Below are 113,198 nucleotides of genomic sequence, written 5' to 3'. Positions count from 1 at the left end.
TTAAAAACAACCCCTAAAACAGCAATTTAACATGAACGGGCTTCCGGAACGGATTAAGTTTGAGAACCAAGGTACCACAGTACTTACGTTTACCTGCTGCATCCCTGTAAGATGACTCTCCTCACACCTTGCTCAGAACCTCATTGGTTCACAGCCTGGCCGGAATTGGATACCTTGCGTGGCTGCAGTGAACACACTTGCGATGACCTTACTGCATGTCCATGAACTAAGAAGCTCAGTTCTGCAAGTTGTGAAGGAACGGTAAAGTAGATAGTATTTCTAAGCATATTCAGAACAGCATTCTGTGGTTCCTGAGTAACTGTTAACTGCTTTGAGGTTTTATTACAATCGAGTGAGATATAAAAATGTTGTGAAATGGATAAATAAGCACAGCCAGTCCTACATACAGCTGCTGAGAGGGATTTTCCTACACATTTTCCAGCCTGCAAAAATCACTTCTATATAAGAAAAAAATGGGGAGCTTACACTAAATTTTCACATGTATAATAACACCACATGTCACAATGTGCTGAGAAGCTGCCATAGCCTGTGGCTTCCCACTGTGTCTACAACCTGAATACAGACACATGGAACATACGCAAAGGAGTTTTTGTCACAAAAGTGGCTTTCATGCTTTTCCCTACACCTTTTCTTTGTAAGAAAAGGTTCACAACTGAAGCGGCTCCATCTCTCGCACCATAATCCTTTGTATGCCAGCTCATACCATTGAGTAGACTTGACATGTAGGATTGCAGCCTTAAAGCATTTCAAAAAGAGGTCTAGAAGGAAGCTGTAAATGCCCCAAGGACCTTACCTTTGTTTTATTGACTTTTGGGGCTTTTCCTTTAAAGTATTTTTAGGAACATAGGAAGAGCTTGCTAGATCAGGTCAATGGCCCATCTTGTCCAACATTCTGTTCTCATAGTGGCCAACCAGATGCTTGTGGGAAACCAAGGAGCAGAATATGAACACAAGAGAACTCTCTCCTCCTGTGGTTTCCAGAAAGTGAGAATTCCAAAGCATTGCTGCCTCAAACTATGGAGGTGGAGCATAGCCACATGCTCTTTCCTCCACAAAATGGTCTGTCTCCTGGGTGAGTGAGTTTCCTAGTTTGACTATGCACTGTGTGAAGAAATACTTCCTCTGTCCATTTGAGGGGAGATCTAGAGTGCATCTCCCTGGCATGGGGCAATCGAGACAGATAAACGATTCTACTGGTTTCGGGACAGATTTATGATTCTACTGGTTTACCTTCCACCTCGCTGCCCAGCAGGCTCCCTGCCTGAGCTGACAGAGCTGGTCTCAGCGGCGGTGTTGAAGACTCCCAGATTGCTGGTTCTTGGGAGACTTCAACATCCATGCCAAAATGCTTGGCTCTCGGGTTTCTCAGGACGTCCTGGCTGCCGTGGGGCTGTCCCAACATGTCATGGGAGGCCACCTGGGAAGCACATGGTACAAGAGACAGGCAGGATAAATGTAACAAATGACCCCTATTGGGAGAGGGAATGGCATGTAACAGCTGGAATCCTCAACCAGGTGTACTTCCTGAGAACTGTCATTTTCCAGGTGAGATTCTATCATATATTGGCAAATTCAGGTACAGCAATTAAAGTGGGTTTGGCATCCTTGCGCAACAAGCCTGCTTAGAATTCTTTTTAAAGGGCATTTTGCAGTAAGGAAAGCGATCCTGCAACCATCCTGAAAACAAACTGGGAGAAATGCTCAACAAACCAGCCTCCTGAAAGTGTCCACAAAGTACAGTATTATTCTCAGGGTGGATTGCAACACTTGTGGCCTTAGTTGCAGACTGTGCTGCAACATTTTATCATAGGTCCAACTTATGGCCACTGATTATCTGTTTGAAAAATTGTGTTTAAAAGCAGCAGGAAGGTTGGAGGGAGTAACACTTCTGAGTACCAGTTCTTGGAAGCCACAGGAGGTGACTATTATCTTATGCTCGGGTCCTGCTTGCTGTTTTCCCATAGACATCTGGTTGGCCACTCTGAGAACAAGATGCTGGACTAAATGGAACATTGGCCTGATTCCTGTTAGGTTCTTATGAGGGAGTGAAATGTTGGTGCCAAATTATGGAGGAATTTTTTTGACCACACAGGCAATAGTACCTAACAGCTGAAATCCATAAACTCCTCAGTCCAGGGCTCCCCTCGCTGAAGTCTAGACAGTTTCAAGGCTGCTATAAAAGTGAGCCTGCACTGCTGATCGTAATAGCTGGTGCCTGTAATTTTGACAACCTTGGCTCTGATCTTAGTCTTCAATAACAAATGAGTTTCACAAGTACAGAACAAAGCAAAACCCAAGGTCTTTTGGAGTTCTCATTCACTTAGGGCACATGAAGATGAATTGCAGGGTATATATAACTTGTAACAGTGAGTTCAGAGACAGGGAGTGGTGAAAAGTAATCGGAACATAATACAATTATTAGAACTTTATAGGGACTTATTATCATTCACCCTGAATGTGCCTGTCACAGTGTTTGCTTAGGAAGAAAAGGCTTGATGTAGAAAACCTGTTTGCCGAGTCCTCCCCCCTCCCCATGGAATTGTAGGTAGATCTCTACTGTAGATACAGTATATGAAGCCTGGCCCACATCCAATTTTTCTACATGGCATTTTTGACCTTCCAGTCATTTTTCCCTTGTACCCTCTTCTTCTTCTTTAGCGATCACTCGTAGCCGAGTAAGATTGTCTTCCATAAACACGGTTTTAACAATGGGTCTGTATGTGACCGTGGAGGCCAATTCTGGATCCACACATCCTTCCGCAGTGGGGACATTGGTTTCCAGGTGGGAGTTGATCACAGTTTGGATTTGCCAAGCCTGCCTTCCTCTTAGCACGTTTCTCCCTTGCGTCCTGAGATCGAGTTTCTTCGAAGCCCATGACACCTTTGGTAAAGGCTGTTTTCGAACTGGAGCGCTCGCAGGCCAGTGTTTCCCAGTTGTCAGTGTTTATACTACATTTTTTAAAGATTTGCCTTGAGACAGTCTTTAAACCTCTTTTGTTGACCACCAGCATTACGCTTTCCATTTTTAAGTTTGGAATAGAGTAGTTGCTTTGGAAGACGATAATCAGGCATCCGAACAACATGACCAGTCCAACGAAGTTGATGTTGAAGAACCATTGCTTCAACACTGGTGATCTTTGCTTCTTCCAGTGCACTGATATTAGTTCGCCTGTCTTCCCAAGTGATGTGTAGCATTTTTCCGAGACTCTACCACCTATGCCTGGGCTGTACCACTTCAGACTGCAAAGAAGGGGTTTGCATATGGCATGCTCCTCCATTCAAAATAGAAAACAAACATGGCAGGAAGACTATCCAAATCCGGTGGACACTGTGAATGGTGTTGCAAGTTCTAGGACACAAGTTAGCACTGTCTTGTAAGACTCACTGCTGATTCAGTTGGTAGATAAGCTCTAGTAGCCTTCACACATTCCAGTAGAATACCATATGTATTGCATCTGCTAAATCAGTACTCTACTATTAAATCAGTTTTTGCCAACCTGATGTTCTTTAGATGTTTTGGGCTGCAACTTCCATCAGTCCTAGTGTGATCCACTCAGTTAAGTCATGAAATGTGGGTCTGCGCACAAGTATGGACCCAACAATATCTGTGGTTTTGTCATAATGACACCAGAGGGTGCAACTGCACAGTATCACAAACTCTGCAAGCTTACCATCCTGCTGTCTTGGGAAACACCATCACGGCTGAAGCATTTGGATTAGGGGTTTTTTGCATTTTCTTCTAACACGCCTCCCCAACAAATAAAGGAAGACTTCTTTTTCAATACATGGCAACGTTTTCCTGTATTTTCAATACAAACTCTGAAAGCAATATCCATACAATCCCAGTATGGTATGCTAGGATCTGGAATGCTTAGCTGATTCCTTAAAAAGCTCTTTAAAGATAAACAGACTGTCAAAGCAGAAGGCCAACACCCTATGTAAGAAAAACAAAACAAAATCATTAATGTAAATGTTACTCCTTTTTGTTTGGAATTAATGCTACCCATTAATAAAAAATATTTATTATTCGTAAGTTTGTTTCTGAACATTTGAAGTTCTGTCTATGTGTATTGAGTGAAAAAGAAGTACAGTATGTAATATAGTCTTTTTAAAAAAATGCATTTAAAAATTAAATAAAAGGCCTTCACTAATAATAATTATAAAAACTGTCCCTGTCCAAGAAGTTTTAGATTCAAATATGTCAAAAACATTTTTTATTTACTTCACACCATTTATATACTGCTTGATTGTAAAAAAAAAACTTCAAAGTGATTTACAAAAAAAAGTAAAACAATAAAAAAGTAAGCACACTTTAAAACAACTAGTTGAAACATTCAAATAATAATAATTAAAACCAGTGATCATCATAGCAACACAGACCACTTGAAAATTGCTGAGGATCTTGGCAGACTCCTTCCATGATTTTTTCACCTGTTGTAGCAATTGTAATGTGCTGCACTAGATGCTGTATAACTTTTCACTGTATTTTTATTGCCTCTTCTTTGCTTGTAAATTTGTATGTTATCATGTTACAATTTGAATGTCATAGGGCAATTGAATGCCAAATAGCAATACAATAAAATGCCATGTAAGAAATAAAAAAGCAATTAAAGATACAATTTAAAATCAATATGAATGTTTAATGCAACAAACAACGCAGAGGATAAACTGAAGCTGAGGAGGTGGGATTCCCCAACTGAGACTTTTGGGGTCTTTCAGGCTAGTTTCTAAGCAGCACCTTTCTAAAATTTATTTATTGGACGTGTGTTTTTCTTTTTGTAAATCTACCAAAAAATAAGAATAGAATAGAATAGGGATTAAGGAGCTTTCTCAGGTGGAGGGTGTGTGTGCTGTGTCCTGTTGGTGGAAATGCTCTGTGGGCGGCGGGGGGACAGGACGTGGGGGTTTCAAGGAGCATCAGTTGAGGGGAGTGAGAAATGTCCGTATTTTCACCTGAGGAATGTTGGAGGGTATGTAGCCATCCCCAAACGCCAGTCTTCTCTACGCAAGGGCTGAGTGCACACTATAACTTTAATTATAGTTCTGTGAGATTTTCCCCTGGATTTGGGGGCAGGCGGGTGGGCTGGGACATCAATGTATGGTGAGTCTGCACAGCCATAGCAAAGGGAGAGGGAAGCTGTTTCAGGCTCCAGGGTGAGGGCTGGCTTTTGTGGACCTTGCTCCCCACCCACACAGAGCAAGAGGCAGGAGGGGACTGGCTGTCACGGTCCGGTCAGCGGGCGGTTGAAGCCCTGGCTGAGGACGTCAGGACCAGAGGCAAGATGGTGGTGTAGAAGCAGGAACAGGTGCAGGGCTGAGGGTCCAGCAGCAGGCAGTCGCAGGGTCAAGGAGCAAGGCAGAAGTGAAGGTCTGGGAGTCAAGGAGCAAGGCGTCGGCAAGGCAAAGGTCCAAGGGTCGAGGATCCAGGCGTCGGCAAGGGTCCAAGGAACAAGGAGCAAGAGGCCAGAGGCAACGAGGCAGGGATAGCGTTGCTGTGGCAAAGAGCTGAAGGGAAATGCTGAGCTTTTATCCCTCCCAGCTCCTGCCACCGGGTGCAGTGAGGTATCAAGTGGCCTCACCTGAGTGGTCACTCCTTGCTTCTCCAGCACAAGCTGAGGCCTCACCTGAGTGGCCACTCCTTGCTTCTCCAGCACAACTTGAGGCTTCACCTGAGTGGCCACTCCTTGCTTCTCCAGCACAAGCTGAGGCAGGCCCCAGTCCTGCAAAGCACTACAGGCCCCAGAGCCTGACTCCTGCCCATACTCCTGACACTGGCGTTGCATGCTGCGTGGTTATTATAATGCGGCGCTTATGAGTGTTTTGTCTGCTGGCTAGTTTGCTGCAGAGGGAAAGAGAGGTGGTTTCTGGCCTGTCGGCAGAACCTGCACTCAAGAGAGATGGGAGAGGAGCATGAGAGATACAGGGTGGCTGGATTGATTGACGGTTTTTCTGTTTCTCCGCAACGGGGTTAACCCATGCTCCCAGCACACAACAAGTATGGTGGGTGGGTGCGTTGCAATTTTGCCGTTGTTTTGATTAATTTATGGCACCTTGATTGTAATATTTCTTTGGTATTCATATGCTGCTCACTGCTTCCGGCCATCCAGCAGTCTATCAATAAGTCATAGCATATACCTCCATTGAAAACGGCCATTTTGGTCAGAAAAGTGCAGCAACTACCAGGCAGGCGTTGGGCCCGTGCTGGCCAGGGGTGGGGGAAAGCTCCTGTCATCCTGCTTGAGAAGAAGTGATTCAAAGAAGCAGTCCAAACCAGACAATCACCACCTGAACGGGACAGAAACAATATGCGGAAGTCTGTAGCAAAGCAGCACAATCGATGGGTTGCCATATCCTCTTTCAGGCCTCCTTTTTTATGGTCAGGGCTGCTGTGGCGGGGGGAGTGCCGCCAGCCCCCTTTTCCCTTCCACAATATTTTCAGCCCTCAACTGCTTCTTTGCCTGCTGGGAGCACCTGTTTCCTGTAGCTGATGGAAATTATGTGTGCCCATTGAACAGCTGGGGCTGCGAGTGTGTCCAAGGGGTGCTGGGGGAGGGGTGCAAAAACAGGCCGAGGGAAGATCCAACCTAATCACAGCATGCCATGCTCTGTGCTGGAGGGGCAGCAGGGCGTGAGGAGGAGAGCAGCCATTTTTTTGTTGTTCTACACTGCTTTTGTTTTACCCTGCGCACAGTGGGGGTGAGGGTAAGGTTTAACTGGAGACAGGGTTTAAGCCCCCGAATGTCTTTCAGAGCCATGAAATATGTAATGTGAAAAATAATCTGTACTGTGAAAAGTAATCACAGAGGGCTCCTTCACAAGGCTGCCTTTTTGTGTGGCTGCACAGCAATTGCTGCTGTACCTTTGGTTCATCTCTTTCAGGGACTCTGTGTGGCAGCAGCAATATTTGAGTTATTTTTTCCCTGGTCAGTGTAAGCAGTTGTGTACTGCACAGCAGTGTGGCCAGTCATAGAATTGTAGAGAGTTGGAAAGGACCCTGAGAATCATCTAATCCAGGCAAACTCGGCCCTCCAGATGTTTTTGACCTACCATAGCTATCAGGACTGGTGGTCAGGGATGGTGGGAATTGTAGTCCCAAAACATCTGGAGGGCCAAGTTTGCCTATGCCCGATCTAGTCCAAACCCCTGCAACGGGGATTGAACCTGCAACCTTGGTGTTATCAGCACCACACTCTAACCAACTGAGCTATCCAGGCACTTCCACCTTTATTTCGCCCACCTCAAAGGGGGTGAGGGCATCTCAGAGAATTCCCACCAAACTGCAGTTCCTAGGGTTCTTTGAAGGAAGCCATGGCAGCTAAACTGGATGAAAACCTGGTTGCGAATAACAGCATTGTCACATGAGCAGAGGCCCATGTAGTATTTGTGCATAGGAAGAAAGAGCAATCTCAGAGAGAGTGGCACCGTGTAGGACCATGTAGGACCAGCCCAAGACATTTTGCTGCCTGCGATGCAGCAGCAAATGGGGGCCTCCCCACAAGGCAAAATGCTTTGTGCTCAAGGCAGACCAAACTGTTTTGGTACCTGAGCCAGAGTCCCACAAGCCCTTCTCTGTGAAGGTAACAGCAGCAGCAGCAACAACAACAACAACACAATTTGCTGCCCTTTTTGGACCCCAAAATCAGCTGCTTGAGGTGGCCACCTCATACCATTGGGGCTGGGCCAAGGCAACTATGTACGGGGAGATAGGCAGATAGCTGGGATCATATGCACATGCAAGAATCAAGACTGGCCCAGCTGAGCAGCCCAAGAATTGAGCCCCTCAGAGGATCCATGTGGCTTTGGTGTCTACCTGGTGTCTTGCCCCAAAATGCTAGCAGAAGAACCTCCTGCTGTAGCTTTCCACCCCTTAGAGTGAAGCTGAGGCCTCTCTCATGGCAGAGGCCCACCACCATCAATGGTCCTCCTCTCCACCAGAAGAAGCCAGTGGGGAGCATCCTAACCACGACAATTAAAAGATGCTGTCAGAGCTCCAAGCTCAACTGTCTCTGTATGAGTTACAGGTAGGTAGCCGTGTTGGTCTGACGTAGTCGCAAGAAAAAATAAATAAAATTCCTTCCAGTAGCACCTTAGAGACCAACTAAGTTTGTCATAGGTATGAGCTTCTTCAGTCTCTGTATGACTCCAACTACAACTCCCTAGTTGGTCCCTCTCCTCCCCTACACACTTTTCATAGATAAATTTACGGGAAAGCCGGCAGTCATGTGGCTCTGCCTGTGCAATCCAGAAATAGTTTTACCACATGACCGGAGGAAGCAGAAAATTACGTCAAGAGATTACTGATGAAGTCGACAGCAACCGATTTTGACTCATTTATTTGAAACACTTCTGTACTACCCCTCAGTTTAAAAAACTTCCCATGACTGCTTAGACAACTCGTCAAAATTAAAATTTAGTCCAGCAGCACATCCAAGCACAGTGCTCAAGCATCAGTAAAGAGCAATAGCAGCTAAAAGAGGGGAATCAGCATTGTAAAAACCGATTCCCGCTAAAGTGCTTTGAGGAGTCTCAAAGGAATCTCAAAGCGGCTAACAATCTCCTTTCCCCTCCTCCCCCATAACAGACACCCTGTGAGGTGGGTGGGGCTGAGAGACTTCAAAGAAGTGTGACTAGCCCAACCCAGTTCCCCAGATTAGGAGTCTACCGCTCTTAACCACTACACCACGCTGGCTTCCCAAAAGAACCCTGTGAAGGGAAGTTTACCCCTCACACAATTATAATTCCCAGCACCCAGTTCCCAGGATTCTTTGGGGGAATGTACTCTAAATGTATAGTTTGGCTGTGTGTTATACCAAGAAGGACTAGGGAGGAGCAAAGCATCTGTGAGCATCCCTCTGTGAGCTTTCATGTTCAAGCAGTCCTGGCAAGCCATACTTTGGTTTTGCTTTACCGTTTTGTGCAAACCAATGTTTCGTATGATTTAGCACCGTGGATCGGGGGTCAGGGAAGGAAGAGAAATAATTCATTGAAATGTTTTAGAGTTACTTCTATTGATCCAACAATGTACCAAATCAGTTCTCCCATGTAGGACCAGACTGTCCGTGAGGCAGATGGAGGCAGCTGCCCCAGGTGGCAGAATCCAAGGGGCAGGGCTCTTCCGGGTTCCAGCGATATATCACAGGGTTCTCATGAGATCTCGTGGGAAACTGCCACTCCTTCTCCTTGCTTCTCTAGCACTGTTGTAGACACACCTACACCCCCCACACCCACACCCCCTGCCTGGAAACTGAAGAGAACACTTGCGGCCAGCAAGATATTGTGGGGCTCTCATGAGATCTTGCCAAAAGCTGCCACTCCTCCTTTTCCCCATGACTGGGGGATGTCCCCCTACCTCTGCCACTGCCAGAGAAGGGAGGAGAAGTCATGGCTTCTAAGCTTTGGTGAAATCTCACAGACCTCTCACGAGATCTTGTGGACCTCTCGTGAGATCTTGCTGAAACCAAGAAGACATGCTGTGGCGCAGGGCCATCTTTAGCAGATGTGGCGCCGGGATGCAAATATCCGCCCAGCGCCCCCAAATTACCACGGATAGTGTTGGGGTGGCCGTAGCTGCGCACTGCCAGTCATCCGGGGGGCACAACTCTCCCCCATGCCACTGCAGGAGAGTGATCCCCGCAGAGGCTTGGGAGTGAAGTTGCGCCCCTCCCAAGCCTCCTTGTGAGGAGAGCACAGCTTCCCTCCCAAGCCTCCTCTGGAGGAGAGCGATCCCCACAGAGGCTTGGGAGGCTTGGGAGGGAAGCTGCGCGCCCACCAGCCATATAGTTGGCGGGGCACAACTTCCATCCTAAGCCTCTGTGGGGATCACTCTCCTGCTGAGGAGGCTTGGGAGGGAAGCTGCACGCCCGCCAGCCTTATGGTTGGCAGGGCGCAGCTGGCAGGCATGCAGGGAAAGGGGAGGCCACTGGCAAAGCCGCACAGCTCCCCCACTTGCTGGGGTGCTCCTGAGAGGCCGGCGTCCTGGCGCAACACACCACTAAGCCCTATGGGAAAGACAGCTCTGCTGTGGCACTCCATAAGAGCAACACTGAGACTGGTAGAGGAAGCTGACCGGCAGTTGTAAGAAGGCAGGCAGGTGTGGGCTGATGGAGGGCAGGCTGAGGTTAGTGGGCAGGTCTCCATTTGCCCTCATGCTCCAGTCTCCTGTGCCTACCTCACAAGCGAGATCAAACTTAGAGGGATGAACAGAACTACGGTAACTGTTTGACCTAGAGCTGGGGCAGCCCATATTGTGCCCACCAGGGGTGGACTAAAAATCCCATCTGCCTCAGCCAGCATGACCAAGGAGCATGGATCATGGGAGTTGTAGTGTTGTCCACAACATCTGCAGTGTACCACGCTGGCTACCTCGGATTTCGAGAATCATTTCACTTCCACCATGTTAGAAAAGGTCAGAACACAATAGCAGAAATGAGTAAGTCGCCAGCTGTGAGGACTAGCCATATGCTTCAGTTTCCGCTTTTGAATCTTTCTCAGCCCCAATCTGTTCTGAAATGAGGAAGTTAGAAATAATAAGACGAAATGATACAGGAGCGAGTAAAACCCCTGCCCTTTATTTATGGCACCAAATTGCCACAGGGAAACAATGATTGACAGCAGAAAGTCATTTTTTAATGAATGGGGCTGTTGGAATATTTCAAACCAAGGCTATCGCATGATTAGATTAGGACATAAAAACAATTTATGTCAAGTCTCACCTCCCGTTCAGACTGTTCCCTCCCCTTTTTGTTGTCTGCCCACCCCTGTACATACAGTATTTCAACTGCAAACTGAGACTGGAACAACTTGCACTTTCATTTCTGCTAGCAGCAGATTCAGTTCCACTTTTTGACTCATGTGGCTGTGGGGAAGAGGTTATGTGCAACAATCTGAACTGGAACCCCACCCCAAAAGTGTATCACATCTACAAAGAACAAACAAGCAAACAAAAACCCACTTGGGTAATTCCAAAGTTTCTTGCCATAATATACTGTATTGTGTTTTAGCATGGCGCATAGTCAGGAAATCAGGTCAGAAAGCAGCCATTCACAGTCATCTAACCCTTACCACAACCATTCTTCTGAACATTGTCCTGGCAATTCTTACTATAAGGCACCAGGCAGAAATAAGAAATGGCTGCTTCCTGTCACTACAGAGAAAGAAAGAAGGAAGGAAGGAAGTCATAGCTTCTTTCTCTCTTTTCCCATGGCACAAAGCCCATTCTCTCACATAGCATTAGGAGCCATTCTGTCTTTTTATTTAAATTCTTCCTTTGACTTGGCTGTGTGTTGGTTGCACTAAAAACAGATGCTAAGGAATCAGTGCAGCAGATCATCTTGGCCATTATCGGAGATCAGCTTTGGTGGTGGGAGGACGTTCTAAACATGGCTGGTGGAGAATGAGCATGTGATGTGGCACCAAGGAAATTTCCCAGTTTCTGGGAATCGCAAGTGGGCAGAGTGCTGTTGCACTCAGCTCCTGCTTTAGGCAATTGTGAGAACAGGATGGTGGACTTGGTGGGCCATCGGCCTGATCCAGCCAAGGTTCTTCTGATGCTATTAAAGGAACCACTTCCATTTGTCCAGAAAAGCTGCTAAGACAATTCTGGAGAGAATAAGAAATGGTGGGTTCTAGCAGTGGTGGACCGACATTTGGGGGGCCCTGTAGTTTGAACTGTTATGGGGGTCCCTTTGCAACCAGCAACAAGGTCTGAGTAACCACTGTTATCTTCTTCAACGGAGTTGTTCCATCATCACATTAAAAAAACCCAACTACTACATCTAGATTTTGATTAAAAATTCTGTACTGGATTCTCTCCCAGGTCAAAGTCACTAGTGTGGGAAAAAAAAATCCTATTCTTTATAGTTTTTAAGTCACACGACTCAACTTGGGTTTACTAGATGCAAACATTTTAAGCAATGTGGACTAAAGTCGGCTCTGGGGCCCCTCTGGGATCAGGGGCCCTGAAGTTCAAACTTCATTAGTTTCATAGTAGATCATCTGCCTCTGGATTCCAGCAAAGCTGCTATTGTTTGGGGACCAATGTATTGAAACTGTTGCTGCCTGGTTCTAGGTGCCTATTTCTGAACCTGCATAATACCTGCTCAGTAAAGCAATAAGGAAACAGATTTCTGCAAATATGCCCCAGTTGTTATATTTCTTATTGTGCTGTAAGCCTATCAGAGGCTGCTCTAAAGTGCGTCCAACCTGAGAAAGAGAAAGTATAAAGCAAAATAGTTTTGCTTCCTCTTTAAATGATCAGCCTTAGCATAAAAAGAAGGAAGCCTCTACTGGGGTTACCACCAGCAGAAGAGAGAGAGAGCAGCACATTGAGACTACTCAGATACTAGCTTTTCCTCTACACTGGTCGAGCCATGAGTAATTGGACAGCGATCGTTCTCTCCTTGACGCTCATAACTTGGGTATGTCGAGCACAGGAATCACCCTTGTGCCGTCCTTCTGTCACTGGATTTCAGGCATGCAAACAGGTCTTGAATCTTCCTGCACTGGAAGTTCTTCCTGGAGGTGGTTGGGATAACCTGAGGAATCTGGATATGGCAAGAGTGATCAGCCTAAACTACTCTTCGTGCAGCACTACGGAAGACGGGGCTTATCTCATCCCCAACGAGTTTTTCGCCATCGCCCGTAAACAGAGCTCCCTGGAGATGAACTCAGAGATAATAGAGTCTTGGATGGATTACCAGTGTGCCACCTCCGTTTCCATCAATGCAGAGGTGTCCTTTCTTTCTATCAACGGAAGGTTCTCCACTGATTTCCGCAGGATGAAAACCCACCAAGTGAGAGATCAGGCTGTGACCACCAGGGTTCAGGTCAGGAATTTGATGTACACTGTGAAATTCAACCCGGGTGCAATGTTAGATAAAGGCTTCCAGCAGCAGCTTGTCACCATTGCTAGCTATCTGGAGAACAACCACACACGAATGGCTGACTACTTGGCAGAGATCTTGGTCCTAAACTACGGCACTCACGTTATCACGGGAGTTGACGCTGGAGCCAGCCTCATCCAGGAGGACCAAGTGAAGTCCTCCTTTGTGAAAGATGGCAAGTCCTCGAGAATTTCTGTCACAGCTGCGGCCGGGGCCTCTTTCCGCAAATTGCTCCACTTTGACATTAGCACTTCAGTGGCGACAGAAAATGCTCTCACCCAGCAGTATCTGGACAACCTCACCAGCTCCAGGGTGGAGAGTATTGGCGGAGTGCCTTTTTACCCTGGCATTACCCTGAAAACTTGGCAGGAGAGCACCACCAACCAGCTGGTGGCTGTTGACCGCTCAGGCTTGCCTCTGCCATTCTTCATCACCCCAGGAAATCTGCCGGGATTGCCTACCCCCACCGTGAAGAGATTGTCCAAAACTGTGGCATCTGCCATCTCCCGTTACTACACATTCAACACCTACCCTGGCTGCATCGACCCTGCCTCGCCCAACTTCAACTTCTATGCCAACATGGATGATGGGAGCTGCGAAGGGACAATGACCAACTTCACCTTTGGTGGAGTCTACCAGGAGTGTGCTCAGCTGGAAGGTCCTGATGCTGCTGTGCTCTGCCAGGACCTAGAGCAGAGGAACCCCCTCACTGGAGACTTCTCTTGCCCCGAGGGTTATGATGCAATCAAACTGCGCTCCCAGCTGCTTGAGGAAGGCTATAGCCGCTTGGAGTGCCAGCAGCATTGCAAACTGTGGATATTCTGCAGGCGGGTTTGCAACGATGTTTTCACCCCTTCCGCGGTCCAGTTCAGCTCCTATTGGTGTGCAGCAAGAAACTCCATCCCCCAACAGTCAGGGTTCCTTTTTGGAGGCCTCTTTAGTGGCCAGAGCCCCAACCCCATGACCAACAGCCAGTCCTGTCCCTCCAACTATTACCAGCTGAAGCTTTTGGACCAGCTCATAATCTGCGTCAGCAACGATGCCCGGGCACAGAGCCATGCTATTCCTTTCGGGGGGTTCTTCAGTTGCCAGGTAGGAAACCCGCTGACGGGACACCACCGTGGAACAGATGATGACCCCTACTCCAAGAGGTGCCCAGCAGGATTTGGCCAGCACCTGGCTCTGATCAGCGATGGCTGTGAAGTGCAATACTGTGTCCAGGCTGGGCGTTTCACAGAAGGGGCTTTACCCCAAGCCCGGCTCCCTCCCTTCACTCGCAAGCCTATCATAAGCTTAACTGCCACCAACACCGTCCTGGTGATGAACAGCAATGGGGACCAGGCTTGGATCAAGGACACCCAGACCCAGATGTGGAAGATAGGCAGCCCTGCCGATCTGCACAACATGAACGCTGCTGGTGGGAGCTTCTCAGGTGGAGAGACAGCTGGGGTCACTGTTGGTGCCACCGCCGGCTTGGCCATCCTGATTGGCCTGTCTGTCTACGGATGCAGGAGGTACAAGAAAAGGGAGTACAAAAACATTGGGGAAGAGGAGAGGAGTTTGACCTCAAGCAACAATGCCCGTGATTTCATAGAAGTTGAGCAGGAGCAGGAAAGACAAACAGTGTAGTGTGTGGTTTGTGTGTGTGTGTTACTATCAATTACATCAGGGGTGGGTACCTGTGGCCCTGAAGATGATGTTGGACTACAGCTCCCATCAGCTCCAGCCAGGATGATGGGAGTAGTAGTCCAGCAACATCTGGAGGGCCACCTGAATGCTGCTGTATGTCAGCCACCCCCAACCTGCTGCCCTCCAGCTGTTTGGGACTTGGACACCCATGATCCTGACTGTTGGCTACACTGGAAGGAGCTGATAGGAACTGTAGTTCAAAACCTCTGGAAGGGGGAGGCTAGTGTATGTGCATGGCTATGAGCTTCCTCCTCCTCCTGTCTCTTGTTCCTCTTCTCTAACTTTTCTGAGTAAGCAGAAGCACAGCAGCTCCCATAGGCATTTCCCGTTAGGTCCAGGGCATTGGGAATCTGCCTTATACTTAGCTGAATCCTTTGGTCCACCTAGATCAGAAGTGCCTCTTCCGACAAGCTCTCTAGCATTTTTTGTTTTAAAATAACTTTCATTAAATATTTTCTTTGCTTATAAAAGCACACACGTTGTCTCTTTCTTCAGGTTGTGTTTTCTGCAGATCGGTTACATTTTTTTTGTGAGTCATTGGTGTTATATGCAGGTTAGGGTTGGGAAGAAAAGGGGGGATGGGTGAGAAGGGGTGGCGTGGTAAAAAAGCTTGTATTATTTTACTTAGTGCATGTGTGGGGGTTTTTTTGTGTCCGAGTCACTTGAATAGGTTCTCTTTCTATTTGCTTGTTGTTTCCTTGGTGGTGAGAGAGGTTGGGGGTGGCGTTGTGTGGCTGATTCGTCTTTGGTTGGCTGCAGTGGGATTTGTTTGTGCATGTGGGGGGGGTCGTTGTTGGGTTAAGTTAGCCATATTGATTCATTTGCTGTCATTCTTCTTGTTGTCTTGTTGGGCTGTGTTTGTGATAAAGGGGAGCCATACTGGGGCGAAGGCGTCCTATTCCATTTCTCCCCGTGTCAGTTTCAGTCTATCGGTTAGCTTTTCTAGTAAGGCCGCTTCCAATACTACTTGATACCAGTGTCCCATGTTTATTTCCGACAGGTCCCTCCAGTGTCTGGCTATGATGTTTCGGGCTGCTGAGAGTAGGTGGGTCTTTTATCATGTGAGTGGGCAGCTCTCCAGCATTTCTGACGGGAGTTTTCCCCAACCTCATCTATGGGCATGCACATGCCTTTTCCTGGGGGGGTTAGACTACAACAGAGATGAGGGAGACTGTGGCCTTCCAAATGCTGTCCAACTCCAAATCCCATCAGCCCAAACTGGCACAGCCAATGGCCAGGGATGATCGGAGCTGGAGTCCAGCAACCTCTGACGAGCCTCACCTTAACCCTTCCCCCCATGGGATATACAGCCACACAGCACCTGAATTCACCTTCCTTGAGGATACCTGCCTGCACTGCAAACAAATCACAGGTTAAGATGGTGGTGCCATGAAGGGTTGATGATGACAGGACGGGACAAGACCCTTAGGCTGAAGAAGGCTCCCCACCCTGATCTGGCCCGTGTGCAGAAGTTGCAAAAGCTTAACAGAATTTTAAGTTTAACAGGATGCAACTTAACAAGGACACCCCCCCCCCAGTGTCAGACAGAGTAGACTCTGCATTCTTTACTTTTTTTTTTACCAGCACTGTTGTAGAAACAATACCAGGATAACACCTTGTGCAAGTCATAGTTTTACTTCCCAGGTAGAAGAGAGGGGCTGCGTAGCTACTTTGGGGAAACACTTTGAGCTGCTCAGATGGGAGAGGAAGCATGCTTATTGTCACATGCACACAAAGCCGGGGGGGGCAGCGAGGTAGAAAAGGGGGCTATGAAGAGAGAATGTAAGTAACTTCAAGATTCAGCCCTTGTTCAGCTATAAAAAACACTGAGTTGCAGCAAAGGAGCTGCAAGGGCTTTTTCTCTTTCGGCAAAAGGATTTTCTCCCCCCCACCCCCACAAGTGCATCTTTGAACACACTGGCCTGGTGCATTAGCAAGATTTTATTCTACAGCTCCTCTGTGCTCAATCAGCAGCTTATGCTCTATTAACAAATATCCTCCCGGAAAAGGATGACAGGAAATGCCTCTTCCAGACTCCATCAATGAGTCAGCCACTGATTTGTCTGCAAACCACAGCAGGTTACTAACAGTATATCGAATTTTTGGTTTTATTTGATCCAGTAAAAGCAACTGCATGTATCCATACATAAAAATATATTTTATTTTTTAAAAAACCCTCTCGAATGCAAAATATATGTGTACTGTATATATATATAGTGCTCGTTCATAAACATGCAATCCAACATTCCTGAAGGGAATGAACGTCTTGTACTAAGGCAGCCGTCAATGAATATCGTCGTTTTTCAGCAAGTTACTCCCATTTGGTTCTGCTTTATTGCTTACTTCTCCAAACTGGTGGAGGGAATCGGTTTTAAAGGACATAAGAAAGGATGTAGGCACTTAGATCTCATGTAAACAAAGAGAGGAAACTATACACAAGTAGTAGATCAGCGGGAAAGAATTTGTACAGCTAGAACTCACCAGTGTTTTATGTACTATTTCTGGATTCTGCACTCAGAAAAATGAAATCCTGCCATTAGAGGTGTGTGAAATATACAGTGGTACCTCTACTTACGAATTTAATGCGTTCCGAACGCACATTTGTAAGTCGAAAAAATTTGTAAGTCGAATCCCATAGGAATGCATTGGGAGAAAAAATTCGTAAGTCGAAGCAACCCTATCTAAAAATTCGTAAGTAGAAAAAATCCTATCTAAACCGCATCCAAGATGGCGGACGGAGCTCCATTTGTAAGTAGAAAAATTCGTAAGTAGAGTTATTTGTAAGTAGAGGTACCACTATATTGGTATATATTTACTTATAGCGAAAATAGAGGCTAATTAGGCAAGCTATCTCACAGTGTGGAATTATTTGGCAATCAAACACGTGATAAGAAGGAATAGGAATTAGATATCCAAGAAGGCTCAGGAAAGAAACAGTGGAAGAGTCACATGTAGCTGTGCAGTGGTGTAACCAACACAGCAAATTTTGTGCTTGGCAGGGCAACACATGGGATAGATATGACAAGAACGACTGTGCATTCTTGATTGGAATGAGAGAACAGTCTACGTTCACCGGTGAATCTTAAGGCAGCCTTTGCCAACCTGGTGGCCTCCACATGTCTTAGACGACAGCTCACGTCAGTCCAAGCTCAGCTAAGCGATGAGCTTGTGGTTTCTAACCCTCTTCCATTGCACCTTTCATCACTGCATCAGAGGCAGGCATTCCCAATTTCTCCAGCATGTCCAGATTTCTCCAGCACGACATCGTAAGGAGTGGGAGAGGAGAAAGAGAAGGTGCACCTGTTTCATTCCTGCAGGCCATGCAGCTGTTAATGGCACAGTATCTCAGAAAAAAAGTTGGCAATCTGAAGTATGAACAGCGAGTATGAACAGATTCCAAGATGAGATCCAACTCAAATTAGAAGTTTAGCAAGATGATCCTGTTTTGTTCCTTCAGTTCTTTCACTCCCTTCTGACACTTACAAATGTAAGATTTTGATTCTGTCCAAGATCCAAGAATTAGAAGTCCTTCACTGGATCTAAATATTTTCCTTCAAATTGTGTTAACTGTAGTGAGTTCGTTTTCCATCAACTCTCATCTCAAGCCGAAGTACTGTATTTGCTTTCCCTGAAGCAACTTCCCCCTTGTGGCTGTTTGAAAGCCAATGTTCTCCCAGCTAAGTAAACTACACACATTCACCTGCTCAGGAAGCACCAACAATGAACAAAGGACAAACTCACAGACTCAGAAAACACAGACACGAGACATTCTTCAAAAATTGGCAGTGGAGTTTTCCTTTTATTGTTGTACCCGCCCCGCCCCCCAAGGGTGCCATCCTGACGCAATGCAACAAACTAGAGACGGGCAAAACGCACCGTTCACAAACAACCAACAAACAATATACATCATGGCTTCCCCCTCCCCCTGCCCTCCCCCCCGCCCCCAATACCACTACCAGCACCCCCAACCACAACCTGCTTTGGGACTTGAAGAGGACAAAAAGTGGAAAAGAGAGAACCTCTTCCCCCCCATCACCCTCAACAACAGCGTCACATCAGGCTTGTCATTCCCTATGAAGTACAAAATTATCAGTGGCTGGAGAGTTCAAGGAAGAAATAACTCAGCCCAAACAAAAGTAAAATTAAAGGCAAACTGGCTCCCTTCAGTCGGGAGATGACCGTGGCTGGAAGGTTGCCCTTCAAAATCTCTCCCCTATCCTGGAGGCTAAATCACATTTGAGGGAATGCCATGGTGTGTGTGTGTATTTGAGGGTGTGGTAGAGAGAGATTGCGTTTAGAGAGTTTAACAAGGTTGGTAAACTCCCAAACGGGTTTCTCCCCACCCCCCAATTGAACCACTCAATCAAATCAAATCTATTAGGGGAAAATCTGAGAAGGAAATGCCTGGCAAGATTTATTCAGAAAGGCATCCCTGCATAATGTATGATGGCAACCCAGTCAGATGGGTGGCATATAATTTATTTTTTATTTTTTTGATGATGTAGTAACTGAGTTAAAAATTAAAAAGCTAAGAGTGGCACTCAACCAAGTTTTACACACAGTAAACTTGCTGACGATGACTAAGTTAGGACCATTAATGTCAATAGGTCTACTCCAAGTGAAACCTAGCTGAATGCTACTCAATGGAATGTTAACATGTTCTTGAGAGGAGCGCTGATGAGAAAGTAAGAGGAGATTCTCCAGGTGACATGTACCCAGGAGCCACCAATTATTTATTAAGAGCCTTTTTTAAAAAAAATCACAGCACACTTAACAACCCTTGTGATGTCTCTGGGCTCCTCCACATTCACACACACCCTGCCGCCACCAAATCAGACAAGCATGCAGTCAGACATCTCTACAGACATGCGCCTTCCTATTCCCACATGCTCTCTCTCACACTTTCCATCTCTTTTATTTTCTCACCCGAGCCTGCCCCACAGAGATTTCACATGGGTTATTAAGGTCTTCACACATGGAAAAAAAATCAAAATATTTTATTCAAATATCAGGGGTAGGCAGGGACCCAAATGGCACAGCCGTTTGAAAAAGGCTGTCGCTCTTCCTGGGAGAGCCAATGTGGTGGCCTGCAGGTGTTGCTTGACTCCAGCTCCCATCAACCCCAGCTGCTATGGCCAACAGTCAGGGATGATGGGAGTTGTAGTTCAGAAAAAAAACTTCTGGGAGGGCCCCACACAGACGCTCCCTGCTCTGTGCCATGGCAAACTGTATCATGAGTTGCGCTTAGCCTCCAGGTCTAACTTAAGTACCATTGTATTACACATCCTAGCCTCAAAGCCTTTCTCATACATTACAAATATATATATAAATATATACATATATACGACAAACCCCCCAAACATGAGGTAAATAAATTCAAATCAGTATCCAGGGGACTCCCCCATACAAACAGTTCAAAAGAACCCACCTCAGGAGTGCGAGGAGGCAAAACCTGAAAGTGTCTTGCCTTCCGCCACTTCTGTAAAAAGCCTCTCATTCCAACCCACAACAGAAACAGATCGGACATAAAACAACCAACCCCCCTGGGATGCAATTCACAAACAGAAAGAGAAATCAGGGCACATGGCTCTGTATTGGTCTGGAGAGAAGTAAATGCAACTGAGACAGGGAGGCCTGACCTAAACCCTAGCTAAGTCTGTACTGCAACCAGGAGCCCAGCTGGATCGGGCAGATCCAGCCACAGGAGCAAGACTTGGGCTGCATGTACACCATGCCTCCGAGGCACATTCTAAGCACAGTCTTTCCCTCAAAAGAATTCTGGGCACTGTAGTTTGCCAGAGGTTGCTGGGAATGTTCACTCTGTGAGGGGTGAACTACAGGGCCCAAAAGACAGGGCTGCAAATGTGCTTTAAAGATGTATGTCGTGTACTTTTTCCAGCCTCAGTCAGAGGCAAGTGTGGGCCAGATCCAATATGCCAACTTACAGGGAAGCAAGGGGTTTCCTGCATCCACCTAACGCAGTACAGATACCAGCTGTGATTCAACTATTCTGCTCATCCAAGTTTTGAGTCGGATGCAAGGGCTTGCCTACAGCTGATCCAGTTTGGCATGCATCCAAGAGAAGGAATTCCCGGCCTGCTTCCTCAAGGAACTGGGGCAGGCTGTAGCAGGAAGCGGGCCTGCTTCTTAGCTATCTTAAAATAGGGACGGAGAGGCAGCCTCAGAACGTACGAGAGTGTCAGGGAGCACCAGACCAGCAAACAGCACATTTCTGACTCACACTGAGCCACGACATGAAAGCAGTGACATGACAACATGGAACCAGGCACCTAGCTGGGCAAGAAAGAGAGGCCAGGGCCAGTTTTAATCCTCAGTGCCTTTGGGACGGACAGCCACCTATCTTGGCTCCCGAGTGCTGCCACCCGAGGTGCCTTCTTGCCCCCAAGGCATACCTTCCTCCTGTTGTTTTCACAGAATTTAAAGTGGGTCTTTATTTGCCCCCCACGTAAAAATGCCAGGCCAGGTATCTGAGCTACAAACTATAAAAGCAGCTTTGGGTACTGAGGTTAATATAACCTCAGGCCTCATCAGGACACTGCAGCCCAGGCCCAAGACAAGCTGGGTAGGGAGAACTTTCCCAGGCTCATTTGCTCCCAGCAGCCAAATGCTATAGGACTGGCGGCTTCCAACCTGAGCGAGCCCCTAAGCGGACTGCTGGGCAGGCAGACCCAGGCCTTTTAAGAGGCAGATGGTGGCTGTGGCAGCAGGAGGCACAGTGGACGAGGGAGAGGGAACTTGATCCACAGAACGCCGGCTCTTTTTCATAGTTCCGCCCCAGGCATGGCAAAGCCTGTCTCCCCCCCTCCACTCCCTCCCACCCCCTCAATCCTTCTCCTGGAGCGTACTCTCCTCCGTGATGCCCTGAGCAGCCAGTTCAGCCAGCACATTGTCCAGGTAGTTGGGATCAGGGTAGCCGTGGCCCGTGAGATTGGAGCCAAACTCTGTCTTGTGGTGGATCTCGTTCCAGATCACCGTGTCCGACTCGCCCGTGGTGCTTGAGGTGCCAATGGCAAAGATCAGACGCCGGTCCCAGGCTACCAGAAGCAGTTTCAGCACCTGCCAGAGGGAAGAAGAAGAAGAGGGGAAAAGGGGTTATGGGGAGGAGTTTGCCGGAAGCTCAGAGCCTCGTAACACAGACTACTTTGCAGAAGAGGAGCCCTGCTGGATCAGGCCCAAAGGCCCATCTAATCCAGCATCCTGAACTCAGTGGCCAACCAAATGCTCATCGGCGGGACCTGCGTGTGGCAGCACTCTTCCCACTTATGATACCTGGCAACTTGTATTCATATGGCCTCCAACACAGAGGAATAATAATAATAATAATTTTATTATTTCTACCCCGCCCACCTGGCTGGGTTTCCCCAGCCACTCTGGGCGGCTCCCAACAGAACACTAGAAAGAGAATAAAACGTCAAACGTTAAAAACTTCCCTAAAATACACACAATGTGCGTCTGATGCACTTGCAAACACTTGATGCTATTGGCGCAGGATTCCGTTCAATAAGTATAGACAAAATCCCACAATCTCATGGTTGCAGCAAAGGTGTGTTAACACCACAAGTGCACAGGGAATGGAGGCAAGGGACTGCGCCCAGTGCAAGGGCCTTTTGCAAAATGTCTTAAACTTCGAAAGACAAGAGGACCACTTTTCTTCCAAAAGGGGAAATCTTGTTATAGCCTCAAGCATGTAGAAAGAAAAGTAGGGCACCACTTTCCCCTGAAGATTGTGGGGAATATCTTGCAAAGTGAAGAACTGCCCCAGGCAAACAGGGTCACCTTTCCCCCACTGATGAGATTTAATCCACTTTTAAAAAGTGAGAGTAGGGAAGATGGGCATCCTAGCGTATATGAACAAACTGGGCTTCAACCAGGGAAGACGGAGAACGTCACTGAACATTGAAAAAAAAAATTATGGTTTATCTTCTAGACCTTGCCCTCACACTGTCATTGGTGAACCTTTGGGGTACTTCTAGCATGCTCCCCATAATGTAGGGGAGCTGGCAACAGTCGTAGCTCTTCATGGTGTGTTTCCACAGTACTCATTTAATGAAATGAAGTGCCTCACACATTTGAAGTGTAAGCACGTACAGGCCAAATCTGTAACATGAAGCAGGCTTTTGTGAAAAATGAATTAGGAAGCCATTATGAGCCTATTACCCTAGTGTATCAAACTCTCCCCTCCTATTGTCTGACTGCCATCGGCCTTCTGTCGCCCAGTGGCTCTCTCCCCCCCCCCCAAATCACCCGTGACCCTTCCAAAAGACTTTCCCAAGGAAGAGAGCAAGGGAGGAAGGGGCTGGCTTCTACTAGTGGCTGAATCCGGCCCAAAGAAAACAACAGAATAACCTAACAGCCCCATTAATATTATAGATACAAAATACACGTTGTGAATTTGCACAACGAGAGTGTTTTCCCTGCATCTGGATAAAGCTAACATGGAGCAGAACCAACACGCTAATGTAAAGCTAAGTGGTATAACCACAATGGATGGTTATGCTTAAAACTCTTATAGCATGAAGATGCCACTTACCTTTCTGCCTCTTTCACTCTCGGGGAGGTAACAGTGTCGAGGGAAGCCCCGCGCAGTGAAGCTCTTCCCGGGATTGGGATGCTCTGGTCCCTAAAAAGAATGAGATGCACATGAAAATAATTCTGGCTTTTCAAGTACCTTTGCAAGGAGTTCACAGGATAAGAAAGGCCCCACTAGTCTCTAAGCATGAAGCTGGTTGGGAGACAAGACAGTAGGATCTATCTGAAGGCCATGTGTTCTGCTAAGGAACCTGCCCATGAAGCCAGAATCTCACCTGGACCCCTGGTGGAATGTTGTAGATAATTCGGATGGTTTTACAGTCAAGGTGCCCAGGCAAGGAATGGGGAATAAGGTGATATTCCATCTTCCCAGGAGGTTGGGTGCCAGTCTTCACTCCATAGATGGTCTTGCAGGTTGGACACTGCAAACTCCCATCCTAAAAGCACAGTAGGCAAGCTGTAATGCTGGACAATAATTTTAGAACAGCACAGAATAAAAAGACTGACATTATAATCACACAGCCACAAAGAGCGAGCCGTGGTGGTGGAAAAATGGACGGCTATTATCTCATCTTCCAGAAAAGTAGGAAGCACTTTGGAGAAACACAAGCACACAAAGCATGGTTAGGTTCCAAGTCCTAGTCTTACATCTAAGCCCTGTGAGTCTTGTCTTCGCTATATACATTTGGCCCCTAGGCTCCCCACCCAGTTTAGCCTGTCGCTATTCCAACTGGCAATAGATCTCCAAAGTCTTGGTCCGAAAGGTTTTTCCCATCAACTGTTACCCAAGTGAACCTGCAAAGATCTGTGTGCAAAACACATGCCACCACTGAATGGAAGGCCTTCACATCTCGTTTTTGTGCTTTTAGGTATTTGGCTGAGACATCTTAGGTCATCTTTTAAAAATGTACAAGTGTGAAACATTTTTAAGCCCCAGTGAAAAAAAGCCAGATTGCGGCAGAAGCAGCCAAGAAATGTGGGAGCGAAGCAGTGTTATCTCCAGAAAGATGATGGGTTCAGGAATGTTTTGGGCTCAGCTCAAAAGGAAAGAGTTTTAAGTCTGCCCACAGAAGAATTTGTTTTCATGTTAGAGCTGTTACGTTACTAGAGCTATTGCAGCCTTTTAAAAATGCAGTATGGAATTCCAGAATTAAATCTCTCAAAACCATGGGCTTCAACTGGGACTAAGTGTACTTTGCATGCACTCTTTTTAAAGGGGGGGGGAAGCAACATTCCTTGGAAAGTCAATGTTTGCAATTAATAAGTGGGACACGCTTGTCCTTAATTTGCACAACATAAAGTGCTTTTTGCTAGCCAAGCAGGAAAAACAAAGAGCTTAGCGGATTACTGAGGCCCCATCGCTGTTTGGCTTCTAAGCGAGTTCCTAGCTATACCCTGTTCCTCTGTATGTTTTTTTTTCTACATAGCCAAATGGCTCAGAAACGTAATTTTTGTTTTAATAAAAGGTCACTTTTATTTTTTCAGGATGCGTGTGTCATGCCATCACAGAAGTGCAGAACATGCAGTCTTGGTTCGGATTCATTAGAGAACGGAGCAAAAAGGTCTGTTATATGATAGGGGTGGGGAACCTCAGCCCGCAGGCCAAGCCTGGTTTGCCAGGGGTTCAAATATGCCCCGAGAGACAGTTCTCCCCAAACCATGCCCACCTGCCCCAAACCTGATGGCCTATGTGATGCCAGGTGTTGGGCAGGTAGGGATGCAACTGCTGATGCATAGTCAGGAGCAGCAAAGGGCTCTCCTGCTTATGCACAGGCAAGGGAAAGCATTAGCTAAAGCATTAGCTGAAGCCTGCTGGATTGGATGCACATGGTGCTTTGAAGTCCTAACTTCTGAACTTCAAAGTGTTCCATCTACTGGTATCATTGTGACACCAGATGATTGATAGGTGAGCAGCCCCACCCACCCGTTTGGCCCGACTCATGCAGCCCCTGGAAGGTTGCCCAGAAGGGAATGTGGCCCTCAAGCTGAGAAATTTCCCCCGCCCCAGTGGTCTATAAATTAACTAACCAAATAATAAATATATAAGCCATCTCACAGTGACTTTCCTATATCAGCAATATCATTGCCTGTCAGTGCTATCAAGTACCAAAAGAGCTGTTCAGTCCTGGGCAGAATTCATGGGTGCATCAGTACCCACTCGAGAGACTGCAGGCCTCCGCCTTCCCCACCCCAGGAACGCACCTTGTTCCCATTGTTGTACATGGCCACGAGGCAGTGGAGGTGATACATGTGGCCGCACTTGGAGAGCTTTCCCACCAAGTCTGGCTTGATGGCTGGCTGAGGGCCCTTGTACCCTGAAGGGGCGGAGAGACGTTCCATGCAGATGGTACAGTCCTGAAAAGGGGCAAGAAATGGTGTTAAAAACAAGAGCAAAACATATGTGCACATAGAAACATCCGCCTGAAGGAAGCCCAGCCTGCTAATGGCTGGCACGCTTGTCACAGTAATGTCATTCTCGGCAGCAATCAGATAACGGCGTGAAGTTCACCTGCCACCTCCCGCCACTGCCATTACTCCATGCCACAAATGGGGAAATCTGTGACCTCCCAAAGTCATTGGGACTACAACTCCCATCATCCCTGACTTCTGGCCTGGGCCAGCCCAAGACCTTTTGGCACCTGAGGTGGACCCCAAGAATGGAGCCTCTCCCCCTGCCAGGGAAGAAAGATTCTGAGTGAAGACCTACATCAGGAACATGAGGGGGAATAAACATCTACAGCAGGATCAGCACATGCATCACATGCAGGGTCAATCTTTGCTATCTCCAGGCAGGGCTGGGATAGGATCCTGCTTGAAACCTTGGAAGGCCACTGCCAGTCAATGAGTGCAGACAGGGTGGAGCTAGAAGGCCCAGCAGCAGCAGCAGCTTCCTGTAGCCCATGCCCATTCAGTCACTATTTGACAGTCCATGTCCCCTTTCCCTAGCCAGGTGATTGGTGCAATAGAGATTATGATGCTTTCAGGAGAAGCCTGCATCTCTGACCTGCTCTCAACAATGCTCAGCACATGCTCAGTAATAGAGAAATGGTTCATTGCAGTAAGGTTAAGGCAACCGAGACTCTGCATTGGGGTGGGGGTGAGGAGCCTGCACCAAGAAAACCTATGCCCAGGTCCAACACGTTAGCTGCTGTTACTACACTACAGACATGCTGTACGTAAAAAAACCAGACTTGCCTCTTCTGGGGGATGGCGCACCTTCTGCAAGTATTTCTTCAGCACCTCCTCTGGGGTTTTACCTGGACAAGGAGGAGGAAACAAGAGAAGATCAGCAAGTTGACGGCATTGTTCCTGAAGGCAAACAGCAAGGTGAAAGGCAGGGAAACAAAGGGGGAATGAGAAATTTGGAGGGCAAGGACTGCACAAGAGAAATCAAAGTTGCCATCCCTTGCTTTGTGCAACTTGGCTATATTGCCCCCTTCCCCCGACACCTGGAGCTATTTACTTTGCATATACTGGTTCAACCCAGATGCCACTATACTGAGGTTTGTGTACATCAATCATGGTGTATGTGTGATATCCAAACTGACTGACCAGAGTCTGCAATTAGCTGGCAAACCAGAATCAGAAGCCATGGGTTGAAGTGGAGAGTTTGGTACGATGTCCTGATCAATGTACTACAGTCAATACTCTTTGTCTCTGATCTGCCCCTTGCCCAGTTTGTGTTAATGATGGATCTTTCTACCATGCAAGATTAAAATAGGACCAGTAACATCAGTACATTTTTTTAAAAAATTAAGAAACATGAGCAAGAATGGTAAGACTCCAATTTGAAAGCTTAATTCTAATCTACTCACATCTCCACTGTTACCGCCCCCTTGCAAACTCACATGTGTGCAAAGGTCATGTGCCTGTGGTCTGTCCCTCCCAGGGGTGCTTTAGTATTAGTGAAAAAGACTCTGCCCAGTTTGCGGCTGCAGTCCAGTGTTGGGCTAAGCAACTTTTCCTAACTTATCTCCAGGTCCACTGCAGACCTGGTTCTTGTTTGTGGCAGCAGAGGCACCTTCAGCCTCCCTTGCTTCCACCAGAGTATCTCATGTATTCAGAGGTAAGCAAGCCGAGACGTGATTGGACACTGAAAGGATCTTTGCAGATTGACATAGCAGCAACCGTGCTCAAGACCAGAAATAGGGAACCTTTTCTCTGCTGAGGGCTGCAATCCCTCCGGCAGAATAGTGACAGTCTGCAAGCTCCCCACAAGGGCACCCCACGCTGCAACATTCTGTTGCATGCACCATTTGTTCAATCCACTGTTGATACTTTTTTCCAGAGTTCTTTGTTTCAGAGTTAAAAAAAAAACATGAAACATCTGCCATGCTTTCCCCCCTACTTTCCACTGAGTTCAGAGTGAAGCTTTTTCTTTCCATTTTGTGCATCTAAGAATGTAAACTCAAGTTTTTCAAGAGACCTCGATGTCTTCATACGACTTTATAAAATGTAAGGTGGGAAAAGCGGTGGAGTGCACTAGCTTTGCATTCACAGGATTTTAATTGCAAAATACCAAACAGCTGCCTGTGGGCCTGATCAATCGCAGCCGGATCCTACGCAGAAACAAGCCCAACTGCAACCAACTGATCTTACTTGAGGGGAAGGGTGTATAGCTCTGCGGCCTTGAGCTGGCCATCTGGGAAAAGACAGCAAGAGAGTGTCATGCTTTGGGCAAGAGCCTTTCTGTTTCTAGAGAAAGAGACGCTGGAACTCAGAGAGTGTCCAAGAACACCACCCCCTTATCTGGAAACCCTTCAGGCTGATCCCTGATGTGTGGGATTCTGTAGGAACCTGATGAGGGAAATGCAGTCTACGTGCTCTGGGGCATCTTAATATATTCTTAATTAAAATGCTCCAGGGTTGATCCTTAGAACTGATAACTGATTTCAGTGCTCCGCCCTGGATCTTTGAGCCTATCTGCGAGCCTATCTGCCCTTGTCAGCATTGTATGAGGCGTGCTGGATGTGATGCCAAGGCCCCCTTTGTTGTCAGCTCTTTGCTCCTTCCTCCTTTACAGATGTGCAACAGGCACCAGTGAAACTGGTTAGGCTTATGGAGTCCCTTCATGGATTATTACTACCTGTCAAGCGGATGTTAAGTACTCTGGAGAAAGACAAGGAGTGTAGTACAGTATGTTTGCTACAGCTGGGCCGGGAAATTATGAGGGGGTGGAGGATGCGTGCAAGTCAACAGCAGGGGACATGTGTTAGGTAATGCTGCAGTTGGGAGCCGTCCAGGATAATGTTTTGGAAGAACACTGGTTGGATGGCTGCCATTGTCTGGCCATCAACAGATGCAGCAGCCGCACACTGGTATGGGAAAGAGAAGCAGGGAAGCAGAATGATGGTTTAGAACCAATGTGGTGCCCTCCAGATGTTGCTGGAGCACATGCAATAGTCAGGGATGGTGGTAGTTGCAGTATTACAACATCTGGAGAGCACCATGGTGATTATCTTTGCATTGGAGCAAGGTATGGGTGGCAGCGATAAAGGGCCATGAAAGAAATCGCAAAAAGGGGGAGGGTCCACAGACTGAGGAGTGTAAAGACAGGAACATACTGTCTGATCGGTAAAGATGAGCGCTATCGCAAGATTGCCTGAGCGGGCAAGTCCTCAGCTAGCTCACCCTCCTGTTCTAAACCCGTCAGGAGGAGTCAATCAGTGATAATGTAGCAGCACAGGGGGGTGGCCATCAGTCTTGAACAGCTTAGGTCTGCATCCAGGGGCTCTGTTAGGAGGCGAGTAAGCTGAACGAGGAACGTGGTGTGAGCTTTACACAGCAAAACTAAGACTTTATTTTCCGTTGCAGATGGAGTCTCTAACCATGGTTTGACTTTTAACTGTAGTTACTGTAAACCATGGTTTGGCATGACGTCTGGAGTTACTTTCTGCAGCGCTCTTTGTGGTCTGAACTGTGTAGATTGACAAATGAAGGGCTGATGGCTTCTGGGCACCGTTAAGGTCCTGCTGTGGCCCCCTGGCACTCTAGTTTTAGAATCCTATGAGGAGAAAAGGCAGAGGGGCTATCTATTCTTACCTTTCTTGGTCTGCTTTTTGGTGGTCTTGCGGCAAGTATTGGATATCCCAGGGATGGATTTGATTTCACTCTTGCTGACTGGAGGGGGATGCAAAACCAGCTTTGGGGGTCGAGTGAGGCAGACTGGCAGACCAGCAGCACTCATGAGGATCCCTGTGATGCCTGGGTGGGACAGAGGGGTATTTGAGAGGTTGATTCATCTTTGCTCCCCCAAAACCAAAACATATCCCTGTCTGCTCCCCCAATGCTCCCTATTTCTCCATCCATTTGCCTCCTTAGGCCAAAACCATTCATTAACAAAGGGAACACCCTCCGCATTACGTTGGAAGGACATGGTGCTCTGCAGATTCATTTTCTCTGCAAGCCCTTATCTAGAGGAGACCACAAGTGTTCTGCTTATGGTACCCTGTGAGGGTGGGATGGCAAGATGGTGCCTTTCGGCCATTCCCAGCTCTTACACTATCATAATGTAACAGGCAAGTCAGAGGCAAAGGCTGATAATCCTTGTAGAGCTAAGCAATTGTTATTTTTTATTTGCAAATTAAAATTCAAAGCTTAAAAGCTTGTGTGGCAATTATTCTGCAATTACTAACAACAGTGACAACAAGGTAGCTTGAACTACCCTGCAGTCCATCATGAAAATTAAAGCTTCACTTCTTTAAAGCTACACTTCCTGCCCATGGCAGCGTTTATTCCATTGTGGACCTCCAATATTGTTGAGACCCCCAACTCCCATCAGCTTCAGCTAGCATGGCCAATGGTCAACGATGATTAAAGTTGTATTTCAAAAGCATCTGGAGGGCCACAGGTTTTCTACCCCGCCAAAGAACATCACCATTGCCTCCCTTTTAATATTTCTTTAGGCGTGACTCCTGTGTCTTTAACCCATATGTCAACTGTGCATATCCTCTGCATTCACTGAATAAACATACTGCACAAATGCCAAACCCTCATCAAACTTACTACAGCTCCTCAGATATCCCTTATTTAGGCCAAGCAATAGCCATGAGTCCCTGATGATTGCTCTGTTCCTACAGTGATCCTACCCCCCTTACCTGCCAGTGCTGGGTTGACTGGGCTTGAGCCATTGAGGTTTTTCACAGGAACTGTAGGGACCCTGCAAAGAAAGGAGGCGCAGCTTACAAGTGGCTGTGGACACATTCGGCATCATTACGAAAAGCAGAATACTCAAGAACCAATTCTCAGAGAGGCAGATGCACTAGTCTCTTGAGGAAAAACAACAGCAGAATCTTGTGGTACCTTAAAAGACTAACAGGTTGATCATGGCATAAACTTTCACAGACTGCAGACTGAAGAAATTCAGGCTAACGCTTCATGCATCTGATGAAGTGGACAGTAGTCCATGAAAGCTTAAGCTGTAACAAGTTTATTAGTCTTTAAAGTGCCACGAGAGGTTTTACTTTCCTTAAGAACCAAGCAAACATGGAAGGAGATGAGGCCCAGAATTCAAAGGACGCTTTAGAATCCCTTTGAGGAACGAAACTGGGGTGGGGAATCGTGCTCTATGTTACACTGGGTGGCAGGTTCCCTGCCATTTCTCTGATCCCCAGACTGGTTTCTGTTAAGACCCTGAAAGTGACGAAAAGCAGCGTGTTCCCACTAAACTAGCCTGGCAGGTTGCATCCCTGCCTTTGGCTGCTAGTAGCCTGAGGCACAAACACAATCCCTGGCTGAGTAAAGAAATGCGGCCTGGGAGAGGCAAGCGCACCTGTATGTATCTGAAATAAGGGCGTGTGCCAGAGTCAGGAGGACTGGTTTGACGAAAGGGCAAGTCTGTGGTTGTGACAGCCTTTGTATCAGCATGACTCCTTAAAGGCGTGTGTATGCAGGGGGTTGGGGAAGAGGGTCAGGTGTGCACTAGCTGCGGTCTTCTAACCATGACGGTCTTCTGCCTTCCTGCATTGCAGAGAGGGTCAACTATAGGACTGGGCAGTGAGTGGTCATAGTAACAGTGGGGAAGGATTCCCCAGAGAGAAAACGTTATTGCTTTTTCCAGGACCGCTTCCTTTCAGTGTAATGCTTGTACCCTGAAATAGGCTTATTATCCACAGCGGTGGGGAACCGGTGGCCCTCCAGAAGTTGCAGCTCCCATTATCCCTAACCACCGGCCATGCTGGCTGGAGGCTGGTGGGAGTCAAGATTCCAGCAGCCACTGCAGAGCCATGGGTTTGCCCACCCTGACCTAAAGCACTGAAATAACCTGTATGTGCCTGATTCCCACCCCGTAAATAGTGACGGTCTGAAAATGCACAAGTGATTTTGAGGAAAGTTTGAAAGCTTGAAGTTTTAAAAAATAACATGATTTTTTTCTCCTTCTTCATGAAGAGAAGGGTAAAGTTCTTCATTGTGCTGTGTCTGAATGGAGGAAAAACCACCAAGAACATAGTGTAAGTGAAAGCGTTGTGGAGTAAATAAAAAGTGCAGTCCCACAACTTTCTTAGAGCTGGTCCACATGACTGCTTCATGCATTCCTGGTTAGCCACTGAGGGGCAGGATGTGTCCTACAAAAGCAGCAACTCCACCCCACGCCCCTATGTTCCAAATATTTTGGTACCCTTCGACCTACGTCATGAAGCCAGGAGGTGGACAGTACAGTGGAACCTCAGTTTTCAAATGTCTTGGCTGCCAAACATTTTGGAAGCCGAATGCCAAAAACCTGGAAGTGAATGCTTCCGTTTTTGAACGTGCCTTGGAAGTTGAACGGCTTCTGAGGCGCGTTTCTCTTATCTTTTCAATTGAATTCTCTGACCGCCCATTGAGCCACGGTTGTCGAACGTTTCGGAAGTCGAAGGGTCTCCCGGAATGGACTATGTTCAACAACCGAGGTTCCATTGTACAATCTATACTGGGTCCTGTCAGCCATGCAAGGCCAAGAGAAGCCAACCTCGCCTGAGGAATCCTGCCTATGTCTGTACGGCGCAGAGAGCTGTCTGGCCAAATTCTAACAGTGGCTTCACATATCAGAAATAGCCATTCGATGGCCATTCTAAACTGTATGCCCTTTAGAAATGAACAATCCTCAAATTGCTCCTGACACACACACACACACACACACACACACACACACACACACACACACACGGAAGTGGAGGCATCTGGGACAGGGACGGATGAAGTATGCATGAGAAGGCAACAAGGCCTGAATGACAAACAGAGTGAAGGACCTTTCGAGCTGCACAATAGTTGCCGTAGAGACAGACCAAGACCTAACTGGAGACAGAGAATCCTCTAATCGAAAGACAGAGGCATTTGCCCGCCCCTCTCCCATTCCCTAACACTCCTCTCACTGCGCCTTTCTCCAGCTCTTTAGAAACGTTGGTCGTGTCTCCAAGTTATTCACAGGGCCTTTTGTTCCAGCAAACATCGCCTTGGCCCCTTCCTCCCTTGCTCTCTTCCTTGGGAAAGTCTTCTGGAAGGGTCACGGGCGATTTGGGGGAGGGGGGGGAGAGCCACCGGGCGACAGAAGGCCGATGGCAGTCAGACAAAAGGGGAGAAACACGCTAATTAGATGACCAAGAAAGAGTGTTTTGGTCAGGGGAGGGTGTCTTCCAGATCAGGCAGTGGCGTGAAAAGCTTTCAATGGGGCTTTTGAGAGGAAGGGTCCCTAGATGTGGGGGGGGAGAGAAGAAGAATGTTTCACTTCCTCATTAGTATTCAAAAGGGGTTTGCTGGCCTCTCCCCCCCCCTTTCATGGTTAAAGGGGTCTGTGGTATTTGCTAAAAGTTGGGGGACGCGGGAGCTGAGAGAGGCCGAGGTGGGGAATGCCAGCTGTAGGCAGTCTTAGATCTTCATTAGGGATTTTTCTATCATGCTGGCATGTCAGGCTGCATATATTAAGCAACGCCACAGCTTGGCCCCATCGTGTCCTTCTAGATTCTCAAGTCAGGCCCTCTGACTTGGAAGTGGCTCATGCTGCTGGAATCTCCATACAGATGCCTCAACTGCAACATTTTTGCAGATTCTTTTCAACTGAAAAAAACAACAACAAAATGTTTGTAACCTCCGAGGTTAGACTTCATGTCAACCTTTTCTCTCCTGTTCAGGTCCACATTCCCTTGTAATTTGTTTAGGGCCACATGCAGACTGTGGGCAGGGACAAAGTCAGCACTGGGGTGGGAGGCACAGATCCAAAAATGGGGCAGGGCTGCCCCTTCTCTCTCTCTCTCTCCCTTCCTTCCCAGATTACTCTTCCCAAAGGCCAAACCTGGTTGTCGGCAGGTGACTTGTAGGAACATAGGAAGCTGCCTTATACAGAGTCAGACCATTGGCTCATCTAGCTCAGAACTGTCTCCACTGACTGGCTCTCTAGGATTTCAGGCTGAGGTCTCTCCTAGCCCCTAGTTGGAGATGCTGGGGATCGAACCTAAGACCTTCTGCAAGCAAAGCAGATCTTCTCACTGAGCTACAAAATAGAGCCGAGGGCTGCATATGGACTGGGGCCCAGCCTTGCTTTAGGAAGCCTTTTTTGCTTACTGAATCATAGAATCATAGAGTTGGAAGAGACCACAAGGGCCATCCAGTCCAACCCCCTGCCAAGCAGGAAACACCATCAAAGCATTCTTGACATATGCCTGTCAAGCCTCTGCTTAAAGACCTCCAAAGAAGAAGACTCCACCACACTCCTTGGTAGCAAATTCCACTGCTGAACAGCTCTTACTGTCAGGAAGTTCTTCCTAACGTTTAGGTGGAATCTTCTTTCTTGAAGTTTGAATCCATTGCTCTGTGTCCGCTTCTCTGGAGCAGCAGAAAACAATCTTTCTCCCTCCTCTATATCAGTGTTTCTCAACCAGTGTGCCTCCAGATGTTTTGGGACTACAACTCCCATCATTCCTGACCACTGCTCTTGCTAGCTAGGGATGATGGGAGTTGTAGTCCCAAAACATCTGGAGGCACACTGGTTGAGAAACACTGCTCTATATGACATCCTTTCATATATTTGAACATGGCTATCATATCACCCCTTAACCTTATCTTCTCCAGGCTAAACATACCCAGCTCCCTAAGCCGTTCCTCATTAGGCATCGTTTCCAGGCCTTTGACCATTTTGGTTGCCCTCTTCTGGACACGTTCCAGCTCGTCAGTATCCTTCTTGAATATCCTTTCACAACACTGAAACTTGGCTTGCTATGAAAAACAGTGATCCTTCTCAATGTGAGGCAAGATCTAGTTTGACTCATCATTTGTCTCGACTAACTGAGATGGGTGTTGGGCATCTGTCTCTGCAGACCACGTCAAGCAGAGACAACAGATTTGGAGGGGAGAACTCAAAAGAGCTTCTTCCACGTAATGACCCTCTAAGAAGAGCCCTGCTGGATCAGGCCAAAGGTTCATCCAACTGAGCCTCCTGTTCTCAGTGGCCAACCACAGGATATCAACAAGCAGGCCCTGAGTACAACAGCCCACTCTCCATTTCCGAATCCTAGCAGCAGAGGTATAGTGCCTTCATCAGCAGAGGCAAAATTATTATTATTATTATTAAATTTCTATATTGTCCTTCATCCGAAGATCACAGGGGAGTTTGCAATATAGCCTTATCTACTTATAGAGTGTGGACTCCAGATGCAAAAAGGGGAGGAGGCACTAATCTGTACATTCCATAGGCGCTCGATTCACTCACAACTCAGGTTTCCTACCCCAGTGGCTCCCAAACTGTTCTCCTCATGGACCTTTTGAAAACTGCTGAGCCTCTTGGTGAAACACGATTTTTCAATTGTAATGTGCTGCACTAGATGCTGTATGATTTTAAACCGTATTCCCATCGCTTCTTTTGGTTCTTTTCTATTGCATTTTGTTGTATTCCATTGAATTCAAATTGTAACAAAATAAAATAATGCAAAATTTAAAATTAGGCTCTGTCGGCGCAAACATTTCAGCTTGCCAGACAGAATGCTCCCCCCCACCCCGGTGAACAGCTCTGAGGGTTCTCCGACAGCCTGCCAATCTGGGGTGGGAAAAGAGAGGAAGGGAAACTCCTGTTGCACTAGCGAAAGTCCTTGCACAGTGAGTTGAATCTGGTCTGATGCAAGAAATAAAAGAAGCAAATAACACCACCATTAAAAATCAATAGGACACATTCAATGTGATTGATGTGCCGTCTGCTATCCTCAACCACAAATCCACAGACACCTGAATGAGGCTTGTGAACCACTGGTGCTCCGTGGATCACTGTTTGGGAACATTCACAGTCGCACACCCCACTGTCCGAGACAACTGCAATGTACTTACCCCGAGGCAATCAGCACACGGGACTGTGCAATGGCTAGGCGCTGCAGGTTGGTACGGTTCAGTGTATTAAGGCTGGCACGGGTCACCTTGCCGTTGGCGCTGGTAGGGCTTGCAGGGGAGCTGGCTGTGGTGAGGGCCGGAGTGCTGGCTGCCTGCCTCCGGCTCACCTGAGAGGCCAGGGTCTTCAAGGAACTGCGCATGGTAGCTGCTCCGTCTTGGGGCTTGTGGATAGATGCTGGCATGGGGAGCTTGGCGCTGCCAGAAAGGGAGACGGCCTTACGGGGAGGGGGTGGTGGTTGTGCAGGCGGCTGCTGCTGCTGCAAGAGCTGCTGCTGGCTGACCGAAACGCCAGTCCCTCCATTGCTCCCGGCTGCCACCGCCGCCTTGATGCTCATGACGAGGAGGCACTGGGGGCAAGTGCAGGCCGGCGCAGGAGGCATGCTGGCCACCCCAGGGCTCGCCGGCCATGACTGGGATTTGGGCAAGGTGCCGGTGACCAACGGGTAGACCATGTCAAGGCGGCGGCGGACACGGCGCTTGCGCTGCGTCTGGCGGTTGATCTGCCCCATCGTGCCGAAGTCAATGATGTAGCAGAAGCCGATGGCAGTGAGGTCAATCCAGGGGTGCTGCTTCTCGTAGGCATGCTGGATGGTGATGCCCACCTCCATGTCGTAGGGAGTCCAGGTGCCATTGTCATTCTCCCACTCCCACACCACGCCCTTTCCCGGGGCTGAGGAGGGGTCGTAATAGCTGCGCCGAACGGGGCGAATGGTGCCTGTGGGAAAGAGCAATGGGAAGAGGGTAAACAGAAAGGCTCCAAGAGTTTATTATAGCTTGAGTTCACACAAGCCTACTTGAGAATTATACTCAGAAAATGTTTTGGTTTTTTTTGAGAAGCACTAGTCAGACAAGAGAGCTGGTGTAGCACAGTGGCGAACCTGTAAGGCTCTGGCTGAAATTTTGCAACCATCACCAACTCACGGAGTGGCCCTGGGTCACGTGGATATTATTGGCCTACCTCACAGGGTTGTTGCAAGGACTGCTAAGCTGTTGTACATTAAGTACCGTACTTTGGACACATATATATATTAAACAGAAACCCAATGGGCAATGGAGCGTCTTCGCGCGTGGCAGTCTGTGAAAGCTGTGTCTGATGAATTTCAAATTCCCCCCCCCCCCCATTATGGAAGCAGGGGGTGGATCTATACAGTTCCATGACATAATAGGAGGGTAGTAATTGGACGCTGATTGGCAGCCAGTTATTTGTGAGGGAGGCTGGGTGAGTTTGGAGGGCAAGTATCAGCAAAATGGATTTCTCTGGAAATTATGCACAGCTTGCTCACTGACTCAATTTCCTTTCAGCAAACTCTTTCGGTCTGAATGGGCAAAGTCCAAGTGGATTATTATAGGGCATCTCTCATCTTCTGTGCTTGGCTTTTGCCACAGAACTGCACTGCAGTTGAATCTCAGAGACTATGAGGCACTATCGAAAGTTTGACATTCTCTCATTCATATTCTTAGGGATATGCACTGAATCGTATTGTATGGTCTATATCCCTTGGGTCACTGCTACTTTGCCAAAATCCCAGTCATGCCAAGCAATCCCTGGAGTGGTCCTCACGCTGCCAGAAGGTGCTTTGATCTAGCAGAGGGACGGAGACAATTTTCACCAATTGCCCTCCTCTTGGCAGGATGTCTCACATTGTCCCAAAGGTTCCTCCATTACCTCCTGGAGCAGATTTGGGAGTGAGGATGCATGGAGGGACATAGGACAAAAACCACCTCTCTCATTCTTCTGATGGAAGCCCATGATGGAAGAGCGAGGTACCATCTGCATGAGGACCATAACTGAATATGACCCAATAGACTGGCACAGATTAGTCATAGTATTCATTATTAATACATTGTCAATTTCTGTGCATTATGAACTTGAAGGCACTGCTATCCATACAGCTCCACAACACAGTGATTGCTCCTGATTTAAGTGCTAAATGGTTTTGCAAAAATAATGTGACCTCTTTTTTTAATGCCCCCCCACTCTTTGTTTTGATTCATATTCATATCTGATCCACATTAATATTGTTACAGTGAAAATGGTGAAAGATGTGAGTGGTGCTTGGAGCAGTTTCAAAAGGAAAGGGGGGGCACACAGGATTCCCGCTGATACGTGGGCTGCTTCACATGTTACTAATTAATAAACAGGACATGTATTTGTGCGTGTTTTTATGGGATCCTGTTGATATATGTGCCGGCTAGATGTGTTTACTTAACCATGTGTACACTGCAAAAGAAGCCACTCAGAGTTGCAACTGCCTCCCTTCTCCCTGCATCATGTTTTCATAGTGATATAAATGCTGGGATATGCATAGCAACTTCTGAAGTGGCCTTGAGGATGAGTCTTCAGCTCCTTGTCCCCACACCCACTCCACCCATATAATTCACTGTATTTATTATGTCCAGGTTCTGGTGTCATTGCTTGTGTAGCCAAAATACTGCCACCCATACAGAAGAGGTCTGTAGGCGAGCAACATTTCTGAAGGAAAAACTTGAGCTCTGCTGCCACAAAAAAGCTGGTTACAAAAAAGCATGCTCACTGGCCATCAAATGCTGCTTGACTGGGCATGGCAGGGGGAGAGAAGGAAAGAGGTGGGAGGGGAAATGGCTTGAAGTCTGAACAGCAGCACTCCGCGCTGCAAAATTTTGTTGCAGATTCCACTTATTTATTAGTTCCCTGTTCCTTGCACACATGTGACCTACCAAACCTTAATCTTCAATGCTCTTTCCACTTCTCTTAATCACCACATTCTTTTTTTAAAAAAAAAAAACCAAACCCTCCAACTTCTTTGACTCCTTTGGAAGCAGAATAAATTATGCAAAAGCCAAGAAATATATGCTTATTCCCAAGCGTATTTCGAGTACACAATCTGCATTACAGCCCTGCTTTTGTGCCCCCATCTCTTCACATGTGTAAACTACCACAGCTCAGAATTTTAGGTGCTGCTGAAATAACAATCCAACACTGCTGGAAAAACAAAAAACAAAATAAACATTGATGGGGGAAGGAAATTGATCTCTGCGGTTTCACTGCTGACCCGGTTACTAAATACATCTTTCTCCTCCTGGGTAAAATCACCTGAGGCCTCAAGTACATAGCCATTATTTCACAATAATTGTAATGCCATTAGTGTTAACTAATTATAACACCATTATAAACTCCTGCCCATTGACGCAACCAAGGACCCCATCAGTTATCATCTACAAAAGACACACAAGCTAATAGGACTGGTGATAAGGGATTCATACCCAGTGATAGAATATTTATCCAACCACCAGAGGTTAATAACCACCACACCCTGGCATTAACCTGCGGACCTCCAAAGCCGTACCACAATATGTGGAAGCAGAAAACAATTCAGCACTTATCAACAGCCAGCTACAAATGTGCATCGCTGTTGCCAGTGCTTTTTTTCTGGGGTGACGCAGGGGTACGGATACCCCTAAACATTTTGTGAATCAAATTTTGGCCTCATTGAGAGGCAGTATTTCAATACGAGTAGGAAAATGACAGTACCCCTAAACATTTTTTAAGAAAAAAGAAAGCACTGGTTGTTGGTATTCCTTGTGGCATTTTGCTAAATATATGGGCCTAGCCCTATACTATTTTAGTTTCCTTTATATAAAAATATCTAGCTTGCCATTTCTTTCTGTTCTGAACTATGGTGAGGGGGAGAGCTACAACAACGGCTGGAACCGCTAGCAATGAAACTGCAGGTTATCATTGCAGATAATGTATGAATCCCAACAGGAAGGTTACAACGAACACACACCCTATTTCAGGCCAAAGAAGTAGCTGGAGATTTCTGACATACTGCCCTATTTCACCCACAGAACTTGCTAACAAGATTTCAGAACTATTTCATCTTTGGCAGTAGAGTTAATGGGCTTAAAGATAATCTGATTAGCTACATTCTGAAGCATTAAATCCATGGTTCTCATGTGAGGGGTGGGCCTCCCCCTAAGGAGCAGAAGGCAGTTCTGAGGGGAAATATAAGCCCCCCACCTTCCCTGACATCACCAACAGACCAGTTTTTCCCTGCGCAACTCTGAACAAAGTACCTGAGGAAAACGCGGGGGCACCAACCCCCCTCTGCACCTCATAGTTCTAATGCAAGTGTTGGGGGCATTTGCAGTGGAGAACAGGAAGGAAGAGGGGGGTATTGTTCAACCCCTCTCCTGCTTGCGAATTCTCTGCTGCATAAGCAGGTTTCGGCAGCCTTCATGCCCTCCAGGTGTTTTGGACTACAACTCCTATCAGCGCCAACCAGTATGGCCACACTGGCTGGGGATCGTGGGGGTAGTAGGCCAAGATATGGAGGGAATGGTGGTGGGGCAGGGGTGGAACAAGAGGCTGGAAGGCTAATGATTCAACTGAAATTAAGCAAGTCTGAGTCTGGTCAGTGCCTGGGTGGGGAGACCACCAATCATAGAATCATAGAGTTGGAAGAGACCACTAGGGCCATCCAGTCCAACCCCCTGCCGAGCAGGAAACGCCATCAAAGCATTCTTGTCATATGCCTGTCAAGCCTCTGCTTAAAGACCTCCAAAGGAGGAGACTCCACCACACTCCTTGGTAGCAAATTCCACTGCCGAACAGCTTTTACTGTCAGGAAGTTCTTCCTAATGTTTAGGTGGAATCTTCTTTCTTTCCAATGGTTGTGTACACACCATACATTTAAATCACATGACTTTTCCCTCGCCCAAATAATTCTGGGAACTGTAGCTTGTTAAGGCTGCTGGGAATTGTAGCTCTGTAAAGGGTAACGTTCCCAGGGAGCGGTGAAGGGCATGTGCCCCTCACAAATGTATGGTGTGAAGAGCTTATGTACGCTGCCCTCAATTTCCTTGCAGAGGAAACACAAGTTATAAAGATAATAAACAAATTGTATATTCCTGCGTATAAGACTACTTTTTAACCCAGGAAAATCTTCTCAAAAGTTGGGGGTCGTCTTATACGCCAGGTCGTATTTCTTATACAGCGAGTATATCCCAAACTCTACATTTTAACTGGAAAAGTTGGAGGTCGTCTTATACGCCCAGTTGTCTTATACGCCAGAATATACGGTAAATAATTCCCACCCATCCCAGGCTGGACTCCAAAACCATGTGTAGCTTCCAAAGCAAGCAGTTGTATGGTCAATAGCTGCTATGTCATCAAATGCTGTGACAGAATGGCAATCATCGGGGTGACTCTGGTGAGCAGACTCACTTGCAAGACAAGGGACATTATCCCGAGAGGGTCTTGTGCAGCTGATTGTCAAAGATAAGAGCACAGAGAAGGTATTGCATTCCTTCAGAGGCTGTTTTCATTAGTCCTTTAAAAAGGCAGTGGGAAAGGCATGCATTGTTAAACTATTTCACAGAACGGGTGAAAGATCATTGAGTATTCTATGAAGGAAATGTTAGAGATGTTAAGGGATTCTTGCATATTAATACTTTTATTATATGTTGCAGAACTTCGGTGCTGCAAATGCAGCAAAAATAACATAAGAGGCAGCAGTTACGAGTCATAACCTCAACCTGACAGGCTCAAGGTATGATCGTTATGAGTTGCCTTCAAATTGTGTGTCTCACTGGTCAGATATTGCCCACCTTAAACCAGGACTATACAGGTGGCTGAGAAGCAGAGAGAGAGCAAGTGTTTTGAGCCCTGTGTAGCAGACAAAAGAGAGTTCCTCACTGCAAGGCTACGCTGTCAATATATGGTTCTTCTGGATGTCCTCCTTGCCAGAAAAAGGTGCAGTTCTTATCTCGGAGGCTTCCATTTGAAGCAAGTCTAGTTTTTTGTAGAGAGGCAATGTCAGTATTGAGCATTTTCAGCTCATGGTCAATGATGGCCATCTTCTGCTAGTCCTTGACTTGCAACAGGTCTGTGGATAAGCCAGGACACAAGGTCCTGACATTCCACCTTGCTAGGTTCAAGAGGGTTTGTTTCTTTTCTTTTTCTTTTTGCCTGGTGCAGAGGTTCAATCTGCTTGTCGAGTGATACTCTGAGATCCAAGCACCCACTGAAGCAGGCAGACATTGGCAGTTTGGCTTCATCTCCAGAGGCACACCCCATTGTTTCTTGAGACGGACGGATGCCAACAATTCTATTTTGTGTACTTTGTATACTCTGTATAATTGTAAAAGGTTAGCAGCACTTCAGTCTCATTCAAATATAATATAGAAGTCAAGATCAGCCAAGTTTTCAGAAAGGATTGAGCACATGCATGCCCCTCCCCCCATCCCTTCTCCCCAATGTCATCCCACACAGAAACTCCATCTTCTCTTCAATGCCTCATCTCCTTCCTACCACAGCTCTTAGCCTCTCTGTTCCATCCCCTTTATTATATGCAATTTCTCCAGGCCAATATACAATAGCAGCAGCCATGTTTGTTTTTCACATCTGTCCCAATCACATGTAAAACAAAGGGTCAGGCATCTGATTCTTACATTAGAAAAAGTGTACAGGTGAGAAGAACCTCCCACTCCTCCCCTTTAATTTCTCACAGTCCACCACCCCAGTAACTTTTCCCCCAACCAGATCATTACTGGAAGTGGACTGAGCCAGGAGAAAAATGCCCTTAAGGATGGAGACTGTGGGGAGTTAAGGTGGAGGAGGGAATAGGTTCAGCTCTCAGCACACACCTTCTGGTGTAAGAATCAGCCCCTCCTGCCATTTAAATGTGAACAGGGCAGAATAAACAAGCATGGCTGCGCTTGGGGCTGCATCTCTCTCATCACTTACCCTAAATACCTAAGCCTCACCCTAAATGCTTAACCCTCCCATTTAAACAAATGAGATTTAAACACACATAATTCTGGCTGACTTTATCAGCTGGCATGCCCTTTATCAGCCGGTGTCTTTTAGCAGAAGCATAATCTGGCTACTTTGACATAATTTGGGTAAAACTACCGGTAATTGTTGGCGGGTACACCTGTAGTAATCCAGCACATGCTAAAATGAGGGGTATAAAAGCTAAGCCTACAATTGCAGAGAAGCAAGTGTGTTTTCCTAAAAACAAAAACAAACAAAAAACTCAAACAATTTTTTAAAACTGGGTGTCCAGATTTTTACGTCTTGAAATATGGCAACCCTATTGTATGGGGAAGGGGAGAACAGAAAGATTTCTTATGGGACAGTGAATGACAAAACTGAAACATAAATTGACAACAGTGCTGATTTGGTCTGGATAGCTTGCTAAGTGGTCACTAAAACTGCCTTACACACTGAGGATACAGATGACTGGAAAGGAGGATAATTAGCTAAAATACATGTAATTTGCAGGCAAGGGTATAAAGCCACTATAGAGATTATGTGAAGAATACAAACTATTCGTATTTAGGGATTATGTTTAATTCGCTTATCTCTGTTTATAACTACAGTCTCAGGCAAATAAATATTTTTGACCGGGGATTTCCTTTTAAAAGAAAAAGTATTCAAAAAAGAGGGTGACTATTTACTGAAGCAAGTTTCACAACTTGTTTTATACATGGGTGGTACAAAACTGGAAAGTTGGCAATTTCCCCAGAAAAAAACTAGTTCAGAAGAGGACACTGAGTAAGATCTAGTTTATATACCACTACAGCCTATATTTACCAGGGCTCTGCCTGGAACAAGGAACTGGGAAAAATAAAAACTATTATTATAACAAAGTATAACAAATTATAACAAATGTTGTATACTTAATTTAACAATTGTGTATATTTTAAGTAAGTTAATCAAAACAAAAAAGCTCAAGGTGGGCTAGCTGGCCCCCCAATATATTTCAAAATCAGTGTGTTTTTCTCCTTCCTTGTTAAACAAGTATTATCTTTGCATTGCAAAGTGAGAAAAGGATGATCAAATATAGAAGTACCCCAGGAGACAAATGCTGTGATAATTCTACAGACACAACTGCTTAGTTGAGCTGGTTAGCAAAGAGATCATTTCTTCTTATCCGGTGATTCCTTTCTGGTAGAGGACTTTAACATGTAGGTGGTGCTCCCCAATCCTGCTCACATTTTCAGACACACACAGAGAGAGGGGGGGGGGAGAAGCAGATGCAACTTGCCTTTCTCTGTTCAAGAGAATAAGGAAGACTGCAAGGTCTGAATCAGGGCAGTGACAAACTACAGTGACTACTGAATGTGTCTGCCCAAATGTTTTCAAAGGGGGGGGAGGCTGGAATGCCAAGGCCAAAATGACCTTTGCCCCATGATTCCAAATAAATACCCACACAAAAACAGAGTTGACTGACTTTTCACTTCTTGATTCTTTTATTCCAATCCTGCTTCCACACAGAAATAGGAGGCTAGGCCGTCTTGAAAGAAAGGTAAGGGTACATTGGTGCAGGAACCTGAGCTGAGTGAGTGCATGAAAGTTCTGGCCCAGTGCCTGGATGCAGTGCTGGGCTCAATGTGGGCCAATAAACTAAATTTAAATCCTGGCAAGACAGAAGCACTACGGATGAGAAGTTCCCGTATCAGGGAGATAAGCCAGTTGGGCTCTTTTTGAAGAAGCAGGTACACAGTACTCTTGGCTCCAGCTCAGTCACTTGAGGTTCAGGTTACCTCAATGGTGAAGCCTTTTACCAGCTTCAGACAGTGTCCCCACCACAACCATTCCTGGATTGGGATATGTTAGCTATGGTGGTTCAAAAGCACAGGTAACCTTGAGGATACCTGTCTCTATCTATGTGAGGTAGATTCTGCAGCCTGGATGTTATACATTGTCCCCCTATCCCAGTCTTTGCGATCAGCCACTGAGGCAAGTCTGACCGTTCCTGGCAGTGTAAGGCTGTCCTCAACAAGAAACTCTGCATTTAATTTAGTGGCACCAGGATTATCAAACTCTACCAAATGAAATCAAATGCCATTTGTCTGTAATGAGTTTCAGGCGTCAACTTAAAGCTTCGTTATAAGCCATCGTATGAAAATGATCATTTCAGATGATCCATTATGTTCACTTCCATTCCTTTAATGTATTTTGCTTTTATCTTATTAGTCATATTGTTTTGGTTTTAACTGAAGTATAGATACCACGTAGATATATGTTTATTGATTCTGTGGTATATAAAATACCAAAAAAAGAGAAGAAAAACAGCTCAACACACAAAGCGGATCAAACATTTTAAAAAAAGATTTACTACCTTTTGTTAATGGTTAAAATGCCAATGGAGAATAACTCGTCATCAAACGATGTGCCACATCACTCCCAGAATCTGCAACTCCAAACAAAAGTGGATGTGTGGCACCAAGGTGATTTGGGGTTCCATTTTACGGAAAGCAGCCTCCACCACCCTGAGCAGTTCCAGAAATTGCTTCTGAGAGTAACAGCACCATGCAAAGTTGCACAAGGAACAGGTGCCTGGCACAGATGGCTGAACACTCTGGATTAGCAAGTGATCAAACAATGAAAAGGAAAGGATAAACCTGGATCATTTATTCTGTTGATTGTAGTTTAAGCCTGAATTACATGAAATGCTTTATAATTTAGCAGTAAATGCACTGTAGCAAGCACGTCACAAAAGAAAGGCGCTGCTGTGATTGGATTTTGTTCCATTAAAATGTCTGAAGAATTTATTGCTGGGGTGAAAGAAGGTGGGCATGAATTAATAAAGGCAACCAGCTTTCTATGTCTAACACCTGGATATCCCCCCCCCCCAGTTTTGATCTCTTTAAAATTCCTTGCCTCCTTAGGCTTAAGTGAAGTAAAAACCCTGCATCAGGGAAGACCACACACACCATAACACGGTATTTCAGGCAGAAAGGGCATTTTCTGAAGAAATTATGTGGGGAGGTGGACTCTCAAGATATAATCAGGCAATACAATGGAGAAGCCTGTTACAAGCCAAACCGACTAGTGCAAACCCTATAATTTATTATAATCCATCACAAGAAGGGGAAGGAACCAGCATAGGAGGGGGGTGGGGAGTGCTGGAATTTCAGCATCTGGCTCCATCCATCAACCTTGTGGGAAAATCCTCCCGCCACTCCCTGGGTCACTCTGAATCAGGCCTTCAGCCTCCCATTCAACAAGGGAAGAAAAGAGACAATAGCTATTCAAGACCTTGCCAGGGTCACAACCCCTCTACCATCAGAACTCCTTAATGACCCCAAACAACAACATTCATAGCAACTGGAGAGGGAGAGGAGGGGAGACAGGCAGAACAATCGTTCATTCAGTCTGGGGTGTGAGGGGACTTCTGCCCACCCTCCTCAGAGGCAGCTTCTCAACAGGATATTGACAGCATTCCCCTTTCTCAAGGAGCCAGAAGTTCTTTGGCTGCCAAAAACTGGCCTGGTATCCTAACATTATAAAAGATCTGAACAACCCCACTCACATTTAATGGGATCTAGCCTATGTTCACATGCATAATTACTCCAGTTTTAATGGATTTTTAATGCACTTCTGTGTCTATCTGTTCTCAATCAGGAGTTTAAAGAGCACAGGGAACAGAATTACACCTTGTCCTTGAAAGAGTATGTCCTCCCCCCCACCCCCGAAGTGTCAGTCCAGGTAAATATTAGTGTGCCTTCCATTAGTCATGGCACACAAAAAAAGAAGACTTCACACATTACAGGAAAAAAGGATTGTATCTGAATACTGTGTGTACCCACAATGTTCCTCAAAATATGTGAAAGGCAACCTTATTTTTTCACCCTGTGTATGCAGTATGAGGGATGCGGGTGGCACTGTGGGTTAAACCACTGAGCCTAGGGCTTGCCGATCAGAAGGTCGGCGGTTCGAATCCCCGCAACGGGGTGAGCTCCCGTTGCTCAGTCCCAGCTCCTGCCAACCTAGCAGTTCGAATGCACGTCAAAGTGCAAGTAGATAAATAGGTACCTCGCCAACAACGTGAGATGAGCACCGCAACCCCAGAGTCGGTCACGACTGGACCTAATGGTCAGGGGTCCCTTTAACTTTATGCAGTATGCATACACTGCAGGGAGTGGTAACCAACCCCAGGTCCTGCCAGCATGCACACTTAGTAAAATAGAGAAGAATTTGTTGTAGTTTAGTCGTTTAGTCGTGTCTGACTCTTCGTGACCCCATGGACCATAGCACGCCAGGCACTCCTGTCTTGCACTGCCTCCCGTAGTTTGGTCAAACTCATGTTCGTAGCTTCGAGAACACTGTCCAACCATCTTGTCCTCTGTCGTCCCCTTCTCCTAGTGCCCTCAATCTTTCCCAACATCAGGGTCTTTTCCAAGGATTCTTCTCTTCTCATGAGGTGGCCAAAGTATTGGAGCCTCAGCTTCACGATCTGTCCTTCCAGGGAGCACTCAGGGCTGATTTCCTTAAGAATGGATAGGTTTGATCTTCTAGCAGTCCATGGGACTCTCAAGAGTCTCCTCCAGCACCATGACAAGGCATTGATATAGAGAAGAATAGTCCTGACCTAAAGTGTGGAATAGGAGTTCTAATTTGTATTAGTGACTGTATTTATTCTGCATTAATTAATTTAGAACGGACTAAGTCTGGAGTAATTACATAAATTCAATTCATGGAGGATAAAACCATCAACGGTGGCAATTTTACCTCTAGTATCACACTCAGGTGCTGGGGACCCTGAGCAAGACAGTGCTGTTGAGTTCATATCCTCTTTTGGGGTTTCCCATAGAAGCTGCTTGATACAGAATCTGTTCATTGGTCCATCTAGCCCTGTGCTATCTGGAAATGCCAGGAATCAAGCCCAGGACCTTCTGCATGCAAAGCAGGTGTCCTACCACTGGCCTACAACCCTTCTCAAGCAGCGGCATCTTGTTGGCAACAGCGAGAACAAAAGGCTGAACTAGAGAGTTCTTTGGCCTGATCCAACTTGGTTCTTCTTAATGTTAGAAGTATGGTCTTGTGAATGGTCCCTGAAAAGAGCAAAAAGCACTGGGGTGGTTGGGATGGGGACCAGACCATGAAGCTGTGTTACAGCTCCCACCTCACTCCTGAGAAGACTTTAGTTTGAATAAGGTGAACTGCTGGAAATGGCCTCTGTATGATGACTTACTACCCATCATGGCCGGATTCGGTAGATCTACTGATAGCACAGGGACGCTCCAGATCAGGAAGAACAGAGAAATGGAGAGCAGTGCTAACAGAGATATGAAGGCCTGGGAAATTTTCTCCTCCTATTCATTCCCCCCCCCCAAAAAAATGGGGATGGGGCACAGAAAAATTGGGGGAAACCAGGGTCCCCTCCAATTTTTCTGTACCCCGCCACAAGCTTTCACATGTCTAGTGCTGCACCTTACAGCAGCAACGTATTGGACAAGTATTCACAGTAAGAATTGTTTCAAGCAGTCTTCACATGACGCTCATCAAACTTATGAGCCCACGCTTACTGGAATTTATGGGATTTATATTTCTTTCTTTAAAAATTCAAAGTATTTGCTACCCACACTTCATCAAAAGATGCCACGATGGAGCACAGGAGTGTGAATAAAAACTAATTCACACAAAACATATACACGCAATTTAAATCCAACATGTACCGTAAATATAACAAAATTTCGGTATTAAACCCAAACAGCTAAAGAGCAAACCAGAAAGAAAGAAAAAGTATCTCAAATGCTAAAACACTTCTCTTGGTGCTGAAAAGCTTGTAGTCTCTTTCTCCTACACATGCAGAGCAAAACCCACCATGCTCTTTAATGGTTTTACCAAAGTCTCTTGCTGCCTCCTTATTCAAATATTTTTTTCCAAAGCTGAGTACAGGATGCAGAGGTTATGTTCTTCAATCTGACCTGGAAAGCAAGCTAGATGATGAACTGTACTATATAATTCATCAGGCCTTCTAGTGCAATGTGTTGGATCAACCAGGGTTCAAATATGAACTCAACCATGGCTTTATAGGACACCTGAAAGGCACTGTGGATAGACTTGTCTGTCTTAACCAGGGAGATGTGGGTTCAAGTCCCCACTCAGCCATGAAACGTAATAGGAGACTTCGTCTAAGGCTGCTGTGAGAATAAAATGAGGTACTTTTAATGAGATATAAGTCTTTGGTATGTCCCTCAGGACATGGTTTTACAGCTGGATTCACTCATGCAATGCATTTCATCGGTCATGTGAGGGAAATTCTGCCTGCACTGCCGTAATTCTCCTCCCATCCACACTGTTGACATGGCCACTGTAACCCCCATCTGTAAAATGGGAGGAATAACAAATTCACAAGCGAGCTGAAGTCCTACAAAACACCCTGAAAATTAAAAGTGAAATATAAGGACAAAGAAACGAGCCTCTAGATAAAATTCTAAACATAATGGGCAGAAATCCTTTACTGTTCTTTCCTCAGGCAAATGAATGCCTCCCCTAACTACAGAGACCCTGCTAGATTTGAAGGAAACTTTTGTTTATTTGTTGGTATTCTTCTTCAGCCTCCCTTTTTCCAAGAGCAAAGCAAACATTAATCTCTGCCTGTCTCAGAGCTGACAAAGGCCTATAGACAGGCCGGCAGCCTGCCTGGCCCACTTTCTTTCCTGACCCACTGGCTCCAGCGCCAAGTTGGGACGAGCTTAGACTTCAAAATTAGTTTGACTTTGCTTCAGCAAAATTCAGCGAGGGAGGTGGAAGGACAGGCAGACACACACACACACACACACACACACACACACACACACACACACACACACACACGGCTCTTATCACCGTGGCAACCACTCAAAGAGGAGGAGGACAGTGCTTTTATTCAAGAGGAAGGGAGTGAGTTCAGGGAAGGGGTGGGGAGCGAGGGAGCCCAGGCCACCACCACACAGACAAGAGATGGCCTGCATGCTAATGACTCGGGAGCAAAAGCACACCCTGCAGTGCTAACTCCTTCAGTAGTAATTGCATCACAATGTTCGGCCCACATCCGTCATGCTGAGGAATGGAGTGGCCAGAATGCTAGTTTTAGAGGCACCGTCCACATCTATACAAATGCACAGGTTTGCACAACCAAATTCTGCTGATTATCCATCAATATTAGTGCAATTGTTGCATCACCCACAATTTTCCTTTATCAGGATAGCAAAAGCTCTGCCTATAGATAAATTCCTGTGTGTGTGTATGTGTGTGTGTGTGTGTGACATAGCTGGCAAGTCTCCCATTGAAAAATGCGGGATCAGCAGCGGCGCGGCACCCGAAGTTGCTTCTACGCATGTCTGGACATGCGTAGAAGCAACTTCCGGTGCCGATGCTGCCCGATTTCCGGTGCCCAGACATGGGCAGAGCAGCACCCGAAATGGAGCCTCCCTGGCAGGTAGGAAATCCGGGGGATTTCTGGGATTTTTTTCTATTTGGGATAACAGCGGGAAACGGATTAAAATCCGGGGGTTCCCCGCAAAAAACGGGAGACTTGGCAGCTATGGTGTGTAAATACACTATAACTTGGACATTAAAGTGTCCAATGAAATTGATTAGCCACAACTGGAGTACAAAATCTCTCTAAATATCTCCTCACGCAATGCATCTCAGCTTACAGAGTTCATTTCCACGTGGTTTTTGGATGGTCACCAAACACCAATTCCTTATTTAAATGGGCGAGTTGAATTCATGGAGGATAGGATAAGATCACCATAGGCAAATGGTACCACACACACCTCTCTCAAGTCATCGTGCATAGGGTCAAATACTTGCCATGTTATTTTGGTGCCAGAGACACAAAATCCAAAAGTGCCACTCCTTGAGAGTAAAAATACGTTGATTCAAATAAAATAACTTAACAAGTTTCTGCCCTTTTTATGACACTAAAATCCAGCTGCCTGGGGCAGCTGCCTCTCTCTGCCTAACGGTAGGACTGACCCTGGCAGACATGGCAATCTCTCGCAAGTTCACAGTGTAAGCTTTCCCACAGCATCTGGCTACTGCACAGAATGCTCAGCTAGATTATTTTTTGTCTTGCTAAGCCAGACCATTCTCATGCTTTTACAGGGTCTGGGCACTCAAACACGGCAACCCCTGAACCAGGATATCAGGGGTGGCTAACCTGTGGCACTCCAGATGTTGCTGGACTCCAACTCCCAGCAGCTCCAGCCAGCATGGCCAATAGGCCAATAGTCAGGGATGATGAGAGCTTTAGTTCAGAGACATCTGGCATGCTTGAAGGTTAGCTATCCCTTCAGTTGAGGAATATCTGATAAGTCAGGCAATAAGTTTAACCTTACAAGTCTCTGTTTCACAATCGACAGGTGGAAAGCCACAATCAAGACTTTGCCTCTTTCCTTGCTTTCCTACTGCCTTTGCCGCAGCATCCATCTGCTGCTCACTGATAGTTCCTTATGACATGATATATGTGTGCTGATATGTGTGAATATGTTGTGTCAAAGCTGAAGGGGTACAGCTGAAGCTGTAGGCATGCAAGAAAGGTAATAGCTACAGTATTTTACTGAGTGTCCAAGGCAGTACATCTTCATTACCTTGTTGATCCTTCTACCAGCCCTGTAAACGTAGGCAGGCCATATTAACACTCCTTCCAACAATCCTGTTACGTGCCATATTAATTAGCAAGACTAAATAAACAATACTAAAAGCCTGAAGGAACAAAGCTCTTTTGGAAGGAGTTCCACAACCAGTGTCCCACGACTAAAAAGGCCCTGGGTGGACTAAAGCTGTCCAGCTTGGGCTGATGTTGGCCAATGAATCTGGAATACCCACGCCATAGTTCACACTCTTAACTCGCTCAACTGCACCAATAGTACAGCAGAGCTAGATTTTCAGACTGGGGTTCCTCACATATGCATTCCAGGCAGCTTTTCACTGCTCCGAGCAGAAGCACACAAACTGCTGTGCTCCTAACATTTTATCCACACACCAAACATTCTTTATGTGCGGGCCCATATTTCACGCAGAGAGGAAGAAAGCATGCACCAAGGCTCTGAGATGAATTTCATTTCACAGTTGTGAGGTAACTTCAGCGCTGCAGGGATGAATGCCTCCACTTCACAGCCTGCCTTCAAGGCCAGGCTTCAAAGGGTACAGCAGAAGCAAGGCAACTAGGCCTTATCGTGGGAATACTCAATTCCCATGATTCCAGAGGGGAAATAAAGCATTATTGGGTGGGTGGGTGGGTGCATTTTTGCCCCCGGGTGGGGGGCACATATAGCAATGGTAGGTGGGGTGTCACAACTGTTTGGTGGGCTGGGAGCATGATTTACATGGCACTCCCAAACCCTGGCAGGAAAGTATTTGTGGCAGTAAATTCTGTGGCAGGGCAGCATGGGCACCTGAAACAAGCCATACAGAAGGTGTGTGAAGGCAAAATGTTGCTTGCAGGATGCCCAAATAAGATCTAGAACCATTTTTGTCATGCTAGTTGACAGCCTTCAGCAGGAGACAAACGGAGGGAGTGTGTCCCTGTTGAACCTTGCAGACTTTTCTTCAGCTTTTAGAAGCATCGCCCATGGTATCCTTCCAGACAGCCTGACAGACATCTGCTTCTAACAGATAGGCTGGTAGCTGAAGGGGGTGACAGGAAATTGCAACTCCAACCTTATGGGAAATAACCTGTGGAGTGCCAGGAATCATAGAGTTGGAAGAGACAACAAGGGCCATCCAGTCCAACCCCCTCCCAAGCCCCTGCCAAGGAGGTTCTGTCTTCTCTCCCCACCCTCCCCACCTTTAAAATCTACATCAAGCTATTGGGAGAAGTAGGCTGATGGCCTTCAATAATCTTCTTTTGTAGCCCAGGAAGGCAATTGATTCTTCAAACTGTCTCTGGAATTAATAGTGAGCTGAATGGGGGATAATAAACTAAAGCTTAATCCATGTAAGTTAATGATAGTGAATGGATTGGTTGGCACAAGCACAGCACCCACACACTGTATGCACACAAACACATACATATACATACATACACATTTTTTTTGCTCTCATTTCCCCCCCCCCAGCAGTTGGGCTTGAAAAAAAAAGCATTCTAGCTTTTTCCAAGACTAATTGGCAAAGGAGGGAAGGCTTTGATCTTCATGAAGACTGCAGAAGGGAAATGTTAACCCATCATTCTCCAGCTATGACCCATCCCCCAACCCACACACTAACACACACACTGCATTTGGCCTTGAAAGCCTCCCCTGGGAACCTGTTTTCAAGCCTAACTGATGCTGGGGGGGGGGTTAGTCTGATCGAGGCTGTGGGTTTCCAGTTCCCCACTGGGATTCGCATGTCTAAATGAAGTAAGTGTTCTGGAAGGCAGTTCTTAGCATACAGGGCACCAAGAAAGAAAGGGCAGAGTAGAAGTCCTTCAGATAGTTGCTAGTGATGCTGTTGTAGGAATGATTATCACAGACATGAATGTACTGGGGATGTATATTCTCCACAGTTCATTTAAGCTCGGCTTGAGAGACCCTACTATGAAGACTACAAGTATACCCTCTGTGTGGTCCTAGGGAGGCCTGGGCCATCCGCTTCTGATCTGTGTTCAAAAGGATAGAATCACAGAATTGTACCAAAGCATACATGACAGGTGGCCATCCAGCCTCAACTTAAAACCTCCAATGTGAAGGAGAGTCTACAACCTCTTGTGGGAGTCTGTGCCACTGTGCAACCAACTCTTAGTGTAAGAAACTGATGTTTCATCAGAATATCCTTTCATAACTTGGGTACCTATTTAGAGTGACTGTGAAGTTCTTTAAGTCTTAAGCTACTTATTTTTGTGTTTAAACTGATTTTCATTGGTTTATTGTATTTTCCTATCTGTTTTATATCTGTAAGATGCTTTAGAAACCATTTTTGGTAGGAAAGAGGGATAAAGACAATAATGTATGTCCAAAGAACTGGGCATCTGGCTACAAAAGCTTAGGCCACAATATATACAGTATTTGCCCATTTGTTAAGGCAGCCATCGCCAACCTGGCGCCCTCCAAAGGTTTGGGACTACAATGTTTAGCAGCTGATGGGAGTCCAACACATCTGGAGGGCACCTGGTTAGCAAATATTGCTTTAAGGGGTTAGAAGACTCCACTGATTTTGATTCTCTTTATACTGCCATTTTTAAAAAAAAAATACATCTCACTTATTTTAAAATAAACTGATGGTAAAATGTACTTAGAGATGATGGGGGGAAAACACTCCTCCAAAATGACAGACCAGATACAGGGTTTGCTCCAGCCCTGGAGCGAGCAGATCAAACGGCCATAGGATCGGCTGCTGATTTATTACATTTTCAGAGCTCTCTTGAATGGAATTATTTAAAAATATTTCCAGCTTCTCAGCACCCAAAGTTAGAAAACTGACTATAGATCTCTCACAGTGTTCCCCTTGCCCTCAGATGAGCTGTAAGCCTCCTTCTCCGGTCCTTCTTCTGTTCAGTTAAAAGATCCTCCCCTAAAATATTCCTGTTCAATTCCTCTGTCTTGCTTTCAACATCTCTTCCTCCCTCCTCTAGCTTCAGTCTATTCAAAATGCAGTCTGCTGCACCAGAAGGGGAGGCTCTCATTCCTATGCACTGTGGTGGCCTGATTCACCTGTTATCTCCTCCCAGCTCTCCTCCTGATCCAATAGCTTTACCTCTTCTTGAAGTGAGCTCACTGGCAGTAGCAAACCGGGATTCCCAGCCAAGGAGGCTGATGGCTTTCCCAGGGTATTTTCCTCTTGTCAGCAAAGACAGCACTCAGTCTCTCTCTCTCTCTCCCCACCTACAATTGATTTTCCCCTCTTTTCCATCATGATACTGCAATTGCATCACTGAAGGTATTTCAAGAACATTTTAACTAGAGGCATTCAGCCCCTCCGGTAAATCCTTTGATCAAGGTGCTTATAAAGCGGGGGGGGGGGGGTGGAGGGGGTGGAGAGCAAGAGCAGCAGCAGCACTGAAGCACCACCCACATCTCAACCAATGTTTCGAAACCCTGCCATTCTATATCATACTACTGTATGGTTTGCCATTCTATATCATACTACTGTACTATTCTGGCCTTGTGGGTTCCCCCCCAACCCTAGCTGACAGCAGACAACTGACAGAAAATGGAAATAACTTCCTCCAGGTTTCCACACACAAGTTCTAAAGGTTAGCATACATCCTTGATGAATGTCCCTAAACATTTATTTTGGTCAGAACCAGTAGTAAACATCCACCCACTCAGAGGTATATGGTTCTTTTTGCAAGGCTCCAGGGTGAAGGAGGACTAGAGAACCCTCAGGGTGCAAACAGTTTCATTTCACTCGGATTTGTTGCTACTCTTTAACAACCTTTTAATCACCCTGCGTAAGTAAACCACTATCTGTCACTGCCTGTCAATCCACAATTACAGGGGAAGTGGGATATTCTAAACTGCATTAGTTTAGAGGCAGGGATGTGTGTAATTGACTGAAGACCACTTCAAATGCAGTGCAAAGATTCTGAGTACAGTGAACATAATATTTCTTCACGATTCCTGGGGAATGGCTATTGTGAAATTCTGGTTTTCCTTGTTGCTCTGACTTGCTCTGACTCGGTATCTAAAAAGTTCCAATATATCTCATATTATCCCCCCCAATCTTCACACTTCTCTCCCTGGACCTAGGTGATCCAACTATGTTTCCTCTCTGTTCTGAGCGCATGCAGTCCAATTATATGCATTTTTACGCAGGACTAAATCCCACTGAGCCCAATGGAGTTTACTCCCAAATAAACTCCCCCCCCCATACTGCCTGTAGCCCAGAAACCCCTTGCCACCCCGCAGTCGTACACTTGCTTTTCCTTTGCAGGTATGCAAGCGCTTGGGTCGGGAGATCATGAAGGCTAAGCAAGGCACCTGAGAACAACTACGGTAGCAACGGGCACTTTCGGCGGCGAAGATGACTGGGCTGCGCAGGCAGTTCCCAAACTTGTACTGTAGTGTACTCGCGTTAATCTAAAGTACAATGTTTGCCCAGGTTAAAGAAGAACTCCGAAGACATCCGGGTGGCCGAAAAACCCTTAGATCGACCTCGCTCGTCTCATTTCTGCCCTTGCAGTCGCCTTATGGGTTAGGGACCTCTGCCACGCCAGCGTACCGCGCGCACCCACTTCGGGAGACTCCTTCTCCAGGCTTGGGAAGGTGCCAATCGAGGGGCTGATCCCACCACGGATCTCTACCTAGATTACTTTGGACACCCCGTCTCTCGATCCCAGGGCTTCGATCCCCGGTGTGGCCTTTTGTTAGACAAGGGAGGAAGAGACGGAACCGGCCAGGGAAGGGAAAGGAAGGCGAGGACCGGCTCCCGGGCCACGCGGTGGGGTGGGCGCTCCAGGCCACGCAGGGGCACACTCACCCGTGTCCTGGCGGAACTGGTGCATGGACTGCAAGTCGATGATATAAGGCGACAGGCGGTTGTCCACCTGGCCTAGGACGACGCTTCCCCCGACTCTCGGCCCGGATCGGATCACCGCCTCGATGTGGTGGCTCACGGCGGGGCTGTAGGGTCTCCAGCGCCCGTGCTCGTTCAGCCATTCCCAAACCACCACGGCCGAAGCTAGCAGCATATTGGTGGCGGTCTCCTGCAAGCAAGGAAGCGCTCCCGATCCCAAGCGGCGCCCGGAGGAGCCCCTTTTTGCCTGGTCAGCGTCCGATCGGTCTCATCTACCCCCTTTAAACTCTGCAACGTCACGGCCACTAGCTGGCTGGCTGCTCCTTGGATCAGTTCCAGATCTTGCTCTTCTTGTCAAATCTCTCCCTTTCTCTCCCTGGCGGCGGAGAGCTGGGTTTTGCGGGGTTCACAAGCGCCTCGATTCTGCTCGCTTCATGCACCTTTTTAAAAAAGGCTTCTAAACCTCTCATCCCACCCACTTGAAGACTCTTGCGTCACTGCCTATAAAAATGCATGCATTTAAAAAATAACAAGGATCCATCCACTCAGCGAGCTGGAAAAGCAGGTTCCGTCGTTTGCTCTGTAAAGCGGCTCCGAGGGGAATTTCTCACTATCTTTACGGCGAAAGGAGGGTGACTCAGTTACACCAGTTGCATCTCCACCTCCTCCTGTTTTCCTCTCTGCAGCTGCACGGGGGATCCTTCTCAGCAAGCCCTTCTCGGAATTTCATGCTCTAGTTTTCCCCCTCCTCCTCCTCCCCGTGCACTAGATGCAGCAATCGCTCCAGCTCCCCCTCCCTGTTGCTTTTCTGCCTGCCTCCTTTCTACGAGGAATCCGGGTGAGTGGGATTTTCTCTGCACAGCAGGAGAACTGCAAGCCTCCATCAGACGCGATGCCCGCTTTCCACAGCGGAGAAACAATCACCCATTGCACGGCACGGGCACTTCACTCCTGCCTATTGCAACCCGCAGCCTCTCCCGCTACAACTTCCCTGCCTTAGCAAGGTTTTGGAGTAGGAGCCGCAGCACGAGCTCCCCGGGAACGCGACGTCTCGAGCGCGCGAGCTCCCTCCTCCTCCTCTCACCACCATTACCTCATGCTCGGCCCCCCGCCCCTAAGCCCACCCCTCTGGCCAGCGTCAGGGCGCCATCTGCTGACCGTAGAAAACGAAGCAGCGGCAGGAGGGACTGAACCATCGCACGCAAAACAGGGGGTGGCACTTGCCACCACGAGCAAGAAGAAGAGGAAGGGAAAAGCAAGAGAACGTGCATGAAAGGAAAGGCCCGTCTGCAGAATCGCCCGTGCCATTGCTTTCCAGCCGGGCCCACTGATTTGCCACAGCTCCTCACTGCAGCCTCTAGTGCCGTCCAGCATTTGCCGAGAGGAAAAAAATAGGTGAAGCAGTTGGGTGTGAGAATAGTTCCTTCACAGCTGAGATCAGAGGAGGCAGTGGCTACGAAGCATTCCTTTGGGTCATTCCCTGTTAAATAATTTTGTAACTTTAAAATGCAACGTTAGTTCTCTCTCCTAAAATGCACAGCTTTCTGATATTTTCCAGGGGCGTAGCTGTGTTACTCTTTTGCGGCAAAAAGAACAAGCAATCTTGTGGCGCCTTAAAGACCATTGCAGCATAAGCCTTCCTTGTGACAATACAAAAGTGTTCTCCTGAGTTATAGGGACATATGTACGCTATAACTCAGGATTCACACATCTGATGAAGTGGAATGTAGTCCATTTGCTTATGCCATGATAAATTTGTTAATTTTTAAGGATGCCACAATGTTTGTTCTAGATATGACAATTCTACCTTTTCCTAATCTAATTCCAATTCCAATTGGAAGCTAATTCCATTTTAAAAAAACCAAAAAAAAAACCAACCTGTGGTCATTGCTTAGAGGCTAGATCAAAACAAACCAAGGAAGCTAAAAATTTTGGTGGCCATATTAGTATGATCTAGAAAAAAATTATTTGGAATTATTTCAAAAGCACTTTTCCATGTACAAAGTGCTTTACACATCCTATTTTTAGCTTCACATCAAGTGTTTGAAGTCAATTAGGCTGTATCATTAAGTATGAATTCAGTGCATGCCTGAATCTAATACATACCGGTATATACATGTGGCCAGGATATCTGTTAATGGTCAGTCACTGATTGCTTTACCTGAGCAGCCTGGCCATTCTTTTAAGATGGTAAATACTTTAATTCCTGAAACCAGGTCACAGGCTCACCCTATTCATACACAAATACGCCCTTAAGACAGGTAAGCAAAAGACAAAGGAGAGGCTTTCCTGTTTACTTCCTCCATGCAGAGAAATATTTGAGGTCAGTTTGGGAGTCAAAATGGCTTCAGACTGCTCTCCTGTACTACCGGTATTTCAGACATGTGGTTTATATAATTATGTATCTGTTTCCCTTGTTTATTTAGTATTTGGGACCTTAGAATTCTTATAACACGTGTTTCTTTATTACAGATATTTCCCTGCTTCCCACAAGCAGTAGTCAATATGGAGCAGGAAGGAAGGGGAACTCATTATCTGACAAAATAAAAAAAATCCTTCCAGTAGCACCTTAGAGCCCAACTAAGTCATTATCTGACAATTTCATGTTGTAGGCAAAACCACGAACTGCAGGGAAAGGAGGGGAAAAACAAGAGAAGGAAGGTGTTTTCCCATCACAGCCATAATCTAGCATCTTACCTGAAAATGTTTGGATAACATATTGCAAGCACTTAATAGTTTTAAAAGCTAGCATGTCTCTAGAAAGCATAAACAGTAGAATTATTTATTAGGAATCCTTCTCCAGTCCCGAGAGTTCAGAGCCAACGCTTCACATAATGCACAAAATCAGCTATTATCACTGCTTCATGTACAGTGGTACCTTGGGTTGTGAACAGTCCTGTTTACGAATGCTTCAGGTTACGAACTCCACAAACCCAGAAGTAGGTGTCCCGGGTTGCAAACTTTGCCCCAGGATACGAACGCAATCCGCTTCTGGGGCCGCGGGAGGCCTATGTAGGAAATGCGCACCTCAGGTTACGAACGCTTCAGGTTAAGAATGGACTTCCTGAACGAATTAAGTTCTTAACCTGAGTTACCACTGTACGTTATACAGCATCTAATTGCACAAACATATTTCAGGAGGAATGACAATCCTGCTTTTATTATTGTTCATAGAATTGTAGAGTTGGAAGGGACCCCAAGGGGCATCTAGTCCAACCCCCTGCAATGCAGGAATTGTGCCCACAGCCATCCTTGGATTGGCTCGAACCACCAACTTTCTGGTTAACAACCAGACATATTGAACAACCAGACATATTGAATCAATTGAACATATTGATTCTTCACATACATACCGTCTTCCAAAAATGTATATCCGTGGCCTACACACCACTTCTCCTGGATGGGTGTTCTGATTGTTGGAGCCACCTGGGATGAATAGAGACATCGGATTATTCTCTCATTATGCATGATCAAGCTTTCTTTAGTGCCTCAACCCTTGCTCCCCCCCTCCCCTCGGACTAATTGCAGCCATCAGCAGCAGCCATCCACAGGTTTACCACTCCCATCAGCCCATCAGCCCAAAAGTGGTAAGGACCTAACAGAAGCAGAAGACATCAAGAAGAGGTGGCAAGAATACACAGAGGAATTATACCAGAAAGATATGGAGGTCTTGTACACCCCAGGTAGTGTGGTTGCTGACCTTGAGCCAGACATCTTGGAGAGTAAAGTCAAATGGGCCTTAGAAAGCACTGCTAATAACAAGGCCAGTGGAAGTGATGATATTCCAGCTGAACTAATTAAAATTTTAAAAGATGATGCTGTTAAGGTGCTACACCCAATATGCCAGCAAGTTTGGAAAACTCAGCAATGGCCAGAGGATTGGAGAAGATCAGTCTACATCCCAATCCCAAAGAAGGGCAGTGCCAAAGAATGCTCCAACTACCGCACAATTGCGCTCATTTCACACGCTAGCAAGGTTATGCTTAAAATTCTACAAGGCAGGCTTAGGCAGTATGTGGACCGAGAACTCCCAGAAGTGCAAGCTGGATTTCGAAGGGGCAGAGGAACCAGAGACCAAATAGCAAACATGCGCTGGATTATGGAGAAAGCTAGAGAGTTCCAGAAAAACGTCTACTTCTGCTTCATTGACTATGCAAAAGCCTTTGACTGTGTCGACCACAGCAAACTATGGCAAGTTCTTAAAGAAATGGGAGTGCCTGATCACCTCATCTGTCTCCTGAGAAATCTCTATGTGGGACAAGAAGCTACAGTTAGAACTGGATATGGAACAACTGATTGGTTCAAAATTGGGAAAGGAGTACGACAAGGTTGTATATTGTCTCCCTGCTTATTTAGCTTATATGCAGAATTCATCATGCGAAAGGCTGGACTAGATGAATCCCAAGCCGGAATTAAGATTGCCGGAAGAAATATCAACAACCTCAGATATGCAGATGACACAACCTTGATGGCAGAAAGTGAGGAGGAATTAAAGAAACTTTTAATGAGGGTGAAAGAGGAGAGCGCAAAATATGGTCTGAAGCTCAACATCAAAAAAACTAAGATCATGGCCACTGGTCCCATCACCTCCTGGCAAATAGAAGGGGAAGAAATGGAGGCAGTGAGAGATTTTACTTTCTTGGGCTCCTTGATCACTGCAGATGGTGACAGCAGTCACGAAATTAAAAGACGCCTGCTTCTTGGGAGAAAAGCAATGACAAACCTAGACAGCATCTTAAAAACCAGAGACATCACCTTGCCTACAAAGGTCCGTATAGTTAAAGCTATGGTTTTCCCAGTAGTGATGTATGGAAGTGAGAGCTGGACCATAAAGAAGGCTGATCGCCGAAGAATTGATGCTTTTGAATTATGGTGCTGGAGGAGACTCTTGAGAGTCCCATGGACTGCAAGAAGATCAAACCTATCCATTCTTAAGGAAATCAGCCCTGAGTGCTCCCTGGAAGGACAGATCGTGAAGCTGAGGCTCCAATACTTTGGCCACCTCATGAGAAGAGAAGAATCCTTGGAAAAGACCCTGATGTTGGGAAAGATTGAGGGCACAAGGAGAAGGGGACGACAGAGGACGAGATGGTTGGACAGTGTTCTCGAAGCTACGAACATGAGTTTGACCAAACTGCGGGAGGCAGTGCAAGACAGGAGTGCCTGGCGTGCTATGGTCCATGGGGTCACGAAGAGTCGGACACGACTAAACAACAACAACAACATCAGCCCATCACCCATTCCCACCCACCACCACCACCCTCTGTATATATATAAGGGTCTGACACTTCTGTTTCCAGTGTATCTGAAGAAGTGTGCATGCACACGAAAGCTCATACCAAAATAAAAACTTAGTTGGTATTTAAGGTGCTAATGAAGGAATTTTTGTATTTTGCTTCGACTCAGACCAACACGGCTACCTACCTGTAACTGATTGTTAGATGTAGTTGTTAATTCCCTGAAATCTTAAGTATGGGAAAAGCTGAATTTTAGTTTACACTGGTGTTATATAATGCAATTTTTAACGGTGTTTCAATAAATGCACTTCAGGTTAAAAATCTCTTTTTAGATACTTGGTGATGGTGTTAGAGAAGCAGTTAGTAAGCCTGATCTTTATTAAACTGTTGCAACAGGGTCCCTACTCACCACACACAGGTGGGAGAAGAACCCTGGACAATGGTGCACAAGCCCTTATAGAGACTTTTAAAATTGCCCACCCTGTAGCTCAGGCATCCCCAAACTTCGGCCCTCCAGATATTTTGGACTACAATTCCCATCATCCCTGACCACTGGTCCTGTTAGCTAGGGATCATGGGAGTTGTAGGCCAAAACATCTGGAGGGCCGCAGTCTGGGGATGCCTTCTGTAGCTCAAGACCACCACCCCAAAAAATCATACATACATCACAGAAGGAGGTAGTCTACAGCAGAAATCCTGCCTGCCAGGATGATACCGGTCACTGATTGCATTACCTGGGCAATCTGGCCATTCTTTTGTGACGGTTAATACTTTAGTTCCTGAACCCACATCACAGGCTCACCTTAAAGGTAAAGGTAAAGGGACCCCTGACCATTAGGTCCAGTCGTGACCGACTCTGGGGTTGCGCGCTCATCTCGCATTATTGGCCGAGGGAGCCGCCGTATAGCTTCCAGGTCATGTGGCCAGCATGACAAAGCCGCTTCTGGCAAACCAGAGCAGCACATGGAAACGCCGTTTACCTTCCCGCTGTAGCGGTTCCTATTTATCTACTTGCATTTTGGCGTGCTTTCGAACTGCTAGGTTGGCAGGAGCTGGGACCAAGCAACGGGAGCTCACCCCGTCACAGGGATTCGAACCGCCGACCTTCTGGTCAGCAAGCCCTAGGCTCTGTGATTTAACCACAGCGCCACCTGGGTCCCTTAAGATAGGCCCTTAAGATAGGACTTGCCAGCAAAAAGACAATGGGAAGGTTTCCCCCATTTGCCCTCCCTTACTGCAGAGGAATATTTGAGGTCATTGGGAGAGTTAAAATGTCTTCAGGATTGCTTTCCCATACTATATCAGACACATGGCTCATATATTTAGATATGTGTGTATTTATGAATATCCTATATAATAATGTCCATGTTGTCCCTGCGTCCAGATGTCCCGTGTGTCCCTGGGGTACTGCGCATGTCCCCCAGAGACACAGGGATTGGACGGAGGGACAACCAGGGACACAGGGATTGGACCCGTGCTCTCGGGACACAGGGAACAGCCAACTGCCGCTCCGCCAACCGCCGCTCCGAAGCCCAGTCTCATGCCGGAGGTGCGCGGTGAGGCGGCGGGGGAGAGAAGCGCTCCCCCCCCGGCAGCCTTGCCGCACACCTCCGGCATGGGACGGCGCTTCCTCGGGGAACCCGAGGAAGCCGAAGCGGCAGCGGGCGCGGAGGGAGGCCCGCTTTGGCTTGGCAGCGGCGGGAAGAAGGGGAGGAATTCCTCCCCTTTTTCCCGCCACCGCCAAGCCAGTCCCGGAGCCGAATTGCGGCGCGGCGGGGTTTTTCGCTGTTTGCCTCCCCCAGGGGAAGGCAAACGGCGAAAACCCCCCGCTGCGGACTGGCTTGGCGGTGGCGGGAACATCCCGCCACCGCCAAGCCAGTCCCGGAGCCGATTTGCGGCGCGGCGGGGTTTTTCGCTGTTTGCCTCCCCCAGGGGAAGGCAAACGGCGAAAACCCCCCGCTGCGGACTGGCTTGGCGGTGGCGGGAAGACCCGCCACCGCCAAGCCAGTCCCGGAGCCGATTTGCGGCGCAGCGGGGTTTTTCGCCGTTTGCCTCCCCCAGGGGAAGGCAAACGGCGAAAAACCCCCACTGCGGACTGGCTTGGCGGTGGCGGGAAGACCCACCACCGCCAAGCCAGTCCCGGAGCCGATTTGCGGCGCGGCGGGGTTTTTCGCCGTTTGCCTCCCCCTCAGGGGAAGGCAAACGGCGAAAAGCCCCCGCTGCGAACTGGCTTGGTGGTGGCGGGAAGACCCGCCACCGCCAAGCCAGTCCCGGCAGGCCGCTTCCTCTAGCGCCCGTTTTTAAACGGGCTAAAATCCACTAGTTTATTTTATATTTGAGACCTTACAATTCTTATAACGCTCCCCCATTGCTCTAACGGATCAGCTTCCCTTGCAAGAGGCCTTTTCAGGGTGGAAAGGTGAGGCAACCAGCTCAGAGCTTCCATGGTTCTTGGCATTGCATCCGAAGGTTCCCCAGCATCAAAGCTGTTGAGAGATACAGTACGGGGAAGTGTTTCCCCCTTGTTTTTAGCTGCGAGGTGGGAAAAGCATTCCCGCTGTACCACAGCTGTTTCATACAGGATTCTGCACGGCAGCTGTTCCAGTCCAATGGTCTTGGACTCTCCACTTGCTTGGATTTGCCAATACAAGGTCAACTTAAAAGAAAAGTTGAAGTACACTTGGACATCTCTTATGCTTCTTTCTAAACATAGGCCATTCAAGTTAGTTACTCCAACCCTAAACTCACCATCATAGATATGTGCATCTCTGCAGATTGTCACAAATTCTCCCAATGACTAAGGATTGCTGACCTCAGATCCTTCATCCATATAGTAATGAAGCTGAAATGTATCACATCATTTGGCATTATTTTCACTCTCTCTCTTACCACCTCTCTGCTGTACCGGTATGTGGCCATGCAGTTTTGAGTGTATTAGCTAGAAACATTTTTAACTACAGTACATAAAGTTGCATGGTATTGTACCATGATGTTTGCTGTGGCCTAAGCAACTGATAAACCCCAGTTCTGTAATTCCTGCAGGTTTAAAGTATAAGAAATGCTTAAAATTTAATAAATGAAAAAAATGTGTGTTTGTGAGAGGGGCGTTATCGGTTTTTGTTTTTATTATGTGTTTTGTGTTCTCATATTGTATTTTTATGTTGTGAACCTCCCTGTGATCTTTGGATGAAGGGTGGTATACAAATCTAATAAATAAGATAAATAAAGCTACAATAAAAAGGCAGCTTTACCCTGAATGAGTTCCTTTAACAGTTTCTATAAAGGTAATATCACCACCTATTATTATCCTCAGGATATGTCAATAAAACACATGTGGGGTCTCAGTAAGTGGTTCACTTCAAAGCAAGAGTTGATGTGAACAGCTGAGAGCCTTCAAACAGGAAAGGCAGAACCCCATGTTGGGGACTTCAAAGCCAGGACTTTAATTCAACATGCCAACTGTAAAAATCACCGCAATGAAATAATGTCCTGGAAACAAGCTCTTTGATTTGCTTTCACTAAGCGTGGTTCTGTGAATGGTGATGTTGCCAGGTGAGCTATTGATGAATTCACAACACAGCCTGCTCCTGAGAAGCTTGAGGCCAACCACTGAAGGGAAAAAACTTGTCATTTCAGGCAGCTACTAATGAAAGAAGACAGCCATTTAACTCTGATGGCTAGCTGATGGCTAGTCTCGGGAGCTTGATTTCTAGGATAAAGCCAGGTGCACACACTGGGTGACTTCAGAAAGCGCTGTGGCACTTTCAACATGCCACTTCATACATTACATTTTTAAAATGCAAAGGTGCCCATTTTTTACATGCCAGGATCCCATGGAATTGGTTTATTGTGAAATGGAGTTTTACTAAACATAGTCCACTTCACTAATGGAAGTGGGACCATGTAGATAATTCTCCGTCCCCAGAGTAACAGAGAAACTTTCCCCTTAGAGATGGGGTAGCATAAACGCCAGCCCTGCCACAGTACAAACATAATGTTGGAAGATCCAGGGCAGACTAATGGAATTTACACAGTGGAATTTGCTCCCACAAGATATAGGGACGGCCACCTACTTACGAGATTCAAAACGGGGTTGGACAAATTAACAGATTGTATCAGTCACTGCCAATTGTTTGTGCTGCTTGTGAGGTGGATACAGTGGCAAGTTTTAAACACCCATTTGTACAGGATTTCTCTGGCTTTTAAGTGATCAGCTGCTGTGGAGACAGAATGCAGGACTAGATAGGCCTTTGGTCTGGTTCAGCCAGGCTATTCTTATACTGGGAGTACCTTCGAAATAAGATGAAGAGCACTTCCAGGAGTCTACAAAATACTGCTCTGATCTAAGGACTAACATAATCAATGTTATTCTCGTCTACTGAGTCCCGCAAAATAAATGCCCCGTGATTACAAATGGAGGTGATGTCTTTGCATGGATCTGGAAGTTACACTGGAACCCTTCTGCAACTAAAGAGCTGTGTAAAAAAAAGCTTGCAATGAATGAATGAATGAAATAACTTAATACAGTCGTACCTTGGATCCTGAACGCCTTGCAAATCGTACGTTTTGGCTTCTGAAGGCCGCAAACCCGGAAGTGAGTGTTCTGGTTTGTGAACTATTTTTGGAAGCCAAACACCTGACACAGCTTCCGATTGGCTGCAGGAGCTTCCTGTAGCCAATCAGAAACCATGCCTTGGTTTCTGAACGTTTTGTAAGTTGAACAGACTTCCAGAACGGATTCCGTTCGACTTCTGAGGTACGACTGTACCTTCCTCCAATGATTATGTGTAGCTACTGAGCCTCTTGGGCTTGCTAATCAGAAGGTTGGCGGTTCGAATCCCCGCGATGGGGTGAACCCCCACTGTTCTGTCCCAGTTCCTGCCAACCTAGCAGTTTGAAAGCACGCCAGTGCAAGTAGATAAATAGGTACTTCTGCGGCAGGAAGGTAAACGGCGTTTCCATGTGCTCTGGTTTCCATCACGGTGTCCCATTGCACCAGAAGCAGTTTAGTCATGCTAGCCACATTACCCGGAAAGCTGTCTGTGGACAAACACTGGCTCCCTCAGTCAGAAAACGAGATGAGCGCCACAACCCCATAGTCACCCTTGACTGGACTTAACCATCCAGGGGTCCTTTACTTTCCAGCAGTTGGGACAGTGATTTACCCCAGCTGGGGAATCTGGATTGAAAATTCATAAGCAACTGAGTAAATCTCTGCTAGTTTGTGGTTGTTAACATTATGTCTTCCACTTCCTCCCTCAGACTCTCAGCCCAATATGCTTTCAGTATCGAGCTTTTACATTCATGTAGGGTTCCAAAGGTTAAAATATTTGTCCCATAGCTCTGAAACACATGGAAAACACCAAATTAACAGGGGTATCTGTTGCACTTAAAGTACATCGGCTCACCTAAGTAGATAAAATGTTCCTGCGCTGTTTGCAGTCTAAACAGTCCACTGAAGGTGACAACAGCCGTTCAGTATGACATTGAATTTCAAAGTATATGCAAGTTTAGACGCAATCCCAGAATCTCTCCTCTTTCAAACTCTTCGCAGCTGAGTTTTCTTCACCAATTTGCCTGCAAAAAGCTCTCCTCTGCACTTGTCCTGCATCCAGCGACCCTTCCTGGACTAGACCCATGTCTGCACCATCAGTTACATCAAAGACAGTACCAAAGGAAGAGGGAGCACAGCTTAGGGCACATATTGTACATCATCTTCTTCTTTTAACATATTTTTTATTTGATTTTACAAGTGTAAAATTATAGAAATAACATCATACCCACAATTAAGATATTTCTCCGAATCTCTGGACTTCCCACCTCCATGGGTTCTGTTATTAAATCTTTTCTACTGCAACTTTTTCTATATTCCAAAAAAAAACCAAAAAAGAAAAAGAAAACCCTTCATTATCTCTATAATACCCGTTACATTACAAGTGCTATTGGTCTTCTTGGTTCATGAGCTTTCCAGTCAATTTTGCTATTTCAACATAGTCCAACAGTTTGATTTGCCATTCTTCTCTGGTAGGGACTTTATCTTCTTTCCATCTCTGGGCTAATAGCATCTGTGCTGCTCATATTGTACATCTTCAATAAGTTTTCTTGTTTAAGTTCCTATTACCAATAATAAATCGAAAGCAACTGAACTTGATTGAGAACACGTTGGTTCAAGGAATTTAGAGGCTTATTGATTGAAGCAAAGGACAGAAAGAACTCTAGTAAATAATAAGTGAAACTATGATGTAATATAGGAAAATGAATTATGAATGCAGTCTAAACACTTTAAATTAAAAAATGATAATTAACAGCACATTCCAATTCCCTGAGAGTTAAGAAATTCAATGGTATTTTTATTTCTTTTGGATAAGAGAGTATTGGAGAGTTATAGCATGTTTTATTCAACAGATATATAAGCAGAATGTGAGGGGAGGTTTTAATGAGTGTGTAGTAATATACATGGCTAAGCAATCATGTAGTAGCCTGCTAATCTGTATTCACCCCTTATTTCAGTTTATTTCACTTCTTTTGTCAACACACTTTGTGACAAGGAAAATGGGGTAATTTCCTTACTTATTTTATTAAAACAATACAAATTCTACTACAATGATTTTCCTAAATCCACACACCCATTTAATCTCACTCATACTCTTTGCACCCTTAACTTATCAACAACCCTGGTAATTGTGGGATATAGGCATGGTTGAAAGCCAGTCAGATAATAGCTACTACATCAAATATATTAATTTGTGGGGTCTACTTGACTCCCCAGTATTCTCCAGAGCTTAGAGCACTGAGACAAGTGAGGAGACAGCTTGAATGCAATTGAACACCGGTGAAGGCTCATCATTTAGCCAGCTGATACTTTGCTGACTCCATTGAATCTTCACCATGCTGCCTGACAAAGCTTTTCCAGGTGGTATGGGGCCTTTTACAGTCTAGCATGAAGGAGCTAGAAGAACTGACACTAGATTACTGTGATTTGTTTGTAAAGCATTTTGAAGATAAAAATTGCTTGCATCTGCCAGGACCTTGAATTCACTGTTACAGCAGATGAATCTCAAGGGGTGTCCAGAGCAATGTCTACGGTAGTCCTGTTATGTTGGATGAGTTTCAGTTGGTAAGGCTTGAGGATGTGTACAAGGTGCTTGGATCTGCACTTGCACTCTAGACTCTTGCCCCTCTTGGCTGATAAAAACTAGCAGGGAAGAGAAAGCTGGCTGGGTCAGGGAGGTGGTTTAATGCCTCCTAGAAGCAGGCGGTAGCAAGGCCATTCCTTAAGAAACCCTCCCTGAATGCAGAAAGCCTAAGTAATTATCAGACACCAATCTCCCCTTCTTGGGTGAGGTTCTTGATTGGGTCGGGGACCAGATCCATGTGCTCTTGGAAGAAACTGACTTTCTGTTCTTTCTCTTTTATCTCTCAGAGGCTTTCAATACCATCAACCATATTATCCTTCTGAACCGGATGTCCAACCTAGGGTGGGTGGCACTGCTTTGAAATGATATATGATACATGTTTTTAAAAGCGTTGTATATAATGAAGCATAACTATTTTTAAAAATGCAAAATGCATATCCTCCAAACTTCAGACTGAAGTGTCATCTTAGAACATAGATCTTTTAATCCACATCCATAGGTTCAACAGGCAAAGTAGCCTCTTCTGTATCATGAGAGGCTTGTACGAAAGGACCAATTTCAGAGTCATACCAATCACCATGATTCGTTTTAATTTCTGAGAGGATTGATGTCATCAAAAAGCCAAATTCAATTATGCTGCGCTCATTTGAGTTCTTTCTATAAACGTAGCCAGCAGCATGCATTGCAACAAGATGACCATGTCTATCAAACACAGGTGAACCTGAAGACCCCCCGAAAAAAGATGTATCATAGGCTAGTACATTAGGGTTCTTTAAATCAGTTAAGAAAACTTTTGGATTGAGCATATGGACACACCTCTGGGGACCCTGACCACAGTTGGCACTGCTGCATTCTGCCTCTGTACCCTGCTGCCAACGACGAACAGATTCCTTCTGTCGCTCAACCACAGTGACAACAGAACAGGTATCCAGAGACTTTGTTTCTCCACCTGGGTGACCAATGATGTAAGTAAGACCATCAAATGGTGGAGGGGAAATTAACTTTACGAAGCCTGTAGGAAGTCTACTTTTGTTTCCATTTTCCTTCAGTTTCAGGATGGCAAAATCAAGATCTACACTGGATATTTCAAACCACTCCTCAAGTGAAAAAAAGTCTTCCTTTTCAGGGTGGTTTTCTTCATAAGAGAAAATCACCTGGGCCTTCTTGCTGATTTCAGATGCCCATTGCTTTTCTTCAATCCCTTCTCCAACGATCATTCTTACCACATGATGGCAAGTTAGTATGTACCTATTACACAACACAAAGCAAGTAGCAGAACCCTCCTTTCCAGAAATGCCCCACTCAATGTACCCAACTGACTGAGTGAGATTTGCCTGCATCTTTAACATCTTAACCGTTATGGCATTGCTTATCTCCTTGCCATAGTTTACTCTGCAAACCCTGAGGACCTCCTTTTTACGCTTCTGTGCCTTCTTGGTTTTTGCAAAGAATCTATCCATGATCTCCTCTTGATCCTTTAAGCCAGGATACAAACTTAGGAGATCACTTTTAAAATAATGACAGGTTTGGAGCTGCCTCCCATGAGACTCCTGGGCAATCTGTTGGCTATTTGGACCACCACCAGATTTCGCACATTTCGTCATTTCCACATAAAAGATCTTGTTAGATAAATCGTTAACTGAATGAGTGTTAGCTATGGCCTTGCTATCCTCCATCAGTACCCAGTTTTTTTCCTCTAGCTCAGGCTTGAAACGACCATCACTGCACAGGGCATCTTTTATGCTTTCTCCTTTCGGTGCAAAGACACACAGCTTGCAGTATTCCTTAAGAAGTTGACGGCATCTAATCAACTTACTGCTTTGTGCCGGCTTGGGGTCAATGTAGAACAAAATACATTCCTCCTCCCTGTTTTCATGCTGGCGATACCGTAACTCAGCAGAGTCCCCAAGTTGCTGACCCCTATAACATTTCATTACAAAATGGGAGCCATCCGGCATACACTTCAGAGGCATCCCCAGATTAATGCAACCATTAATCCCTTTCTTCCCTATTAAGTAGATCTCTTTGCCTTTGCTTTTCTCCATATGGGTGCAAATATCTCTTGTTGCCTTGAGGGCAGAAAGCACACTGTCATGGGGACTGCCTTTCACCACGTGGTCCTTCCCATCATCACCTAAATTCACAGTGAATTCTCGTTCTTCCATTGATTTCTCACTGCTAGGAAGCGTGTTTCTTGTAGGATGATTTCCAGTTTCTTTCATAAGAGTGGGTGCACTTGAGCTTGCCTCATTTCTGTGCTGTAAAAAAAAGGGGGAAGTCAACAAATAAAATATTTTCTTTGTGTTTTTCTTAAAAAAAACACACACATGCTTGTAGATGGTAGCTGCTTACATGTAGACCATGGCAGGAATACCAGTGAGCATACACCAATTGAAAAGTGGGGAGCTGGGCTGAAGTCTGAAGAATACAGGAGCAGCACTGCTACCAGACGTGCTCCTGGCATAAAAGGGAAACAACAAATAGGGTGGACGCTCGGGTTGCGAACGTGATCCGCGCGGGAGGCACGTTCATAACCCGCGTCTGCGCACGCACAGGTCGCAATTCAGCGCTTCTGCGCATGCACAAAGCGTGATTTAGCGCTTCTGTGCATGCGCCAAAACCCGGAAGTAACCCGTTCCAATACTTCTGGGTTCGGCACAGAGCGCAACCCAAAAAAACACAACCTGAAGCAGCAGTAACCCAAGGTTTGACTGTACAGTTGCATGGCACCTTCTCTTACTTGATTCCTAATGAGTCACAGTAACTCTGTTGCATCTGCTACTACTCATGAGTAGCTCCATGTTTCCTTGGTGTACACAGCTATTTATGCTACAATTCATCTGGCCCAGAGGCAACAAATGCTCCTACATTCCTGCTTCACCAGCAAGGCTTCCAGAAGTGACCAATGGAAAAGGGTCGTGAATGGGTTTGCCACTTATATACAGTGGTACCTCTACTTACGAATAACTCTACTTACGAATGGAGCTCTGTCCGCCATCTTGGATGCGGTTTAGATAGGATTTTTTCTACTTACGAATTTTTTCTCCCAATGCATTCCTATGGGATTCGACTTACAATTTTTTTCTACTTACAAATGTGCGTTTGGAACGCATTAAATTCATAAGTAGAGGTACCACTGTATACTGTATATATGAGCAAGGCTCTCATGCCTTTGAAAACTTCTATACAAACATTGCAAGTGGCATAGACATATCAGCACAGGATTGTGGTGAGGAGAGCTATTCCTATTACTCTGCTGTGATGCAGCTTTGAAAGGCAAAGGGGGTACTGTAAAAACAAATAGCATACCTTACATTTCTTTGATGAAAATAGGGACAACCTATTTAACAACAACAATAAATTCTGGAGCTTACCACACACACTAAAACATAATACAGTAAAGCATTAAACATTTTTAAAACTTCCCTAGAAAGGGCTGCCTTCAGATGTCTTCTAAAGCAGTGTTTTTCAACCAGACCCGCAGTGGGAAAGTTCGCTTCAGGTTAAGTACGCTTCAGTTTAAGTACTCCGTGGACTGTCTGGAACGGATTAATCCAATTTCCATTACTTTCAATGGGAAAGTTCACTTCAGGTTAAGTAGACTTCCGGAACCAATTGTGTACTTAAACTGAGGTACCACTGTACAGTCATACCCCAGTTTAAGTACGCCTCGGTTTGAGTATTTTCAGTTTAAGTACTCCGCGGACCTGTCTGAAACAGATTAATCCACTTTCCATTACTTTCAATGGGAAAGTTCGCTTTAGGTTAAGTACGCTTCAATTTAAGTACTCCACGGATCGTCTGGAACGGATTAATCCACTTTCCATTGCTTTCAATGGGAAAGTTCGCTTCAGGTTAAGTACGCTTCAGGTTAAGTACAGACTTCCGGAACCAATTGTGTTTGTAAACCGAGGTACCACTGTAATGGTACCGCTTCAGACAGGTCTGCGGAGTACTTAAACTGAAAGTACTCAAACTGAAGCTTACTTAAACCGAGGTATGACTGTACAGTGGTACCTCGGTTTATGAACACAATTGGTTCCGGAAGTCTGTTCATAAACTGAAGCTTCATAAACTGAAGCGAACTTTCCCATTGAAAGTAATGGAAAGTGGATTAATCTGTTCCAGACGGTCTGCAGAGTACTTAAACTGAAGCGAACTTTCCCATTGAAAGTAATGGAAAGTGGATTAATCCGTTCCAGACGGGTCCACGGAGTACTCAACCTGAAGCGTACTTAACCCGAAGCATGGATGTAATTGGTTCCGGAAGTCTGTTCATAAACTGAAGCGTTCATAAACTGAAGCAAACTTTCCCATTGAAAGTAATGGAAAGTGAATTAATCCGTTCCAGATGGGTCCGCGGCATTCATAAACTGAAAATTCGTAAACCGAGGTGTTCGTAAACCGAGATTCCACTGTATTATAATTAGACAGTCTTTTGGCTAATGCAACTGACCAAACTCTGGCATACCAAGACTCAATACTTACCAATTTCCATCCATGCAGTAGTCAATAGAAAGGCTAACAGATCTTCACTTGATGGTCTCTAAGTGGGGATTATCTCTATCCCCAGCAGTGCCAGAGCAGGAGATATTTCAAATCTTATTCCATAGGTTAGATTGATCTGCACCCTTGATTACTGACTTTTCTTGCTTGCCTCAATGGAGGATAGAGGGGTGTGTGAGAGTTTGTGGAAGTGGTTAAACTTACCTTTGATGTAAGTTCCGGACCTGCCTACCATGTGGCTCCCTGAAGGAAATGTATCCTTTCAGCTGAAAAATGTTCCCCTGCCCTGCCCTACCTACTGCACCGCCTTCAAGAGTAAAAGAAGCAGGTTCTGAGCTGCCCTGGGTAGTACTGGTGTGCTAGTTAGTGAGTCATGCAAGTGAAATGCATAGGGCAGGTGCCGAGGTTTGCTAACTAGGCCAAGAACCAGCAACCACTGGCAATCAATCAAATGGACACAGAGAAGGATGGGATGAAAAGGACAGGGCAAAAAGAGAGCAATCTTGGGGCTACCCAATTCACAGTAAGCATCTACAGGCCCTATGTGGTTTTGTTCCTCAGTGCAACAACATAGCTTAGCTTTAATCCCTAGACCCTACATAAGAGTTGGATGGAAGCTTTTGTCTACTTCTGCTTTTTGCATGCCCCTCCTCTTATGTCTGCGCATTCAGCAAGAATGACCATAGCGAGGTGATACAGTACTGTATTTCAATTGTGCACATGCAGGCTTCTCTGGAATATGCAACTATATGTGCCAAGGTATCCTCACTAAAGGGACCCAGGTGGCACTGTGGGTTAAACCACTGAGCCTAGGGCTTGCTGATCAGAAGGTCGGCAGTTCGAATCCCTGTGACAGGGTGAGCTCCCGTTGCTCGGTCCCAGCTCCTGCCAACCTAGCAGTTCAAAAGCATGTCAAAATGCAAGTAGATAAATAGGAACCGCTACAGCGGGGAGGTAAACGCCGTTTCCATGTGCTGCTCTGGTTTTCCAGAAGCGGCTTTGTCATGCTGGCCACATGACCTGGAAGCTATACGCCGGCTCCTTCGGCCAATAACGCGAGATGAGTGCGCAACCCCAGAGTCGGTCACGACTGGACCTAATGATCAGGGGTCCCTTTACCTTTACCTTTATCCTCACTATAGGCATTTGAGCTGCATACATGGGCATCAAAGAAAAACATACACACCACCATTGCTCCTGTATTGCTCCTGCCTGCAGCCCTGCTCCTCTTTCTTGTACAACACAGGAGTAAAGAATGGCGGAATAGGGCTTCCGCCTGTCAGACATCTCATTACTTGCGTGTGGCCCCATCACTCCACTTGCAAAAGAGGACACAAACTTGCATATGACACAAACTATGCTGATGTTATGCAAATTTTTGTCCTCTTCCATGTGACATGGAAAGCTTGATCCACATACAGTATACTGGACCCAGAAAATCATTCTGACACTCACACATCAGGCTAGTAAACGAAAGTAGACAGTGGCAGTATTTAACCAGCAATAATTGTTACAGACAGCAAATAAAAATATTCAGTAACCACCCCTTATGTTCTTTGGAAGACTGAGGTTAGGTAATCCCTTTTCCAAATAAGTCATACCTTCAGATAAGAAAGGATATTTCCATCACTCTTTCTTGTAATGGAATTCTTCTTCTTGCTATGGCGCTTCATATTTACTCAAGCAGATACAGCTAAGGGGGGAAGTTACCAGATTCAGAGATCAGTGAATTGGCAGCTATTTGTTCTTTTTACACTTTATTTTTTTTAATAAACGGATGATACATACATTATATACATTAACAATGAACAATAACAGCTGAAACAGCAGCCCGTGAGGTAGAGGGTAGCGGCGGGGAAGAAGCTGAGCAGTGGGGCTATAAGTGAGCGGGCATTTTGCAAAAGGGGAGAGGGAGAAACCTCTTTGGGGAGCGCTCCCGCTCATAGCTGCCAAGTTATCCCTTTTTTTAAGGGATTTCCCCTTATGCTGAATAGGCTTCCTCGTGAGAAAAGGGAAAACTTGGCAGCTATGCTCCCGCTTCTCCCGGTGGAAGCCGGCTCCTCCATTTCCCCCTCCATCTTTCTCAGCGCCTGGACGCCTTAAGCTGATAAGGAAGCCGAGAAGCCGAGCCAGGAGCAGCGGCTGCGGCGGGAGAGCGTGTGCGAGGACGAGCCGTCAACAGACGTACACGGCTAGGGGAGTCTCAGTCGCGCAGGCGCCATTTCGCTTTCCTAAGAATAAAAGTTTTCCTGGTCTCGGTTTGGGCGGGAAGAGGACTGCGAAGGAGGAGGGAAGAGAAGGGAAGCGCCCTAGTGTTTTCTAATTGGGGATTGCCTCCTCCCTCCTTCTCCTCAACCTGTGGAAGGACCAGACTCAAATTCCTCTCCTCTTGACTCCTCAGCAAACTTTCCCTCCTTCTCTCTCCCCTTCCCCTCTCTCTCCCCCCCCCACTGAAGTTTTTTAGGGGTGAAAGGCTTGTCTGGAAATCACCTGGAGGGCTGCTGAGATTTCGTGCTAGTGTTGCTGAGAGAGGAAAGTTGTGTGAGGAAGGTAAGGGGGGAGAGAGCAAGAAGGAAGGAAGGGCAGGTGCCACCATGAGGACTTCCAGGGGGGTGGGTGCCCTTGACTAGGGGGCGCAATCTGGACGGTTCTGCCAGGCGCGCAATATCACCTAGCTACGGCTCTGTAGGCAGACTCAAGCCGTAGAGAGACTTGCAGCGGCTCTCTCCTAACATAGGAAGTTACCCCTCCTTCTCCAGCCCAAATCAGTGCCAGATTTACGTATAAACTGGCTAAACAAGTTATAGCTTAGAACCCCACTCTCTTGGGGCGGGCCCAAAAAATTAAAGGAAAAAAAAACTGGGCGTACATTTCCAAAATATAAGATAAAAAACAAATAAAATAAAACCTACATTCAGCAACAGTGTTATGATGTAAGTAATGGGCCCCGCCTGCTAACCTGCTCCCTACAATATCACTGTCCAAGCAGATTCCTGGGATTTAGCCAAGAATTGGGATGGGGGGGGGGTGCGACTACAAGCCTCACTTGTAGCAGCAGGGACTTACTTACCCGAGCCTTCCCAGTCCACCCACCGCGCGCTGGCAAGGGGAGTGTAGGAGAGTCCGCCCCTTTAACGTCAAAGTGATACCTCGGGGCACAGACGCACAAGGAGCGTGAAAGAAGCTATAGGCGGCCTTTTTCTCCCTGTTTCAAATTTCGCGGCAAGAACGTCCAGAAAGAAGCGGGAAGTCGAAGAGGGGCGGGAGTTACTGGGGCATCACATGTTTCTATTGGATTACAGGGCGCGATCCCGGTTCTATTCGAAATACGTAATTTGATTTCCCATAACCCGCCCAGTGCGTTTCTCCCAATGTGGTGAGGGTTTAGGTACCTTCGGGTTCCTCCGAAGCTGGAGGTTTCCAGGCAAGCTGGAATTTACATAGTGATAAACAGCAGTGAACGGAGTGGAAAAGATAAAACGTGGAATGCAAGGTAAGAAGACGCTGCGATGCCAAGAAAAGGGGAAAAGCGACAGCCGAAAAACGAAACAGGAAGTCCTCGTTTTACTATTTGCCTAAGCCCGCCTTGCCATAGACGACCGTGCTAAATCGGGCGAGATTTGTCTAGGCTTGTAACGCAGCTAAATGGAAGGAGTGCTTGCAGTTACCCCTCGCCGCCTTTCGCGGGTCGCAGCAGCAGAAGGGCCCGAGGAGATGAGCGATTCCCCAAAGAACCTGCTTTTTGGGTGTTCTTTTTAATTTACCGCGCTGCAGATCCTGGAGCTGTTGTAGCATCTGATCCCACATCTAGTTCTCTTTCCTGCAAAAGAGTCCTACAAAAGCATAAGTCAAATATGAAGAAGAAAATCCAAGTGCTAATGGGAGGAAGATATTTCATGTACTGTATTGTTGAAGGAAACAAACCTGTGTGCTCTTATTTACAACACATCACCAAAGCTGTTATTTAATACAGTGGAACCTCGGTTTATGAACACCTCGGTTTATGAATTTTCGGTTTATGAACGCCGCGGACCCATCTGGAATGGATTAATTCATTTTCCATTACTTTTAATGGGAAAGTTCGCTTCAGTTTATGAACGCTTCAGTTTATGAACAGACTTCCGGAACCAATTACACCCATGTTTCAGTTTATGAACGCTTCAGTTTAAGTACTTCGCAGACCCGTCTGGAACGGATTAATCCACTTTCCATTACTTTCAATGGGAAAGTTCGCTTCAGTTTATGAACGCTTCAGTTTATGAACAGACTTCCGGAACCAATTGTGTTCATAAACCGAGGTACCACTGTACTCTTCTCTGGAACAGAATTAAAGAAAGAACAAGCTAACCACATTAAAATGACACCTTCCATGAACTTAGGACATTGAGTGACACCCAACAAAGTCATGGCCAGAGTAGACCCATTGAAACCAATGGACCAGCTCTGTTATTAACATTAGATATCACCTGCTACACATAAAATAGGAGAATCTTATCTTCACAAACCCGAGGGTCAGTGACAGCAGGAATGGATTTATTACTCAAACAATTTCCTGGAAAGCTGTTTTGTTGAATATGAAGCACACAAGTTGCTTGCTTTTCACGACTTCTGCCTGTAGATGATGCTGTAAAACATCTATTTACTGTTCTGCATTTGTTTTGTTTGCTTGTTTTCCTTTCTTTGCTGTCCTGTAAATAAATCTGAAATTCAGATAAAAGTCTTTGTTCAGGGGCAGGGGAATTAAGAGAAATCAATTAAACCATATCCTATTGATACTAGAAGTGGTGAGAAACCAGGACAGCTGTGCTTGCGAATATAACAAGAGCCTTACTTGGTTAAAGGACCATCTAGTGTAGCATCCTGCTCTGACAGTGGCCAACTAGCAGGAACCCAGAAGGAGGACTTGAGTATAATACCCCATTCCTGGTCCCCAGCAACAGGTGTTCAGGGGCATACTGCCTTCCACAGGTGAGGTGGTAGCTATTGCTAGCCTTTAGGGCAAGAGAGGGGCACTGGTGGGGCAGAGTTGTGGAACCACCTGAGCAGTGGCATCATGGACTCTACTCTAACCTGCTGTTGTTATTGCTGATATCATTTATGTTATTTTCTCCTTTTTATATCGAATTCATTTGTAACTGAAAGTCAATAAAACACTTTTTTTAAAGTGTTGCTGACGTCCTATGAACTCATCAGTTAGTATTCATACATTATTCTGCTGATGTTATTGTACAGTGGTACCTCGGTTTAAGTACACAATTGGTTCCGGAAGTCTGTACATAACCTGAAGCATACTTAACCTGAAGTGAACTTTCCCATTGAAACTAATGGAAACTGGATTAATCCGTTCCAGACGGTCCGCGGAGTACTTAAACTGAAGCGTACTTAACCTGAAGCGAACTTTCCCATTGAAAGTAATGGAAAGTGGATTAATCCATCTCAGACAGATCCACGGAGTACTTAAACTGAAAGTACTCAAACTGAAGCGTATTTAAACCGAGGTATGACTGTATTCCTTTTGGTGACACTGCTGGCTTGGATCTTTTGAAGCAAGAACATCTAACCTACACAGCTGCAGTTGTGCAGATGAGGAGAATGTGAGAGATACTAGTGTATTTCACAAAGTCTCCTTCCTTAAAGCAGTTTCAGAAGAGTCTGCTCATTCTATAATTGCCATGCACTGATTGAAAAAGCAGCCAGCGCAACCTTGTTCTCTTGGACTCTTGGTCCCTTTGGTATCATTGGCTGGTGTATCTTTCTGGGTTGCCTGGCTAGAACGGTACAATGTTATGATGGCTCCAGTCCTTCCTGGAGGGATGAACCCAGAAGGTAGTGCTGGAGGGATGAACCCAGAAGGTAGTGCTGGGGAGCTTCTGTTCCACCCATGGCCTTTGACCTGTGTGAGATGCCTCCTGGCTCCATTTTGTCTCTCCATGCTCTTTAATATCTATATAAAGCCATTGGCAGAATTTTTCCAGAGGGTTGAGCTAACGTCCAAACATCTCAAACACCTCTCTCCCTCAACCTACTACATATTCCCAGAGAGGCTACAGGTAGTTTTTGATAGGATGGAGATACTGTGGATGAGAAAAACAGCTGGTGGAGAGGTATAATTGGTACTGGATGGTATTGCACTTCTCTGGGAGGATTTCTTGTGCTGCCTGAGGTTTCTCCTGGTCTTAGGATGTGAGTGGCGCTGTGGTCTAAACCAGTGGTCCTCAACCATGGGCCTCCAGATGTTTTGAGACTACAATTCCCATCATTCCTGACCACTGGTCCTGCTAGGTAGGGATCATGGGAGTTGTAGGCCAAAAACATCTGGAGGCCCAAGGTTGAGGACCACTGGTCTAAACCACTGAGCTTCTTGGGCTTGCCGATTAGAAGGTCAGCGGTCCAAATCAGCACAAATGGGGTGAGCTCTCGTTACTCTGTCCCAGCTCCTGGCAACCTAGCAATTCGAAATCTAGGCGGGAAGGTAAATGGTGTTTCCGTGTGCTCTGGTTTCCGTCACGTGTTCCATTGTGCCAGAAGCGGTTTAGTCATGCTGGCCTCATGACCTGGAAAGCTGTCTGTGGACAAATGCCTGAAGCGAGATGAGCACCGTACCCCATAGTCACCTTTGACTGCACTTAGCCATCCAGGAGTCCTTTACCTATACCTTTTCCTGGTCTCAGCACTATCAGCCTAAGGTGCAGGTGACATTGGTGACCAGGAGCATTTTTAAAATTTGTTTTGTCCAATTCACCAGCTGTGCCCCATCTGGGGAAAGCAGATCTTGCCCCAGGCATTCATGCCACAATTACATCCAGACTAGACTACTGTAATGTCTTCTGCAGGGGGTTACCTACAGAGATGGTTTGGTAGCTTCAGGTACTGTACTGTAAAATGCAGCCTCCTGCTTGCTTGAGGGGGAACTGCAGTCGGAGTATATAATTTGATTCTGCACCAGCTGAGCTAGTTGCCAGAGTGTGCTTCTGACTCCAAGTTGTTGTTGTTGTTGTCGTTTAGTCGTGTCCGACTCTTCGTGACCCCATGGACCAGAGCACGCCAGGCACTCCTGTCTTCCACTGCCTCCCGCAGTTTGGTCAAACTCATGTTCGTAGCCTCGAGAACACTGTCCAACCATCTCGTCCTCTGTTGTCCCCTTCTCCTTGTGCCCTCCATCTTTCCCAACATCAGGGTCTTTTCCAGGGAGTCTTCTCTTCTCATGAGGTGGCCAAAGTATTGGAGCCTCAGCTTCAGGATCTGTCCTTCCAGTGAGCACTCAGGGCTGATTTCCTTCAGAATGGATAGGTTTGATCTTCTTGCAGTCCATGGGACTCTCAAGAGTCTCCTCCAGCACCATAATTCAAACAACAACAACAATTATATATCTTCGACTCCAAGTATTGGTTGTCAATACACGAAAAGGTGCATCACACCGCAAAGGGGTTGGGTGGGTTGTCTTTACATGAAAATGAAAACACACACATCCAAACACATGCCATTATTCCAGTAGGAAAAAGCTGGCTAATGGCATGGTTTATGTACCCAGTGCTTTAATGGGTTATACAAGGCAGAAACAAATTGCCTCTGTGTTCCATGCTGGCAAGCTATTAGGCATTTGTTTCCAGATTGGCTCTTTAGACAAAACTTATGCTCAGTGCTGAAATGAGACGCTGTCAGGCCATGGGAGTTATTTTTCACCCAAACAACCTATCTGCTCCAAAAGACAAGCTAGATGCCATACAACAGTTTGATTGTTTGGTGGACTTGTGGGAAGCACTTAAAAATGTAATGCAACAGCCATACAACTCCCCCTTCCCCCGGTGATAATGTGCTAGAACACGAGACAGGAGCCAAGTCTGCGGTCATGCCATGCTGAGAAGGTCAAGCTGAGTTATAGACATTGTTTTCCACCACAGACTCCAACTCAAATTCTGCCCTGTGTAGGGCGTATGGGATGCCTTTTGCAACCCAGTTTGATGTAAATACTGTTGCACACAACATGAGCTCCACAGGGTGAGAGACTCCAGGGGTACAGAGTCTGGTTTCCATGGAATGAAGGTTATTGGAGACTGTGGTTTCTTTAGGATATATGGCTTTATTTACACAGATATGCCATCTGAGGATAGGATGGAGGAGTTCACATCATTAACACTCCACAGATCTTACTTACCTGTAGCTTTTCAGGGAGGTCCCCAGGCCCAAACTTTGAGTCTAGCACAGAGCAAGACAAGCCTGTGTTTCCAGCCTCCAACAGGAGCCAAAATTTCATACAGCTGCCCTTGGTCTGCTGTTCTCCATCCTAGGATGAGGTGGCATCCAGCCAGGTGAGGTGGGAAAAAGCTTAGTCAATTATTTCTAGGGCAACAGGGCAATCTCTTTGAACATGTAAATGGAAGTACTAACTGGTCAGCTGTGAGGGACCCAGGTGGTTTGGAAGGGACCCACGGTTATCATTTAGATAACCATAGTGGTGTAAATCTGGGTCAGCAGGCACAATAAAAAAGAGGCTCAAGCTGCAATCCTATATGTGGAAGTACGGTAAGTACTGTTGAACTCAGTGGGGCTTACTTATGAGTAGGCATGCATAAGATTGCACTGTAAAATTTTGCCTTTTGGCAGTCATGGGAACACTCACATATATTTATATACAGATCACCATGATGGGCCCAGTGTTAAACCAAAGTAGAACAGTTGCAGGATTTGGATCTTAGACTTTCAAGCAAAAATGTTGTGCCAGGGCATCTTGTCAAGAATTCCAACTTGCAGAACGACTGCACAGTTTGCAGATTCCAACCTAGAAATAAAAAGCTGAGTTGACATTAAACAGCATAGTGCGGGAAAGAAGATATCTTCTTCAACAGAATACAGGCCACTGGGGTTGGAATACCGGTAGTAGCAGGGACTGTAATCCAAGTACGTAAGAAGTTAATGCCAGAGGGGTTAGCTGGCTGAGATTTTGCACCTTGACTTCCCTATTGGCTTTTATACCACAGATGTACATAAGAATATCTGTACACCAATTCAGTCCATTAGACGCTTGCAGAATGCAGATGAGGGCTGAATGTGACAGCTTAAATATACAGGACAGGTGAATGGATGAGCAGAAGACACTGCTGTTGCATGTTGTTACAAAGCACCCCTAAAACAATTTGTCCAAATTTCTAATGTGAATTTGTTTTATCTCCTTAAAAACTTGCCTGGGCAGTTGACAGTCACTACATCTTGCGGCAACGAATCTCATAAATTACGTAAGTCTAGTGTGAGAAAGAACTTCCTCATCTATTGCATTTAGTTACAACTAGATAATGCACACAAAGTGCTTTGTACCCTTGGCAATGCTACACCAGCCTCCTCCCAATATTGTTGGGCTCCAACTCCCACCAGCCAGAGGCAGCCCAGCAAATGCTCAAGGATTATTTGAGTTGTAGCCCAAAACTTCTAGAAGGCACCTAGTTGCAGAAGGCATCATTACTCAGTTTAAAAATTTTTAAATATTATTTTCATCCACTTCAGAACCCCTTGGCATTGCAGGAGAACCTAGGGGCAAACTCCCAAGAGCCTAGTGCCCTAGTCAGTTCAGCATGCAGAAAGCTATTCTTCCAAAACAGTATCTTATGTATGTCTGGTGTGGGAAGCCTCTGGCCCTCCAGATGTTGCTGAACAACAATACCTTTCATCCCTGGGCTTAGGCTATGGTGGCTGTCAATCAAGAGTGCACTTAAAAACACAACCACTCTACTGTGGCTGCACCTTGGAGAGAAAGATTGATAGTAATGGGCAAGCTGAGTCATACACACTACTAATATTCTCAGTTTGGGAAAGTGGAAAAGCTGTAGAACATCTGCTTTGCATGCTGATGATCCCATAGGAGCTCAGAGTAGGGCTGGGAATGTCCCTTGCCCCCTGTCTGCAGAGGCGTAGCAAGGTCAGGTGGTACCTGGTGCAAAAATAATAATAATGTCAACCCCCCCCCCCAGTCGCTGAAGGCACTTTTGTGCCTTGACAGCAATGTCCAACCAAGCGAGCAACAGCTGCGGTGGCAGGACCTTGGGAGTTCCCTTGTCCTGTATCTGGGATGCATCCAGCACTTTCCCCGCCTGCCTGGGCTGGGTGGTCGGGCTGGTTCTGGAGGCGAAAGTGAGCTCCCTACGGAGTGCCTCGGCTGCTAGAAAACCCAAGGGGGCAAGTGGGGGGGGGAGTTGTCCAATGGCAGCAGCTGCCTCCTCCCCAACCTTAACCCACAGCCTCCTCCTTCCACATGCCATCATCACCTCCCCTCCGTGCCCCCCAGGACCTCTCTTCCTGCAGCAAAGGGATGCCCAAGGTGGCAGGCACTTTGAACCAGCAGCATTCAGGTGTGACCGCGAAAGGAGGAAAAGCCTGCCCAGGAAGAACATAGGAGATACCACCCATTCACCCACCGGAGAATCTAGCCTAGGACTAGTGGGAGGTGGGGCGCATGGCAAAGGTCTGTAGCTGCAGAGCCAGACCTTACGGTCAAACCCAGTCTAGTGGCAACCAGCATGACGCTTCCGGTTTTGTGTGGTATTTTGTGTGTGCGCAAGAGAAGCTCCAAACAAACTGTCTTTGACTTTTTTCTTGGTCAAAGGGAAGTGGACCCTTGGTAGTTTCCAGGCCCCAGGGGAAAGATGAAGGGATGGAACACACTAGAGTTCCCTTGATTTCAGTGGAAACTTACCATAAGTCATGCCTAACATGCCCCATTGGTTTTAATGGGACCGCAGGTCCACACCCCGGTCTTCTGATTTCCCCCTCAGCCAGGACACACAATGAAGACTGGAGGGGGAGGGGGAGATGAACTTTGACAAGGGAAAGGCAATGGGGCAGATTTGTCAGGCACGTGCAGGCAGAGCTTGAAGACTTTACACAGAGAGGAACCCCATGTGGGTTTCCCCACACATAACGTAACAGGCAGGGAGCCAGCTCAGATAGAGAGAAAGACACCAACCATTTTATTCCCTTTTTAAGCGCCGGCCAAGATATCTTCCGCGTTTGCAGCAACGACCCCTTAGTGACTTTTTAAATTCACTTGATTGTCCAGCTGTAGGCGCTGGTCTTCCAGGCAGAATGAAAGGTGCACCCACCGACCCCGCTTACTTCCTCTCCCATTCCTGCACCTCTCTGTTGTTTGCTCACCTGCCTCCTTCCCGTTCTCTTCCCTCCCCGCTGGCCGGCCTACCTCCTCGAGCCAGGAGCACGGGCAATGGTGCACTGCCAGGCTGAAACTCCCAACTTCCCAAAGCCTACCCCAAGCCAGCTCCCCCTTCCCCCGATAGCTCGGGCTAGGCTTGGGAAGTTGGGAGTCACGGGCGGGCGGTGCACCGAATGTCACCTCCCACTCAGGATGACACCGGGGCGGACTGCCCCCACCGCACACCCTTCCTCCGCCACTGCCTGTCTGAGACCCTCCTGGAAAGCTGCCGCCAATCAGTGAGCTAAATAGGCAGCTTCCTAGGTTCCTAATTCTATGGGTGCTGGTTCTTTAAAAGTCAACACTACATCACCTGTCCACAAGATGGAGGGGGGAAAACAAATGGGGGAAACTCTCCCAAAAGCAGCCCAATTAATATAGAGCATGCTCAGTGAGAATGCCTCACCGTCAGTGACACTGACAAAATTAAATAGCTGCTGTCTTGCTCGGTCAAACCAGTCGTGCTCAATACAGCTAAGTTTGCGATAAAAGCCTCCCAAAAGCCTCCGAGTCCAACCTTGTGCATTGAGATAAGTGCCACCTGTGTATACATGCCCTATGTATTATCAGGATTTTATCACATATGTTTTAATATGCTTCTGAGATTGTTTGATTAACTCTTTCCTTTTTTTTCTTTTTGGCTATAACCTGTATTTGGTTGACCAAAAAAAAAAAATGTCGTTGTTGACTACTGGGGCAAAAGAAAGAGGGAGGGGGAACCAGGTGGGAAGAAGGATACCCTGTTTCTCCCAAAATAAGACGTAGCCATAAAATAAGCCGTAGCAGGATTTTTAAGCATTCAAGGAATATAAGCCATACCCCGAAAATAAGACATAGTAATAGGCACAGCAGCAATGCTGGCCGGGGCAGAAGGAGGAAAAAATAAGACACCCCCTGAAAATAAGCCATTGTGTGTGTGTGTGTGTGTGTGTGTGCGTGCGTGCGTGCTTAGGAAAAATAAATATAAGACGGTGTCTTATTTCCGGAGAAACATGGTAGAACAGATTGTCTTGAAAAGGAGCACTCCATGCTGCAACCTTTTGTTGCAGCTCCCACTTGGCATTGCAGATACCCTCTTAACACATGGCAATGTGACAAAATCTGCCTTGCTCCACCGCCAGATGCTATAATAAATTATTATTATTATTATTATTATTATTATTATTATTATTATTATTTATACAGAGTATATTATTTATACTCTGGGTGGCTTCCAACCAAATATTAAAAACAATACAACATCAATAACCTCTGCTACCCAGGAGTGAGCTAGCTTCCCCAAAGTAGTTTGGGCATCTGTAGGTGCTCTCCCAGGGGAGCCTGTCCACCGTAACTGATGTTCAGGGATCCCCGGATCAACTTCCAAGGAACTTCAGGGCTCCCTGGAACACAGTTGAAAACCACAGCCAAAGGCTTGGCAGGCACTCCAGCCCTGCTGCCCACGTGTTTGTTACTTAATCATAACTAGCTGGGAGGACTGGGAATCCCTGAGCTGGTAGCGGCTCTGTCGCTGCTGCTCAGAAGGATGCCGGCTGATTGCTGCATCTGAAGGGAAATGCTAAATGAGTCACTTAAGTGCTTGCCTTCAGGCTCCGCTGAGGGACTCTTTCAGATTTCCACTGAGGAAATGCTGTCATGTGCATCAGCTTGCAGGCTGAGTACCTCTCTCTCACACACAAGCACAACCCAGTTGGTCAGACATCTCTGCTGCCCTCTGGGCAAGCCTTCAATGGCCTTTTCATGCAATGGCAAAATCTAAAAGGCCAGCGCTTTCATCTCCCTGAAGTAGGGATTTCAGCCACGCTTTATCTGCTTCATCCTTGCCCTTGTTTTGCGTATCTCTTTACACCGGGACTTTCCCATGGATGGAGGCAGTAATGTTTCTGAATGTTGGGGGGGGGGGCTTTGGGGCTCATGTCCTGTTTGCAAGTTTCCCGTTATCTGGTTGGCCATGGTGATAACAGGATGTTGGACTAGATGAGCCGTTGGCCTGATCCAGCAGGTTTTTCTTATGTTTCTTATAAGAAAAACTGTTCTCTTTTCCCTTATGGGGTATTCCAGAGCCCATATAGTCAGTCCTTAAGTGGGTTCCCTATCGGCAGGAGAAAACAGAGGCCAACCAGGGTATATTGAGAAGCAAAGTGGCTAGTAAGCCTGATCTTTATTAAAGGAACTGTTACCGTACAACAATGAATCCTGAACAATGGTGTGCAAGCCCTTATATAGACTTTTGAAATTGCCCACCCTGTAGTCCAAGACCACCCCCCAAAACATCATACATACATCATAGGAGGCGGCGGCCAAAGCAAACAAGGTGAATTTTAACAGGGAGAAATGTAAAGTACTACACTTGGGCAAAAAAAATTGAAAGGCACAAATACAGGATGGGTGACACCTGGCTTGAGAGCAGTACATGTGAAAAGGATCTAGGAGTCTTGGTAGACCACAAACTTGACATGAGTCAGCAGTGTGATGCAGCAGCTAAAAAAGCCAATGCAATTCTGGGCTGCATCAATAGGAGTATAGCATCTAGATCAAGGGAAGTAATAGTACCACTGTATTCCGCTCTGGTCAGACCTCACCTGGAGTACTGTGTCCAGTTCTGGGCACCACAGTTCAAGAAGGATACTGACAAGCTGGAACGTGTCCAGAAGAGGGCAACCAAAATGGTCAAAGGCCAGGAAATGATGCCTTATGAGGAACGGCTTAGGGAGCTGGGTATGTTTAGCCTGGAGAAGAGAAGGTTAAGGGGTGATATGATAGCCATGTTCAAATATATAAAAGGATGTCATATAGAGGAGGGAGAAAGGTTGTTTTTTGCTGCTCCAGAGAAGCGGATATGGAACAATGGATTCAAACTGCAAGAAAGAAGATTCCACCTAAACATTAGGAAGAACTTCCTGACGGTAAGAGCTGTTCGACAGTGGAATTTGCTGCCAAGGACAAGGAGTGTGGTGGAGTCTCCTTCTTTGGAGGTCTTTAAGCAGAGGCTTGACAGCCATATGTCAGGAATGCTTTGATGGTGTTTCCTGCTTGGCAGGGGGTTGGACTGGATGGTCCTTGTGGTCTCTTCCAACTCTATGATTCTATGATTCCTGCCAGGATACCTGTTCATGGTCACTGATTGCATTACCTGAGCAGTCTGGCCATTGTTTTGTGATGGTTAATACTTTAGTTCCTGAATCCAGGTCACAGGCTCACCCTATTCATACACAAATACGCCCTTAAGGCAGGATTTGCAAGCAAAAAGACAATGGGAAGGCTTTCCCCATTTGCCTCCCTTACGGCAGAGGAATATTTGAAGTCATTGGGAGAATCAAAATGGCTTCAGGATTGCTTTCCCATACTATATCAGACACATGGTTCATATATTTAGATATGTATTTATGAATATTTGTTCTATATTCAAGACCTTAAAATTCTTATAACATGTTCTTACAACTTCCTGGGTGAAGGGAGTGAATTGGGGGTAGACGAGAGAACTAAATGTGCCTAACAAATTGGGAAAGTAAGAGAATTCTTTGGCATGGAACAGAGATAGGGACACTGTGGCCTGGCAGAATCTGACTCCCATCCACCCCAGCCAGCAGGGGACAATGGGAGCTGTAATCCAGGCTATCCAGCAAGGGTGAAGGGCTACAAGTTAGCCATCCCTGTTTCAGAACCTCAAGATTAGAAACTGGGATTCTACCCCCTCACTTCTGTTTTTGACACAGAGCAGAATTATGCCCTGGCTAGAAGTTGTTTCCCTTTCATTAAGGCCTGGAGACAGATTCTTGTACTGTATCCAACAAAGCCTGGAAAGTCCAGCATTTGGTGGGAGCCAGTTCAGGCAAATGGAAACAATATCAAACAGACTGCAGAAGGGACTTTACAGGACAGGTTTCGCTTTCCCTTAGCAACATCAGATGACCCATGACTCATTTCACAACAGCCCCCTGAGAGATGGGCACACCCTCAAGAAGTTCCCCCTCCACCAATGGGATTGGGCAGTTGAAGTTCCTCTTTTATTTTCTTTTTGCTGCCCCCTCCCCTCCCCTGATTTGCCTGCCCGCCCTCTTTGAAAACCCCCGAAAAGGAAAGGAATTCAAGTGTGCAAAGCAAGCTGAGCTGTCCATTTAAGAGAGAAGCAAGCAGAGGAGCTGGGAAGACACAAGTCAGGTAAGGCACAACTTTTTGGGACCTCTAGAGGGGCATCTCTCTTAGGTAAGCTTTCGGATCATCGCTGTTTTGCTATTTCATGGGTGAGGTTCGGCCCTCTCATGGCAAATTCATCTTGTGCAGTTTAGGTGGATTTGGTGATCTTGTGCAGCAAACACACTCCCCCCACCAGAAAAAAGAGGACTCTTTACCTGTATTGTTACAGAAAATGTGGGTGCGAGGCTGCTCTGCCACCCAGCTCGTCGGGCACGAGCCCGCGGTCCACTGTGGAATGTGCAGGGGAAAGTGTGAGGCAACCATTGCAGGATATATAGCCTTTACGCAAACAAATCAGAATGAATGCTCAAAGAACGGGTCGTTTGGAAGCAACCTTTGGAGAAAGCTCAGGGCCCATACCAGTTTTGTCAGAAATGGTCCCATCCCTGACTTTTATTTGACACACACACCCCTCACCACACACTGCTTGTCATAAATAGTACCTGGATAGCTCAGTCGGTAGAGCATGAGACTCTTAATCTCAGGGTCACCCCATGTTGTGCAAAAGATTCCTGCCTTGCTCGGGTTTGAACTATCTGACCCTTTTGTTCCCTTCCAATTCAATGATTAACAGAAGGCAAATAGCACCAGGAACAGGCTGTTTATACCCCGCCCTCCCCAGTCAAAACCGGGCTCAGGGCGGCTCACACCAATAAAATTACAATAAAACATAAAAAACAATTAAAATACAGTATTAAAATTTAAAATGCAGCCTCATTTTAAGTAATCCATAAATCCAAGCCATGAGGGAGGAAAAACACAGGGGTCAGACTAAGTCCAACCCAAAGGCCAGGCGGAACAGCTCTGTCTTGCAGGCCCTGCGGAAAGATGACAAATCCCGCAGGGCCCTGGTCTCCTGTGAAAGAGCGTTCTACCAAGTTGGGGCCAATACTGAAAAGGCCCTGGCCCTAGTAGAGGCCAATCTAGCCACCTTATGGCTTGGGATATTAGGCACCCAGGCTGTTTTTCTCTCTAAAATTAAAGTGGCCAGGTGAACATACCTCATTTGTATCTTGACCATTAGGATTTTGTAACAAAAACAATACCATATATGTGGGTGTTCCATGTCCCACTTCTGTTGTGAATGGTGTTTATTTTGCATGCATTTTATTTATATTTAGATAAAGATGACGTAAATAGGTTTTTAACTTTTGATTTTATTGCTATTTTAATGGTTTTTTTATTCTGGAAGTTTTTGTTCATTAAACAGTATATAAATCTTGTGAGACAATTAAATACATTTCAGGGTTTTTTTAAAAAATAAATACTTTATTAGAAAAGAAAAAAAGAAACTACACACAAAACAAACTTAAAGAACCAGACATATTTACCATAAGAAATGTTATCTAATGAAAACCTTAGATATATTGGAATATAATAAGAACATTGGAAGAATACTGCTGGGTCAGGCCAAAGGCCACTCTAGTCAAAGAATATATAGAATTGTAGCGTTGAAAGGGACCCTGAGTGCCATCTAGTCCAACCCCCTGCAATGCAGAAATCTCAAGTATCCATGACAGAAGGCCATCCAATCGCTGCTTAAAAACGTCTAAGAAAGGAGACTCCACAACCTCCTGAGGAAGACCGTTCCACTGTCAAAGAACTGATACTGTCAGAAAGTACTTCCTGATGTTTAGTTGAAATCTCCTTTCTTGTAATTTGAATCCACTTGTTCAAGTCCTACCCTCCAGAGCAGGAGAAAACAAGCTTTTTCCATCCTCCATGTGACAGCCATTAAGTTATTTGAACATACCCAGCTCGTTCAATTGTTCCTTATAAGGTTTTGTTTCCAGACCCTTGATCATCTTGGTTGCCCTCCTCTGCACATGTTCCAACTTGTCAACATCCTTCTTAAATTGTGGTGCCCAGAACAGGACACCATATTCCAGATGTGGTCTGACCAAGGCAGAACAGAGTGCAAAATTGTCTCTCATCCGAGGCAGAATAGTCCAGCATCCTCTTCTCACAGTGGCCAACCAAATGCCAACAGGAAACCCGCAAGCATAAATACATCTTTTAAAAACCTACATTGATATTTTAGCATAAGGTAAAAGGTAAAGGGACCCCTGACCGTTAGGTCCAGTTGCGGACGACTCTGGGGTTGCGGTAGGGACCCAGGTGGCGCTGTGGTTAAACCACTGAGCCTAGGGCTTGCTGATCAGAAGGTCAGCGGTTCGAATCCCTGTAACGGGGTGAGCTCCCGTTGCTTGGTCCCAGCTCCTGCCAACCTAGCAGTTCGAAAGCACGTCAAAATGCAAGTAGATAAATAGGAACCGCTACAGCGGGAAGGTAAACGGCGTTTCCATGTGCTGCTCTGGTCTGCCAGAAGCGGCTTTGTCATGCTGGCCCCATGACCTGGAAGCTATACGCTGGCTCCCTCGGCCAATAATGCGAGATGAGCGCGCAACCCCAGAGTCGGTCACGACTGGACCTAATGGTCAGGGGTCCCTTTACCTTTACCTTTTACCTGGGGTTGCGGCACTCATCTCACTTTATTGGCCAAGGGAGCTGGCATAGAGTTTCCGGGTTGTGTGGCCAGCATGACTAAGCCACTTCTGGTGAACCAGAGCAGCGCACGGAAACACCATTTACCTTCCTGCCAGAGCGGTACCTATTTATCTACTTGCACTTTGACGTGCTTTTGAACTGCTAGGTTTGGAGGAGCTGGGACCGAGCAACGGGAGCTCACCCCGTCACGGGGATTCCAACCACCGAGCTTCTGATTGGCAAGCCCTAGGCTCTGTGGTTTAGACCACAGTGCCACCCGCATCCCATAAGGTAAAGGTAAAGGGACCCCTGGCCGTTAGGTCCAGTCAGGGACGACTCTGGGGTTGCGGCACTCATCTCGCTTTATTGGCCGAGGGAGCCGGCGTACAGTTTCTGGCGTACAGTTTGATATTTTAGCATAGAAGTGGGCAAAAAAGAAACACGAGGCAATTTTCTTGAGGTGAACTGAAGTCCACAAAAACTTTATAAATGTGTTTTGTTTATTAGAGGCTACATGACTTGTGTGTTGTTTTTCAGGGCTGTGCATGTAAGTGGCCTTTCCCTTTCTCCAGCATGGCACTTTGGCTTTGGCCTCTCCTGATTTTCCTGAGGGCAGAAGATGCAGGAGCCCAGGATCCAGTCAGCTTCAAGGCCTGTAAGAGGGATCCTGGTGAGAAAGTGCTGGAGGTACTGCCAGGGGGTGGCTGGGACAACTTGCGCAACATAGAGATGGGGATGGTGATGAGTCTCAACTACTCCCAGTGCCGGACCACAGAAGATGGCGAATACCTCATTCCCAACAATGTTTTTGTGCTGCCCCTCAAGAAGAGCACGGTGGAACTGCACTCTGAGATCATTCAGGACTGGCAAAACTACACGGATGCCTTCGCCCAGTCTGTCAACGCTGACATTTCCTTCCTTCCGGTGCTTAACGGAAAGTTCTCGGATGGCTCCCAGGAGACCAAGGTGCACAACGTCTATGACGAGACAGTCACCACACGGGTGCAGGCCCGGTACCACATCTACTCCGTCAAAGCTCTCCCGTCCATGGCTTTCCACGAGGAGTTTCGCCGTCAGCTTGTGAACATAGGCAACCACCTAGAGAACAATCAGAGCCGGTCTGCTGAGTACCTCGCAGAGCTGCTGGTGCTCAACTACGGCACACACGTCCTCACAGCTTTGGAAGCTGGAGCCAGCCTGATACAGGAGGACCAGGTGAAGCGCAAGTTTCTGTTGGAAAAGGCCTCGGAGAAAGCAGGCATCACTGCCTCAGCCTCAGTGACTTTTTTCAGCAAGGTGAACCTGGGAATGGGCTTCTCCTCGCAGGTCTGGGACAATCTGACTAAGAGCTACATCGACAACACCGTGGATTCCAAGATGGAGAGCTGGGGCAGTGTGCCCTTCTACCCTGGCATCACCCTCCAGAAGTGGCAAGAAGGCATCCCTAACAGCTTAGTGGCTATAGGCAAGTCTGGAAGGCCTCTGCCATTCTTCATCACTCCCGAATCTTTGCCGGAACTGCCCGAGCCTACCGTTCGGCGAGTGGCCGCTGTGGTGGAAAGGGCAATCCTCCTCTACTACGCTGTCAACACCCACCCAGGCTGCCTCAAGCCCGAGTCCAGTAACTTCAACTTCCAGGCCAACGTAGACGACGGGTCGTGCCAAAACCCCAACACGAACTTCACCTTTGGGGGAGTCTTCCAGGAATGCCACGGCGTGTCTGGCAGGGACACCGAGGAACTCTGCCAGGCCTACCGGATAAAGAACCCACTGACCGGCGGCTCTTCTTGCCCAGCCAACTTCTCTGCTGCCCTTCTGCACGGCGAGCAACGCACCGCCAGCAAGCCCAAGACGGAATGCCACCAGCAGTGCCACACCTGCTACCTTTTCCTTTCCTGCTGCGATACCGTTTGCGGCATCCGCTACTATCCCAGCACGGTGAAGTTTAATGCCTACTGGTGTGCTGCCACGGGCCCCGTCCCCCAAGACTCAGGTTTTCTCTTTGGAGGACTGTACACTACTGGGAACGAGAACCCGGTTACCAAGACCCGTGCCTGCCCGGCCTACTTCTTCCCCCTGGTGCTGTTTAATAATCTGAAGGTGTGTGTCAGCAGCGACTATGAGATGGGATCTCGGTTCGCGGTGCCCTTTGGGGGCTTCTTTAGCTGCCAGTCTGGCAATCCTTTGGCTGGATTACTGAAGGGGCAGAGCCCTGGGGTCCTCCAGGATTTTTTCTACCAGGACTCCCCTACCAAATACCCCATGAAATGCCCAGCTGGGCATAGCCAACATAAGGCCTACTTGAGCGATGGCTGCCAAATCCTCTATTGCTTGCAGGCCGGGACCCTTTTTGCCCAGCAGCTAGCCCCCCTCAAGCTCCCACCCTTCTTGCGTTCTCCCTCCACAAATTCCAGCCTTCCTGACACCATCCTGGTGCAGTCTGACGGTAGCCAAGCCTGGGTGAAAACACATGAAAGCGGGAGCTGGAGGCTGGCCATTGCCACTGATAAGAAAGAGATAGCTCTGCTTTTGGATGGGCAGGATCATTCTAAACTCTCAGGAGGTTCCATCGCTGGAATCTCAATAACAGTCCTTGCTGCTTTGGCCATTACCATGGCAATCGCAGTTTACAAAATCCGGCACTTTAAAAGCAGAGGGTACCAGGAGCTGTCAAACGAACGTCTAGTACAGGATGAAGAAAACTACGGAGCCACAGAAACTACTCCAGAACTCAGCGCTGCCTGAGGCAACTTTTACCAGGGCTCCAGAAATAAGACACACACTTTCATTGGGGAGTAGGTGCACAGGTAACAGGGGCAGAATACTGACTGGTGGGCGAAAGCAAGCATTAGCATGGATGTGGAGCCCTCATCCCACAATAAACACCCACCTGAAAGCACACTGCATTGTGTAGATTGTAAAGATACGCTTGCTATTGCAAAGAGCATTAAGGGAACCTCTAAACATTGCTGGACTCCCATCAGAGCCAGGCAGCAAGACCAATGGGCACATGGGACGTCACAGGCTCTGCCATCGCTCTGTGAAGAATGGGCAAGGCAAAGCCCTGAGCAGAAACAACATTATAAGGGCCTTGTCAGGTTACTCAGCCTTTTATATATCAGGTTGTGCTTCCTCACTCTCTGGTTGATGTGGGGGTTTTATACTATAGCGCTTTGCCTCAGTTTCTAAACCGAGCTGTTCATCGTCTCCTAGTACTCTGTTATGAGGTGATGCAACAAATGCACACAAAACATCCCTCGGGCAGCCGCCCAAAGCTGCTTTTCCTAATCAAATAAATTTCAATGTTTTTAAAAAGGACTTTTACAACTTGTGTGACAGCTTGTTTTATGAGCGTATTACTATCTTTGTGCTAATTTGTGGTGTTGGGAGGAGGGGGCTATTGATTTGGAAGAGGAGATTGAGCAATGCAACATCCCTGCTTGTTCCAGATGGGCAATCCTATCCTGATATCATGGCAAAAACAGTGTTTTGCGGCGCCTTAAAGACTAACAGATTTATCACAGCTTAAGCTTTTTTGTTGCCTAAAGCCCACTTCATCAGATACATCTGCATTCTAATCCATGACAAATTATTCCGTAATAAACCCATTTGGGCTGAATCCAACGCAGCTGTTCCACTTGTGCAATGGAACTTCCCACTCTTCTTCATGGGTGTAGCCAGGATTCTTGTTGGGGGGTGCTGGAATTTGTTAGGGGGGGCAGGACTTTCGTTAGGGGGGGAACTGATGTGATTGGTCAGTTGGTTAAGTATTTCTATTGTTTTACTTGATGGGGGGCAGCTGCCCCCCAGCTGCCCTGGCTATACTCATGCTCCTCTTTACTCCCCTGCAGCCCCAAAATCTGATTGAGGGTTGTGGGGGGAGGGGCCACCTGGAGAAAATTTTGAGGGGCATGCGAGGAGGGAATGGGGACATTCTGATGCACGAGCAGAATGCCACCCATGTAGCATTAGATCAGGCGCCCCCAAACTCAGCCCTCCAGATGTTTTTGGCCTACAACTCCCATGATCCCTAGCTAGCAGGACCAGTGGTCAGGGATGATGGGAATTGTAGTCCAAAACATCTGGAGGGCCGGGTTTGAGGAAGCATGCATTTGATCAAGCCTTAGTCCAGGCATCCCCAAACTGTGGCCCTCCAGATGTTTTGGCCTACAACTCCCATGATCCCTAGCTAAGAGGACCAGTGGTCAGGGATGATGGGAATTGTAGTCCAAAACATCTGGAGGGCTGAAGTTTGGGGATGCCTGCCTTAGTCTTTAACATGCCACAAGCCCCAACCTATATTAGGGATGCTGCAATTAAATCTTGGGAGCTTCAAGAAAAAGACGCTTGAGTGCATTATAGAATACCCCTCCCCAAGGAGCTGGATTTTCAGGAGTCATTACTTCTTTATCCAACCCTTATCCAAGGAATTCAGGTAAGCAAACATGCTGTCATCTCTTATCCTCACCATTTGGTAGATTAGACTGAGGGAACAGTCCTCTTTCGTAGTTCTTCTCCTGCACCCCATCACCACATGAGGTAGACAACAGCAATGAGTGTATTAACCCTGCCTGCTCTGTCATGTCATCCATGTCACCCCCTTCCACCCCCACCCCCCTGTCACCAGCTTCAGCACTTTCTAGAGCCTGGGAGGGGAAACTTCTGCAAAGGGGATCCTATTGAAAGAGCCAGTGTGGTGTATTGGCTAACATATGAGACCAGGCATCCCCAAACTTCAGCCCTCCAGATGTTTTGGACTACAGTTCCCATCTTCCCTGACCACCGGGCCTGTTAGATAGGGATCATGGGAGTTGTAGGCCAAAACATCTGGAGGGCCACAGTTTGGGGATGCCTGTATTAGACTGACCTGGGTTCGAATCCCCACTCAGCCATGAAGCTCGTTGGGCAACCTTGGGTCAAGTCACTGCCTCTCAGCCTAACCTGCCGCACGGGGTTGTTGTACCAATAAAGTGGAGAGGGGAGAATCATGTGCATCACCTTCAGTTCCTTGGAGGAAAAGGTGGTATATAAACTCAATCAGTGAATTGAATACTGTACTTGTGCCATCAAATCATACGACTCCCTGTGTGGTAGAAAATCCTGATCTTTCAACATTCTAAATTACACAGCGGCCTTAACACAGGTAGAGAAGTGCTCTCCCCCCCCCCCCCCCGCTCGCTTTGGCAGCACATATACTAGAGAAGTGTCCCACAAAGAGGTTTCCATTCCAACACATAGATGGAGGCCAATGACTGCCTCTTCCCTGCTCTGCCTTTCACTGCAGGAGGCTGAAGCCCAAGTTTGTTGCTGTTGTTTAGTCATTGAGTCATGTCCGACTCTTCGTGACCCCATGGACCAGAGCACACTAGGCACTCCTTTCTTCCACTGCCTCCCGCAGTTTGGTCAAACTCATGTTGGTGGCTTCAAGAACACTGTCCAACCATCTCGTCCTCTGTCGTCCCCTTCTCCTTATGCCCTCAATCTTTCCCAACATCAGGGTCTTTTCCAGGGAGTCTTCTCTTCTTATGTGGTGGCCAAAGTACTGGAGCCTCAGCTTCAGGATCTGTCCTTCCAGTGAGCACTCAGGGCTGATTTCCTTCAGAATGGATAGGTTTGATCTTCACCCACTAAATTCTATAGCTCAGCAGAGATTTTAACACAGGTATTTCTGATGATGTCCAATATCCTGCCCACTGCATCACACCCTCTACTCTGAGAATATTTTGGAGCAACCCCCCAAAAAAGAGTCCAAGGCTACAATACTTTGCATACACACATACACACCTGGGAGTAAAATGCATCAAACATGATGGGACTTGTATCTGAATAAATATGGCATCACAGCAGGGACACACAAAGCTGCCTCATATGGAGCCAAATCATTGGGTCCATCTCAGTATGGCCTACACTCAGACAATGGTTGTCCAGAATTTCCAGTGCTTTGTCAGCTCCTCCTGAACATGGGACCTCCTTCTGCATGCAAAGCATCTGCTCAGCTACTGTGTTGCAGCCCTTTCTCCTGTCTCGGGTTCAGGCCAGAAATCGTACTTGTACAGACAAGCTTGCAGTTTTGTATGCTGCCGAGAATAAACCTGCGCCTGTCCTACTCAGACTGCAAAGGAAGGGTGCATAAGCTGTCCTCTCATTCTATTAGAGGATAGGAAGATTGCACAACAGTAGAGCAGACAATGTACAGGCACATGACCCTTTTGACGAGTCAGCACACGCCAAGTCCTCGTGGCAACTGCTCTAGCTCCAGATGAAGCAGATGCTCGCCTTCTTCACCAAGAGCCAAAGTCACGGGTGGGCGGGGCTTCCGATGGGAACTTTTCAGAATTCAGTTCAAAACACATTTGTTTGCAATCTGATCTTCCTGTGTAGCGCTGCCAACCACTGCATCATGGACAAAACAGCAGTTCCCCCTCCTTTTCTCACCCCACCCTGGTATCTACACTCTTTGGGGGCAGAGATCTGTCTTTTTTGCTCATATTACTCCGTTAAGCACACTAATGACACTAGCTAAACAATAATCTCTCTTGTTCTTATTGAGTTAATACCCAAGAGCAAAAGGGGGTCATGTGATTGTACCCCAGTGTGTATTAGAAAATCACTGTGAACTCAGCCAGCTTTCACCTAAAGTGCTGGGCACCTTACTGGAGAATTGTCTGAAATAAATACTTATGCTTCATATTTGTAAAAGTGTTTCCCCAAAGGACAGATTATTCACCACAAATTTAAAGCACATCACTCCACCCCCACACCTGCAAATCCTGTGAACTGTAGTTTAAGGGTTCTGGGAATTGTAGTTCTGTGAGGGGTAAACTACAGGTCCCAGGATCCTTGGGGGGAAACCATGTACCTTGGAAGTCAAATGGAATCCATTCCGGAAATCCTTTCGACTTCCAAAGCATCCGAAAACCAGTTTGTGGCTTCTGATTCCTGCGGCCAATCAGAAGCTGCGGAAGCCCCGTCGGACATTCTGGTTCCAAAAGAACGTTTGCAAACTGGAACAATCACTTCCAGGTTTGCGGCCTTCGGGAGCCAAAACGTCTGAGTTCTAGGGCATTCGGGATCCAAGGTACGACTGTGCTTTAAATGAGCACTGGAAGTGTATATTATTTACACTCAAAGTACTTTAGGAGGAATGGCCAGAGCCCGTTTCATAGAAACACAGGACAACACAAAACATCAGAATAAAAGCTTGACAACAATGTGAGAGTTTCCCATTAAATGTTGAGCAAACCGCCAGGGATGGCAACTCCAGGAAAAGGGACAAGTATGGAAGGAATGTAGTGTAAAACATTTTAACTCCACAGTGGTCCTTCTTTCAAATTCTGCATGAAGCCCAGAAACAAAACCATGCTCACCCTAACAGGGGCTTTGGTGCCCAAGACTGGTCTGCTAGTTTTGATACCTCTGTGGCCACCTAGGTTTGCCTATTCAAAAATGGGGAATTAGCGACTACTACATTGGTAATCTGTAATCAACCAACAAAAAGAAAATGCAACCTGTTTTGTGTACATCAGACAAGAGAGCTGTGTCTCACTTAATGGTTGTGTTATGAACATGACATATGGTCCATCTAGTCCAGCTTCCTGTCCTCACAGCACCTCTGGGAAGAAGTCTGCAAGCAGGGCATGAGCACAGCAGCTCTCTGTCTACCTGTGATTTCCAGCAACTGCTACCCAAAGGGATAATGTGTTGTTTGGCCAGGCAGGCACCAGCGCCATCAGAGGGAGAAATGAAAGGCAACTGAGAGTGATGTTCTGAAGGTCATCCTGTAAGCAGGATTCAAGCACCAAGATGAATAGAAAAGAGCCAGTTTAATTAAGTCAGACTCTTACCATGGGAACATTTCCCCAGCTAATCAGGTCTGAACTAATGCTATGTTATTTTCGAAAATTGCCAAGTTCACCGGTGGGAGATTTCTTTCATTGGTTTACCGCGAGTCTCAGGAAAAGCTTCATCGAGCACTTGGCTCAGCCTCAGTGTTTATTTCCGCTCAGTTTCAAATCAGTCATGGGTTTCATACTCTCTGGTTACTAAAGAGAGAAGAAGGAGGGAGATGGAAGGAGACAGTGTCACTTACAGCGTGACCAGGAGTCAATACATAAACCACAAGCTCTCAAGTTTCGCTGTGCATTGTTGACTCTGACTTGAGGGGGTGGTTTTGAGGCATTATACTGCCCAAAAGAAAGTTGACTGATGGAGAAAAGTTCACAGTATATGGCAGGTTGTGTGTCCCCCTCCATACTTCCCTGAACTCCTAACCCCTAAGAACAGGGATCAGCAAACTTTTTCAGCAGGAGGCCGGTCCACTGTCCCTCAGACCTTGTGGGGGGCCAGACTATATTTTTTTTGGGGGGGGGAGGAATGAATGAATTCCTATGCCCCACAAAAAGCACACATTCTACTCATGTACTCATGTATTCATTCTACACCAGGCAGGCCCCACAAATAACCTAGAGATGCATTTTAAATAAAAGCACACATTCTACTCATGTAAAAACACGCTGATTCCCGGACCGTCCGCGGGCCGGATCTAGCCGGCGATTGGGCCGGATCCAGCCCCTGCACCTTAGTTTGCCTACCCATGCCTACGAACAATGACAGGGTGCAGTTTTAACACATTTCTTCCTCCTCCCTTCCCTTGGCCACGTACAATGCATGTGCCCCACCGCAAGATGTTATAAATACTCACCCTTCACATTTTATTCCTGCACCTCCACGGTGTGGGTCCACTGATGTTCACTGCCTTGAGCAGTCAGTTTCCAGAATGGAAAGGTGGTGAGAATCTCATAGGGAAACGGTGATTTAGTTTATTATTACTACATACAGCTCAAGGTGGTGTAATGCTTCTACCCCTCTCCATTTTATCATCACGGTCATCACAGCTACTTGGGGATTTCAAAGCTGCTCTCCCAAGTCCTAGGATGACACCAAAAAGTATTTTGGAGGGTGCTATCATCATCATTAATATACAGTGGTACCTTGGTTCTCAAACTTAATTCATTCCGGAAGTCCGTTCCGAAACCAAGGCGCAGTTTCCCATAGAAAGTAATGCAAAATGGATTAATCCATTCCAGACTTCTAAAAACAACCCCTAAAACAGCAATTTAACATTAATTTTACTATCTAATGAGACCATTGATCCATAAAATGAAAGGAATAAACAATGTACTGCAGTCACACAATCAATCAATCAGTGGCTGAACTGGGTTCCACACAGTCACAGAAACAAAACAAAAAAGCTGCAAAAACAAAAATGCAAAATAAATAGCAAAACCAGACAGACCTCAGCGTAACACTCAAAACAGAAGTGTGTCACTCAAATTGGAAACGTAAGACTCAAAACAGAGCACGTTTGGCTTCCAAAAAATGTTCACAAACCGGAACACTTACTTCCAGGTTTGCAGTGTTTGGGTTCCAAGTTGTTTGAGAACCAAGGTGCCACTGTATTGTCATTCATCCATAGGGTTTAAGCTTCCATTTGACTCCTATTATTTAGCAAACAACAACTAGAAGGAATAACTTGCACTGCAAGCTCTCAGTCCCCAAATCTACCTGTCCAGCCTCCAAAAAGAATGCCCACATGAGAAACTGCACCATAGGACATGTGATCCTTTCTTCTCTTCCATCCTATGACTCACTATGAGGGCAACCAAGCCGATTCAGAAATGTTGATAATTGGGAGCAGGAGTTGTGAACGGAGATAAAATCCTGAGCAATGAGATTCCTTGGAACAAAGCGCGCACAGGAAATACTGGCCCAAATTGGTGCTGTTTTACGATGGGCAAAATTCCACAGGCAGAAGAGGCTAATCTGTGCATTTTCCTATCGCTGCACTCTGCTGGCAGCAACAAGATCCGCTCCACTAATTTCTCGACCCAACACCCACAGAAGATTCATCCCGAAATAGTGGCACAACTTTAAAACGCCAAATAATCACCCCAAATACAAAGAGCAAGAACAGAACAGTATCCTGTTAAAAATAAATCAACTTTATTTAATCAAATTATTTTAACACACTTTGGCGCAATCAATAATTAGGGCTCTCAAACAATTAAACAAATCTTTAACCACATCAGTTTGGGGATTAATCCATTAATTGGTTAAATTGACAAATGGGTAGCATATAGTAAGAAGCATAGTTTGTTTTTAGAGCAGGGTAGGGAGCCTGTGGCTTTCCAAATGTTGCTGAAGTACAACTCCCATTATCCCTGACCATTGGCCATGCTGGCTGGGGTTGATGGGAGATGGAGTCCAAAATCATCTGGAGAGCCACAGGTTTCCCCATCCACCTTTTAGATGATCCATTGATGCATGTGCTTTAGACACCATGTTCTTAGGAGAGGCATTCTCTCCAATGTGGGAGAGATGAGGTGGGAAATGCTTCTCCTAAGACTGCACTTGGCCATCTAAAGTTTTTCTAATTACTTATATTTAAATGTATGCTCTAAAAAAAATCTGTCCGAGTAACTGTGGGACACGTTTAGTTGATCAAAATGGTTTTCAAGCAATTACATTGGTTGTGTGTAACCAATTACCCTCTTAATAATGTTATGTTAATAATAATAATAATAATAATAATTTATTATTTATACCCCGCCCATCTGGCCGGGTTCCCCCAGCCACTCTGGGCGGCTTCCAACAAAACAGAAATTCTAAAATACAGAAATCCATCAAACATTAAAATACAGAAATCCATTAAACATTAAAAGCTTCCCTAAACAGGGCTGCCTTGAGATGCCTTCTAAAGGTCTGGTAATTGTTGTTCTCTTTGACCTCTAGTGGGAGGGCATTCCACAGGGTGGGTGCCACTACCGAGAAGGCCCTCTGCCTGGTTCCCTGTAACTTGGCTTCTCGTAGTGAGGGAACCGCCAGAAGGCCCTTGGAGCTGGACCTCAGTGTCCGGGCAGAACGATGGAGGTGGAGACGCTCCTTCAGGTATACCGGACCGAGGCCGTTTCTTTTTCTAGATGCGAAAAGCCTTCTTGCAACAAGTGAGATCACAACTGGGAAGCAACTGTGATATTTTCACTCTGCTTCCAAGTTAGAAAACTCAAAATTTTATTTCGGGAGGCATTTCTTCTTAACTCACAATATAAAATAAGGAAGCACCTCCGATAATTATAGGTTTCATACATTTCTAAAGGTTTTTTTTATAAAAAAAAAAACTTGCTAGAAGAAACATTTCACATTTTAAAATATAGCATAAATATAAATATTCAAGTTAGAAACAGCACAGTGGATAAAGGTGACCTCTAGTGGGAAATTGAATTGTGCCATTCATATATATTTCACTAATTTCCTCTTTCCATGCAGTCTCTGCCAAATCTGATCCAGAGGCTGGGGGGGAGGACAGCATGGGAACTTGCATTGGGGAATAGGGAAATTAGCAAAAATCCACTCCCCTTGCTAGACCAAGTCACTTTTATGAACAGAAAGTGCCCATCCATTCATACGTAGAATGCTAAGTCTGAATCCTAGTCAATGAAAGAGCACTATTTTCTCTCTATATAAAATAGGCCATAGCCTTCAGAGGAGCTCCTTCAAAATATGGATTATGGAAATGTGAATTGGTCTAATCCAGCCTTCTGCAGCCTGGTGCCCTCCAGATGTTTGTGATGGGACTCCTGTTCTCATCATTCCCTGCTACCGTAGCATCACCAAGCCAATGGTCAGGGATGCTGGCGGCTAAATCTGGCAACATCTGGAGGACATCATATGGGGGAAGGCTAGCCTAACCTCTCCAAGCATTACCTGTGCTTTGACATTCTCTCCCCATGTGTGAATAGCAGCGGAAGCAAAACACCCCACCCAACACACCTTCACAGGAAAGGTAAGGGGTCATTGGCCACCAGTGCTGAATTTTACACAGAATCTGGAGTTAGAAGTTGGGAATTTTACCTTTATTCAGCGGAAGTCATATTTGGGAAAGAAAAAAAAGCCCACCTTTATACAGCAGAAGTAGGTAGGTTTTTTTTTTAAAGTCCAGTATTCAGAGAATAAGCTTCTGTGTGACCTGGCTCCTCTTCTTAACCTTCCCAGCCCAATCCTGAGTATGTTTACACAGAAGTAAATCCTACTGAGTTCAATGGAAATCACTCCCTAAGGAAGAATGCAAAGGACTCTAGTCACGTTCCCCTTCCCACAGACATTCTGTTGCTTTCCCCCTTATTTGTCTCTTTCCTTCTGTCACCAAAGTATTCCAGATTCAACAAAAGACTCCTATCAGTTAAGCAGGTTAAATATATGAGTGGCATCTATGAGTGACAGCCAATGCCAGTTCCACACACAGCAGACTCACTGAAGTTAATAGACACGGCCAACTTAGGTTCATTAATGTAAATGGATCTATTCTGAATAGGACTTACAATCCTGATCTTTTTAGTCAGAGAGCAAAATTTGGATTAATTTGGTGCAGAATCCCAGGACGCTAGTGCAAGCCATGTAACACACAGACGCTCTCCATCACCAAACCTGTTTTAATTTGAGAGATGGATTGAAAAACCCCATCCCTTTACCATCTCCTTTGTGCGGTTAACAAACACTCTGTTCTTCTATAATTGCCCTAGATCATTTGGCAGAAACTCTTCCCCACCAATTAAAAGAGTCTTCGACCCAAACAACAACTCATTCTAGCCACTTTTAGTTTCGTTCTTCTGAATTAGGCACACAGGACCGAACATTTAACATTTCCTGCTGGGATTTTTTGACACTCTGAAGTCTCCTTGCCCCTGCTTTCTCTCTCTCTCACACACACACATTCAGAGAAGTCACCCTATGGGTTAATTCATTCATGCTAGTTGCTCCAAGAACATAGAACCAATGCAGATTAAAAAGTAAACCCCCCTCTCCTTTAGCTCATTTTAAATAACAGTTGGCATAGATTAAAGGCTCCACATGAATGATTAGCCAATCTGTACACATTTATATATTAAATCCATTTTTTAAAAAAGATTTTGCACCTTCCCCAGAGAAAAAACAGCAGTCCATTTAAGTGACTAGCTCCACAATCCTGTCCATGTTTACTCAGAAATAATTCCTATGTTCAGTAGGATTTGATCCTAAGTATTGCAGCCACATAGCTCATTGCCAAGCTGTGCATTTCCAAATTTACTGAGAAGTAAAGCTTGATGTGTTCAACATCGCTTACTCCTCTCTCTACTAAGGATTGCAGCCTTATGTAATAAACCTAACCGGTTAGGTTAGCAAAAACAAAATGCCAACTGCTTTGGTTTGAAAGCAGCCACTTCCAGAAAATACTAACCTGCTTTTGTATACGTACAGTCTTTCAACGTCATGGTTAAATATAGTTTCAGTGTCAGTGAGCCTAGAACTATTAAATGGGCCCCTTTCCTGCGTAAATGAAGCACTTGTCCCTGTGCAAAGCGTTAGCAAAGCAGGTTTAGTGCAGGAGCTTTCTGGCGCATAAGCAACATTCTCTGTCGACAGCCAGCCTTCCATGGGAAGAAACAGGGTCTCCTGGAGCCTGCTGTGAGACTTTTCAAAGAATGCACGAGGGGCACAGGCAATTTTAGAACCCTATTCAGACACTTCCATAATATCCTCTCATTGAAGTGAATGAATTAGCAATGAATTTGCATTAGTTTGCCTGGCACTTAAAAAAAAAAAGCTTGCAGGAGCTCTTATGCCTCCATCCTGTTCCAGTTCATAAGCAAAATGAAGCATTCCTGGAAAGTGGATTATACAACTTCTTCTGGTAATAGTAAAACTGAGAACTTGAAAAGGGGTGGCTTTAATTTCTTCCATTTGTTGGACATCACATTTTCATCTTTATTTACTCCAAGTAGCGGAGCTTCGTCAGATCTCCAGGCCAACAAATATTCTTTCCCCAGCTGTTAGCCTTTGTGTATCTAGGGCTGGGGGAGGAATCCGCAGGAGCCAGATTCCAAAGCAGACTTAACCTGATCTGATCTGGGTGGATCATGACCTGGGTCTGATTGTGATCTACTTTAGAATCCCCATGGTGAACTGGGACAAACTGGACTTCAAAGGGTCCATACAACCCTACATGTACTGTGCCCCTCCCCTGAATTGAAGAATCATTATTCCAGCGGAGAATTCTGTGAGCTGAAAGGGAGTGCGGAGCTGATTTTGCAAATTCACTTTTTCTACTGTAGTCTCCTGTGCTACCTTATCACACTTTCCTAAAAGGTCCAACCCTCTTGAACAGCCAAATAGATGCCTGTGACAAGTTGTGAGTTCCAAGATCTGAGCAGGGCTTTATCATGTACCATGGCATAGAATCATAGAATTGCAGAGTCGAAAGGAACCATGAGGGTCATCTAGTCCAACCCCCTGCAATGCTTCATTGGATCCAGCTTACACAATCACTGTAGCTGAATTTGCCCAAGTGAAACTCAGCAGGGGTGGATTCACATGACTTGCTGTCAAGTCAAACTCAAGTAAAAGCTTTCTCCCCCTCCCAGTGTATGGAAGTCAAAAAGGATTTTGATGCAAACTTCAAACAAACAGCAACGGCAAATAAGACTGCAGGGTTCAGAACGTGGTGGGAAGGAGAGGCTGAAATCTCTGGTTCATCCTGTAAACCTGCTGGCTGACCTCCCCCAGATTAATTCCCGAGGTTTCTCTAAAGCTACACATACTGCAACCCACCCTGAATCCTTGGACAAAGTGTGTGTAAGTCAGCCGCAACTGGCATGCGGTCACTGAAGTCTCCATTTCAAAGGTTGTGTGAATCCACCCCAAAATCAATGTTGGTATGCAGCTTGAATTTGAGGGTTTCTCAAAAGGAAATAAATACTAACGTCTGGAAAGCACTAGTCACTCCAACTCTCTCATCAGAGGGCTCACTCTGACCATACTGTACCAATCCACTACACCACAGCTGAGAGGGAGGTACGGCCTTTGGAAAGGAAAGAACCTCGACAGAGAAGAGCAGCCTCATTTCTTCTGGGCTTGAGCCAAGCGGTGACTCAAACGTGGGATGGCGCCTGTCTGAACAGACTTGGAGATATGGTGCAGGTCCCGGACAGACCGGACAGTCCAGTGGGCAAGCTCCTGCAGTACTTTCATGCCCCTCATTTTCTTCTCAAAGGAGCTCTTTCCACCAGCATCTCTGATACTTCCCAACTCTTTGGCTGGGACATTGTGCTCCAGCAATGCCATCAGTTCCTCCAGTTGATAAGTGAGACCCGTGACCTGGAGCACAACGGACTGGATAGACTCATGGAAATCTGTGTCATCCGGGCTCAAGCTGGACCTCTGCTCTTCCAGGATTTCATCCAGTAATATCTGAAATGCCCAATAAGCTTTCAGGTTGTCTCCTAGCCGCTCGGCATCTGAAAACTCGCTCCATTGTTCAGTGCCAGCTGTTGGCACGCCGTCAATCGAGTCTAGGTTGAAGTTTTTGTCCAACTCTTGTTTCTCAACCTAGAAGAAAAGAAATCGGAAGGTGAGCAAGTAGATGGGGGAAATAAAAATGTTTCCAGAAATTCTGCCCAGATTTTTCTCGAGGCAATCATTACACCACAACTGTTCATCCTGACATTCCCCTGAACTGGACTTGCGATTTTATTGCTTTATCAAGTTTTTAGCTATTTTAATGCTTATGCTATTTAATTGCTTGCCTTCTTGTATATTTTAAATCAGGACGTTTTAGTGTTATTGTGCACTGTATTTTAACTACGGATTGATTTTATAATTGCAAACCGCTTAAGCAATTTTGGCATGTAATCAGTATATAACTTAATAACTAATTATTACGGTATTCAGTGTGGCAAATGTGGAAAGCCTGTGGAGGTGTGATAAACCACATTCAGATATGGACTCCAAAGGTACTCCAAGAAGAGAAAGTTATACACGTAGCTTCCACTAGATGGCGCTATATTATAGGACCTGAGCGGTTCTTATCCTGTTCTTTCCACCCCTACCCTGCCCCAGGGCAGGTCTATCACAAAATAATTAAATTAAACCCCTGGTTCGAACTCTGTCTTGACTTCTGATAGGGATGGAAAACCTACTTCCTACCATGGCAAGACTGCTCCAAAATATTCCTTCTGGGAGAATTGCTTTGATGGACCACCAAGGTTTGGCAATGGAAATAAGCCCCCCCACCCCTTCCAGGTCAAAACCCGCTTGTTTTCCTTATTTTTCTTTGATCCCCAATATGCGCCTTAAAATGATTGCATGAGTTATCTGGAGCTATTTGTTCTGCCCCTGCACTGTTCCGTAACAAAGTGCCAGCCGAGTTGTGGGTGGATGGTTCTGCCTGTGGGCAGGGAGTGGACTGGGGAAGATATAGAGCCCTTTCTAATTACTTGAGTCTGTGCTGCAGTGATTCATTTCCCCCTTCATTGTTAAATATTGTAAAACTACGAAGACTGCTTTCAAAGGGAGTGGAGTGAGGAGCGGCTGACCGGTGCCTTCACATCAAGATTAGATGCCCTCTGCAGGTCTGGATTTCCCGAAACACCAGGTAGAGATTAGCGATTTAATCGTTTCAACTGGAATAAAATTAAATAACCCGATGCACAGAAGGCTCTGGGTAAGCCCTGATTAGGGAAAAACCACCACTTATCTATAATTATGAATCTCACTAGAAATCCAAATTAAAGGCACCCCAGACTGGGAGCATTAAGATGCCTTATGGTCTAATTTGTGAGAGAAGAAAGAGCACAAAGCCCATTATGCTTTCTCAAGGGAAAGACTCTTCTGGCTCCACTCTCAGCTAGGTAAGCTCCACACCTGATCAGTGCTAAAGCATCGCTTTTTCCTTGCAGTGGAAGGAAAGCTCAACGAAGTTTAAGATTAACAACAGGGTTCTTTTCCCCCCTCTGAAATGAAGCCCTGCTTTCAAAATTCAAAGAAAACAGGTGACCAGAGCTTTTGAGGCTAAGCAAATAATATAAGACATCCGAGCCGCAGAGTGGGAAGAAGAGTTTCAAATCAAAGACTCACGTAGGACTCCAGGAGGCTACTGACATCTGAGCGCATCTTCCGCAGGAGATGAACGGTCTGGCGGCAGAGGTCGCGGTGGTGGGAGATCCCAGGGGGCCGCTCTGATGAAGCCATCACCCGGTTCGGCTGCCCCAGAGGGGACAGCGAGAGCAGAGGCACAGCTCACATGCGGCTGGGTGTCCACAGAAATCCCTTGCTCAGCTCATGCATTCCAGAGGCCAATAGAGAATTCTCCACTTGTTGCATAGCCTGCCCGCTCTCCCGCCCTCTTCCATCCCCCGCGGCCTAGGGAGAAACTGCAAATTCCTGGCAGCAGAGCTTAACTCTCTGACAGCAACACAGACACCCCCCCCCCAGCTGAGAACCTCCAACCCACTCAGTACAGTACAAGATGTTGAGACCAGAGAGTTGTCTGTTCCCACACGTCCCGTCCCCCGCTTTTCTGAGGCTTCTTTGCATTATTTCTTAACGCTTTTATTTTGATTTGCCCTTGCTGGCTCAACGACCTACTAATCCCTGTAAATTCGATGCCACAAAGGCCTAACCATCCGTGATAAAAAAGGCACAAAAGGAAGCCAGTTGCCCTACTGACAGCACCTTTAGCCGGATACTTTCTGCGGCAGGAGTCTAATGCCAATGAACCATTCCCAGTTCAGGCATTATTACCTTGTGTGGTTCTCAATTTTTATCTCCAGCAACTGTCTTCCTTCTTGCTTGTTCTACACACCTTGTGAAAAGCCCAAATGGAACCAGCAACACAGCAAAGAGTTGCTTTGCATTTGCTTGATTCCCAACATCAAACATTTCCATTCATCACTATGCATTTGGACTGGGCTTGTAATGTGAATCCTTTCAGCAAGGTCTAGTCCAATTGGTGCTGCAGATAATGTGGTTTTTATTGGATTGTTAAAATGGAAAATTTAATACATTTTTTAAAAAAACAAACATGAAATTGGTGCTGCAGGATTTATACTCCAGCTCCGTTTCTTTGCTCAGAACCATTTTTTTAAAAAAACACCACCACCTGACTGACTCAGCTAGCTAGGTACATATTTGCCTGGATATGCAACACATTTCCCTGTCAGCTCTAACACTTAAAGCCGGAGAAGACATCTACGGTAGCACATTCTAAAGTGTGTGCCTTATCTTTTGAGAACAAGCTATTGATCCACGTTCCTCTCTTGGTTTTTTCTGCATGGTGCTCCCTACTTTATACAAGGACATGTGCAAACTGCTTCAGTAATACACGCTGTTCACATTATCCATGAAAAGCAACTGGGTGTGAGTCAGCATTACACTGGCATGGAAAGCACAGACATGCTGTGCCCCTCTACACATTTACTCCTTCACCGGGCGGGGGGGGGGGAATTAAGCATTTCCTATGATCCACTGCAAATTGCCCCCCTTCCATGTTTTGCAGCAGAAAAGCCGCCATCAGGCTAACATTACACAACGCTGTATGGCAGTGATGGTCAAACTTGGCCCTCCAGCTGTTTTTGGACTACAACTCCCATCATCCCTAGCTAACAGGACCAGTGGCCTGGGATGATGGGAATTGTAGTCCCAAAACAGCTGGAGGGCCAAGTTTGACCATCACTGCTGTATGGGAGTATGTCATGTGGGTTCCAAACAGGCAAACATTCAGTGAAGGTTGCATGCCTTTTTGTTTATCTTTAGGCTTTATGATATGACAGTGTCAACTGAATCCTTAGTAGAAACAAGAGCTAGAAGGTACCCCCAGTTCAAACTGCACGGAGGCAGGAAATTCTCTACTTCAGATATGTACAACAAATACGTACCTAAATTGTCTGTAAAAATTAAATCTAACTATCTGTCACACAGCATTTAGACAACATGAGTCTCTGCAAAGTAAGTTTAACCCCTTTCTAAGGTATGGGACAGCCCCCCCCCCAACGATCGGGGATTCATAGACACTTGGAACTTCATCCACAAATCCACCGAGAATGACCTCCATTCTCATTACTGCCTCCACTTTCAGTTCCAATTGACAACAGCCAAAATTTCTATGTGGTTCTAATGGTATTTCTCATTTCATGGTTTTAGGAAGTTTGAATATTTTTCTTTTTTTAAAAAAAGATCTGTTTAGCAGCTTGGCATAATGCCTCCCTTCTGCCCTTTATATACAAACACACTATCTCAGATGGGATACAATTGGTACAATGTATTTTATCTGTTTGTTGTTAATACTAGTGATATGCAAAGAGTAGCAACTCCAAAGTGAAGAAGTCACCAATCAGTATTATGCTGCCTAAGGAACTTGGCTTGAAATGTTACAGCCCTCTTGTTTGACATTTACTTCTAGCCCACTCCTCTCCTGTGCAACTTTCCTAAAGACACTATATATCCTAATCTGGTTATATCTACCCCAAACAACAGGGCTTGCTTCTATTCAGTGACCTAACCTGCTTAGTACTTGCCTGATAATGCAAGTGAGGCCAATAACTTATTTCCTTCATCAGTCTGTTGTATCCCACACAACTTCTTCCAGAAAATCTTGAAATGGGTGCCAATTAATTCATTTTTCTGTTTTGTATTAAGGGTGACCTACCCACAGACTTATACTTTATTGTGGAAGTAAACAGTAGGTCTCCCAGACAGAATCCAGTTACACTTTAAATGAACCGTAGCTATTCTTCCAGTATCTTTTCAGTGTAAATAATGTAAGGTGATATCTAATGAAGTAGTGCCATTAGCACGAAGACTTCTGGCTGTGTAACAGAAATTACCCCTCCCTCCTTGCCCCCCTATGTGATCTCCAGTACGGTAGTTCTCCCAAGTAGATTTGGGGAGGTCACATGAAGAGGGAAAGTTTCATTGCACAACCATAGATCCTTGCGCTAACTGAATTACTTCATTGGATTCTGCCCATAATCTCTCAGGAATGTGAATGAATCAACCATTTAGGTAGAACCCAACCACATAGATTGGCGTGCGTCCCATCAGTTGGAAACAATCTGGCACCAGGTGGTGTAATTCATATCAGAATTGTTTCATTCAGAGACATTTCAGTGGCATGGGATTGCTCCTGCACTGATGCAGGTGCATGGAAAGCAGCCTCCTTTGTCTTCTCCATATAGACAGCATGCAATGAGACACAAAATATTTTATTTTTCCCCTTTATGTATTTATTTTGGTTATGGCTTACCCAGCTTAAACACAAGAGATGAAAAACAGTATCCCTTTTTATTGTTTTATTTATTTTTGTTTACATAACCCTTAATCAACATGGATTTATCACTGCCCTCCCCTGACACCCTGCCCCAAATCTCCATCACTTGGTGGAAATTTTTATATGCAACAAGGCTTTTAAACAATCAAAGACTTGCCAATTCAACCATCCCTTCCCTTAACACTAAAAATAGGGGTGTGCCACAATGCAACACAGCTCTGTTGCCACCCAGTGGCTACTACTTCAGGTAGTTCTGCTAAGTATCGCAAATTCTGCTCCCTCTCTGGTAGGAATTTACAATGCTAGTGCAGTTTGCCTCTAGTTCTTCACTATCATCCTGGAAAGCTGCTTCGGGGATTTAGCAGTTCTCCTCCACCCTACAAAGACTGCACCATATTGCCATTGTTCAGAAACTATTTGAAGTAAATGGACCATTTCTAACATACTAAGCTCACCCACCATTGAAAAACCCCTGAGCTTCCTGTTGACATCACTTCTATTGGTGTTCATATAAATGCCGAAGAGAGAATCCATACATATCAGATTAGGAAATAGGCTTATGTTAGCTCTTTTTTTGTGTGGTGCTGGGGTGCAGGATGCACACCATCTCTCACACTGACAGGAAGGGGATCCAATGCTTACACAGCCAAGGTGAGTTTACAGATTGGACAAAACTACAAACTGCTTCCAGAGTGGGTCAGTATCAAATTAGTTACTGTAAACTATCCCATATTACAGAGGAAAGGAGATTATATAGCTTCAGCTCCCAGCACCATGCTTCCTTCCCATGGGAAAAAGCTTATAAGAAGAAAATATAAATAGTTTATTGCAAGTATTATAATAATTGATTGAAGCAAAACTGCATGCGTATGGTGGGAGACACATTAAGGAGAAGCAGCAGGAACAGTTTTATGTCAAGGCAAATGGTTTCAGTTCATAAATCTAGACCAAAAGTTATTCACCCCAGAGTGCAAGGAGCTGACCTGGTTAAACACAAGACAATGTTTCTTTGACAAAATCATACACACACACATACAAAAAAACAAACACACCAACAGAGAGGGGGGGGGAAGATCAACAGAGCTGTCTAGGAAAGGCAAGTAATAAGCTGATGGGCAACTCAAGCTGAGAAAGAACTTCAAGTAGTTTGGCGACTACCTACCTACAGCGAAAGTTAATCGCCCCTACAAAACTGAAAAAGAGCCTATGATCTGCTCTTGGTGGTACAGCAGTGAAATTCCTTGTACTGTAGAAGATAAGAGGGCAGCCCCTTCAGCAGTATACAGAAGAAGCTCTCAACTGCAAATACCTTTCTGGTGTCCACCCTAGTCACAGGATATGTAGCTTCACGTTAAGCCTGTAAAACATGCAGCCTAAAGCCACATGCAGCACACTGCAGCCTAGCAGGTTATTGGCAAACCTCCAACCAGTCTGCAGAAACTGAAGGAACATGAGTTGGTAAATAAAACCCAGGCAGACAGCAATAGTTTGCATCATTTTAGTGCCCCATGGAAATACCCGGTTGATGCTTAGCTTCCAACTCAATAAAGGAGCTCCATTTACACATCTCTCCAGATAATCAAAACTGTGGCTAGGAATAATGCTAGCTAGTGCTATCCAGAGTAATTTGGAACTACATGAGGTAGAACTACAGTATAGACTGAAAAACCTATATCCATAACCACTGATTTAAAAGAGGGTGGCAACATGCCTAAGATCATTCCTCATTCTCAGTTCCTGTTAATATGAATATACTAGGCCAGTAAAATAGAAAAGTAGGTTCGCTGGGATACTTTATCACCACAAGCTGTCAGGTAACAGTCAAAAGCTCATGCAAATTATGTCAAAGTAAATTTTTGAGGTGTCAGTTGCTTTTCTAAGCTCTCCACAAAATGCTAGACATATTGCACTCCTTTGTGATACCCCAATCACCAAGTATGACAGAGACAAGAGGATATGCACCTATGTGAAAATGCTGGATATATGGCCAAGGAGGTCTGGAGCTGCCACCACTCAATGTCAGTTTTGCATCTAAATAGGTTTTTAAGGATTGGGTCCAAGTGTCTTTGGACAGTCAATCTATTCAGCAGTCTATATATAACACATCCTCACAAACAGGCTTTTCCTTAATGGCATTTGCTTACCAAAACTAGAGAAACACAAAACTAATAATGCAACCTAAGTGAGCAAAGCGTTAGGAAAGCTGGGGGAGAGATTAATGGCTGGCGCAGGACAAAGCTTTGAAGTGGGTATTACTTCTTCACAAAGAAATCCTCCCCCTCCAAACAACAACAAATGCTGAAATCTCCCTGTTCACTAGAAAGGGCACAAAGACCTACAGTATTCTGCTACACTAGCACTTCCTTCAAGCAGGGAGATGGACAATTCCTTAACATGGTTTGCTGAAGAGGCTGCTTCCATTTTATACCCCTTAAGAATTGGTTTTGAAAGAAAATCTTCCCTAGACAGCAGCTAAGAGATCTTTTTTTAAAAAAAATAAAAATAAATAAGGAATTTGTTATCACAACTTAAAAACAAGACACGTTCAAAGTGCAAATTTTCTTTTACCAGTCTAGCACCCATTCTTGTTGCCTCTCCTACACAGGGCTTTT

At 46.1% G+C, this 113,198-nt stretch overlaps 6 protein-coding genes and 1 long non-coding RNA gene across 13 annotated transcripts in view; 2 read left to right on the top strand and 5 right to left on the bottom strand.

Moving 5' to 3' along the window:
- Positions 1-12,280: 12,280 nt before the first annotated feature.
- MPEG1 (macrophage expressed 1) lies at positions 12,281-15,064 on the top strand. Its single transcript, XM_035124384.3, has one exon. It carries the CDS (start codon positions 12,390-12,392, stop codon positions 14,529-14,531), a length of 2,142 nt encoding a protein of 713 aa, XP_034980275.2. The 5' UTR covers positions 12,281-12,389; the 3' UTR covers positions 14,532-15,064.
- A 4,022-nt stretch (positions 15,065-19,086) lies between these two features.
- DTX4 (deltex E3 ubiquitin ligase 4) lies at positions 19,087-56,133 on the bottom strand. Its single transcript, XM_035124385.3, has 9 exons — positions 55,654-56,133; positions 35,430-36,204; positions 30,239-30,300; positions 29,184-29,345; positions 26,337-26,398; positions 25,344-25,496; positions 23,417-23,578; positions 23,143-23,232; positions 19,087-21,668 (listed from the first exon to the last, which is right to left on the bottom strand). The coding sequence occupies exons 1-9, from the start codon at positions 55,862-55,864 to the stop codon at positions 21,435-21,437; spliced, it is 1,911 nt and encodes a 636-aa protein (XP_034980276.1). The 5' UTR covers positions 55,865-56,133; the 3' UTR covers positions 19,087-21,434.
- A 12,271-nt stretch (positions 56,134-68,404) lies between these two features.
- Positions 68,405-76,362, bottom strand: FAM111A (FAM111 trypsin like peptidase A). Of its 6 annotated transcripts, none has more exons than XM_088664460.1 (3): positions 76,237-76,362; positions 74,170-74,261; positions 68,405-70,320 (listed from the first exon to the last, which is right to left on the bottom strand). In XM_088664460.1, exons 2-3 carry the CDS (start codon positions 74,239-74,241, stop codon positions 68,545-68,547), a joined length of 1,848 nt encoding a protein of 615 aa, XP_088520586.1. In that variant the 5' UTR covers positions 74,242-74,261; positions 76,237-76,362; the 3' UTR covers positions 68,405-68,544. The 6 variants fall into 6 exon arrangements, with proteins under 6 accessions (XP_088520586.1, XP_088520580.1, XP_088520594.1 ...); XM_088664454.1 differs by lacking the exon at positions 76,237-76,362 and adding an exon at positions 75,961-76,090; XM_088664468.1 differs by lacking the exon at positions 76,237-76,362 and adding an exon at positions 75,639-75,811 and having other exon boundaries at positions 68,405-70,315.
- Positions 76,363-87,619: 11,257 nt separating this feature from the next.
- On the top strand, positions 87,620-93,767 carry LOC118089640 (macrophage-expressed gene 1 protein-like). The gene is made up of 2 exons (XM_035124397.3): positions 87,620-87,926; positions 90,987-93,767. The coding sequence occupies exon 2, from the start codon at positions 91,023-91,025 to the stop codon at positions 93,192-93,194; it is 2,172 nt and encodes a 723-aa protein (XP_034980288.1). The 5' UTR covers positions 87,620-87,926; positions 90,987-91,022; the 3' UTR covers positions 93,195-93,767.
- Positions 93,768-98,255: 4,488 nt separating this feature from the next.
- On the bottom strand, positions 98,256-99,927 carry LOC148687569 (uncharacterized). The gene is made up of 2 exons (XR_015948661.1): positions 99,151-99,927; positions 98,256-98,491 (listed from the first exon to the last, which is right to left on the bottom strand). It is a non-coding gene; the product is annotated as an uncharacterized LOC148687569 (long non-coding RNA).
- A 1,696-nt stretch (positions 99,928-101,623) lies between these two features.
- Positions 101,624-107,638, bottom strand: CNTF (ciliary neurotrophic factor). The gene is made up of 2 exons (XM_035124412.3): positions 107,397-107,638; positions 101,624-105,869 (listed from the first exon to the last, which is right to left on the bottom strand). Exons 1-2 carry the CDS (start codon positions 107,508-107,510, stop codon positions 105,381-105,383), a joined length of 603 nt encoding a protein of 200 aa, XP_034980303.2. The 5' UTR covers positions 107,511-107,638; the 3' UTR covers positions 101,624-105,380.
- A 2,955-nt stretch (positions 107,639-110,593) lies between these two features.
- The window catches only part of ZFP91 (ZFP91 zinc finger protein, atypical E3 ubiquitin ligase), a 17,732-nt gene continuing 15,127 nt past the window's right edge, over positions 110,594-113,198 (bottom strand). Inside the window, exon 11 of one of the 2 annotated variants that reach the window (XM_035124430.3) lies at positions 110,594-113,198. This exon is cut by the window's right edge and continues 1,163 nt beyond it. The gene's annotated coding sequence lies outside the window, so the exon portion shown is untranslated. The other variant, XM_035124422.3, reaches the window with a different exon arrangement.

This window comes from Zootoca vivipara, chromosome 1, assembly GCF_965207765.1.
Source record: "Zootoca vivipara chromosome 1, rZooViv2.hap1.1, whole genome shotgun sequence".
NCBI lineage: Eukaryota > Metazoa > Chordata > Lepidosauria > Squamata > Lacertidae > Zootoca > Zootoca vivipara.
This window is presented reverse-complemented; position numbering and strand designations above follow the sequence as displayed.

Bases quoted from the DNA above. Each gene is read 5' to 3' on its own strand.
- MPEG1 (XM_035124384.3), top strand. From the start codon at position 12,390: ATGAGTAATTGGACAGCGATCGTTCTCTCCTTGACGCTCATAACTTGG.
- DTX4 (XM_035124385.3), bottom strand. From the start codon at position 55,864: ATGCTGCTAGCTTCGGCCGTGGTGGTTTGGGAATGGCTGAACGAGCAC. The intron at 26,399-29,183 runs GTAAGAATAGAT...CTCCTTGTCCAG, and splicing joins CAAAAAGCAGACCAAGAAAG to GTAAAACCCCAGAGGAGGTG. The intron at 23,579-25,343 runs GTGCGTTCCTGG...CTGTGCTTTTAG, and splicing joins TGTACAACAATGGGAACAAG to GATGGGAGTTTGCAGTGTCC.
- FAM111A (XM_088664460.1), bottom strand. From the start codon at position 74,241: ATGAAGCGCCATAGCAAGAAGAAGAATTCCATTACAAGAAAGAGTGAT. The intron at 70,321-74,169 runs GTATGACTTATT...TTTTTTTTACAG, and splicing joins ATATCCTTTCTTATCTGAAG to CACAGAAATGAGGCAAGCTC.
- LOC118089640 (XM_035124397.3), top strand. From the start codon at position 91,023: ATGGCACTTTGGCTTTGGCCTCTCCTGATTTTCCTGAGGGCAGAAGAT.
- CNTF (XM_035124412.3), bottom strand. From the start codon at position 107,510: ATGGCTTCATCAGAGCGGCCCCCTGGGATCTCCCACCACCGCGACCTC. The intron at 105,870-107,396 runs GTGAGTCTTTGA...CTTTTCTTCTAG, and splicing joins GTAGCCTCCTGGAGTCCTAC to GTTGAGAAACAAGAGTTGGA.